General features: G+C 41.1%; 2 protein-coding genes across 5 annotated transcripts; both read left to right on the plus strand.

Annotated features, from left to right (window-relative positions):
• Positions 1–4271: 4271 nt before the first annotated feature.
• Positions 4272–76075, plus strand: ZFAND6 (zinc finger AN1-type containing 6). Of its 3 annotated transcripts, XM_004421889.3 has the most exons (7): positions 4300–4428; positions 39428–39588; positions 60604–60774; positions 62071–62179; positions 63065–63165; positions 72602–72715; positions 75147–76075. In XM_004421889.3, the coding sequence occupies exons 3-7, from the start codon at positions 60621–60623 to the stop codon at positions 75293–75295; spliced, it is 627 nt and encodes a 208-aa protein (XP_004421946.1). In that variant the 5' UTR covers positions 4300–4428; positions 39428–39588; positions 60604–60620; the 3' UTR covers positions 75296–76075. The 3 variants fall into 3 exon arrangements, with proteins under 3 accessions (XP_004421947.1, XP_004421946.1, XP_004421945.1); XM_004421890.3 differs by lacking the exon at positions 39428–39588 and having other exon boundaries at positions 4272–4428; XM_004421888.3 differs by lacking the exons at positions 4300–4428; positions 39428–39588 and adding an exon at positions 14880–14899.
• A 12062-nt stretch (positions 76076–88137) lies between these two features.
• FAH (fumarylacetoacetate hydrolase) lies at positions 88138–125800 on the plus strand. Of its 2 annotated transcripts, XM_087428787.1 has the most exons (15): positions 88142–88356; positions 91111–91170; positions 92825–92935; positions 94399–94520; positions 95029–95078; positions 99739–99829; positions 105740–105837; positions 105963–106015; positions 108480–108579; positions 109394–109524; positions 111391–111466; positions 113604–113650; positions 115463–115564; positions 116365–116482; positions 125604–125800. In XM_087428787.1, the coding sequence occupies exons 2-15, from the start codon at positions 91168–91170 to the stop codon at positions 125681–125683; spliced, it is 1182 nt and encodes a 393-aa protein (XP_087284913.1). In that variant the 5' UTR covers positions 88142–88356; positions 91111–91167; the 3' UTR covers positions 125684–125800. The 2 variants fall into 2 exon arrangements, with proteins under 2 accessions (XP_004421953.2, XP_087284913.1); XM_004421896.2 differs by lacking the exon at positions 91111–91170 and having other exon boundaries at positions 88138–88356.
• Positions 125801–144179: the final 18379 nt, after the last annotated feature.

A 144179-nucleotide genomic window follows, 5' to 3' on the forward strand; every position in this document is an offset into this window, starting at 1 on the left:
TAAATAAAATGTGGTACATCCATATAATGAAATATTATTCAGCAATAAAAGGGAATGCAGTGCTGATACAACATGGATGAACCTGGAAAACATTATGCTAAGTGAGAGCAGCCAGTCACAAAAGACCACATATTGTCTGATTCCATATTTATGAACTATCCAGAATAAGCAAATCTATAGGGACATAAAATAGATTAATGGTTGCCTAGGCTTGGGTAGGGGGTGGCTGGGGGAAAAGAGGAGTGACTACTAATAGGAATGGGGTTTCTTTAGGGGTGATAAAATGTTCTAACATTGATTGTGGTGATATTAGCACAACTCTGTGAATACACTAAAAACTATTGAATCATAGCCTTTAAATAGGTGACTTATATGGTATGTGTATTAAATCTCAATAAAACTCTTGAAAAAAATTTAATGTAGGGGCTAGCCTGGTGGCATAGCGGTTAAGTTCACGCCTTCTGCTTCTGTGGCCCAGGGTTCGCCAGTTCGGATGCTGGATGCAGACCTACCCACCGCTCATCAAGCCATGCTGAGGCAGCGTCCCATATAGAAGAGCTACAACTCTACAACTGTGAAACACAACTATGTACTGGGGCTTTGGGGAGATAAAAGAAAAAAGAAGAAGATTGGCAACAGATGTTAGCACAGGGCCAATCTTCTTCAAAAAATTTTCTTTTTAAAGAAAGAAAAAGATGAGGTTCTAGCTTTAATAACTGGAAATATGGTGTCCCCATTAGCCAAAACTGGGACTACAAGAGGCAAGAATGTGTTTGGGGGAAGAAAATGAGCCTTGGATATACTGAATGCCTCTAATGCACAGATACTGGATATCCTGGTGTCAAGCACAGAAAAGAGGAAGGGCTGGAGATAACAATGCTATTAAACTATCATTTATTGAGCACCTGTTATGTGCCTATGCTAGAAATGTATTGTTTATGTACACTGCCAATAAGAAGCGTTACGTACGCAAGTCGGTGAGAGGAGGACCCTTCTCTCTCTTACTCCCTGCTGTATCCCAGCACTTAACAACACAGTCTGGCAAAAAGTCAGCACGCAACATTCCCTGGATGAGCACAAATGTAGTATCTTTTAATCCTCATAACCCATTGAGGTAGGTTTTTGTTCCCATTTTACATGCTTTTCTTAAGACCACAAAGCTAATTAGTGCCAGTGGTATGCCTGAATTCCAAATCACTATGCAATGCTGTAATCTCTCAGCACAGACTTGGAATGAAGGGAAGCAGTAAAGGCCATGTTAATCCACCCACCAGCCTACCTTTTCAATACTGTCTCCAAGGGCCCCCTAACTTCTAACCTAAGGGAGGACTGGCCAGGGAGGGGTAGGGCCGGAACAGATTCTGAGGCTCTGCTTAGCGGGGGAGGAAGTATCCTTAGAAAAACTTCTCACAGACTTGTGTTAATTGTGCTTCTTCTACTGACTTTTCATGAGCATATAAACCAAAAGGTTCTCAACGTTTTTGATCACAGAACCCCCTTATAAATTATTGAGGATCCCAAAGAACTTTTGCTTATGTGGGTTATATCTATCAATGTTTACTGTATGGAAATTAAAAAGGAGACATTTAAAAATATTTATTAATTCATTTAAAAATAGCAATAAACCTATTACATGTTAACGTAAAGAATATTTTAAAAACAAAAAATAACTAAATTTTCCAGAATGTAAGTCAGTAAGAAGAGTGGCAATGTGTTTCATTTTTACACATCTCTTTTCTAATGTTTGGCTTCCCAGAAGACAGCTTGATTCTATTTGCTTCTGCATGTGTCTGTTACAATGTCACACATCATGCAGCTTATGGAAAATGCCACTATACACTCATGAGAAGATAGTGAAAAAGGCAAATAATGACTATTATAATGAAAATAGTTTTGACCTTGCAGACCCCCTCAGAGGGTTTCAGGGACCCCCCAGACGCCCATGGATCACACTTTAAGAACCACTGGTCTAAACCACATCATGTTGAGATAGTGTCTTAAAAATGTTGAAAGGGTGCTGCACTTGAAGAAGATACTCAGGCGAGCAGCTCTGTCAACTCATGGCCATGCTTCTGCCCATCTCCTAACATTCATTACACTCAGTCACCAGCTCTTTTCATGACCTCAGTCTTGTGCTTGTCCTCTCTGCTTATCCCTACCAAACTCCTATTCATCCTTAAAAACCCAGTATAACCGCCTACTCCTTGGTGAAGGCTTTCTTGACTCCTATAGGAGTAAGGATTCGAACCCTGGACAAAATCCTAAATTCTGTCCATATAGTTCTTCTATCCAATGACAAGAGGTGCGTGAACAGTTGAAAGTATCCCAGGCTGCAAAATTATTCCTAGTACCAGGAGAACCTACTAAATTGTTATAGTCCACTATCTCCTTTCTTTCTTATAGTTCTGTAATGGCTTCCCATTTCCCATTAAGTAGAGTCAACTACTCAACTTGGCTTTTAAAACCTGTAATAATTGACTCTAAAACTATCTCTAGTCTTCATTACAACCTGGTCTCCATGATCACAGATGATATCCTTGGGCAAAATCCTCTTTTGTTGGGTTAGCCCATTGTTTGTATGTCTGTTTTTAAAATTAAATTTGAATGTCTTTTAACAACACATTTTGAATACCTTTAGGCCCTGGGCAAGCACTCTCTAGTTTACCAGCTCCTCTCCTATTGCCTACACTGGACTCAACTTGACATATTACATTCCTTGCCACGTCCCTGAAGCATCTGTTTGTCACCTCACACTCTGTTCTTCAAACCCTGAATTGCATCTTCCAGCCTCTTTAGGAGAGCAGGAAAATGCTTCCTTCTGCTTCCAGCATGCTTATGCACTCTTCCGCACTCTTCAGTGTCCAAAACCAATGCCACCTCTTCCTTGAAGACTTCTTTCTGGCCTCTACTTCTCTGTAATTGACCACTTCTTGTCCCAAAGGCCTAGTGCACAATACCTAACGTTTACATTGTCAGTCACATCAAAATCTCCCTCCTCCAAGCGAGATCCGACAAGGGTGTGGATAGTGAAAAACCCACTTCAAGTGTGCAATTTAAAGGGGCGCCAAAAAGCTCAGTAATCAAGATAACATTTTAATACATTTTTTTTTTTAAAGATTTTATTTATTCAGTTTTTCCCCCCAAAGCCCCAGTAGATAGTTGTACGTCATAGGTTCACATCCTTCTAGTTGCTGTACGTGGGACTCGGCCTCGCGTTGGACGGAGAAGTGGTGCCTCGGGGCGCTCCCGGGATCCGAACCCGGGCCACCAGCATCAGAGCGCGCGCACTTAACCGCTAAGCCACAGGGCCGGCCCTTAATACATTTTTTAAAAATCAAAATTAATGCAAAAAATTCAGGATGAACAAAACATCAACTATTAAAATAAAGATAGGATTCGCAGGACTCAGTCCGCCTCCCACCTGTCGGCCCCATCCGAACCCCTCACTCATGGTAGGTCTGAGTGATGGCGAACTATGTATGATCTCCTACTTCTTGCTTGTGCTGCACGTGAACCCGAAGGCTGAGAAACTTCGGGGAAGCCGTTCTCCTCATCCCTTGCCCCAGGGCAGCGCAGGGCCTGCACCACTCAGCTGAGAATTGAACCCGCGCTTTGGGAAGGTTGTGAACCGGATGCTGGTGGGGACGTGTGTGCCCGTGCATGTGTGTGTGGCACATGTGTGCACGCGCGCTTCTAGTCTTGCTTCTTTCCAAGACCAGGCTCAGGACAGGGCAGAGTACTGCCTTCGAGCCAGTACCCACCCAGAGCTCGGACTTTGCGCTTGCAAAGATAGGGGTGGCACCGGGTTGCCTGTGGAGAGATCTCAGAATTCCTTCTTGCACAACTGGCAGGTGGAGCGCAACTCTTTCTGGCGCCTCGAGCCGGGACCGGAATACGGAACGCCCTGAGAAGTAGCAGAGGGAGCGGAACCTACATCCCACACCCTTTGAATCTCCGGGAGACCCCTCCAAACGCCCTCCCGCAACCTTGGGAGGGAAAGAGACCGCGGCAGAAAGGCCTCAGGGGCGGGCGAGGTAAGAGACAAGTGGAGGCAGAGAGGGCGGGGGAGCGTCTCCCTTCGCTCCGCCCCGCCCCTTCTCCGGGATCCGGCCAATCGCCGTGCGCCCCGAGCCTCAGCCCCGCCCCTCCTCGCCTCCTCGGGCCCGCAGCTCCGCCTGGGCCGGTAATAATTAGGCTGCGGGCGGGGGCTGCCGCGTCAGCGCCGGGCGCCGGCCAATCCCCGAGCTCTCCCCCGCGGTCGCGTCACAGGCCGAACAACCAAACAGAAAAGTTTAATAAACAGCGGACGGAGGGGCTGGCGGCGGCGGGGCTGGAGCAAGCAGGGTTTCGGCGGCCTCACCTGTCCCCAGTGACCGGCGGCGACCGGCGGCGGCGGGCAGCGCGTCAGGCGGAGAGGGCCGCCGCCAGGTGAGGAGCGCGGCCCGCGGGGCCCGGGCGGCGCGGCGCCGCCCCTCCCCCCTCCCATCCCCCACCCGGCTGAGGCGAGGCGAGGCGCGGCCCGCCCCCGGCCCCTCCCGGCGCCGCGAGCCGGAAGCGGAGGGCGGCCGGCCGGCGCAGCAGGTGGTGGGCCCGCTGCCGGCCGCTCGCTCGCCGGCCCGGGCCCGGCGTTTGCTGGGGGCCGAGGGGCGAAGGGGTGCCCGGTGCTGCCCTTCGTACGCCCGCCGGGCGCCCGCGGGTATGCCGCGCCGGGGTCGGGACCCTCCTCGCCGGGGGCGCGCGGCCGCCGCGCTGGCCGCGTTCTGAGCAGTTGGTGGATGGCGGTCGGAGGGCCGCGAGCCCCCTTGGGCGCGCCCCTGTCACCAGAGCCACCCCCCCAACCCGAGTCTCAGGTCCTTCTTGGACTGGTTTTCCACCTGCCGCGTTTTCAGAAACCGGGGAGGAGGGGAGGTGTCCCGTCAGACTGGACAGGGGGCGGGAGTCGTCTCTTCCCACTGCTCCTGTTGGGTGTCCTCGGGATTCTGAGTTTTCTCTCTCCTTTGAAATCTTATTTTCAAGTTTGCGTCTCCCTACGTCAACAAGGACAGAAGAATATTGTGTTTGAAATGATTTTCACTTTATTTTGAAATATTGTGCTAAGCCACACGGTTAAAACGCTATAATTTATCTTCACGACTAAAAAGTTGTTAACGTGAAGTTCAGCTTAAGTTCTCAGTGTTACGTACACAGCATTTTTATTTAAAGTTGTGGTAAAAACTGGGCACTTTTTAATGGTTTTGGTGCTCAGAGCAAGAGGATTAAATTCCTCTTTCACATCAAACTCGGAATTTGACTTTTTAATATAAAATAGTATAAACTTTTAAGGTTAGTTATGTAATAATTATGTTACCAATTTTGGGACACTGGCCGAATTACTTAGTCCAGAGCTTCAGAGGAAAGTGTTCTTTCTGCAAAATATGCGCATTTAAATTTCCCGAACAAGTTGTCTTACCTTTTTTTCTTTTACGTTTTAAAATACCTTTAAGGGAGGCAGGAATCACAAAGATACAGGAGGGAAATTTAGGGGTGGATGGATCATCATCCTGATTCTAGGGATAATTCGCTGTATGTGTGTCAAAACTGATCACACTTTACACTTTAAGTGTGTGCAGTTTGTTGTATGTTAGTTATACCTCAATAAAACCGTTTTTTAAGAAGCAAAAAAAGTATTCAAAAAATGTATTCAATACCACAAAAGGATACATAACACAGTACGGTATAAAGAGAGAAAACGTAGTAAAAATCCATGTCTCCTCCCCCTCACACAAGAACTGGAACATGACCAAAACCTGCATCTGCTTGTGAGTTTCTTATCCGTCCTGTACCCCGCCTCTCCTCACCGAGGGGATCGTCCAGTCCAGTGGATTTTGTGTTTAGCATTCCCTGGCCTTTTGAAATAGTTTCGTCACATATAATGGTATGTTCAAACAATGTGTTGTTTAGTTTGCTTTTCTTTGGCGCTTTATGAGAATAGTATGTGACCGTAGTTCATTCATTTCATTGCTGTATAATATTGTGTTAACCTTCTATAACCCGTGGGCATTTAGATGATGTTTTTTCTTTTGCTTTGCTATCAGCAGCTGTGCTCTATGAACACTTGTTTCCTGGTGCACCAATGCTAGAGTTTCTCTGCAGTAAACAACAACGTGGATTGCGTTAGAAAGTTTTAGGTAGTCAGGAGTAAAATAGATTGAAATACTAGCAACAAGATGAATGAAAAACTTTAGGATTCTCTTTGTGTCGTAATGGAAGATTCATAGCCGGAGTGATTGGTTCATAGTTTTTGAATATTTGTGTCAGAAACCAAGATTCCTGTTAATCTGTATATAGTGAATCTTTTCCTTTGAAATCACGTTGGAAGAAGTCTGACAGTATTTGCTATCTCCCCTTTTTCAATGCAAAAGTAAATATAGTAGAAAAAACACTTGATTGTATGTAAAATAAATCACTCTTTCTGTGTCCATCTCTCCCCCTTTTGTGTAATCTTTGGCAAGTTACTTAAAACTTCTCATGTGCCTTAACATAGTCATGTAAAAGAAACATGGCCTAAGTTTATCCTTCCAGTCTTGCAGACTGTGGTTAAGGGAAGCACCTATCAAATGGCAGACACTTGAAGGAAACGGATTAGGACCAAGGTGTTATTCCGTGGAATTAACATTGAGTGTGTCCTTTGGAACATTTCTGCAGAAGGATGTGTGGTGCTTATTTATCAGGATATGTTAACCACACATTTAAGTACTTTTTGCTTCCTTTGTCTCAGATTTGGGAATGCCCCAAGGTGTGCTTCTAGAGCTGTCTGTCTTATTTATCATGCTAACAGCAATGTAGTGACAAATTAGGGAGCAGTATTAATTTCCTGAAAATGGTGTGTGTGTGTGTGTAAGTAATATGAGTTTATGTATAGCTTTGAATAACCTGTTTTTATTTAAAGTCATGGGAATAGAGATGGTTTGATTTTTTTTTTTTTTTTTTTACGGTATTTGTAGCTTGCAGACAAATACCATGATGCTTTGTTTTGGTAGGGCTGTTTTATCTTGCTTAGAAAAACCTCATTTTTGTGTTTGATTATAAGGGCAATGTGTTTTGGGGTTTTTTCCCCAAACTTTCAAAAGAAATAGAAAGTTACAAAGAATAAATAACCATTGTTAACATTTTACCCCCAGTCTGTGTGTGTATTCTTCATATCCTAAACAATTAAAAGTTGAATTCTGAGCAATATTAGGCAGCCTCTCCCTTCAAAACTTATTCCAAATATGATCCATCTCAACACCTTTATTGTACATAAGATGGTAATAGTAGTCACCTAACTGGTATCCTTGCATCAGCTTTCCCTCCCTTATGTTCTACTCATTGCTCCTGTGGAGAACAATCATTTAAGTGTGTAAATTAGATTACCTCCTCCCAGGCTCAAAACCCTCTAATGACTTTTCAATACACAAAATAAAATTCAGTCCTTTTACTATGGTGCTTATACCCTAGACCAGCAATGTCCAATGGAAATATAATGGGACCCCATAAGTAATGTAAAATTTTTTGATAGCCACAGTTACAAAAAAAAAAAAAAAAAACAGGTGAAATATATTTTATTTAACCCAAAATATTATGATTTCAACAAGTAATCAGTGTAAGAAATTATTAGTGGGATATTTTACTTTGCTTTTTTCATGATCCGATGGGTATTTTCCACTTAAAATATATCGCAGACTAGCCTTGTTGCAAGTGCTCAGTAGCCACACGTGACTTGTGGCTACCAATTGGGTGGTACTGGTCTAGACTATCTGGCTCTGCCAGCTTCATAGATGAATCTCCTACCACTTTCTCCCTGACTCATGCACCTCCAGCTATACTGGCCTTTTTGGGGTTCTTGAGCTTGCCAAGCTTATTCTCTTAAAATTGTTGTTCCTTCTGCCTGGAACGCTCAATCATATTTCTGCTCAAATGTCGCTCCTTTAGAGATAGCTTTGCAGGCTACCTTCCCTGACTACCATGTTACCTTGCTTCATTTCTTTATAGAACCTATCATCTCATGACTAATTTGGTTATTTTCTCTATCCCATTCTTGAATGTAAACTACTTGAGGGCAGGGATTTCCTCATGTTTACCATTAGATCCCCGTATATTAAAAATGTGATTTTTAAAGGGCACATACCATTTCATCTTATGAAAGTACTGTAATTTAATCAGTCACCAATTGTGTGTAACTTGTATTGCTTTATTCTTTTTTCACTGTTAGAGTGTTCTGAAGATCATCTTAAGAGCTAAATCTTTCTAGGTATTTCTCATTTCTTTAGGATTCAATCTGTCTTACAACTGCTGAGTCAAAGCATATGAACATTTTTTTGTCTTTTTATAAATAATGCCAAATCTTGTCTTAAAAGTTTGACTAACATTATAGTATAAAGTTGACCAAACCAGTATAAAGTTTGACTAAAAATATGAGAGAATACACATTTCCTCCATATCTTTACCAACACTATTTTCTTTCCTGCCTTCCTTCCCTTTTCATAAGATTTATTATATATTTCTTAGATTAATTAATTATGATGATGAACAGAGATATGGGTATTGGATGTCATTTAGTTTGTCTGTTACTCATTTTGAGTGTGTTTTATATTTGTGATACCCTTTTTAGCCTTTTGTATATTTAGGATAGCAACCCTTTGCCACACACTGCAAGTATTTTCTCTTGCTCTCCATTTGCCTTTTATTTGCTTAACAGTATTTTTTTTTAAACAAGAAGGAGTTTTAACCTTTCAAGAAATTTAGGCTAATACTTTCTTTTTATGGCTTCTACTTTACTTTCATGTTGAGTGAATTTTCAGACCCAGAGAACTGTTTTCTTCTAGTTCTTTTATGGTTTCATTTTTCACGTCTGTCTCTTCCTGTTCATCTGAGGTTTATTTTGACAAATATGTGAAGTGGAATAACTTCCTTTATTTTTCCTTAATATTTAATCAGTTATTTCAGCCCTATTAAAAAAAAATTTTTTTGTTGCCTTGAAATAAAACTACCTTTATCATATGCTAAATGCATGAGTACTTGGTTCTTTTTAGCTTTTATTCAGTACCATTGATTTGATACCAGTGCACATTGTTTTAGTAACTGGGACTAATAATGTGTTTTCATTTTGTTATTGTAATTCTCCCTCTCCCTATTTTTCCTCCCAGTTTTTGGTTGTTGCTTTGTTACTCCTTGAGTTTTTTAATTGATTCCTTAGAGTCTTCAGGTTGTTTTTGGTTTTGAATTTTTAAATTAAAAAAGATTGTATTATTTCTACACTTAATATTTTGTGTATAATGAAAAAAATTTTAATGCTATTAAATTTTCCTTTGAGTACAGTTTTATCTGTGTTCTTTAAATTTTAACATGTAATATTTTTGTTATTTATGTGTATTTTAAAAATCCCTGCAGTTGCAGTTTTCGTTCTTTCCACCATTGCTCCATGCTAGCGGACAATAGTCCTAAATTGAGGATACAGTGATGAACAACGAAGGTGTTTGCCTTCATGGAGTTTACAGTCTGTTGGGAAAGCTAGGCTATTAACAAACCAATGAATAAAGAAGTTTCAGGGTTTTGACAAGTGCTAGGAAGGAAAGAAATATGATATGCTAATAGAGATTGGAAGCTAATTGGATGTTCTGAGGATGTGACATTTAAGCTTAGTGGTGGCACTGAGTTGTGTTTGGGGAGTTTCTTTAGCTTCTCCAATCTGTCAGAACATTTTAAAAAATAATGACACTGAATTTCTTTTGTAAAATTTTTTGTAAAAATTGTCTTGGAAAGAATTTCAAGCCCCTCCCCCGTCTTCCAAGCGGATTACTGCCCCAAAACTTGTCCTGTGTAGAAAATTGGAACCGTGATTCTGAGTTCTAAGATCAAGAAAGAGCTGGGGGAAGTTTCCCAATTGAAGGGAACTGCTAGCACAAAGGGGACGCAAAGTACTTGGCTTGATGTAGGGTTTGACAGGAGATTGGAATGACTGGAGTTTACTGAGTGAGGAGGGTGAGACGAGCTTTATTGCAAGACATATTTGGGAGATTTTTTATTATTTCCAAGTGGTGCAGCTGCTTCCACTTCTCTTCTGCCTTGCTATCCTGTTTAGATTCTGTGATCCAAATCAGTCTCCTACGAATAACTTAGATTATTTTGCTCCTTGGTACTTGACTTCATTATTTCTAGTGTGTTTTCAGTTTTTCCCACTCAAGAGCTTTGCGTATGCTGTCCCCTTTTGCTTAATTGTGATTTCCTTGAAGAATGCTTCCTTCATGCTGACAAAAGTTAAGTCCTGCTGTTGGCTATATTTACTCATTTCATATTTGTAAACGCATGTAACAACTGCAGTTCATTAAGTGTGATTTGTTTTAGTGTCTATTTCTTCCTCTAGAGCTGTGCTGCCCAACTTGGTAGGTACCAACCACTTGTGGCTATTTAAATTAATAAAAATTAAATAATATTAAAAATTCAGTTCCTCAGTCTTACTAGTCACATTTCAGGTGCTCAGTAGCCACATGTGGCTAGTGGCTATTGTATTGGGCAGCAGAGATATAGAGTCTTTTGCAATGGTAGAAATTTATCTTAATTTATAAATAATCATGTGGCTAATAGCTATGGTATTTTGTTTAAATTTAAGTAGCCACCTCTGACTGTTGAAATATGGCAAGTTTGAATTGAGATGTGCTATAAGTATGAAATGTGAACTTGATTTCTGGAACAAACAGATGAAAATAACCAATATTGGTTACATATTGAAGTAATGCTGCTTTACGTGTTTTGTGTTAAATATATTATTACAATAAATTTAACTGTTTATTTTAATGTGGCTACTAGAAAATTGAAAATTTTATGTGACTCCCATTATATTTCTTTCAGACAGCACTGATCTGACTCTAGACCATAATTTTCGACAGTGGTAGGGACAGTTCACCATGGCATCCACAGCAGCTAGCCTTGTTCATAAGGTTTGGTGAATGAATAAACTTTTCTGTTCACTTTGAAAGTTATTGTATAATCGTCACAAAATGTTACCTATTCAACTTTTGCTTTTCAAAATTGTTAGTTTTCTTCGTCACGATAATTTGTAAAAATTTTTTATGACTGTTGAGCAAAGAAGCTTTTCTTTTGATAACTATCTTATTAAATAATTAGCATGGATCATTCATGTTTTTATCTTTCTTTTATTTTTTTCTAGCTTAGTCTGCTAAGGAGAGAGGGAACTTAAAGTTTACCAGTCTGCTTTCTGTCATTTTTCTGTCTAGCAGTTTACTTAGATGATCTATGGTATGTTTTGGCACGTGAAAATTTATAACTATTAAATCTTAATAGTTGAGGATTATGAATGCTTTTTCCTTTACTTATACTTTGGTCTTGATATTGTGATCCCTGTTCCTTTTTAATTTACATTTATTAGACCTTGTATATCCCTTTAGACTTAAAACAAAGCAATTTACTGTCTTATAGAAAGGTATCTCTTCTATTGGCTTGGTTTATCCTTTCTTATCTGTTTGTTTCCTTAAATGTTTCCTTTGTGTTTAGTGTGTTCAGTATTTTGCGGAATGGGCCATTACTACTCTCCGCCCCCCCCACCTCGTGTTTTTTTCTCTTAATGATTTAGAAGATACACATTAGGAGTTGCAAACTTAAATACATAACTTACTTTTGTAGGCAATGTGAATTAGTCAGGGAAATATTTTTTTCCTCATCGGATGGTGGTTTTCCAACTTTATCCTTAGTGACCCGGGTCATGTTTTGCTAGTGTCAGGGTGATTCTTTCATCAGCTACTGCATAAACCAACTATAGTGCCCAGGGCTAATGCCAAGGATTAATTTCTGTTGTAGGAAGACTGGTTTGAGCTATTCTCAGTCCTTTAAAATTCTCAGGAAGTTTTCACCCTGGTCTGTCCGTACCAAAAGTTATTTCTAATAATCTAAGTATTGATTCTTTATATAAGTTCTTTTTTTTTTTTTTTTGTGAAGAAGATCAGCCCTGAGCTAACATCCATGCTAATCCTCCTCTTTTTTTGCTGAGGAAGACCGGCTCTGAGCTAACATCTATTGCCAATCCTCCTCCTTTTTTTTTTCCCCAAAGCCCCAGTAGATAGTTGTATGTCACAGTTGCACATCCTTCTAGTTGCTGTATGTGGGACGCGGCCTCAGCATGGCCAGAGAAGCGGTGCATCAGTGTGGGCCCGGGATCCGAACCTGGGCCGCCAGTAGCGGAGTGCGTGCACTTAACCACTAAGCCACGGGGCCGGCCCATATATAAGGTCTTTTTAATCAAAACTGGAGACCACGTTGTTCAGTGGTTTATTCTCTTCTAAATTGTTTTTAGTTTATAGGTTTGGGAAAACCTCTGAGCTCTCTCTCTGAGCTGTACAAGATATCCTTTGAATACTTGATGTTCAAAAAGTGGTATTGTCACATGCAATCAGGGAGCCTTGGAGCCTTTGCAGGCTTCTTGTTCCTGTGAAGCAATATTGTTTGCAGATAATCTTGGTTGTGGTATTGCTTTCCTTTTATTCATTTTTGTTTTCTTTTGCTACTGATTTAGAAGTGAAATAAAATACGCTTAATTTTAACCTGTGAGCCACCCAAAATGATATTTATAACCTTGAAGTTCTTTCAGGTAGGTTCTGGAGATCTTGGAACAATCTGGAATAGCCAAGTCCATGTCTCTGTTCTTTTAGTTATAGATTGAGAGTGGTGTTGGTGTTATATTAGTGTATGTAATATGTGTCTGTTTTATACAAATAATTAACTTTGAAGTGAAAAATTCATGTCAGAACAAAGGTTTATTTGGTTCCCACGACTACTAATTTTATGCTTGCCACATTGTAAGATTAAAATCTTTGGGGCCAGCCCAGTGGCCTAGTGGGTAAAAGTTCGTGCTCTCTGCTTCAGCAGCCTGGGGTTCGCCGGTTCAGATCCTGGGCGCGGACCTACACACAGCTCATCAGGCCATGCTGTGTTGGAGTCCCCCAAAATAGAGGAAGTCCACAAAATAGAGGAAGATTGGCACAGATGTTAGCTTAGGGACAAACCTTCCTCACCAAAAAAAAAAAAAGCTTAAAAATGTTTGCGATTTCTTTTTCCATAACCCTATAAAATTTTGGCCATCTAAAACCTGTTTTCTCAAGTTTTATGCTGTAACTCAAGTTATATATTCTTTCTCTTGTTTGCTCCTGTGCCTCTTTTGCTTCCAGTGTTCTTTTGTAAGAGTGTCTACATAGTGGGAGAAAACCTGAACTTGACTCATGAAGTACTGGGCATTCAAAGCAGTGAGTCCTTGCAAAGGATCTTGGGACTAGACCTCTGTGAATTGGCTCTTTCAGTTTGTCCACTTAAAAGGCATAATAGATTATGCAGCTGTTTGGGCTTCTGCAGGGTATTACTCCATATTCATGTCTAGTTGCAATTATGTGAATTTTCAGTTTCTTACAAAGACTTCTCTTTGTATCCAAAACAAGTTTTTGGCTTTGTGTTGTTCTAATACATGAATTTTCTTTGAGGAAAAATGCTTGCAAGATTTTGAACTTTGAAAACTGTAAATTTAAATTTAAAACTCTTTATATAAACTTATTGAAAATATATTGTGAGAAGAAGCCACTCTGATTTTCTTTAATTTTTAATTTATTTTTATGGATTAGTCAAAATTTTTGGTAGAGGTGAAAATTACTGAGTTAAATGCTATTCAGTCAGATGATTAATGTCAGAGTAATATTTGATGGGCCAAGCTACTAAAACATAAGCAGTTCTAATTAAACATATAGTAAAATATAGCAAACTTAGTAATGTATAAAATTGGTTTAAAAATATGAGTGCTTGTGTAGTATTTCTTTAGAATCTCTGTAGTAAAAGTAGCATTTAATGTAATTTAGTATTTTAAGAGGAGTATACCCTTCACCTGCATCTTAGGGTGCCCATGCCACCTTAAAGTAATACTGTGAAGTAGAGTGCAAAATAGTGTCTACTCTTCTTTTAAAAAACAACAGTCATTTGGGAAAAAAAAGAAACTTAATCCATCCTAAACTTTATACCTGAAAATGTCATTAGAACCAGTTGCCTTTTCCTATTATAGATAACCATTTGCAGTAGATAAGCATTAACCTTGTCAAAATACCACAATGTCAGACCTGTAAATGTGGTGGTATAGAAATAATATTTCTGCCTTGTTTTTTCTTCAGTTTTAAGTAGAAACATCAATCTCTGATGTCACTGAAAATTTTACTCTGTTCTTGTGATACTGAGAACAGGTTATCAGTGAATATTTGATAGCTTAGAAATGAATCTTCTGCATTCAGTATCTTAGTGCTATTTATTTTCTTAAGTCTTAAGACAAAATATTGCTTTGTTCCTCTTAGCAAAATTTTGCAGTGTATTTTCTGTTGCCGTTTTAAAATTTTCAGGCAAAATGTGAACTCTATTGAAAAAGGAGTCTGTCTTTATAAAGCATAACTTCACCTTCAGGGCTCTGTAAAAATAGCAAATGACTTAGGTTAAAGGCATTGTATTTTAAACAGTTGGTCACTGAACTGCAAATTAAAGCTTCTGTGAGATTTTCCTTGGTGTTACTTAGTTTATTTTTTACCTAGACAAAAGAGTAAGCAAATAGCCTATGATGGGAAAACTGACACATTACCTACTGTTTCTTTAAGAAACCAGCTTATCCAGGGGGTTTTAGTGTGTTTAACCTAACCTGCTAGCAAGGAAAAGTTCTTTAAAATAATGGATATTAGCTGTATCCAATCACAATTATCAGTGGCACTAACAGGGAGGAGATTTTACTCTTCAGCCACTAGAATTGGAGGAGGAGGAGCTTGGTATTCAGGTTTGGTTGCTTTGGAGTACAGCTTCAAGTGAAGTTAATCTGAGGTGAAGCAAACAGAAAATTGTGGAGGTTTTGTTGGTAGGATTTTTGTTCTAATCTTTTAATGATCCTTTATTTTACACTTTTGCTCCTTTGTGCTTCTGTGTGTGCTAGATTTTGTCATTGTTGCTGTTTTCTGATGCAAACTGAGCATTAAAATTAAGCAGGGAAGCAGAACAAAAGGGCTGTTTGGACAGGAAATAGGTGTTCAGAGAATCAAACTTGACTTTCTTTTATCATTATTTTTGGTTCAGAATTTGAGTGTCATTAAAACATGTTTGAATCAAAATCATCTCCAGTAACAGGCTTTTCTCTTGGGTTGGACATCTGAGCAGTCATTTGTCAGTTTTTGTAAATGACATCTTGAGAAGATCTATTTAATATGTCATTTTCCTTAAACTTAAGATGTTATTAAGTTGCTAAAAGACAGATAAATGTAGTGAGCTTAAATTTGTCCTTGTTAAAGACTCAAAATGCCAGCTGTTTAATTTTCTTTTTTACCCCCAGCATACCCCTCTTTTTCACTTCAGTATATTTTAAATTTAGCAATATGTTGGCATTTTTATTATGCTCATAATTTTAGCTTTGTTTTTTAAAACATCATTGATTCATTATATAGAGAACAAGGTAAAACTGCTTTCTTCTTCATTCAAACTTCTTTTCTTTCAAAGGTGGAGACAAGTAATTAACACTCTTTTGAAACAAGAAATGAATGGATTTATGTTTTTAAGAGCTATAAGTAGGTTACCGAAACTTTTAAAAAAAAAGTATCTATGAATCTATTGACATTTCTTACTTATGAAATAATTGTAGTATGTTTCAGTACCAGAAGTTTTCTTCAGAGGCTGTTCTCTTTATATTGTTGCTTTTCTATCTCATAGAAGTTAAGGTAAAAAAGTTCCTTTGAATAATCAACCCAAATGCCTGCTAAGCGTTTCAGCAAGTATACTTGTATTTGCTCTGCTACTTCTTCCACATCATGCAAAGGTTTTTAAATTAATGCTATTCTGCTCTATCTATTGCTTAAACAATGCTATAATAATAATAAGAGGAAAATCAAGAAAAGTCACCCATAATCCCACGAGAAATTCATTGTGTTGTGGTCTTATTTTTTTTCCTTTTCCTTTCTATACCTTATCATATTCTTGTATTTTTCCCATAATAGTAGATAAATGCAGTTTTATTTTTTCACTAAACTATTTCATCAGTTGTTAAAATTAATTTAATTTCAATTGCTATATAATTGTCTTAGGTTAGTGCGACTTTAATTTACCTAGTCTTTTGCCTGTTTTATATTTAAATTATTTCTAATTTTTCATCATTTTAAATGGTATTGCATTGAACAGACCTCTGTGTGTAAATTTTAAAATATTTTCCTCTTTTTTTTTTTTTAAAGATTTATTTCTTTTGGAAAAATCCCCTGGAGTGGGCTTACCTCAGTCAAAGGATATGAACACTTCAGTGGCCAAATTGCTTTTCAGAAAGGTTATACCAATTTATATTGCCACCAGCAGGATGTGCTTCAAAATTTCTCTAATGGGTAGCCCCTGAAATGTTCTATTAAAGTGTGCCTCTGAAGCTCTCTGACTTGTTGATTTACTTTTTGCCTAAACTAATAGCCTATTTTAAATTCCATTTTCCAAGATGTAGATGGATCTAAATCCATTTTCTGAACATTAAAAAAGGCTGAAGGAAATTGGGAAAATTTTTACCCACTTAAGTGAGCAATTATATCTTTGTTGTGTATTTTACTTATTATATGTATTGTTATCATTAAGTACAGGGCTTAATATTTTACACTGGCATTGTTGTTCAGGCCAGCTTTCCTCGGTACATGCTGCTTTTGGTAAGCACATGCCAGTAGAAATATTTTCTTTCAAGAAAATATATCAGAAACATTTTTAGAGGGCTGGAGTAGTGCCAGTTAACAGTATTTTACCTGTCTCTGAACCAGTATGAATAGCCTTTGTCACTATTTATGCATTTCTAATTTTTTTTTATACAATATAAAAACAAAATTAGTATATATAGATGTAGGTTTTAAAATGGTATATCAGCACCCTTGCAGTATTTCATATTTAATTAATTTCATCAATTAAAGGTCAGAAGATGACTGTACACACACGTAGTGGTTCTAGACCTATGTTGTTTCTGTTTGTCTCTAAGAGCATTCCCTGTTTGGCAATAACTGCTGATTCTGTATACTCTTAGCAGCTAGTCTGTTAAATGGAATAGGCTATAACTGTTCAGGTTATGAACTTGGTAACTAATGATCCAGAATAAACTTAAAAAGTTGTTTTAAAGCAAAATTCAAGACAATTAAAAATAGTAATTAAATTTAAATGGGAGACAATAAGTCATGGGTAAGCTGTAACGCATTGATGCAGTCGTTAGTTGAGCATGTATAATCTTGAATTAAATAGTCTAGTTCATTTTGCAATTTAAATAACTGAACTTATTTTCTGTAAATTTTTATTTAAATTTACTGATAACTTAGTATCTAACTTTCAGAGCTAATGTGGGTATGTTGATCATTGTGTTTGTTTCAGGGAAAAATTTTTTTGATGTCTGTTTATTTTGTTTGTCATAGCTAAAGAGTTTGATTTTTCCAGATACTTGGGTATTCTTAACATTTAGAATAGAAGAGAAAAACTTAGAACTCATCCCTTTTTTTTTTTTTTGGTGAGGAAGAGTGGCCATGAGCTAAAATCTGTGCCAGTCTTCCCCTATTTTTTTTTTTTTTTCTGTATATGTGACGCCACCAGTATGGCTTGATGAGCGGTGTTTTATGTCCGCACCCGGGATCTGAACCCACGAACCCTGGGCCGCTGAGGTGGAGCATGCAAACTTAACCACTACACCACCGGGTCGGCCACAGAACTCCTCATCACTTTTAATTAGTGAAATAATTCTTTAATAATAATTTTCCATTGCATTTAAATTTGCTAGATGTGTCAGAATTTATGCAGATAAATACTTTATTCATGAATAGAACAGTTGTTTTGAGTTTCACTTGATTATTTAAAATTTGTGTTGGTGTTTAAATATTTATATCATGAATATTTCCTTTGTTCTGAATTTGAGAAGACGTATTTAATTTTTTTCTTAACAGATTAATCTTATTGCTACCAGGTAGAGATGAAGATAATTTTAAATATAACAATTTTAGTGAAAATCATTGCAAGTTTGGCTGTAGACTACATTTTAATGGGTACCCAAGGTAAAGGTTTACGTACTCTTCTAGTACTCTGGGAACACTAGAACTTTGAGAAACAATAATCTTGAATCGTGTCACTACTTACCGGTCTCTGGTTGACAGAACTAGGGAGTATCCTTTTAGTACATTGGTTGCACTTGGAGGGTAGAAACCAGTTTTCTAGAGGGAGAAGAAAACTCTGTAAATGACCTAGTACTGTGACAAGATAAGAATAGTGATAGCTCTATTTTATTTTGGAAAAAAAAGTGGTCTAGAGGGGATATTAAATGCATTCAAAATCTCTACTGTTAGTATCCATTCAAAGGGAATGCAGTGATTTTTTTTTTGGTCCTACTAACATAAGGAAAAATTTTAATGGGCAGTAAGTTGGTAAAACTTGAAAGAACATAGAACCCCAGTGGCTTAGTGTTTAGAAGGTCTTTTTATTCTGTATAATAGAGGGACTTTACAGTTTTGCAGTGTTTTTCCTCTATGGCATTTTTATAAAAGGAGGTAAATGTTTTAGGAGGTAATTTTTTTCTTGATAACTTAGGAAGTGCTTATTTATTAACTGATGTGTCTATGAACCTGTTCGACTAAATCTGATTTTCTGCTTTTGGATGTCATTAGAAAAATGAACTTAACATTTTTGTGGTTAGTGATGTTTTGGTAGAAGGAAGCAGGTCCATCTCTCTCTCTTTGTATCTTTTTTTTTCTCCCCAATATGAGCACCCTGGGTACTTCCCCCGCCCCCTTCCTCCCCCTCATGGATTTCTGTGAGGACTTACTTGATTTCTCAGCAAAATTTAGCACTATTGAGTACTTTTTCCTTCTTGAAACTCTTCTCATGAGTTGAATGATCCTGCCTGGGCTTCTTCCTGTTTGTGATCTCTGTCCTTTGCATATGTTTTCTTTTTACAACCATTAAGTATTGGAGTTGCGTAGGATTCTGACCTTAACACTCTTCTCACTCTATACTTCTTGGGTAGTCTGCAATCCCATATCTTCAGTTAACATCGGATATATATTAGTGTTTCCAAGATCCGTATCTTAAATCCAGATCTTTTGTTTGCACTTGAGACCCATATTCATCCAACTCACAAATGTTTCTTCCATACCTCTGTTAAACTCAACAAAGCTAAACTTAACTGCTTATTTTATCCTCTCAACAGTATCCCTCAAATCCTTTTTTCCCTCCTGTCCCAGTAATGGCTGGTACTACAATCCTAGCCAGAGCCTGGGTGTCATTCTCATTCTTCCTTCTCCTTCACCCCCAGTTAGCCACAACTTCCTGTCAATTTTAAATCTCTAGTATCTCTAGAGTCCGTCCACTTTTTTTCCCTCACCATCTTAACACAGGCCACACCGTGGTTTCTCATTTAGATTACTAAAACAACCTCTCAACCATCTTCACTCCCAGTTTTGGCTTTCTGTGATACTTTCTTCACTGTGCAGTCAGGTCTGTCTTTCTCCACTTAAAATTCTTTAGTGATTCCTTGTTGCCCTTTGAACTGTCTTAACTACTTAGGGTGAATAATAATACCAGCTAATTCTGTGCTGTAACATTGTCTGAGGTAGACCCCAAACAACCTTAAGAAGTAAGTATTTTTAACCTTCATTTAACAACTGAGACAATTTAGAAAGGCTAACTAATTTGTCCAAGGTTGCCTTAGCTGGTAAGTGATTAGCAGGCTTTGAAGTTTGCCAGACCAAAGTCCTTTCTCTTAACTACTGACTATGTGCCTTCCTAAGCTGGCCCCTGCTTACTTAACTCCATCCTTTTTTTCCCATACTCCATTTCATCCTCTATTTACATTTCCTCTTTCCAAGACATACTCAAAACTTGTTGCCTAAGTCTAAAAGTGCTTTAAGGAAAACAGCATTTTCAAAAAAGCATTTCTGACAATTTTTTGAAACACTGCAAAATGATATAAGATGTTTAGCATCCCCAGAATCTAAGAAAATAAAAGAATGAGGCATAGGAAAAATACAAGTAGTTTTACGTATGTGGTTAGTTTTGAATTCAGAGCTGCTGAATTCCTCACATTTAATAACAGCTTGGACCAAGCTGTGTAAGAGGAAGATTAGGCAAAGTGTGAAAACACTTTATCTGAACTATTTGAAATGCTAATGACCTCCTTAAGTAGCTATTCACCTGGACCTTGTGTTCATTTTTGCCTCCAGGTATATAAAGCATCTGCCTGTGGACACAAGTCAAATAAGCTACTGAGTAACTTACAGGTAGAGAAATAGGCTACATATATTCTTGTGCATCAAATATTATATCATCAAAAAAGTTCAATACTACTGCAGCTAATCTCAGGTAGAAAGAAGATTGAGGGAAACTGAGAAACTGTTAATTTGGAATCATTTTCATTTCAAATGTTTCATTTCTTTTCTCTTTTATCCCTCTCCGCTATCCCTTTCCAACATATTTTAAGGCAAAAGGACCTCCATTGGACCAAAAAAAAAAAGGCTTTTCATCTATAGCTTTGAAAGCAACTTGGTGTTAAAAGAAAAAGATCAAATGGATAGAACTTTTGAAAATATAGGTAAATATTTGTTTCTTTGAAGGGATTGAGTTATTGACTACAGTTGAGGATTAATCTAATTATAAACTTTTAATAAAAATTCTTAGTTGCCCATTATAAAAGCAGAAGTTTTATTTTGTTTTACCATTAAAGTTTTTTAGAGGCAGTAAATGCCATACTAGTCTCAAAGGTTTTAATTTGGCATATTCTATCCAAAATAATCTTTTGCTATTTTTTTAAATAATAAAAGTGCAAAACAGTTCATTTAATAGATTCTAAATGTTATAATGTTTTTATTATAATAATGTAATATAATTTGAAAAGAATTTATTACTGAGCTTTGGTAAATAGAATTCACAATCACTTTGTTACCACACACAATTGGGGTTCTCTTGCCTGATGCGCATAAATAAAAAACCAGTTAATTACGGAATCAACTTTTGGGGGGAAAATCAGCTTTATTCTGCAAGATCGGTCTGCAGGGAGACAGGGGTATGTGCCCTCAGACCTGTCTCCCCGATTCAGGATTTGGGACAAAATTTAAGAGGTTAGGGAGAACAGGCTGGCACATGGAAACGCTGGCATGACAAGTTTTGATTGGTGGGCTTCAAGCATTTATGGTAAGGTTATAAACATTTATGACAGGGTTCTAAACATTTATGATGAGGTTCTAAACTTTTATGATGAGATTCTAAACTTTTTTTTTATGAGCAAGATCAGCCCTGAGCTAACATCCATGCCAGTCCTCTTTTTGCTGAGGAAGACTGGCCCTGGGCTAACATCCGTGCCCATCTTCCTCCACTTTATGTGGGACACCGCCACAGCATGGCCTGACAAGTGGTGCGTCGGTGTGCACCCGGGATCCAAACCCGGGCCACCAGCAGTGGAGCGCATGTACTTAACCACTATGCCATGAGGCCAGCCCCTCTAAACATTTTTGATGAGATGGTGAAGGAATTTTAACACTGGATCTTCCTGAATGAGGGACCCCTTGCTTCTGATCAAGTGTCCGACTTTCAAGTTCCGGTCATGTCCGGTTGTTGAGTTCTCTGGGATTTCTTCTTTTGCGCATGCCCTGGCTCCGTGACTTTGCAGTATTTCTGAAAGACAGTCCTTAATCACTTTGTTGATAAGACATGGGGTCTGTTCAGATTGGCTCTAAATGGGCCCGTGGTTACAACTCCTCTTAAATTTTTAGGTAATTGTTTTAAATATATATAGTGTATCTATTTCTCAATAAATACCAAATCTTAGTAGCTATAGAACTTTATAAAATACATTCACTTTTAGTAGGAAAAATTATTCTTGGCAGATTATTTAAAGTGAAAACCTACACTGAAAAGGTCTCATTAATTGCCTAAAATAATTGTTTCAATTAGTAAATTTCTTATCGTGCTGAGCATAGAGGCTAGTCAGGTAGTCAGACCTAGTCACCTAGTCAGGTGAGTTTGCTAAGTGCTGAAAGACTGGTCCTTTTCTGAAGAAAGTTCACTTACTGTTTGGCAAAATTAGGGGATATGAGTAATATCCTGTCCTGTAAGTCAGTATTGTATATTACCAAGTGCCAAACTGTGGTTTGTTAAGTGGTTGCTGTGGAAGCCCCGCAAGGAGAAAGATCACTGTAAACTAGGATAATCAGGAAATTAGAAAAAGTAAAATCTGAGACATCCCTTGAAGATTAGATATATTTGAGACTGCCCTGGTGACAGAGCCGTATATATGTATGTATGTATGTGTATGTGTGTCTGTGTATGTATGTATGGCAAAAGCTTTATTCTCTTCACCTGAAAAGGAGCAACCCTGAAATGGTAAAGTGGAAAGAGTAATAAAGAGAGGGACTCTAAATGCTCCCACCAAAGTTTTCCTCGTTCAGCAGATGCCATATAATTTTCCACTTGTCCGGTAAGCTCCAACTTCCTGGTATTCTTGAGGTGGTGAAGGATACTGTGGATGTGGGCATGGTGTAACTGTGAGCAGTGGTGAACTATTGAAGGCCTCTGTGCAGAGAAGTGGTGACAACAGTGTTTTTGGTTGTTAGTGCTGTCAATTCTGACTCCTAGTGACCCTATGTATAGCAGAGCTGAACCCTGCCCAGTCTTTTTTGTGCCATCCTCTCACCTTCTGGCACTATATCAGACAATGCTCCTCTACTTTCATAGGGTTTGTATGGCCAGTTTTTCCAGAAGTGAGTGGCCAGGTCCTTCTTCCTAGTCTGTCTTAGTCTGGGAGCTCTGCGGAAACCTGTCCACCACTGGCGACCTTGCTGGTATTTGAAATAGCTGTGGCATAGCTTTCAGCATCACAGCAACATGCAGCCACCACAGTATGACAATCGACAGACAGTGGTGTAGTTCCCTGACTGGAAAGGAACCCAGGCTGTGGTGGTGAGAGCACCGAATCTTAACTACTGGACGAGCAGTGCTGGCTGACAACAGTGTTAGGAGGATTAATTTAATAATTGCAACTCATGTATTGAACACTGTATCAGACACATTGACTGTTTTTTTTAAAGACAGTTTTTTAGAGCAGTTTTAGGTTCACAGCAAAATTAAGAGGAAGGTACAGAGATTGCCTATCACCCAAAGTCTGTAGTTTACATTAGGATTCACTCTTGATATTGTGCATTCTGTAAGTGTGGGCAAATGTATAATAAGATGTATCCATCCTTATAGTATCATACAGAGTATTTTCACTGTCCTAAAAATCCTCTATATCCCTTGTTCATCCCTACCCTCTCCTTAGCTGCTGACAACCACTGATCTTATTACTGTCTCCATAGTTTTACCTTTTTTATAGAATGTCATATAGTTAGAATCACACAATATGTAGCATTGTCAGATTGGCTTTTTTCACTTGGCAGTATACATTTATGGTTCCTCTATGTCTTTTCATGGCTTTCTTTTTTTTTGGGAGGGAAAGGGGAAGATTCACTCTGAGCTAACATCCATTACCAATCTTCCTCTTTTTTTTGCTTGAGGAAGATGAGCCCTGAGCTAACATCTGTACTAATGTTCCTCTGTTTTGTATGTGGGTCACCACCACAGCATGGCTTGATGAGTAGTGTAGGTCCGCGCCCAAGATCTGAACCCACAAACCTGGGCCGCCAAAGTGGAACATGCCAGACTTAACCACTATGCCACAGGGCTGGTCCTTCATGGCTTTCTTTTTAGTGCTCAATATTCCATTGTGTGGATGTAATACAGTTAATTGATCCATTCACCTACTGAAGGACATCTTAGTTGCTTCAGAGTTGTATCAGTTGGAATAAGGCTGCTATAAACATCCGTGTTCAAAGACCTTTGGGTAAATGCTAAGGACCATGATTGCTGGATCACAAAATAAGAGTAGGTTTAGTATTGTAAGAATCCACCAACTGTCCTCCAAAGTGGCTATATCATTTTGCATTCCCACCAGCAATGAATGAGTTTCCTGTTGTTCCACGTCCTTGCCAATATTTCATGTTGAAAGTATTCAGATTTTCAGCATTCTCATAGGTATGGAATGGTATCTCGTTTTAATTTGCATTTCCCTGATGACATATGATGTGGAACACCTTTTTAAATGTTTATCTGCCATCTATATGTCGTCTTTGGTGAGATGTTTAAGATCTTTAGCCCACTTTTTCATTGAATTGTGTTTTTTTGTTGAGTTTTAAGAGTTTTTTGTATATTTTGGATCTTTTATCAGATATATCTTTCATAAATATTTTCCTACAGTGTGTGGCTTGTCTTCTCATTCTCCTGACAGTGCCTTTCACAGAGCAGAAGTTTTTAATTTTAATTAAGTCCCACTTATCAGTTATTTCTTTCATGGATCAGCCTTTGGTGTTGTATCTAAAAAGTAATTGCCATACTGTAATCTAGGTTTTCCCCTTTGTTATCTTCTAGGAGTTTTATAAGTTTTGTGTTTTATAGTTAGGTCTATGATCCATTTTGTGTAAATTTTTGTGAAGTGTGTAAGGTCTGTGTCTAGATTCATTTTTGTGCATATGGATGTCTAGTTTTTCCAACATCACTTGTTGAAAAGACTGTCTTTGCTTCATTGTATTGCCTTTGCTGCTTTTTCAAAAATCAGTTGATTGTATTTATGTGGGTTTATTTCTGGATTTTCTGTTCTGTTTCATTAATCTATCTGTCTGTTCTTTTGCCGGTATGACACTGTCTAAATTACTGTACTGCATACTAAACCTTAAAGTTGGGTAGTGTCAGTCTTCCAGCTCTGTTCTTCTTCAATATTATGTTAGCTATTCTGAGCCTTTTGCCTTTCCATATAAACGTTAGAATCAGTTTGTTGATATCTGCTGGGATTTTGATTGGGATTGCATTGCATCTGTAGATCAATTTTGGAAGAACTGACATCTTGATAATATTGAGTCTTTCTATCCATGAACATGGCATCTCTCTCTATTTAGTTCTTTTTTATTTTGTTTAGCATAGTTTTGTAGTTTTCCTCATACAAGTTATATACATATTTTCTTAGATTTATACCTAAGTGCTTCATTTTTTTGGCTGCTAATATAAGTAGTATTATGTTTTGAATTTCAAATTCTACTTGTTCATTGCTGGAATATAGGAAAGCAATTGACTTTTGTGTATTAACCTTATATCCTGCAACTTTGCTATAATAACTTATTAGTTCTGTGAGTTTTTTTGTTGATTCTTTTGGATTTCCTGCATAGACAATCACGTTATCTGTGAACAAAGGCAGTTTTATTTCTTCCTTTGCAATCTGTATACCTTCTATTTTTGTTTCTTGTCTTATTGCATTAGCTAGTACTTTGGGAATGATGTTGAAAAGGAGTGGTGAGAGGGGACATCTTTGCCTTGTTCCTCCTCTTCGTGGGAAAGCGTCAAGTTTCTCACCATTAAGTATGATGTTAGCTGGAGCATTTTTGTAGATGTTCTTTATCAACTTGAGGAAGTTCCCCTTTATTCCCACATTAACTTTTAAAGTCCTCACAACAATATCGTGAGGTGGGTGTTATTATTGTCCCTGTTTCACACATGATGATACTGAGGCAGCCCACTTGGCAAAAGTCAAACAGCTGGTTATGTGGCAGAGCCTTTATTCAAATTGGGAAGTCTCACACCAGAGCATGATCTTGCCATTCAGATTTGCTTATTAGAGAAGGAAAGAAATTCCGGGCAGGGAGACTGCCAGGGTTGTTGTTGAAGCTCCATGGTAATGTAAGTAATTTTACTAATCTTCCTGAACCTTGGGTTTGTGATCCTAAGATCACTTTCAAATGACTTCCTGGGAAAGGGAAGAGAGATTGACAGAGGAATACAGAAAGGATTATTCATTGTTACTTCACTGAGTGTCAAATGATAGAAATTGATCGAGTTCTAGCTTTCTAGGGGTTTTGTGAGGATTGGACCATGCTTCCCCCACCCCACCCCACCCTGCTTCTGAGTTTGTCTTCTGCTTCAAGCACTTTTCTTTGCAGTATTCTTAGCTTCTAATCTTGGAACAGTTCTGCCATTTATATACTCTGCTTCTAAACCTGATCTGCTGAATGCTACCAGAGAAAATCACATAATTTTATGTTTTGATGCCTCTATGAATTTTTCTGTAACTTCTTATTTTGATTGAATTTCAAAACTTACATAGAAGTTGCTTGAATGGTACAAGGAGCTCTCGTTTCCTTTTCCTAGATTCTCAACTGTTATGCTCTGTCGCATTTGCTTTATCATAGTCTCTCTCTGTGTCTCTTTGTGTGTGTGTGCACGCGTGTATGTGTATGTGCAAATATATGCTTTTTTTTTTTTTTTTTTTCTGAATCATTTGAGAGTAAGCTGGAGACTTAGTCAGGTTATATAGCTATTAGGTGGTAAGGCAGGGATTTGAATCCAGATCATCTTTTTTTTTTTTGTATCACCAGTATCTGGCACATGCTTGGTGCTCAAGAAATGCCTCTTGAATTAACCAGTGACCACAGCTCACCTGTCAGAATCTACATCTCATCTCTTGTTGAGGTTTTAGCATGTATGGGTGCTTGGGCTTTGGACTCATACTCTGGGTTCAAATCCTTGCTTTACCACTTACTAGCTGTTTGACCTAAGTTCCATAATCTCACTAAGCCTCAGTTTCCTTGTCTCTAACATGGAGGTGATAATATTTCCTACCTATAAGGGATATTGTGAAGATTAGAAGAGACAGTGCTGGTAAAGCATTTATCATGAACCCTCTCAATTCTATTCTATTCTCGTTCTGCTACTCCAAGTTAGCTACTAGCTTCTCTTGGTTTGTCCTGCCCCACTGTCACTTCATAGTCTTTTTACTTGCAGAGTTGATGAGACATCTGAGTGAATTTCTAGTAGACAGTTAGCAAAAAGAACTCTGGAGAAAGGTCTGAGCTAGAGTTATATTTGGGAGACATTGCTTAGAGCTGTTAGTTAGAGCTTTGAAACCTGAACTTTGTACATAGAAAGACAAATAGAGCCAGCCCTGATGGCCTAGGTGTTAAAAGTTTATCCCTCTCACTGGTTCGGTGGCCCAGGTTCAGTTCCTGGTCATGGAACCACACCACTCGTCTGTCAGTAGCCATGTTGTGGTGGTGGCTCACATAGAAGAACTAGAAGGACTTAAAACTAGAATATACAACTATGTACTGGGGCTTTGGGGAGGAAAAAGGAAAAAAAAAAAAAAGAGGAAGATTGGCATCAGATGTTAGCTCAGGGCGAATCTTTCCCAGCAAAGAAAGAAAAAAAAAAAAAAAGACAAATAGCAGGTGATGGGATTTTGAGATACAGTGCCAGGAGCCTTACATCTTTGGGCATCCCAGTTTTCAAATATTTTTTATTGGCCTTCCAAACTTTTGGAATATTTCAGAAATAAACTTGGCATCCGTAAAATACAGGGTCACATACTTGGAAGCAGTACAAAAATTTGAGGGTAGTCTGATATATCTGCCTCTTTTCTGCACCCTCTCCAGAGGTACATGTTTTTCCGTTAAATATTCTATCTTGTTAGATCACACATCCTAGGTTTTGATTTAGAAGATTTGGTCACCATAGGTGTCACCCCATTTGGCAAGTAGGAGGAAGAGAAGTCCTCAAAGAAAATACTTGCAAAGTAAGATTTCATTAGTATTATTTTGTCTTTTTAGTCAGTAAGATGTGTATAGTAACCTATTAAGGTGATTTTTTTTATTAGAGAATGGGTCAAGGGGGATGCACATGAAACTAGAGAAGTGTAAATGACAAGGGAGGGAGTATCACAAGAATCTGATGAATCTAGATGTTTAATTGCTGGTTTGTATATGACTAAACTTCAAGCTATATTTTATTCTTCTAATAATTTTGATAGTTTTCTCGGAATAATTAAATATCCCTTTGAAGGAAATGGGTTACCAGGACCCCTTGTCCAATTGCTTTCACAAAATGAGCTGTCTTGCTTCCCATGAAAATCAATAGTGAAACATTTTAGAGAAAAATAGCACAGAGGACTGCTGATTTGTCATCAATATCCTTGGTTTGTTCTTCATTGTCTCTAATAAGAAACGGATCCCAATTTTAAATACATATATTTAATACTTCACTGTGACCATTGATGTTAACAGATGATAAAATTCTTGAATTTAAAATTTTACTCTTGATAATGCAGCAAACTTATTTCTCAAGTTCAGACCAAATTATTTGCAGTAATTTTTCAGTTGACAGGTTGGAATAGAAACTGTTTTATATTTTTAGTACCTTAACTCAAAATAAGAAAGCTACATAATTCAAGGTGTTTATTAGTAGGAAGAGAATGATATCTTGGCTTGGTGGTTGTGGTCATTTGATTTCAAGTTTATGGTACATCTTAAAACAAAACAAATAATATATATAAATAACTTTAGGAAGACAAACATATTTCATACTAGCCAGAAATCTTGCAAGTTAGATGAATCTAAGTGACTATCAGTTTTTTTAGCAGAGAGAAAGGAAACAGTGTTGATTGATAAGAAGAGGTAGAATTATTTAGTACTGTAGGTAAAATATTTTGTATATTGCCTGTCATTTGTTAGAGCTAGCTTCTTAAACAGTTAGAATAGAAGAGATGAAAAGGTATTAAGTAATGTTCAAAGTACGTAGAATGTAGGTAGCAAGATAATTGTACCCCAGTTTCTATAAGGTGTTAGCCACAGCTAAGCATTTTTAAATGATCATAATCCCATGAGGTCTAATTATTTCATAATTTACATTTGCCTAATCAGAATATGTATTCTGAAAGGGCATTCCATCTTTTTGATGGCAACTTTTATTGCGTAGTGGTTGGTTTTTTAGAAGTTTAGAAAAAGCAGGAAAAGAAACCTCATGGGGGGCTGGCCCCATGGCTTAGCGGTTAAGTGCACGTGGTCTGCTACTGGCGGCCCGGGTTCGGATCCCAGGCGCATACTGACGCACCGCTTGTCAGGCCATGCTGAGGCGGCGTCCCACATACAGCAACTAGAAGGATGTGCAACTATGACATACAACTATCTCCTGGGGCTTTGGGGGAAAAAAAAGGAGGAGGATTGGCAATAGATGTTAGCTCAGGGCCAGTCTTCCTCAGCAAAAAAAAAAGAGGAGGATTAGCATGGATGTTAGCTCAGGGCTGATCTTCCTCACAAAAAAAAAAAGAAAAGAAACCACGTTAACCTTAGAAGTTCACATTCTCTGCTAAATATGAACATCTTGGAATAATATAGGCATAGTAGATATATTGTAACTTTGTTGTATGAAGTCAAACATTTGTGTACATGTTGCATATGTTACCTATTTTATGAAAAAAAGAAGAAACCAGGGAAAGCTTATAAAATTTTCAGTTCTCTATGAGAAATAGTCCTCTGGGTGAAGAACGGCTTGCTTGGTCTCTTCTATTAGTATAGGAGGGTAGCACTGACAGTATTCTCATGTGGATTTGTCCTCACCCTCTGGAAATAATTGAGGCAGAGAGAGTGAAGTCAGGGATTTTTTCTCTCCAAAAGTTATTCTTTTTCTCTTTTTTTTTTCCCCCAGTTGCCACAGCTTTTCCACTTTATATCACAGATCTGCAAGAACCTTAGTTGTACAACTACATTTGGCCCTGTGTGACCACTTCATCTATAGCTGTGGTACCCAAAGTGGAGTGAGATCAGTGAGGACTGGCTTTGCCATTTAGATTATAAGGCAGACATTTTCCATAAATTGAATGAGCATTTAGATTATAAGGCAGACATTTTCCATAAATTGAATGAGCTAAATGTCTATCTCCAAGATTTTGAGAGGTGTTTATTGCATACATGCCTTAAATGTAATGTGCTAAAAATTATAACTCCTTAAACCTATGATAATTTTGAGAAGGTATATAAAGTTCCTAGTACAGTGCTTACTACAAGGAGGCTTTCAAGATATGGTGGTTCTGATCCTTCCATTTGCATGCACTATTTTGCCTGAGAAACTTCTTTTCTGTTTGCTGTTTGAACTCTTTCATTTGGGGTGGGGGCTTGGTGAGTAGAGGAGAGATCTAAATTCTCTTTATACAAATTTTCAGTTTCCTAACAACTTCCAGGTTTCCTTAGGACAAATGGCGCATGCTATATTGATCCCTTTCCCCTCAACTAGTTATTTAGATTTGGCTTTTCTTCCCTTTGCTAAGTCATTTGCCATCCCTTCAGTCACTCACCATGTCATAAATATGTTGCAGTTCAGGATTACAGTTGTCTCATGTTTCACTGAAGAAAGAGTTTGTATTCCTATTTCTTGTTCTCCTTGAGTTACTGCATGAGTTTTGAGCGAAACTTTTTACTCTAATCTTGAAATTGGAAATCTCTGCTCTTTTTCTGTTATATCACAATGTGTCTCCAGCAATTCAGAGCAAAGCATATAAAATGGACGATTATCACCCCAGGAGTAGAGTACTATATTAGTTCAAGACTTTTCGTCTTGATAAATTCCTCCTGCCTACTTTAACCTCCACCTCCCCCAAATTTTACTGATAAATTTTTTGCCCCAGTGTCTGAGTAGGAAATCTCTATATTAATACTACCCTTATTTTAGTTATTATGCTTACTAAATGGTGAAAACGTAAAACCACTTGTTCCCTACCAGCTACTATAGTTAGTACTGACCACGTTTTTTTTGTTTGTTTTCTTTTTCCTTTTTTTTTTTTTTTTTTTGGTGAGGAAGACCGGCCCTGAGCTAACATCCGATGCCAATCCTCCTCTTTTTTGCTGAGGAAGACTGGCCCTGGGCTAACATCTGTGCCCATCTTCCTCTACTTTATATGGGATGCCGCCACAGCATGGCTTAACAAGCGGTGCGTTGGTGCGCGCCCGGGATCCGAACCAGCAAATCCCGGGCCACCGCAGCGGAGCGCGTGCACTTAACTGCTTGCGCCACAGGGCCAGCCCCCTGACCACGTTTTTTATGCCTAGCCAACGAAAAGCATTTGCTAAAATTTTAAATAGTGGTTCTCCAAAGCTTATAGTGGGAAACTATTGTTTTTTAACAGATTCTTTTGAGATGCATCCTTTGACCTAATTTTAAGTGACCTAAATTATTCTACAATTATCACCTTTACAGTAATTTGAAACCATTTTCTTTTCAGCTGTAAATATGTACTTATTGTGTTCTATGCTAAAATAATATTTCCCAGTATGTATCTAAAGTAGTGGTTCTCAAACGTGAATCTAGGAATCCCTTGGGAGCTTGTTTAGAGCGTGCTAATCCTTGGGCTCAACCTCCAGAAATTAATTCATTAGGTATGGGGAAGGACCTAGGAGTTTGCAATTTTCTGATGCCGTTAATCCATGTATTTGAGAAACACTGCTGTAAAGGTTATATAGGGAAATGCCTGTTTAGTGGATTCAGGAAATCCAGGAAAACGCTTGACTTTTCAAACTTGCTTCTCTCTTGGTATTTTGAATCTTACTCTCCTTGGTCTTTGGTTCTGGCTGACTAAAGGCAGATCGTTGGGACTTGAACTTCCTAGCAATACATTGAGGCCAATGTTGGATCCAGTTGGACTTCATCCAGCAGATTTAAGACCAGTAAGTAAGGAGCTGTTACAGAGTCCATGGTTGATGAAGTGGAAATAATTTTCAGCTGAATGCTAAATGGCTTCAAAGAGTATGGTGCCTAGCAATTTATTTTGTGTTTTATAACTACACATAGAAACGGAAGAGAAAAGCCTGATCTTGGAATGAGGGATTTAGGCCTGCCAGACAAGTTATGTCAAGTATCACTAACATAGGAACCTAAATTATCAAAATGATCTCTATGTGGTGTTGAAACGAGGTCAGTGCAGATTCAGGGGTTGACTCCTAAGTAGTTTTAAAGCAAATATGCTTTATACTTTTTTTCCTAATTAAGGGAGACTTGAAAATTAGTCAAATTAGTGGTGCTTTTTTCAGCATTAGAAGTAGTGAAAATACACACTTAGAACGTTTTAATGATGTGAAAGAGAGACTACTTTGATTGTACTTGAATACAGTTTTTGTTATGTCTTTCTTAAATGACCTATGGGTGCTATTAAATTCTTGATATAGTACAAATTAGAAAGTCTTAAACATGGATTTGTCATCTGGCACGCTAGTTTTAGATTGTTCATAGATTAATCTGCTGACTGTTTAATGGCCTGAAAGGAGGGAAAGAGCGAATTTAAACCAGATTAGTATGTTCTGCACTGCTAAAGTATTCCCTGATTGATCCTAAAAATTAAAGATGGAAAAGACTCTGGTAATTTGATTTTTACATGGGTGATTGGATTTCTTATAGTTGATATATAGGGGTTTAGGATTTTTTTTTGTGATGTGGATAAATGCAAGTCAAGTGTTAATCAAATCAATTGTATAAACATTTGAGTGCCTGGAACACCTGTTCTGTGCAGGTGTGCCAGATACTAGAAATACAGTGGTGAGCAAGACAGATGGCTCCTAAAGTTGAGTGTTATCAAATGTAATGGGCTGACTTACATGGCCTAACTTTGACCAGGAAAGTAACTTGTGTATTAACATGTGCTTTGTTTCTAAATAGTAGTGGTTTTATATTTAGTTTTCTCCATTTATATTTATCCCACTTGCAACACATAGTATTTATATGCAAGATAACTGTTAACCAGCATAAATGCAAGAGGATTTACAGGGGAAAAAATGGTTTGATGGTTGTAGCAAAAAAAATTTTTTTAATCAACTGTGTATTCTCATTGAACAGAATATAATAAACTGAACATAGTATTTAGAACATATCAGTTATTCAATATTAATATTTTATTAGATGGGTAGTAACATTGTAATTTATTTAAACTTCCAAATAGTAAGAGTTATGGGAAAAGGACCCCACCTAACTCATTGAGGCTGAATTTGTGTCTTATATTTTTGTATCCCTCACAGCTCTGCATATATGTTGTCAGCAATGAGTGAATGGGTTCATTGAAGATGTTTACCTTGGAGTATTTTATCTTGGCAGCATTGATATAACTATTATACTAATAGAATTGAGAAAAATTGTTTAAATTGAAAGGCTACTCTTTTAAAAAAATAGCTACTAGTTTGAGCATTTTAACTTTGTGGTAAATGAGTAAAAATGTTTTAAATGAATTATGATTTTTCTTAAAAATACTTTTAAAGTCTTTTAAATTCTCTGAAGAAGTCTCTTGGCCTCAAATTACCCAATTTACTATAAGTTAATCTTTAGGTTTTATATTTAAATACTAGTTACTAATCTTTTCAAGAGAAGGACTTTTTTTTAAAAATGGAAGTTCTTAGAAATTGAAAATTCTGTGGGAACATGAGTTATTTTGTAACATAACTTGAGTGATTGAGCAAGGAAGTGTGGGGAAACTGCTTTCTTTGTGTTTTCCAAAGAATTAGGAAACATTCAGAAGTGATTCCTGATGAAAGGAATAAGCTACGCTGCCTTTATTTGGGAGGTGTCTTTTGTTGAAATGTAATAAATTAATGTCAGTTATACTTAAAAATCTAGGACTAGCAAATAATGTTTAGTAGAATGTGTCAGAATTATCAGCTTCCCCACACATACAACTTTAAAAATTGGTGATGAACATATTCAAGCTCCAATTCATGCTTTATGCTTATTGTTAAATAATAATGTTATTAAAATAAATCCAAGTTGATCTTGTTCAAGGTACCAAATCTTTTTCAAGATATTGAAATGATGTAAGAAGTGGATATAGAGAGAAGGTAAGAAAGGGAAAAGTTTGTTTCTCTGCTATAGCTAAACAAGGATAATTATTTAGAAAATTATTTCAAGATATAAAAAATAAAATAATTACTTAGTGGAAAACTGATACTTGCAGAAACTTGAACTCATCAGTTATGTGGCTCCTCTTGGTGTAACTCAAACTTGTAATACTTATCCTTTACCTAGCATAGATATAACTCTGAGTAATATTTTGAATCAAAATGGCTGTTTCTACTCTGTCCTATTTTATTTTAAAAAATCAGCTTTATTGAGGTAAATTTGCATACATAAAAATTACTAATTTTAAGTGTGTAGTTTTAGTTATGACAAATGAATATAGTTGTGTAACCACCACTGTAATCATGACATAGAAGATTTCCATCACCCCAGAAAGTTACCTTGTGTCCCTTTAATCTCACCTCCTACTCCTCGTCCCTGCATCTGCTTTCTGTCACAGCTGCTTTTTGCAGCATTTCATATAAATTGAATCATACATTATACAGTCTTTTGTATCTGTCTTCTTTCACTTAGCATAATAATTTGGAGATTCCATGTTGTTATATTCATCGGTAGTTCATTTCTTTTTATGCTGAATAGTATTCCATTTTGTGGATATATCACAATTTTGTCCATTCACTGTTTGATGGACATTTGGATTGTTTCCAGTTCTTGGCTGTTATAAATAAGGCCACTATGAACATTGGAGTACAAATCTTTTGAGGACATGTGTGTAAAATACCTAGGAGTGGGACCTTTGCTCTAGTTTAAATGCAAGGCTTTCTTTCTTAGTTTTGGTAGGGAAGATAGAAAAATCTATATTAAACCAAAAGAGTGAAATTTATTGCAGGGAAAGAGTTGAATTGCCAACTATAATTCTTTTCTTCTTTATACTTCTATTTTATTCTTGATCTTCCCCCGCCCCCGAAAAAAGCTACTGCCTTTTCCCTTAACTAAAACCTCTTCTAAAATAGTATTCCTTATTTAAAACTTGCATTTACAAGACATACTAAATTTTGAATGGACTAGTTGAACCATGACTATTTTGCAACACTTCCTGTCCCCTACCCCCTAGTATTTCTGTCTTATACTAAGTTTTATTGTTTGGAGCCTTTTTTCATTTCTTTCTATATCATCTCCTTTCTCCTCCAAGTTGGGACCTACGTGGTACAATTTGAGTTAAGGGAAATAGAGAAGAAGCTACAGATAAAGGTTTAAGATTTGTAATGGCATATATTAGGGGGTTGCTGGAAATTCAGCTGCAGACCATGTTGATCTGGCTTAATGATTTAATGAAGCCTGTGAAGTGAACTATATTTGCTGACTCATATGTTTATGTTATAATCTCCTTGGCAGTATAGGGTAGAGTTGATTTAGAAGCAAGAGATGCCTGATAACTCACTCCCTGCCCTCCCAAGTATATTATGTATGTATACATACAAATGTCCGTATACACATTTCTTAAATTAGGAATTTTAGGTTTAAAATTGGCTTAAATTTCAGATTTGAGTTGGTCAAGTTTCATTCTCACTGGGTTATTCTCATCCTTTTTTTACAATAGCATCTACCTGCAGCATTCAGAGAATTGGAGTTTGAGTTGAGATCGGAGGAAAAGTTTGGAGAGCTAGTAGGTAGATCTGTTGAAGTAGGTTTGACAACATGCTACCTGAGAAAATGGGAGAGAAGGCAGGGATTGGGATTGGGATACAATAACTGCTTGTTTTGCAGTTGGGCATTCTACAAATACTTGTTAAAATTGAAATGACTTCTTTAAACAAGGTAGTGTTTGGTGCTTTTGGGTTACAAAGACTAATCTGATATAGAGCCTTTCTGGAAGAAGGGGAGCTTAGTAACAGAGCTTCTGATCTGGCATTAACTAAAGTACCAGTAAATATTGTGCTATAGGTTGTGTATACCTGATAGAGAGTATATCCAGATTAGTATAGGAGACTAAACTGCATCTTTTCTTCCCCTGTCAACTTTGTCCAGCTCTGGCTTCAATTTTGCTGGCCATTTACCCCTCCAATTCCTTCCTCCTCCTCTGTTAGACTATGAGCTAGGTGATGTGTTCTATCATTTCAGTCCTTACCAAGGTGAATTGTTTGTGAAATTTTCCTAATAGAATACTGTTCTGGGCTGCTTGACCATAAAAAAAATGGAGTATGGGCATAAGATGCAAATAATTAGTGTACTTACAAAGACAGACTCTTACAGCAGGTGAGGTAGAAGACAATAAAAGATAAACAGAAGTTAAAATGTAGAAGAAAAAAATATAAACTGGAGAGGAAGGAGAACTTGAAATTAGAATGGTGATGTGTGACGATCAGGATTTTCTCCTTTCTTACATATTTTCTTTCATTCATATTCTCTCTGTTTTTTTTCTGTTCTTTCCTCTCCCTCTTTTCTTTCTTCCGTCGCTTTAATTTATTTTATGGTTTTATGCCACTGAAATATTTGTGTGTTATCCATTTGTGTGTTATAGCCTCTCAGTGATTAACATTGTTATCTTGTCTTTTCCAGGTGCTCTGTAGTAAATGAGTGCTTCATTGGCTTTTTATTGGCATTATAGAATTTTGCTTGGGGTGACTTTTTTTTAGTATTTTCCTTATATATTATTGATCACTCATTATCTCTTGCTTTGGTTCTGCTTTGCTACCTGGCATAACCAAAAATTGACTTAATTTGGAGTTGTTAGTAAGGAGACACACCTTTTGCATTCCCAGTTGAAGAAGAGCAGCGCTCTATTGGAGAAGTTTGTCTTTTTGACTGCAGTGTAGTTTGGGGAAGGTTACAATAGAATAACAAGATTGGGAGCAGGCAGACATTCACTGGACTCAGATCCACTGAGTCACACCTTGTCATCAGTGGAATAGCACGCGTCATTTAGCACTTGGATTTGATGTTTTAAACGAGAGCACTATTTCTTATAATTCATTGAATAGGTAATCACAAATCAGTTTAAATTGCTTTTGGATTGGAGTTTGAGTGTACGGAGATAAGATAGGAAATATGGCTCGCTTGTTGTTAGGTATCTGGAATCCTTAGAACATCAGGTTCAAATATTTATTTTTATCAGGTTTTATTTTGAAATAATTTCAAATTTATAGAAAGTTGCATTAATAATACAAATAATTCACAAATACCCCTTGGCAAGATTCACCCATTGTTGACATTTTGCCACATTTGCTCTGTAATTCTCTTATCATATTATTTTTTTCCGAACTGTTTGAGAATAAGTTGCATATATCATGTTCCTTTACCATATAATACTTATATGTATATTTTCCAAGAACAAGGGCATTCTCATCTTTTCAAGGACATTTCAGTTATCATATTAAGGAAATTTAACACTGATATAATACAGTTTTCTAATACGCAGTCCATGTTCAGATTTCTCTATTTTTCCCAATAATGTTCTTTAATAATTTTTCTTCCAGTCCAGGATCCAACCCAGAATCATTCATTGTGTTTAGTTGTCATGTCTCTTTATTCTCCTTTAATCAGGAACATTTCTTTAGCCTTTCTTTGTCTTTTGTGACTTGACATTTTTGAAGAGTGACAGACCATTTATTTATAGAATCTCCCTCAATTTGGATTTGTCTAATGTGTCCTTGTGATTAAATTTAGGAAATGTAGTTTTGACAGGAATGCTACATTAGTGGTGTGTGCTTCTCAGTGCATTGCATCAGAAGGCACATGTCCATTTGTCCCATTATCAGTAATACTAACTCTGATCTTCTGGTTAATGTGGTATCTGCCAGGTTCTTCCACTCAAAAGTTATTATTTTCCTTTCATAATAAGTAATTTGTGGGGAGATATTTTGAGACTCAGTATATACTATTCCTCATCAAACTTTGATCCACAAAGAATTTTAACATTCTTTGTTAATTTTACCTAAATTGATTATAACTATAGTGGTTGAGAGTTAAATATTTAATTACACAAACTCAGTAATATAGGAAGGAGTCTGTTCCAGCTGTTGGATTCCTTATCATTAGAAAATGTTTTGTGTTGAACTGGAATTTGTCTTCTGAGACTTGCACACATTGTTTCAAATTCTGTACTTTTGTGCCTCATGACATAAACCTGCTCTTTTTTCTCTTTAACAGCCCTTAAAAATGCATTCCTTTTTTATCTTTGAGGTTCCTTACTCCCCTTTCTAACAGTCGTTTGTTGTAAGAGATGGCTTTCCTGAATTTATAACTATCCTGTTGGCTTCCTGATAACACTCGTCTATCAATATCACACTTAACATAGGGTACCAAATCCAGATATCAGTTCTAGATATGATTTGATCAGTACGATAGATTGCTGTTGTCCATAATCTGGGTTGATGCTTAAGAGCACCAGGCTTTGGAGATAAATCGGATTCAAGTCCTATCTCTGCCACTTATTAGCTCTGTGATCTTAAACAAATTCCTAATATCTCCAAACTTCAGTTCGATAATCTGTAAAGAGTGGTCATAATTGCATCTACCTTTTAGGGTGGAATGCAGATTAAGTGTGCATGTAAAATTCTCGGGGTGCTGTCTATTACACCATAATCTCTCTTTAGCTAATTATTATTATTATTTTACAGAAAGCATGCATCTGTTTTACAGCCCAAGATTGGTACAATTTATTTTTTAGCTATTGTGTTGTATTTTAGGCTCATTTAAACCTGTGGTGAAAATCGGAAAGTTTCAGTAAGTTCTACTGAAGCACAGTTAGACTCTGGGACAAATATTTTAACTTGTGTGAAAGTTATTCTATCAAGTTACAACTTTTATGAGATTTTGAATTACTTCTTAAATCATTTACATGTAGACAATAAGTAGATTATAAAGAAACATTTGAATTATTTTGAGTGAAGCCTAAAACCTTTGGTCATCTTTTATAGCATAGCAAATGTGCAATAAATATTTCAACATTAAATAATACTTAAAAATTAATCAGTGAAATTTGAGTGGATGCTGTTTCTCGTGGTGTTTTTAAACCATATTGTTAATTTAAATAGTAAATTTACTCTGTTTGTGAAATCCTAAAGCTTTTCCTAAAATTTACTATAGAAATTGAGGGCAATATTGTACATGTAGTGAAAAGTAGTTATCTGGGTATATTCTAGGACATTTTGATGGAATGCAGCTTTCTTTTCCAAACAAGCCTTCTAACACTTGGTTAACCTGTAGCAATAATGGTACTGTAGAAAATTGAATAGGTGGGAAAATGTGCTATAAACCTTCATAGTAAATCTCAGAAATATGACTCCTCATCCTGTCACAACAGGACCAAGAATCTCATTCTCCCCAATCAAGAGGCTCCCAAGGGATATTCTTAGGACACTGAAGTCACGCCATTGACTGTCTGTTTGTAAAAGTTGTTCTTTAGTTGGTGGCTGTTTATGCTAGAAAAATTAGCTAAGCTTTAGGAAAATACCTAGTTTTGCTTACTTTGGTGGGTATAAATGATTACCTTGCTCACCTAGCCTGTGGCCAGGTGAAGAAAAATCTATATATTAAAGTTACATATTGATATATTATACATTGGTGTTAAATACCAAATGAAATGTTTTTATTTCTTAATTTTACCTCAGCAACCCTTTTTATGTAACTAGTAGCTATTATAATAGTGAAAGCACTCCTTAAAATTTTAGACATTTAAAATGTACATAGTTAATTTTAACTGTCTCAACTCTGTTTCATGTTAAATGTGTTACAGGAATGAATCTGAAGTCTGCTGCAGTAAAACACTGAAGGCTTTAAAATGTTTTCTTGCATAAAACTCAAACTTTAAGTAGCTGCTTATGAGGATAGGGAAGGCAGGAAGCTAATGTCTGTCTCAAGATACAGGACAGCTGTTTGCTCATCAACCTCAACTGTGTGAGTAGACTTTAGCCTGTAACCCTATGTAACTGGGCATAGTAACTTAAAATTTTTTAAATCTAAAGTGCTTGAAGATACACTTAATCATGATGAGGCATTTTTTAGGGTCTGTTTTTTTCTGGTGGGTAAGATACTGAGGGTGGACTAAGTGGTAGATTTTCATTTATAGTGTATTTTTGAGAATAACACTTAATAACTAAAATATCATTAGTGACCATGCATCTTTTCACAGTTACTCTAAGCATTGGAATCTGCATTACTCATGTTATTGTGAAGCAAAAGATTATAATTCCTTAGATTGCTGTTTATTTTGCAGTTCATTTCAGACTTTTTAAAGTAACATTTTGGCTCAACAACCATAAAAATGTATTTGGGGAATATGATTTTAGATATTAATATTGAAAATTGCTCTTGGAAATAGTTTAATAATTTAAATTATAATTAATAATGTTTAAGATAGCTCTATTTAATCAGAGAGAGTGTATACTTCAAAATAAAGGAACTCTTGATTCCTAAATGCAGTTGGAAGTCTTTCAAACTTGCCAACTTTGTTTTTAGAAGTGCTTTATAAATACCTATTGAAGAAAAAAACTTCTTTTTCTTTTACTAAAAGTTACCACCTGAAGAATCAGTTGCGGGGCGGGGGTGGTTGTTTTTTCCTACTCCTCCCTCCCTTGTTTTTTCTTCATGGATTTGGGAGTAAGACTCTTAATTGAATATTTTCCCCCCTTAGAGGAATGCATGGTTTGTATACATGAGATGATTGAAATGTAAGATGCTGCCTTGAGCAAAATGATGAGCATGTGGATAAAGATTCATAAAATCTTGTTAACTGTTTAGGGAGACATGGAGTAGCATGAATGTTATTTGCACTAAGATGAACTTACTTTCTCTTTCACATCACAAATATATTGGCTGAAGGAAAATCCAAATTGTCTTTAGAATCAGTGAGTGAGAAGATATTTAGAAAGTATATGAAGAATATACACTGAATATGAATATTCTTAGGAAAGTAGTCAAAGGGTACATGGCAGAAATGAAGGAGATATATGTAGTTGCATTCAAAAGTAGTGAAAAACTCAAGGTTTTAGTTTGCCCAATTTTTTTCCTTTCTGGATTGGTCAGAAGATAAACAGCACTATCTGAGTCTCCATGGGGTTATCTAGTTCCTAATCTTTCAATAGCTCTAAAGAAGAGTTATTATAATCTTCTTGTTTAATGATGACAAGTCTCACTTTAATGAAGGTTTAAGGTCTGGAATATGAGATTTAACTCTCCAGTTAGTCATTTGGCATTTCACTTGTAGAGCCGAGTTTAATTTGGTGCTGCTATTTTGTTTACAGTACTCCAATACTCTTCCTTCCTCTCTTTTTTAATTAGTGTCAAAAATAAAATTCAAGGGGAGTGAAGCCCTTAGAACATACTAATGAAACTTTGAGTTTTAAGATGAGATTAGGCAGAAAGGACACAATAGGAAAGAGAGAAGCTTTTAAAACCATAAAGGATTTGGGGGAGATTGCATGATGGTAAATTGGTCCCAATTTCCATTTCTCCTTTTTTCTCTCTGAGGTGATTCTTCGTGTGTTATGTTACTCTTCTACCAAGCAGGTAGAGAAGAGTGCTAAGGAGCTAATTGCCTTTACTGGGCTAGAAAGTACATGTAGGAGTATGTGAGCACCATACATAATACTCTGTCCCATCAGTCCTGCCCTACCCTTTACCTTACCACATAGGCTTCTCATTGATCTTGTACCCATTTCTGTGACAGAGTTTTGCCTAGATTATAAATGTGTTTTAGCTTCTTTTACTGTTGAATTTTGCAGTATGCTTTAACACAGAGTTCTGGGCTGTGTAAGGCTTTGTAATATGGTTAAATACACAGGCTGTAGAGTCAGGCTGCCTGGAATCAGATCCTAACTATCCCTTTAACAGCCGTGTGATATTGAGCAGATAATTTAAACCTTTATGTGCTTCAGTTTTCTAATCCATAAAATAGATATAGTAGTAATTTGCTACCTAATATGGGGTCTTGTGAGGTTAAGTGAGCTATCAGTACTTGAAAAATATTACTATTATTTTTAAAGTTTTGCTGCTTCTTTGAGAGGAGGAACATTAAGTGGCATATTCTAAATCCTCAAAGTAATAGATTTTCAGGCCTTAGGATTAAGAATTTGGAAATCACAAAGTAGGGTATTTTCAGTTAGTGTATTAGACAGGGCTGTTCTAGATGGTTGGATTTGAATCTAGGTAATGTATTTACATTAAACATGGCATTTCTTGATGACACACAGCTCTGTTTGTCTGGAACATGGAAGGTTGGCTCTTGCCTCAGATGTAACTCCACAGAGGAAGTGGAAAGGAAGCAAAAATATTTCTTGAAGAATTTTGGTGAAGGTTAGGTATATTTTCTCTGGATTTTAGGTAAAGTGATTTTTAGGCAGTTTACAAAAATCATTATAATGTGATTTTTAAATGAAGGCATGGATGGGTGAGTTAAGCAGTGTTGCAGGTATTGAGTTCTGTCAGTAGGGACTGCTTCTTGGCTTAAAGTGAGCCATATTTTACATTTAGATGCTGGTAGAGTGCTTTCTAATCTAGAAGCACTTTTGAAAGACTGGCAGTATTATAAGTGGTACATTAATCTAAAGTTTTTCAAGAAGGACTAGGTATCAGTGGTTTTATTGTAAGAGGATCTGTTTGGGATGATCCTACTAAAAACTAAAAGTAGTCTGGATTTCAGCACTGATCATCACTCTTACTGTGTGTTTAGAAATATTTGGTGTTAGAGGGTATACCAAGAAGTGGAAACCATGGTTTTATGTTCTGAAAGAACTCACTGTTCACTGGATTCTAATCAGGGACAGGAACACATTGGAACAGATATCCATTCTAACTAAAGGAAGAAACAAGGGGGATTATTAAAAAGATTTATGAAAAATCTTATGGAATTGCAAGAAGTTTACAGCCTTGCTCTCTTTTTATGAGTTTGATATTCTACCTCTTTCCCACCTGCACCCCTGATTTTAGATTGGTTCGTTGGGTCAGGTTTTCACCCAGGTCTAATTAGCTCATCTGGAGGTATTATCCCACAGTACTGACAGAGCAGCAAGAGCTAAGAGCTGTACACAGTACAGATTGTATTAAAAGGGAATGTTAACAAAGGAGCAATGATTGGCATGTCTGATTTCAGTTTCTTTAACTGATTAAAAAGCAAGGGGAGGGGTGATAATATTACCTTCCTCATACAGATACAGCCAGTCCTGGTGGTCTAGTAGTTAAGAATCGGCACGGTTAACCAGCATGGCCCAGGTTCATTTCCCAGTCAGGGAACCACACTACCTGTTGGTTGTCATACTGGGGTGGCCGCATGTTGCTGTGGTGATGAAAGCTGTGCCACCACTATTCCAAATAGCAGCAAGGTCACCCATGGTGGACAGGTTTCAGCGGAGCTTCTGGACTAGGAGGAAGGACCGGGCCGCCCACTTCCGAAAAAACTGGCCATGAAAACCCTGTGAATAGCAGCGGAGCGTTGTCTGATATAACACTGAAAGATGAGAGGATGGCACAAAAAGACAAGCAGGGTTCCGCTGTGCTGTACATGGGGTCGCTAGGAGTTGGAATTGACTTGACAGCACTAACAATAACATGTAGATAAGATGAGAACTAAATGAGATAATTCATATGAAGTGCCTAGCACAGGGCCTAGTACACAATAATAAGAGCTAATAACATTTTCGATGAGTGCTTACTAATACGTATCTAAGTATGTAGTTTTCTGATCTGATTTTTTAGTTTAGGGAAAAGGTTTGGAGAACTGAAGTTGAAATGGTGTCCTGTGGATACCTGGTCAGAGCATCTTAATTTAGAGGTGGAGTGGCTGCCTAACTGGTGGCCTAGTTATGCTCTCAAGTATTCGTGATAGTCTGTCAGTCATACCGCAGATTGGCTTCCTGTTGAGCATTGTGAGTATGCTCTTAATCTGGAATTTAGAATGGATTTTCAGTATTTGTTTTAGCCATTTGAATCCCTTTGTTCAAGTGAAATCTTTTACAGAAACCTGATATGTAAAAATACTAAAGAGGAACTGTTCTGCTTAAAGAAGAGGTGTTTGACCCAATCTACCATCTCAGTTTTCTCCCCACTCCTGCCCTCTGCCTCAGCAATCATTGATAGAACACACAATTATGAGAAATAAGCATGGTTATGAGCACTAAACTTACTGAAGGATTGCCTGAATGATAGGCATGCCTGATAAGTCCATGCATACCCTTAGATGCTTTAAGATTTTATTTTTGACTCTGGCTCCTTGTAGATTGCCTATTAACTGAAGTTGGCTATGAAACTATTGGTTTATATTGAAAGATGGTACCAATAAACAACCTCAGAAACTTATATTTTACCTTATAGATATTGTTGACCATATCACATTGTGTTCTGCTTATAAACTATAGATAAAATGCTCTTATGTTATCTGAGTCAAGATTAATTGTACTTCTCCTGAGTAATTGATTTTGTTTTTGTTTTGAATATTATACCTCTTAACTATTCATATCCTTTGCATTGGCTGCTAGGAAGAATAGGATCAAATGAATGGCTTCTAATTAGCAAATATACCTTTTTAGGTATGCATTTTATTTATTGACGATATACCTGACTTCTCCTTATTTTTCCTTGGATTGGCTATTTTTGCTTACTTCTAATGTCATACAGCATTTTTTTAAAGTCACCTTACATCCTTTTCAGAATGACCTGAGGTATATAAAAAATGGTAGTGAAGTGTTTAGTTAAACCCTCCTTTCCCATTCTAGAGTGATAGGATTCCCCATTGCCTACAGGTTTAAATTTAGATTCCTTAGCCTGAATACAAAGACTTCATGATGTGGCCTTACTCTCTTTCTAGGATCAGTTCCCACCATCCTATATTCCAGGCACATAGGATTCTTTCCCCCGATGAGACCACATACTTGCTTTTATGCTTCCCTGACAATTATAAATACTAATAATAAGCACTTAGTAAATTTTTTTGGCAGTTCTCCAGAATAATGGATGCATCCTTTTATAAACTTTTGAGAGAGGGATGTTAGAAACCATTCCCTCACACTTTTGATCAAGAAAGTTGTGTCATATCAATAGGAAGTGAGATGTATTCTGAGATCTCCTAACAGATGATCACTGTCTATGTGGCAGGGAAGCCTTTTATGTACCTGCCCTTTGCGAGCTGTGAGTAAATAAGGAGTTTTGGCCTTACGACTGCAGCTACTATTAAATACCTGATACTTGGCAGCTCTCCCTGTCATGATGAACTTCAGATGTTTGACTTTAAAAAGCCATCTAATTCTGAGCTTTATATTGCTGTTTATGGGTTATAAAGTGTTTTCACAATCACTGTTTCATTTTATCCACCCAAATCCTATAAATTAGAAAAGAACTTATCTTAATATGAGGAGCCTGAGGCTGACCATTTATCTAAGAAGTGGCAGAATCAGAACCAACTTTAAGATTTTCAGTTCTTTGTTCTTTTCACCAGCCATACTATACATCAAGTTGTCCCTGTGTATATAATAGTTTTTTTGCAGTGATTTATAGTCATGCCTCTTTCCACAATGTATTTGTTATTCCTCTTCCCAAGGTATGATGTTTCAACTAAAAAGAAATCAGCTTCTGAAAATCTTGCGATCATTTTGGGCATCCATTTTTTTTTTATGTCTCTATGAGGGTAGAGTTAGTTTAAAACTATTTTTGTTGCTTCTTAGTATTTTGTGTTTTTGTGGCTGATAGGGATTATTGTAATTTTGGAGTTAGATGTGATGTCTGTGCAGACATAAGAAAGTCACACATTAATATTCTGTCCTTATACTTATATTGAGCCTTGAGAACAGAACCACATATCATAAACTTCTGTCTTTAATAGCACCTAGTAGAGCAACAGGGACCAAATAAGTATATGAAACAAGGTACCCTTGAATGAAGAGCTATGACAAAAGAAAGTAAAACTGACTGACAGTGATAAAATTTTGCTCTCTTTCCTGATAATATTCTAACTAAAATAGTTTTGAAATCATTCCTTTATTCATCCAACATATATTTGAGTACCTCAAATGTGCCTGGCACTGATCTAGAACAGGGATTGGCAAACTGTGGCCCACTGGCCAAATTCTTTTGGCCACCTCTTTTTGTAAATAAGAGTTTTATTGGAACACAGCTATGCCCACTCATTTACATAATAGTCTGTGGCTTCCTTTTCACTACCAAAGTGGAGTTGAGTAGTTGCAGCAGACTGTACGGTGCATAAAGCCTAAATTATTTTCTATCCGACCTTTTAGAGAAAAAGTGTACTGACCTATAATCTACAGTGCTGAGGATACAACCCTGAAAAAACTAAATAATTCTTTTGTGTATTTAATTTGGTTTTTCTCTTTTATATTACTCTCAGGCCTTACCATATCATTCGTTCATTGTTTATATTTCAATTCATGTTGAAGAATGATGTTGATTACAATAAGTAGCTATCAGTTCTTTTCCTCTGAATTTGTGTAGGTATATTTCCTTAGTCGGCCTTTCCCTGAAATGAGAAACTGATTGGGAGCATGGTGCCCAATTCTGTCCTAGTGTAGACTTCGATTTGGGGTGTATGGACAGGAAACTTGAATGGGTGCCAGTATCCCAGAATTAGGTCAGAGAGGAAGAATGCAATGAAGTGTAATCAGTATCGAGATTTAGTAAGATTAATAATTTTATTGTTTCATCAAGAATATCCATAAGCGAAAGTGGCTTGTTTTATTCTGAGAGTGTGGTGATGAAGAATACAGTGACTGCTTGCACAGTTTGGTCCTACTGCCTTGATTCATGCCAAGGCTCCACCTGTTTTACTCTCCATTGCTTTTATACTGCTAGTCAACACAGTGAAAAAGGCAAATAACAAGCTCTTGTTTTTATGAAAATAGTTTTGATTTGACCTCCTGGACCTCTAAAAGGATCTCAAGGATCCCCAGGGGCCCACAGATAAGCTTTGAAAACTACTGATGTAGAGCATGGAATCCAGCCAGACTGCCTAGGTTGACTCTCACTTGCATCACTTAATAGCTGTGTGACCTTGAGCAATTCACTTAAGCTTCCTATGCCTCAGTTTCCTCATCTGTGAAATGAGGATGTTGCTAATACCTATTTCATAGGATTGTTATGAGGATTAAAGGAGTAGATATTTATAAAGTGCTTACAACAGTGCTTGGCACATAAAGCAATATATAAATATTGTTAAATAAAGTTAATAATAAAGCCAGTTATTTGTATAAAAAGTGTTGTACAAAGTTTGAAGGGAACAGAAGAAATTTAGAGAATGACCATATTAAATGGAAGAAATCAGGGAGAGACATTCATTTACAAATTGGAGACTAAATTAGAGATTTGCCTTAGAAGAGATTCCTTAAAGGGGTTTAGGCAGGGAGGTGAAGTCTGCATGGTTGAATTATAAGCTTTAAGGTCAAAGAGGAGGGAGTAAAAAGAAGGATTATGCGTATGGATCTTGCATATACAGATCTTATTTTATGTTAGTCTTTTTGAGAAGAAAAGTGAATGAAAGCCCATGAGTGTGGAAACCAATGAGAAAATTTGAGTGGGTCCCCCCTTTTGCAACAAAGGATATTAGGTTGCCTTATGCAGATGATAACTATGTCTAATTCTTTAAGGTATGTGATATGGGACCTAGGTCAGTTTGAGAAAATAAAATTGACTACAATTGAAGTTTAATTATAAAATTACTATGTTTGGTATGCTAAACTAGGCAAATTGCTAAATGAACCCCTTTCCGAGTGGAGTGAATTGGGAAAGATACCTAAAAGCTTGGGGCCTGAGGTCAAGCATCTTTGTTCAGTGCACAAACTGCACAACCACATCTAGCAGTCCCTGCTGGCCGGCCTAGATCTCTTCTCAAACAGCAAATTCAGTTTCTTTCAAAAGAGCCTATTGCAGTTTCTTGCCTTGGGGGTAAATACTTGGCTACAGGTTGTGTGCTGGCAAGGTGGCAGGGCAGTTTCATGCATGCATTCAACAACTATTGAATGCCTACCAAGTGCCAAGCATTATTTTAAGCATTGGTAAACACAATAGACAAAATCCCTGCCATTACGGAGGTAACATTTTAGTAGAGGGACGACAAACAGAATAAGTGTAATTTAATAGTAAATTAAGGTTGAGATAAGAGTATTGAAGAAAAAACTGGAAAGGGTAATAAAGAATGCTGGGGGCAGTTTTAAATAGGGTGGTAAGGGAAGTCCTCCCTGAAAAGGTGACATGAACACAGACCTGAAGGAGGGGAGGGAGCCTAGCCATAAGGATTTCTGGAGGGTAGAAGTTACAGCAAGTATAAAGGCCTTGAGACAGGAACATACCTGGCAGTGTATATGATCAGGGAGGAGTAGGAGTAGGAGAGGAGGTCGAGTAGTGGGGGACCAGATTATGAAGAGCCTTCAAGTCTTGGTAAGGAATTTGGCTTTTACTCTTGGTGAACTGGGGAGCCACTGGAGGATTTTGAGTAATCAAGCAGTGTAATTTACTTTAAATTTTAACATGGTCACTGGCTGCTGTGTTGAAAATAGACCATAGGAGGACAAAAAGAGAAGCAAAGATACATATATACCAGTAACTATATTAGTTATTAATTGCTACATAACAAATTACCCCAAAACTTAGTGGCTTAAGACAACAAACAGGGGCCGGCCCGGTGGCATAGTGGTTAAGTTCACGTGCTCCACCTTGGTGGCCCCGCGTTTGCAGCTTTGGATCCCAGGCACGGCCCTACGCACCCACTCCTCAAGGCATGCTGTGGCGGCATCCCATATACAAAATAGAGGAAGATGGGCACAAATGTTAGCTCAGGGCTGATCTTCCTCACCAAAAAAAAAAAAAAAAAGACAACAAACAATTATTATCTCACGCATTTTTTTTTAATAATTTTATTTATTTATTTATTTTTTCCCCCAAAGCCCCAGTAGATAGTTGTATGTCATAGTTGCACATCCTTCTAGTTGCTGTATGTGGGACGTGGCCTCAGCATGGCCGGAGAAGCGGTGTGTCGGTGCGTGCCCGGGATCCGAACCTGGGCCGCCAGCAGCCTAGCGCACGCACTTAACCGCTAAGCCACTGGGCCGGCCCCTCACGCAGTTTTTATTAGGAATATAGAAGTGGCTTAGGGCCGGCCCCGTGGCTCAGCGGTTAAGTGCACGTGCTCCGCTGCTGGCGGCCCGAGTTCGGATCCGGGGCGCGCACCGACGCACCGCTTCTCCGGCCGTGCTGAGGCCGCATCACACATACAGCAACTAGAAGGATGTGCAGCTATGACATACAACAATCTGCTGGGGCTTTGGGGGAGGAAATAAATAAATAAATAAAATCTTTAAAAAAAAAAAAAAGTGGCTTAGCTGTATGGTTTTGACTTAGGGTCTCTCATGAGTTTGCAATCCAGATGTCACCCCAGGCTGCAGTCCTCCAAAGACTTGACCAGGGCTGAAGGATTTGCTTCCAAGTTCACTCATACAGCTGTTGGCCAGAGGTCTCAGTTACTCAACTTGTGGACCTCTCCTTACGAAATGGTAGCCGGCTTCCCCAGAGTGAGTGATCCAAGAGAAGAGAGCAAGGCAGTAGCCATAGTGTCTTGTATAACTAGACTCAGAAGTGACACACCATCACTTCCGCAGTATTCTGTTGATCATCCAGACCAACACTGATAAAATGTGGGAGGGGACTGAAGACCAGGAGGCATGGGATCATTGGGGGCCACCTTAGAGGCTGGCAACAAAGAAATAGAAAATGAGATTTTTAAAAGATACCACATACAGTCAATTTTAACAAATCAAATACCTGGGGATATCCACGAGAGACATGCAAGACCTCTTCATGAACACTATAAAACATTATTGGGAATTTAAAGAAGACCTAAATAAATTGAGGAATATTTTACTGTGTTTGTACATCTGTAGATTCAACACTGTGTTTGTACAGCTGTAGATTCAACACAATCCCATCAGATCTTTTTTTTTTCTAATAGAAATTGACAAACTGAATCTAAAATTTGTATGGAAATGCAAAGAGCCAAGAATAAGCAATGCAATCTTGAGGAAGAATAAAACTGATACCAGGTATCCAAACCTAAGTTAATACCAGCTATCCAAAATCTATAATAATTTAAAACAGACAGACCAGTGGAATAGAATTAAGAGTCTAGGAAAAGACCCATATGTGTATGGTCCCTGATGTATGGACAAAGGTGAGACTGCAGTGCAGTGGGGAAAGAATGGTCTTTTCAATAAATGGTTTTGGGTTAATTAGGTAACCATATTGGGAAAAACATGAATCGTAACTCCTACCTCACTTTATATTAAAAAAATTAGATGGATTGCAGATCTGTATGTGAAAGGTAAAATAATAAAATTTAGAAAAAAAATAGAGAACATCTTCATGACCTTGAAGTAGGCAAAGATTTATTAAATAACTATAAAGGAAAATTGTTATCAAAATTTAGATTAAGGTGAATTTTTTGTTTCAAGACACCATTAAAAATGGAAAGACAAGCCAGAGTGGAAGATATAATAAGCAAAAGGCAATCCAACAGAAAAAATGCACAAAAAAGTTAAATAGGCAGTTAACAAAAGAGGACACCCAAATGGCCAATAAGCATATGCAAATATGCTCAGCTGCCTTACTGTTAATGGCAATGGAAATTATAAGACTGCAATGAGATATCACTACACACTTATAAGAATATTTAAAATAGAAAGGCAAATGTATTGATTTCTTAGGGCTGCAGTAACAAATTAGTACAACTGGGAGGCTTAAAACAAAGAAATTTATTCTCACTGTTCTGGAGGTCAAAAGTCTGAAATCAAGGTATTAGCAGTGCCATGCTCCCTGTAGAGGTCTAGGAGAGAATGCATTCTTTGCTTCCAGATTCTGGTAGCTGCATACATTCTTTGGCTTATGGCCATGTCACTCCAGTCTCTGCCTCTGTCTTCTTCACATCACCTTCTCTTCTGTGTGTCTATCTCAAAACTCTCCCTGCCTCTATCTCCTAGGGATACGTGTGTTTGCATCTTAGGCCCACCTGGATAATCCAGGATATGCTCCTACTCCTAAGATCCTTAACTTAATCACATCTTTTGCCATATAAGGTAGTATTCACGGGTTCCAGGGATTAGGATGTAGACACATCTTTGGGTCCACCATTCAGTCCAATAAAGCAGACAATACAAGTATTGGTGAGATATTGAGTAACTGGAATGCTCATACATTGCCAGAGTCTCTGAAGTTGCCAGGAGAGTGTAAATTTGTATAACCACTTTGGGAAACTGTTCGTAGTATCTGCTAAGGGTGAACATACATATTTCCTATGACCCAGCATTTCTGCTCCTAGTATATACTAAGCAGAAATGTCTGTATGTTAGTCAAAAGACACATACAATAATGTTTATAACAGCAGTATTTGTCATGGTCATAAACTGGAAAGTTCCCAAATCCTATCAACACTGGAATGGATAGTGGTTTATTCATACAGTGGACTATATGCTAGATAGCAGTGAGAATGAATGGACTACAGACAGACAAATTAGCATGGTTGACTCTCAGAAACAATTGGAGACAAGCCAGCCACAATTGTATACACTGTATAATTCCATTTATAAAAGTTCAAGAACAGGAAAAGCTAATCTAGGGTGTTAGAAGTCAACATAGTGGTTATCCTTGGGGGAAAGGGTAATAACTTGAAAAGGGTGTGAGGAAGCGTTTTGGGGGTACTGATGATGATATTCTGTGTCTTGATTGAGATGCTAGTTACACAGTTGTGTTCAATTTGTGAAAATTTGAACTTTATACTTGTGACTTGTATACTTTTATATGTTAAAAGAAAAATAAAGAATGGGAGTTGTTGGTTTCTTTACTTTTGTAGGTTTCTTTACTATAGGAATCTCAATTGAACTAATGGAGTATCTTTCATTTTGATATGCATTGATTATTCTCTGAGGTTGGAGAGTTTTAGTAGAGCAACATTTAGTATTTGATTCTAATATTCCTAAGGACTTTGAGTTGCAAGTGACAGAAACTCAAACCAAACTAAAGCAAAACCAGAATTTGTCTCACATAAGCATAACTGCGAAGTCTAAGGGGTGGAGCTGTCTGTCCTCAGCAAGGTGTATGCAGGAGTTCAACTCATCTTTGTCTTGGCACTCTCCTCCCTACCCATTTTGGCCTTGCTTATCTTATTTTAATTGTCACGTGGACTCTTTCTCCATTCTGGCAAAGATGGCCACCAGCAGCACCAGGTTTACATTGTATTGTCTTCACAACTGGTAATTCCAGAACAATGTCTGCCTCTTTCCCAGTAGTACCAGTAAAATCCAGGGAGGACTGAATGGCCCAGCTTGAGTCACAGGCCGAGGCTTGGATCATGTGCCCACCCCTGAGACAGGTCTGGCCCTGGGAAGGAGGAGTTAGGCCTACCCAAAACAAATGAAATGGTCTTCCCACAAGAAAGAAAGATTCTGTTACCTGAAAGAGTAAGGAAGGAAAACATACTAGTCAGACAAAAACTATCAGTTTCAGGAATATAGATATCTTCCAGGTTCAGTTACTGAATGATTTTATAATTGTTAAGACACCATGGGTTTATTTAGCCTTGGTGAGTAGAAAACAACGTGCTAAATAGAGGTGGGTTTGTACCCAGAGCATTACTGTCGTTTTTTACGTCTTAGCTATAACTCCGTATAAACCAGACCTGGGGATACAGATTTGGATAAGATATTGCCTTTTTTAGTCCTTTCGCCTTATAGGGTGATGAACACATACTTAGATGAGGCTTAGCAAGAGCAAATGATACTTAACATTTACCTTGGCTTTGGATGAGAGAATCCCACAGTTAATAGTACCTATGCTTGAGTCCCATGTCTCCATAGCCTCCCTGCATCATCTGTAGTGATGATTACACTCAAGTCATTTGCTTATTTAATCCAAAGGTTGGCAGACTTTTGGCTTGTAATCTGTTTTTGTTCAACCCATGAGCTTAAGAATGTTTTTTGCATTTTTAAGTGGTTAGGGATAAAAATCAAAAGAGTAACACTTTGTGATGTGGAAATTCTATGAAATTCAAATTTTAGTGGCCATAAGTATAGTTTTATTGGAACACAGCCATCCTCATTTGTTTACATTTTGTCTGTGGCTGCTTTTGCACAACAGCAAAGTCAAGAGGTTGTAACAGAGACTGTATGACCTGTGAAGCCTAAAATATTTCCTATCTGGTCATTTACAGAAAAGTTGTTGCCAACCCCTGATTTAAACATTTTTGGGCAGAATATAACAAATGAGAGCCATCTAAAATGGGAATGCCAATCAGTTTTTTTAAAACCTGTCTTCTTGAGCTGCAGACAATACAGTGGCCTCTTCTTGTGAGATTTATTATACCAGTCAACGAAAACTTTCCTTATACCGATAACTGGGAAAGTGAGGTTTGTATTTACTAGAATTAACTTTGGGGTCTTTTATATAACCTAGTATGTTGGAAATGATGAATTAATTATTTTCTGGGAAAGAATATGTAGTATCCCCAAAGATGTTATCCTCATGTTAGCCGGACTCGTGCCTTTTTGTGAGTCCCTTTTTGTCTTGTAGCCCAAGCAACAGCAGAAAAGACAACCTGACATAGGGAACTGGGGACTGCTATACAGAGAGAGAACTACAAAGCATCCTCAGTACAGTAGGAACCCTAATCCAAAGTCCCTATACTTTATCAGAGTGAGTAGCATTCATCCCAAGTGTTTTATAGTGAGTCATACTTTCTGATCTATTTGCTTTATGAACTTTCCTGGATTTTTTTTGTCATCTCTGCAAAGGTTCTTGACCCCTAGAACATATGTCTATTGCCCATATGATAGCTGGTAGATCCAAATGCTCAGAATTCTATGGGAAATTACTCTATGCTACCAGGAAATACTAATCTCAAGCGTCTATGCCAGGATGAGTATTCCTTTTTTGATCAATTATTATTAAAAAAAAATTATAGTAGTATATACCATAAATTCTACCTTGCTCTTTTCGGGGAATCTCCATTTGATACAATTGCAAAGATTAGCCAATTCTGAGTGGTTTTCCAGTGATTTAAAAAGGCAGGCGTTATCACTTTGTGCCTGCAGTACTACTTCAAAATTTAATGTGCACTCTTATTTAACTCAACATGTGTATTTTTTTCTTTTCCTGAAATTAATAGTAAAGATCCCCAATTGAAAAGGTCATAAGTGTTAACCTTGGAATTAAAAACTCTGATGCTTATAAAATTAGGTAACTGAAAGTGAAGGTGGCCTTGAGTTGGAGGTACAGGCTCTGTCTAGGAGGGGTCCTAGTTGATGGCTTTTAATTTTGGGAATGGGAGTCTGCTGTTGTCAGGTCTTGCTATTTTTCAAGAGAAGCTAGAAATCTGGAATTTTTATGTGACATTCCCCAATTTTTGAATGCTAACAACTAATTTTAAAAAATGAATATTTGCTAGCTTAACCAAACATGGCTGTGGGTCAGACTTAACTTGTTTGCCAGTTTGCAACTTCAGTAGACTAACTGAATTACAACTTCAGTAGACTAACATAATTACAAATTATGTTTCCTCCCTATTTCTTTCAGGAGGAGGGAGAAAAACAATGAAATGAAAAAAATATATGCATTTATAACTTGCTTGGGCTATTGGTCATTCTTGCTGAATGTTCATTATATAAATTATGAGAACTGAGATGTGAAGCATTTTTCATCAATCTGTTTTCTCCCCTTTTCAATGGAAAATAACCGTTTTTTGCCTGACATGAATACTTCAAACAATAATAAAATGTGTGTATTCAACAAAATATTTTGTGCAATTCATATTAGGCATAAAGGGGATTTGAAGAAGAAACCTACAGTGTAGCTGGGAAATGACTTGTATTACCTATAAAGCACTCAAGTAATGATAAACTTAGGTGCCCCAAAAAGGTGGTACATACAGATTGTTTAGAAATACAGAGCAGCGGAGGATCAAGGTGGGCCGAAATGGACCCAGATGAAGTAGAATTTAAGCTGATTCCTGAAGTAGATAGAATTGTTATAGACAGAGTGCAGAATTGGGAAGCATTTACCAAGGAGGGAGCAGTACGAACTACAAGCTTGGTTCCAGCAATGAGCATGATGTGTTTCAAACAGATGGGAGCAAAGGACTCTTGCTTTTAGGAAGAGCAGTTACTGAGTTTCTGCTAATGTGCCAGGCACTATATAGATGCTTTCTATTTGCATTCTTATTTAATCTGGTTAGATAGATGATATAAGCACCCTCTTAGGAAGTTGAGACTTAGAGAAGTTTGGTAACATGTCCGAGTGCTTAGAGGTAATAAAAACGGCAAAGCTGGGGTGCTGCTCTGACCCCAAGCCCATTTTCTTTTCACACAGCATACTTTGTAGGGAAATTGGGTTGGTGGGGTTAATTATGTAGAGCATGAATGCTAGGTCTAGTGCTCCTTTCTGGGACAATAACTAAAACAGAAGTAATAGGATGAGAAGCGGGTGTTTTAGGAGAATTTAAATAAATGGATTGGGAGGAGGGGCAGTAAAACAGAAAGAAAAAAACTCTTAAAATAACCCAGGTGTGAAGTGATGAAAATCAGAATTGGAATGGAAAAGAAAAAAGCATGAGACATTTCAAAATGAAAATTATTGGAACTCGACTTAACCTCGAGGGAATGAAGCAGAGGGAAATAGGTTTAATTGACATGTATTTGCAGTTATAATTGAGTCTATGTTGTGTTCATTCCTTCCTGTTCTTTTGTCAAGATTTTAATAATTGGTAATGAATTTTCTTTGTAGTCTTACAATATTTGATCTTGAATTTTTTATGCTAGTGAGAATTTCTTAGGTAGAAACACTTAAAGGAAAAACAAATTCTCTGAAGAGTTTGGTTAAGCTAATTAAAGCTGCATAATATCTTAAGGTTGAATAAATGAATGAAATTTTAAATTATCTTTAAATGAAAAACGTAAGAATTTAGGAATGCTCACAGAATCACAGATTTGCTAGGGACAGGATGGACTTTGAATGTCTGTTCGTTTTTTAGATAAAGAAAAAGACACTGATGTAACTGGGTTACTAGATATGTGACCTTGAGCAAATTATTAAGTCTCTTCGACTATCCGTTTCCTCATTTTATTAATGAGGATGTCAACAGCACCAACATCATAGGGTTCTGGAGAGAATTAAATGAGATAATATAAATAAAACAATAAAAACAGTTCTTGGCCCGTGGTAAATTCTGAATAACTGTTACGTACTATCCGAGTGGGTAGAGAGGGTAATTGGTTGTAGTTTTGATTATGAATGTTATTGAATCAGAAATCACATTTTCTGACTTCTCTGCAATTCATAAGATTTTTTTTTATTATGCCATGCTAATTTGTTTTTCTGTTTATGTCTGGTAATCTCATTCTTTACCTCCTTTGATTTGAAGCTTTATAATCCCACAATGTAGCAATTAAGGAATTGTTCTGCCTTCTTGTTCTCTTCCCTTCCCTCTTTTCCTTCCTGAATGCCAGACTGATGGGCCCTGCAAATTGTTTACCTACCAAAAAGGTACAGTAGCAAGGGGAGGCAAGAATTCCAGTTTCTCCATAGCTACCCTATCTTTGCCACTAAGATGTACTAAGATACCCTGTTATGGTTTTGATCTTCTTCTGAATCTTCATGGAAAGGTATATTTAGTGACCTAAAGGTGAATAAATAAGGTTGATTCTTTTTTTTCTTTAAGTAACGTGTGAAATCCTTTGTGCTTTTTATCTGCCAGTATAATAGTTTTTTATAAGAAAGCTCTTCTGAAAATCCTTGTTAATTTGCTGCTGTGCAGGGCAGTTTGGCTTGGGGACATTGCTAGTGTTACATATTTTTGAGTTTTAATCTTATTGTTCAAAAGCAGGTACTGTGCTTTAAAAGCTTGGTGGTCATATTGTACTTTTCACAAATTTGTGAAAAATCAGTGGGAGTTCCTTTAATTTTCTTATCTTATAACATATCATTTTAATGTCATTAATAGGCAGCATAGAGTGGTTGGTGGTTTAGAACAACGTTGCTCAATCTTTTTTTCTTTATTTCCCCCATTAAAGAGTATTTTTAAACAGTTTTTTTCCTAATTGGCCTCCCACCTTCATAAAATTTTAATTCCACATGTATACTGTGTATCTGTTTATGTATTATAGGTATACCTGTGTTTTATATATAAAGAGTAAGGTTTTTTTTCATGCTCGTTTCCCTTAAAGGATCAGTGTTTGCCCCCTTGAGGTGATACTGCCTGCATTGATTCTCATAGTTTACAGCAGTGGATTCGCAAAATTTTGGACTTGAGGACCTTTATATTCTCTAAAATTATTGAGTACCCTGAAGAGCTTTTGTTTGTGTTATATCTAGTGATATTTATCATATTTCAAATTAAAGCTGAGAAAAATTACAAAGTATTTGATAATTTCTTTAAGAATATTTTATGGAAAATTACCATCCCTGTCCATGATTTAGTGAGAAAAGTGGCATTGTTACACATTTTTGCAAATCTCTTTAAGGTCTGGCTTAATAACAAACAGCAAGATTCTCATAGTTGCCTCTGCATTCAATCTGTTACAGTGTTTTTTTTTTTTTTAAAGATTTTATTTATTTATTTTTCCCCCAAAGTCCCAGTAGATAGTTGTCTATCATAGCTGCACATCCTTCTAGTTGCTGTATGTGGGACGCGTTGTCTATCATAGCTGCACATCCTTCTAGTTGCTGTATGTGGGACGCGGCCTCAGCATGGCCGGAGGAGCTGTGCGTCGGTGCGCACCTGGGATCCGAACCCGGGCCGCTGGCAGCGGAGTGCGAACACTCAACCGCTAAGCCACGGGGCCAGCCCTCTGTTACAGTGTTATAAAGAAAAACCAGTGTCGGGCCGGCCCCGTGGCTTAGCGGTTAAGTGCGCGCGCTCCGCTGCTGGCAGCCCAGGTTCGGATCCCGGGTGGGCACCCGACGCACTGCTTCTCTGGCCATGCTGAGGCCGCGTCCCACATACAGCAACTAGAAGGATGTGCAGCTATGACAGACAACTATCTACTGGGACTTTGGGGGAAAAATAAATAAATACAATCTTTAAAAAAAAAAAAAAGAAAAACCAGTGTCATACAGATACGTAGGTGGAAAAGGAAGGAGTATTTTAATAACGTTTTCAGATAATAGAGGTTGCTCTTTGATATTACACCAAAACTTGACAATTTGTAGTTTCTTAAATGGTTAGTTGCAGTGTAGAATCTCAAACTACGTAGAAACTTTTTGTCCTGTTACTTTAAAATTCATTGATCTATCCTCCACTTTGAATGGATCTTTTGTTCACGAGTAATTTTGTTCTGTCATACTTGGGTCACTTGGAAAATATTGGTTCACTGGCTTAGGCATATCTTCCAAATGTTCATATGTAGTACCAGCTACTAACATGTCATTAATATCACCACTGATCTTATCAGAAACTCTAAAAATTGGAGATACTTGTCATGCTTTTTTCACTTGAATATTGTCCTTGCCAATAAATACTTTTAGCTGTTTTTCTTGAAGTGACAGGCTCACTTCATTCATTTTTGTGAAAATGTCTGCCATATACTCGTCTGAATAACCATAGTTTGTCAGCCGTTCTTTGAAATAAAAAACATGTTCCATGAAAAAGGTGACTTGGTCAGTTCGCAATTCGAACAGTTGCATAAGTGCTTTTTCTTCCAACAGTCATCATACTTCTTTATGCAACAGGAATGCTTTGTGTGTATTTCTCAGTTTGCCTCAAAACATTAACAAGACGTGTGTGTTCAGGGTCAAGATTTAATAAAATTAATAATTTTACTGTGTGAGTGTGGCGATGAAGAATATGGCTGGTAGTATACATCGGTGCCACTGTCTTAATTTGGCTCCTTGTTAGGGCTCCAGGTGTTTTACTCACCATTGCTTTTGCACCACGAGTGCACATGTCAACACGGTGAAAAAGGCAGATAACTAGTTAGCGTTAGTGTGAAAACAGTTTTGACCCCCCCAGGGGTCCTTGGAGCACACTTGGAGAACCACTGATTTAGAGAGTGGACTTTGGAGCCAGACTACCTCTACTGAATCGCAGCTCCATCACTTATTAGCTACATACGTGACCTTCAGCAATTACCCTGATTCCAAAACCAAACAAACAGTTCCTCTCTCTCAGGAACGTAGGCCAAAAAAAAAAAATCAACAAAGTGTTTCACATTAGCTTTTCTATCCCATCATTGTTATTTTTTTATTTGATATGTATATTTAGAGAACTGAAGGAGAGGGAGGCACCTAAAGCAGCATATATGTAAAGCAGAGCAGCAAAGATTGGATTCTGAAATGATTTGCCATTGTGGAGTAAGAGAAACGTTTGTTAAACTTCCAAATTGTATTCCTAGGCTAAAGGGCTAAATAGTCTCAACAGTTTTATGACATTTCTTTTTAAAGGCAAATGCTAAACCTGCTGCTTTGTTTTATAATCCAGTCAAATGTTTTATTGCTCTTGCTTCTGAAATTTACATTAAATCCCCCCAACCCGCAAGTCTTTTCAAATAATTTAGGTGAAGAAAATATCTGTTAATGGTAAACAGTGAATGCTTTCCTTCCTTGCTTATTAATTCAAGGAAACTTCAGTGACAAAACAGTGTCCTCCTTTGGTAGTCTTATCTTTCATAATCTTTTAACATAGACTCATCTGTAAATATATGCACACTCATTTTGGAGTAACCTTCATTTCATTCGAGAAGGTTTTTTTTTTTTTTTTTTTTTAGTAAGAAAGAGCCTGTTACTACCTTCTGTCATGTTATTCATGCCAAAGCACCACTTGCTTTATGGGAAGAATGGCCCATGGGGTTCTTCCATCTGCTGTAATTGATTATTTCCTTCATGTGGTCCCCAAACAGTTCCTCTGTCCTGTTAGTTTTTTAAATTTTAAATACTTTAAAAAAATAGTTTGTTCCCAGTTAGGCAAGTAGTATTTTCTTTTAAGAGAACCTTAAATGTACCAAAAAGATACAAATCAGAAAAAAAATCACCATTAGCTTTGCCATCCTTGGATGTATTCTTTCCTGTCCTTTTTAATGATTAATAGATGCTCTTTTTGTCCTAACTGGCAACATATTGTATATACATTTCATATTGTGTCTTTTCATTCATTATATCAGCATTTTCCTCCTTCAAAAAGTATTCCTAAAATATTTTTAATAACTTTTGAAAAAATCCATTCTTCTAAGGTTGGACATTTATTTTACATTTGTCGACATTATAAGTGTGCTGTGAAGCACATCTCTTGTGTATTCTTCTGTGTCCTCTTTTCTGATTATATCTAGTTATTCTATTGAAGACCCCTGTAGGAGAATGATTGGTTCAGAGGGCAATCTTTTACAAGGCTCTTAAGGTGAATTGCTAAGTTGCTTTCCAAAAAGATTGAACCAGTTTTTCATTTCACCAGCATTCTGCCCATTTCTCCATATCTTCACCAGCATTGGTATTATGTTACATGCTTTTTAAACAGAATAAATTATACAAGTTAACATATGAACTTTGAGCAAAAATTTAAATGCTTAGAACTTAATAGCATAACATGGCAAAACTTACAATATGTATTTCTTGTTACTAGGAGTCCGAATTGAACTAGACTTAAAGGGTTTTCCTTAACATTCTGATGGTGTGGAGTCTTCAGAACAGATACCTGTCTCTAGGAGTTAATACTTTCTGAGCCAGTACAGACCTGCTTGTGTAGAGTGGGTTGGAGATAAAAGTTCAGTTTGTATCCTTTTGGTCTTGATTTTTTCTCTCTCTACCTTAGCCCTAGGTCTTGAGATAGCTGCATAGAGTGGTTTAAGGGGGGAGTATATGTGTGTTTTCCTTTATTATATAAAGCAAATTTAGATAATGTATGATTGCAGTGTGTGTCTGATTTCTTGGCTAATTCTATGTAAATTTCAGGTGTGCAACAGAGGAACATGGCTCAAGAAACTAATCACAGCCAAGTGCCTATGCTTTGTTCTACTGGCTGCGGATTTTATGGAAACCCCCGTACAAATGGCATGTGTTCAGTATGCTATAAAGAACATCTTCAAAGACAGAATAGTAGTAATGGTAGAATAAGCCCACCTGGTAAGTAATTCTGTTAAAACATAGCAGTATTCATAATTGAGATATACTTGGATAGCGCAATGTACCCAATATACTTTTTTCTGCTCTCACATTGTACTTATATTACTATATTCATATCAGGAAAATTTCTCATTACATATTGTGATTATCAGTGGTAGGGAAACAGAAATAAGAGTATCCTTACCCATTGAAAATAACTACTATAAATCCATTCCATAGACTTACTTGCTGTGCTACGGAACTTGATTATCTTATTAAAATAGAGGCATACTTCAATATATAGTATAGTTATCTTGGAAAGGTGTAAGGGAGTGAGGACTATAAGAAGACCTTGGTTCTTTTATCTGGGATGACTTTTGAAGCCAAAATAGTTGTAGAAGGACAGAGTGGGTTGTAGATAGCCACAGCTGATTTTAGCCAAAGCCTCGCTCCATTAGGAAGGAGAGGTGTGGCAATTTGACTCAGAGTAAGGGATGTTCAACCCTAGTTCACTTGAGTTCTTTATGCCTTTTGTGTCAAGGATTCTCCTGGAATTGAGGTGGGCTTTTGTTTCAGTAGTTGTGTAAGAATGATCATGAGGATTCTGAGTATAAACTTTACAAAAGTAAAGTGTTAATAGTATTCATCTAGGATACTTTTGTGTAAGTTAATGCCTAAATGTATAGATTTCTGTGGTTAATGAAAGTGCAGGCTGTTACTTAGTTCATTTAAAATTTTGTGTGGAGTCTTTCTTGTCACTGCTTTCATGTTCAAGGCAAAAGCTAGAACCATTTAATCAAAACTTCTCCAAATTTTCTTAAGGCTGAGATCAAATGAATTTAAATTGTTATTTTTTTGTTTTTTGGGTTTTTTAATTAAATCATCATCTACCTTTCTGCCTTATGAAGAACAGGGAAAATAATCGAACCTAATGTGCTGAGCACACAGTTTAATTCTCAACCTATGATTGCCTTACTGCTAAATTATCTTTTATTTTAAATATCTCATTTGTGCGCTAGTACTTGGAAGATGTTTGTGAATTAAAGAGTTTGGGTGATATTCAGTCCTGAGAAATAGGAATTTAATGTATTAATATATACAATTTGTATATGGTTTCCTTCTTGGTTAAAATTAACATTTTTTTCATTGGAAAACTATTGAAAAAATTTTAACTAAAAGTAATGAATCAGCATGTTCTATAGTAAAACAAAATCCGTAATACTATATTTTGTGGAAAATTGAGCTTGATTGATTTAGATAAGGTGTTGGACTGCCCAGAGTACAGAATCACTAATATGAAATGTGGTACTGTTACAGCAACTTCTGTCAGTAGTCTGTCTGAATCTTTACCAGTTCAGTGCACAGATGGCAGTGTCCCAGAAGCTCAGTCAACATTAGACTCTACATCTTCATCTATGCAGCCAAGGTAAAATGTAGTTTCTGAATTGGATTGGAAAGCTAATGAAAACTAAAGAATATATTCCATATTTGATCAATTCTATTAAGGAAAACTATGTAAAGTCACTTTAGGATTAACTGGCCTAAAATTGTATCTGTCTCACTATTATTACTGACTAGTTAAAAAGGGTTTTTTATTGTTTTACACTGGGGTGGGGGCGGAAGGTTGTCTTTTAAGTCTTCAGATTTCCTTTTCAGACAGCTTTTCCTTTATTCTTCCTCATAATGCATCCTGACCCATCCCTGAAGTCCTTTTGAAGCGTGTGAAGTTCTTCTAATTTTAGTCTTATTTTGCAAATATTAGCACTTTGTATTAAGAAATACAGTCTTGTCACAGGTTCTCTTTATTTAATATCATGATGTGGTACTCATATTTATTTGTATTGTAGTGTGTTTTTTCTTTTTAACTTTGAAGTCACATCATTTAGAAGCCTGCAGGTACAGAAATATTTGTTTCATTTTTTGTTCAATTGTTAGGAAACAAATATTAAGTTTCTACTCTGTACTTTCTTTTTCCAGTTCATGATAAGATATGTTCAGTTCTGCTGTACCAGTATATCATTTACAAGTTTGTATTAGGGTTCCTTAAGCATATCTTTAGCATGCTAGTTTTCATTTAGTGAATTCATACACAAAGGACACACACTATTCCTTTATTTCAAAAGCAGTAAACTTCTGGTCCAAATTGGTCTCTTGTTTCAAAGCTCTATGGTTAAGTTATAAAAAAGTATCTCTTTGTTAATTTTTGTCTTACTGATCTACTTAGATATGTTGAAATCTTATTGTGTCATTTTAGTTACTATTCATGCTAGAGATCATCTTTTAAAATCTATAAATGTATTTGCTTTTCTAGCCCTGTATCAAATCAGTCACTTTTATCAGAATCTGTAGCATCTTCCCAAGTGGACAGTACATCCGTGGACAAAGCAATACCTGAAACAGAAGACCTGCAAGGTTTGCATATGAACTAGCATATATTTTGTCATTTATTTAACATTTGAGTATTACAGGTCAGGCACTGTCCTAGGTGCATATATTTTTAAAATCACCTGCCTAAAATACATAATTTTATATTTATTTTCTTTAGGAGCAGAATATTTTATATTCTCAAGTATTTAATTGACTGAAATGTTGGGAGTCATTTCCCACTTATATATAATTATGTCATTGGCATAAACATAGAAAATTCAGAATTTGTTTACTTTGAGAAATATAAATAAATGAATGAGTGGTAGTATTATACTATTCTCTTTTACTATTTTGGCCAGTTTAATCTAAATACTGTTTCTTCTCCAAGCAAAGTGGGGCTGCTGGCTTGAGGGAAATCTCTTGTTTTTTGACTCAGATTGTGTAAGAGACTATTTAACCTGACTAGCAGTCACCCCTCTTTCCCTATCTGGGACTTAACAGCACAACAGTCACATTCAATTACTTATATTTACAGCATGGTGCCCCTCGTTCTTGCCCGTGCTCTTTATATCTCCATTATGTGGATCACAGTGATCTAGGAAGACTTGAAAATGTATATGAAGGCTTTCTTAGTGGGCAGAGATAGTAGAGGAAGCATTTAGGAGCCTGTTAAATAATCTATACTTAATTAGTTATATTCTGCCAATGTGTAGAAACAATGTGTTAATTGAAGAAGGAAGGACACTCTGGTAAGACAAGCCCAAGGATGAGCATTTTGTCATTTTGCCTACGGCATGATTTAAAGAGAGAAAATGCCCTAACCAGTGAAACTTTCCATTGTACATGGTGTTCACAGGGTGGCAACAGATATATCAGGCAGTGTTAAGGTTGCGCAAGTTTAAATTTAGTTAAGCTAGGTAATTCCCCTTGCTCTGATATCATGCCCAACAAATGATTGGCACAATTTGCCTATGTGTAGATTTTGCTATAGCAAGAAAATAACACTATCTAGTCGTAAATATTCCAGTCCACTCAGCATGTTATTATAAATTCATAAATATTATAAGTGAATAATTTTTTTTTAGTTAAAAAGAAAAATTTAAGGAAGAGCAAGGATGAGGGTTATTTTAAAAGTAGAAACAGAAAAATTCCCAAGATTTAGTTATCCATTGGACATGAGAAATAAGACAAGGATGGTGTTAAAGCTTTCAGTTTTGTGACAGTGGCAATGATGTGGTTGCTTTAGACAGGGAGGCTGGAAGAAGTAATATGGTTAGATGAGATTTTAGATATAGTACGTTGGAAGTGATCAAATTTCAAAATTAAAAGAGCTCAATGGAAGTTGTAGGTAGATAATAGGTATTTAAATGTGTGATCAGTATTATGTCTAAGATTTGGAAGTCCTTGGCACAGGTTGAAAAACAAGAGGTTGAAATCAAGAGGAGCAAGTAAGATAATGAGTCAGCAAAGGGGAAAGGAAGAAGTCATCTAGATCCTGGTTAGTTTTAGGCTACAGATGCCAAGGGAGAATTTCAAGAAGCAAGGGTTGCTTAGCAGGTTTGAGAGAGAGCTAAGTAAGGAAGAATGGAAACAGGCTGCTAATCATGAAGATGTTAATGTTTGTCTTATGATAGAACAAATTTTAGAATGTTGGTAATGAAAAAATGTATGCTGCTCAAGGATGCAACACCGGTTGTACCAGTGTGACAAAGAATGAAGATTATAAGTTGGTGAACTATCATAATAGGAAATGCTTTTATACCATTCATGGTGCATAAAGAACGATATAGTTTTCCGCACCTAGCCCTGAGTACCTTAATGCAAAAGGTGGTCTTGATGCCATATTAGGAGAAATTGTAGGGGGCTTCAAAAATTTATAGACTCCTTTTTTCATGTGTGATTTCAATGACTTGTAGGTTAAAGCAGTATTAACTTTTAAGTATCTTTAAAAAACAGCATTCATAATTTCAGCATAGCAGAATCTTTGAAAACTCAGGTATAAGTTTCATCTGAATTTGAGAGGATTAGTTTTTGATGTGTAAAATCTCTTAACAGCCTAGTTTTAAAAAATATCTTCCTTATATTGTTGAATTAAGAATGTCTTTTATTATAAACATGCACACAAATATGTGTGCGTCTATATATATATACACATACACTCATAACACATAAATGTACTTGTGATTTTCCTGTTTATTAGGAACAAATGCAGAGAATTTTTTTCCATCTATTTGATAGATGGACGAAAAGAGACGGAGAGACAAAGTCTTTGACTCAAGTCCTATGGTCATTTGAGCTGGAACTGGAACCCAGGCACCTGACTCTAGGCCAGTATTCTTTCCCTAGACAATTGTGTTTCCTGGACTGGAGTGTGGATATATGTGTTCCTGTTGCCACATCCAGCTCCTCTCCATTCCCAGGGTAGGATCAACTGGTTTAATGACCTACCCAGGTATATGTTTTCTTACTTTTACTCTGTTTGCATCCCTCAAGGAAAATTTATTTAGATTGGAAGACCATCCCAGATGGAAGAGAATACATGAGTAGCAGCTGTGTGCCTAAGCCAGAATTTCCTAGCATTTTTTATTGGAGTTTTCAGAATAGTGTCCTTGAAATAGCTTTTTTCTTTGTAGATATTCTGCTTATAACTAGGATATATTGCCATCAGGTCTGTGGTATTGCTTTCATTTTGTCCTCATGGCTCTGAAGAATTTTTCTCATGTTTAACTGGGAATTTAGCATATTATAGCATGTTTCTCATTTAATTATACTTTTTAATTTAACAAATAGCAGTACCTCACTTACACAGTGTCACTTAGGAATGTCAGATTTCCAGTTCACAAAAGCTAGCTTTTAAAAAAAAAAAAAAAAGCAAAACTTTTAAGTGTTTTAATCCACTCTGAACTATCATACTTGATTGCCTTATTGAACAAAATGCTTAACTTTGGTTAACCTCTCAGTCCCTCAGAGATTGGATCATGGTAAAAAGAATATGGAATTTGGATTCATAGGTTCTGTTCTCATATCTTGACACTCCCCCTGCCACTAGTTTAAGCCTTGCTTTCATCATTTTTAAAGGAGAATAATAACCATGTCCACATTATAGGGTATTAAAAGTCAGTGAAATAATGGAGGCAAAATGAGCTTTGTAAACTACAAAAGATATTCTTATTCTCTATAATGCCACAGTGATTTGGGAGTTACAGGAGACTTAGGATAAGAGAATCTTGAAGCTTTCCAACAGTAGAATGAAATCACCTACTAAGGTGGTAAGCTCTCCATCACTGAAGCATTCTGGGAAAGCTGAGTTATTGTCAGGAACAATGTAGAGGGGATTGCTGCACTGAGTGGTTCCTGACTCCATACAAAGTTGAATTGTCAAGTCAGTGGTTCAGAGCAATCAGAGAGGGACAGTCCCTTTGGACTAATTTAGGAAAGGTGTCTGGATTAAAAATTATAGATTTCTTCTGATTTTAAAGAGTGGATGAGAGTAGCCAAAACTATCTTGAAAAGGTAGAACAAAGTTGGAGGAGGACTAACACTTCCTAACTTCAGAATTTAACACAAGCTACAATAATCAAGACTACGTGGTACTGGCATGAAGATAGTCATATAGATCATGGAATAGAATTGAAAGTCCAGAAGTACAGTCCTACATTTGTGGGTAATTGATTTTCAACAAGGGTGCCAAGATCATTCAATAGGGAAAGGATAGTCTGTTCAACAAATGATGCTGGAACATTTAAAAGAATGAAGTTGGACCCCTACCTCATACCATATACAAAAATTTGCCCAAAATACATCAAACACCTAAATCTGAGAGCTAAAACTATAAAACTTTTAAATGATAACAGGTGTAAATCTTCATGACCTTGGATTAGGCAATTGTTTCTTAGATATGACACCTAAAAGCACAAGCAACCAAAGAAAAAATAGATAAATTGAACTACATTAAAATTAAAAACTTTCTTTTGCTTTCATACTATTAAGAGAGTGAAAAGACAACCCATAGAATGGGAAAAAATATTTACACATCATATATCTGATAAGAATATATAAAGAAAATTACAATTCAACGATAAAAAGACAACCCAGTTTTAAAAAGGGCAAAGGATTTGAATAGACATTTCTCCAAAGAAGATATACAAATGGCCAAGTGTTGTTAAGGATGTGGAGAAATTGGAACACTTAGACATTGTTGTAGGGAATGTAAAGTGGTGCAGCGACTTTGGGAAACAGTTTGGCAGTTAAAAAGTTAACGCAGAGGGGCCGGCCCCATGGCTTAGCGGTTAAGTGCGCGTGCTCCTCCGCTGCTGGCAGCCCAGGTTCGGATCCCGGGCGCGCACTGAGGCACCACTTGTCCAGCCATGCTGAGGCGGTGTCCCACATACAGCAACTAGAAGGATGTGCAACTATAACATACAACTATCTACTGGGGCTTTGGGGGAAAAAAGGAGGAGGAATGGCAATAGATAGTAGCTCACAGCCGGTCTTCCTCAGCAAAAAGAGGATTGGCATGGATGTTAGCTCAGGATGTTAGCTGATCTTCCTCACGGAAAAAAAAGTTAATGCAGAAAGTTAAACAGCGTTAGCTATATGACCCAGAAATTCCATTCCTAATTCCCAAGAGATTGAAAATATGTGTCCACACAAAAACTTGTATAAGAATGTTCACAGCAGCATTATTCATAATTACCAAAATGTGGAAACAACCCAAATGGCCAGCATCAGATGATTAGATAAACAAAATGTGGTATATCCACACAGAGGAATATTATTCAGCCATAAAAAGGAATGAAGTTCTGATACATACTACAACATGGATGGACTTTGAAAACATGCTAAATGAAAGAAGCCAGGTAAAAAAGGCCATGTACTATATGATTCCATTCATATGAAAGATAGGCACAGTGAAAAGGGCTTTTTTTGCTGGAGAAGAAATTGTGAGAGCAAAAGCGTACAGGTAGGAAAAGATGGAATTTGGGCAATAGTGAGAGCAACAGCTGCTGGGGTGGCTGGTTCAGACAAGTATATGTTGGAACTAAAGCTGGAAAGGTTGTTTCAAACCAGATCATGGAAAAATCCCTAAGATATTTGTTTCTATCAATGGTCAGGGAAGAGAGCCATTTTGAAGGTTGGTTGCTTTTTGTTTGTTTTTTAAGACAACACAAAGTTGTATTTTAAGAAGATTAATGTAACAGTTTTTTGCCCCCAGATAGCTGCTAATAGAAACTGATCTCACTACAGAGCTACTCTGTCCGGGATGGTGGTCACTAGCCCTGTGTAGCTACTGAGCACTTGAAATGTGGCTAGTCCAAAATTAGATATTTGGTACATATTTATTTGCTAGTTACACTGTAAGTGTAACATATACACTGGGCTTTGAAGACTTAGTACCAAAAAAAAGTGAAATATTTAATTAATACTTTTCATATTGATTACATTTTTAAATGATAATATATTTTTATCTGTTTTTACTTTTTAACATGGCTGTTAAAAAATGTAAAATATACGACTCATTGTATTTCTTTTGGACCCTGACTATACAGGCTTATTTTTCTCTTGAATATTTAGATTTTTCGCATTTTGTAAAGAATTTTTGAACTAGGAATAATTTAAAGATCAGTTGGTCCAACTCCTCATTTTGCATATAAGAAAATGAGGTCCAGAGAAGGGAAATGAATTTTATCCCAGTGGGTCATTGTAAAAGTGTACGCTCATTCAATAAGTATCTTTTGAGCAGCTGCTCTGTGTCAGCACTGGGTGTACAGTGGTGAGCAGAAATAGTCCCCTCAAAATGCTTAGTCTAATCCTTGAATGAGGAGACTTGTCATGACTTTTTGAGGAAGGCATATATGTTATATTACATAGATTCTGTATCTACTGTAAGGTAGTGTTTGGGGGTTACCTATTAATGTCATCTTATGTTCAGTTTTATTTTTTACCATGTGCATGAATATGCCCCCAAACCGAGATAGTGCTAAATAGTTTTACGTACTCATTGTTATATTTGTGTACTTTTTTCTTTCTTTTTTTTTTTTTTTTTTTTTTTTACAGGACCCAGAGCAGAGGGCCTTGTTCCTCTTGAATGTGATCCTCCATGTGGGTAGTTAAACTAATTTTACCTGCCTGGTGCTTTTTGAAGTATCTTAAAATTAAAAGTAGTGGCCAGTAGACTTTGTCTAGTTGGGATTCCCATTAAAAATTAAGTTGGCAGGGCCGGCCCCGTGGCTTAGTGGTTAAGTGCACGTGCTCTGCTGCTGGTGGCCTGGGTTCGGATCCCGGGCGCGCACCGACATACAGCTTCTCCGGCCGTGCTGAGGCCGCGTCCCACATACAGCAACTAGAAGGATGTGCAACTATGACATAGAACTATCTACTGGGGCTTTGGGGGGGGGAATCATAAAAAAAAAAAAATTAAGTTGGCAAGTGCTGTACAGTTTATTTCACAGCTTTTGTGTCATTGTGTAGGCGTTCCAAATAGACCTTTAAGATCAGTGGATGCAACATAGGCCGCCGCCGGTTCTTAATCATTAACAAGCAGGTGATCTCTGTTTCCAATTCTCGTTTCAGATTATTAAAAACTGCCTAGTTCTGAGGAAACTGTCCTTATTTTGGCTTCAGGTTCAATAAGATTATGATATTTTGGCCTTTAGTCCACTGTATGGCCCTTTTAAAAGATAGAATTGTTTCCTTTTACATAACTTACAGTTTGATAAGGCTTGCTTTGGTCTTAAATCTCATATATAAACTGAGGAAACCAGGGTAATTTCTGGGAATCATAGACTTTTACAGAGTACTATATCATCTTGCCCATGAATTCATTTGGTGAATGTTTAAATTCAGACTACCAGCGACTAGTTTCAGGTAAGCTGAGGTTACCTTAGTCTCACGGGGATATAGTAGACGTTGATCAGCCTCAAATTTGAGCCCTAGCTTATAAGCTTTTAGATAGCCAGTGTTTAACTGATCCTTAACTTTAAAGGTTGTGCGTTTGTCTCAGTTAAAAAAAAAATCGTTTGCTGTAGACAGATCTTTAGGGTTAATACTGTGAAATTCCTTTGTTTGAGGTATGTAATAGCATTTGTCTGCATAACAGATAAATGTATTTTCATTCTTCATTTCCAGATACCAAAGTTTGTGTTTCAGTGGTTAAACTAGTTTTGTTAAAATACATAATCTTGTGGTAGTGTTGTTAGTGCCATTAAAGCATTATTTATATTAGTTTATTTGAATATCAGACTCTCTTGGAAGAACAGGTTAGATATTGTGGTGTATAGATTTCAAAGACAATAAATATAGTAGATTTTTTTCCTGATTGCAAGTTAAACTATTTTTGAGCTCTTTACACACAGCCAAACCTTATCTGACAGCTGTTCTAGGGGCTGGGGATAGAAAACAGTGAACAAGACATTCAGCCCTTGCCTCATGGAGCTTACATTCTAGGGATATTTATTTATTAAAAATAAAAGGTTTTATGTGTCCATATTCTGTTTCAAAAGTAAAATGTTTATATTAGTAGAACTGTCTCCCATCTAGCTTCAGAACGGCTAGATGGAGTAGTCATGTTATAGGGTTCTTCATTCATGTGTATTTACTCATTAGTTTGTGGTGTTTTGCCTTTTGTCGTATTTTGTTAAAATATGAGATAATGTGTTAACATAAGCAGATTAGAATCCATAACACCAAATGTTTGAGCATCTACTACGTGTAGTTCACTGTGATAGGTGCTGGAGATTCAAACAGGGAATAAGATACCATCCCTCTCCTCAGCGGGCTTACAGTGTAGTTGGGGAAACAGGGCACATAAATACATAAGGTAAGTAATTCAGTAATTCAATTCAACAGATCGTGGTTGAGTGCCTGCTGTGTGGTAAGGAGGCACTGGGATAGGCATTGGTAACAGGGATGGAAAGGACAGGTTCCTGTCCTGAAGGAGTTTACTTAAAGCCAAGTTAAGTCAAGTAGGCAATTATAGTAGTGTGGAAAGTGCAATTGGGGCACATAGAAGGGTTTTCTATTTTGAGTTGTGGGGAAGGGAATGGAGTAAGGGTTGATGTTATACGCGTAAACAAGAAAGACAAATTGGAGTTAGCCAGGTAAAGAGAGGGACAAGAGGGCATGGAAAAAGTATTAAGTCTTCCACATAGAAAGGACAACTTTTCAAAAGCCCAGAGGGAAGAGAGAATTTGGTATGTTCAGAGATACTACAAATACTTCAGCCTGACTGAAACATGGAGTATCATTGAGGAATGGTGAGAGACGAGGCTAGAGAAAGGAGGATGAGAAAAATCATGAAGGACCTCTGGACTTTATCCTGGGGGTTAGTGGGAAGTTGTGAAAGAATTTTAAACATTGGAGGGCACATCATTAGATTTTCGCTTATGGCAGATGATTAGATGCAATGCGTGAAGCATGGATTGAAATCGGGGCTCATGTGAAGTGACCAGTATTTGGTAGAGACTTTTAAGGGAGTTAAGGGTAATCAGAGTGAAAAGCTGCAGACAACTAAGACAGGAGTTTCCTGGAGAAAGGGGTCCTTGAGCTTAACCTTAGAAAGAAGAGGACCTAGATGAAATGAAGGAGAGAAAGGAAGCCCTTTTGAATTGGTTGTAAACAGCCTGAGCAGAGATGCCTAGCATAGTCCCATAGCAGTAGATTGAGCAGTAGATTCCTGAAGGACTAGTTGGTGATAAAATATCAACTTGATCCGTGGCAAGTCACTGACCGTTTTAGAGCAACATGTCATGTCTGCTAAGTCTTGTGTATGGACTGTAACTCTGGTGATAGCATTCAGGATGGCCAGAGTAGTTAGTGACAGGAGGGAGGGGGGTCATATTAGTTAGGATTTAGGGGCAGTAATTTGACTTGTCTTGGTGCAACTGGCCTTGGTTTCACTACCTAAATGCATCAATTTATTATCTTAATTATAACATTTTAATCAATTTATCTTATTCCTAGCATTTTAAAGGTTTTATTTGAAACATTCGGAGAATTTGAAACATACGTAGTATTCCACTAAATCTTGGTTTCAGCCTTTTTTTCCTTGTTCTCTGAGAAATCTACATAGTTCTCACCCCAACAATATTTAGAAGTTTGCACATGGCCATTTTCTTACATGCACATTCTGTTAGAATATCCAAGTTGTGTGTGTGTGTATGCCTTTTATTGGTCAAATACATAATTATTAGAAAAATTAGAAAATACAGCACTTTCTAGAGCTACTGTTAACATAATGTATTTTTCTAGGTCTTCTGCATGTGTGTATATATACATACATATATACGTACGTACATTTAACTAAAAGGGGGTCATATTATGTAAACTACTTTGTAACTTAATGTGAGGATCTTTCCATGCTAATAGATAAAGTCCTCAGTTATACTCTGAATAACAAATCACTGGGGGTGGGGGACAACCACCACCAAATATCAAAATCTTACTGAATAATTAAATTTTACCTCCTTCCTATTTTTGTCAGCTTCAGTATCAGATACGGCACAGCAGCCATCTGAAGAGCAAAGCAAGTCTCTTGAAAAACCAAAACAGAAAAAGAATCGCTGTTTCATGTGCAGGAAGAAAGTGGGACTTACTGGTAAGGGCTAAATCAAATGGTTTAAAATTAAGATTGTGTTTTAAAATAACTCATGGCTTACTATTACTGGCTTCTATTAAGATTGTTTCTGTTCCCGTGAGAGTTAATATTGGATATGCATCAGCTTCTTAATTTTCCTAAAGAAATAAGAGTAGCTTTAATTATATACCTAAAAGTGAAATGAGTAGCTTTTCTTTTAAAAGTTCATTTCAGCTGAGTTTGAGAATATTAGACAAGTAAGGTCAGTGTGCCAGGTGCTGTGAAAGGGCCAAGATGTGGCTCTGGCCTTCAAAGAGCCAGAAATGGCACCTGAGAGAATGCTTAAGTACTTGGTGAGCTGTGAAGTACTTTGCCTGTATAAAATGGCTAATCATAGGTTGTTGTGAGGGTTCAGTGAGTTAATACTTGTAAGGCGATTAGCCTCATGCTGCCACATGATAAGTAATCAATACACGTTGACTGCGGTAACAGAACTGTTAGATGGTATTGTTATTAAGAGAGGGAGAAAAAAATGTTCAAAATACTATTTGGATATTTAATAAAGAAAGTACACTGAGTCCAGTCAAATAGATTGCTTTGGGAATTTAGGGACGGGAGAATTGATTTATATAAAAGAAGCATGGAGTAGAAGTCTTTTAAGGAAAGCATCAGAATGGGTCTTCAGCTAGGTTTTGAAAGACGAGTAGGACTTATAACTGATGGAAGTAGGGGCATTTCAGGTAGAAAGAATAGCTTGAACAAAAGCCCAGAGAAAGGAAAGAATAGGGCATATTCAGAGAGCGTAAATGGGCGATGTAGCTGTAGCATAGAATGTGTGAAGAAGGGTGTTTGATACTGCAGTCAGAAATAGAGACAAGGCTAATAATGTCTGCTGTGGTTAATTGGTGGGGAGCAGTTGCAGCTATAAATAGTTACCATTTATTGTTTACTATGTGCCAGACATTGTGCTGAATACTCTGCGTAAAAATTTGGCTTATGAGCTGAGACGAGTAGTTAAGATTTTGAGCAAAATTATGTTTTAGGAAGTCTTCTCTGGCCATAAGGAATAGGTTGGAGATAAAGAGGAAAGGAGATCACAGTCTGATATCAAAGCTATTTAAAGCTGACCTATACCTTAGCAAATGTGTTTGTTTAAAGAATACAAACATGAACAAGTAAGACATTTTAAAATATACATATTTAGTATCAAATATAGTCTTAAGATTTTATTTATTTTTTAATTTTTTCCCCCCAAAGCCCCAGTAGATAGTTGTATGTCATAGCTGCACATCCTTCTAGTTGCTGTATGTGGGACTCGGCCTCAGGATGGACGGAGAAGTGGTGCCTCGATGTGCACCCGGGATCCGAACCCAGGCCACCAGCATTGCAGCGCGCGCACTTAACCACCAAGCCACAGGGCCGGCCCTCAAATATAGTCTTTATAAATCTCAGAACCTCTCAGACTTCATGATTGAAAGGCTGAAACTTAGTAATTTTCATCTTGTCCAATCTGTCAGTCTAGTGTTACTGTTGGCTTCATTTTTCATTCATTATTATGATGTTACAGAATATGGTTTTGAAGTAAAAAAAAAAAAAAATGTGGTAAAGGAAGTTTACATCAGATGTCAATGTTTAAAATATTGATCCTGTGCTCCATTTCCAACAATTCCAGCATACCATAAAATCCTAATTTTGGAGAGCAGGACCAGTTTTATATAAAGACTATCCACACTCCTTATATCTCTCTTTTGGCTTCAACTTTTTGGGCATTTCCCTAAAATAAGTAGCCTTTATTGCATGTTTACTATATGTTAAGCACTTAATTCATTCCTCATTTAATCCTTACAGTAACTTATTATTCCAGAATTACAGATGCAGAAATTGAGATTCAGAGAGGCTAAGTAATTTGCCTATGTTAGTAAGGAGATTCAGGCTTAGGCAACCTAACTTTAGATCCCGTGCACTTACTCTACAGTTAGCATCTCCATTGGAAATTACCTCAGGAAAGCTAATATGGTTAATGTGTTCTTTGTTAACAGTTCTGTCAGAAGTTTCATCTTTCTTAATTAAATTTTAAGATTGCATTCTGAGAGTATGCTCATTTTCACATTGTAGTATTTGTATTTGAGAAATGTTCTCACATTTTTAATTTAGCAATCCTGTTTTTGATAAGTAGTAATTATGGCCATGTCACAGGTGGAAAAACTTGAGCTCAGAGAAGTGGTTATAACTTGCTGTGGTACAGACCTATATTTGTATATAAGAACAAGAAATGGAGCTATCAGCTAGTGAATTTTAAGAAAGTTACTACGTCATGAAACTGCTCGTTTAGAATGATTCTTAGTTTAGATTGCTGCCCTAAATACATGATCTTTTTCATATTAGTTATGCTAAGGAACTTAATATTTAGACCTTCCATCCAATTCACATGTGTGTATTAATCCATTTTCAGGGTTTGAATGCCGGTGTGGAAATGTTTACTGTGGTGTACACCGTTACTCAGATGTACACAATTGCTCTTACAATTACAAAGCTGATGCTGCTGAGAAAATCAGAAAAGAAAATCCGGTAGTTGTTGGTGAAAAGATCCAGAAGATTTGAACTCCTGCTGGAATACAAAATCCTTTGACCATCTGCAAACTAAAAATTGACTTGAGGTTTTTTTTCCTAGTCATTGGGAATGTAGAGCAATGTATCTTGCATAGACCTTTTAATCATGCATGTCATCAGAAGAATAGATTTTTGTTTTTGTTTTGAAAATGACTCTGAACATTTATTTCCATTGCAGTTTCTGTGGCTGAAAAGACTTAAGTAAACTTTACAAGTATTATCCTTTTAAGATCATTTTAATTTTAGTTGAGTGCAGAGGGCTTTTATAACAAACGTGGAGAAATTTTGGAGGGCTGTGATTTTTCCAGTATTAAACATGCATGCATTAATCTTGCAGTTTATTTTCTCATTGTGTATGTATATATAGCTTTTCTCTGCAGCACGATTTCTCTTTTGATGATGCCCTTTAGGGCACAACTAGTTACCAGTAACTGAATGTATCTTAATCATTATGGCTGCTTCTGTTTTTTCATTAACAAAGGTTATACATGTGTTAGCATATAGTTTCTTTGCACCCACTATTTATGTCTGAATCATTTGTCACAAGGGAGTGTGTGCTGATGAGATTCTAAGTTTGTGTGTTTTTAAATTTTTTTGAGCGAGGGAAGGAAAAGCTGTATGCATTTCGTTGCTAACTGCAGGTTTCTTTCAGATTACGTTCATTGGTCTGTGTGTATACAATATGAAGAATGATCTGAAATAATTGTGCTGTATTTATGTTTATCCACCAGTCTTTGATTAAATAAAAAGGAAAACCATAATGTTCCCTTACGTTACTTTTTCTCCATATTCTTTCTGGTAGTTCATTTTGACTTTTAGTCCTTTCATTTTCTACTTTATTAATTTTGTAAGAGTACTACTATCATTCATCTCGCATCTGTTTATGACTAATCTTTTGATGATAAATTGTGTTCTTACATTCTTGTGAGTTGAAGATATCAGCGTTTCTTTAAAGCCAAGAACTTCTTTCTGTCCCTTAGATGTCATATTTTCTAGCTCTTGTCTGATTGTCTGTTCTGTACTCTGTCACACTGAATTAGCATCTAGTAGAAGCTTCATTTTCTGGTAAGATTAGAGAAACTGAAAGAGCATAATTCAGACATGGCAATTGGAGAATTGTGGAGTGGAAAGACCCTCAAGATAATATGTCCTGTGGTTTTCAAACTTATCTGACAGCAACCTTTTTTTTAAACATGAAATATGTAAAATAGATGAAAGCAGTATTTTACAGTACAAATTTCTGGGTTTAAATTTGTTTACTTGTGTGTTCTACGTATGTAATGATGGTTTAGGATTAAAATCTGTAAATGTAATTTATGGCATTAACAGATTAAAATAAGAGAAAACTTTATAACTATCTCAGTAGATTCAGTTAAAGTATTTAGTAGAATTTAACACCCATTTATGATAAAAACTCTTGATAAATTAGGACTAGAAAAGAGTTTCCTTAAGCTGATACTTTCTATGTAAAACCAACCAACAAATAAACAAAAAAGCAAGCACCTTCCAAAAAGAAAAAAACTCATTCCCTTTTCAAGTCAGAAACAAAGAGCTACCCAGTATCACTGCTTATATTCAAAATTGTGTTGGAGATCCTAGACAACAGAGTAAGTCAAAACAAAGTCATAAGAAGTAGAAAAGAGGAAACATTATTTGTACATTACTTTTTTTTTTTTTTTTTTTTTTTTTTTCGGAAAACCCAAATCCAGAAAGTACTAGAAATACAGGGTTTAGTTAGGTAGCTAGATATAACATTGATTTTCTGAAGCTAGTTGCATTTCTTTACAGCAGTAGTAACTAGAAAACCAGAAAACACCTTTTACAATAGTATTAATACCAGCTACCTAGGAAATTAACAATATATGTCAAAGACCTCTTTAAGAAAAAATTCTAAAGCATTAGTAAGAGATAATAACTAAGACCTCATTATAAATAGACATGTTCATGGCTAGGAAGACAATATTATAAAGATGTCATTTGTCTCTAAATAGACCTATAGATTCAAAGCTGGTCCGATCAAAATCCCACCAAGTTTTCTCATGAAACTTGTTAAGGTGATTCTGCATTAAAAGGTAAAAGAAAGCAAAGGGCTAGGACATTTCAGAAAATTAAGAGCAGGGATGTGGGCACTTGTCCTGCCAGATGTTAGGACTCACTATGAAGCCATGTTAATTAAAATAGCATGGTATTAGCTAAGGATGTACAGATTTCCCAATGGAATAGACTAGATTGCCCAGAAAAAGCCATGCATGGACTGAACTCTGATATAAGAGAGAGACAGCACACCACAGTGGGGAAAGGAGTCTGATAATTAGAGCTAGAACAGTTGGTTATCTGTATGGAAAAAGGTGAAAATTAATCCCTATCTCATGCCATACATAGGAAAAGAAATTAATGTCTTAAATGTAAAAGACAAAAATTTACAACTCAGGAAAAAAAAGTAAAGACTACTTCTTAGACCTTGGGATAGAGAAGGACTACTTAAGACACAAAGCCTTAACCGAAAGCGTTACTCATGAATTTGTCTATTAAAATGAGGTAGTCTATTCACCAACAGATGCCATAAGGTATGTTTCTTCAAAGAAAGTGAAAAGACGAGTTACAAACTGGGAGAAGTTACAATGCAAATCAAGACCACAATGAGATACCATTTTATACTCATTCAATTGGCAACAATTTTAAAGTCTGGTAATATCTAGTGTTGGAGGAATTCCACATAATCTCTTATAGGTTGCTGGTGTTAGCCAAAAGTGGTTCAATCCGAGGCCAGCCTGGTGGCATAGTGGTTAGGTTCGCGTGTTCCACTTCGGCGGCCCGGGGTTTGCAGGTTCAGATCCTAGGCGTGGACCTACACACCACTCATCAAGCCATGCTGTGGAGGCGTCCCACATACAAAATAGAGGAGGATTGGCACGGATGTTAGCTCAGGGACAGTCTTCCTCAAGCAAAAAAAGAGGAAGATTGGCAACAGATGTAAGCTTGGGGCGATCTTCCTCTCACACACACACATACGCACACACACGCACAAGTGGTTCAATCGTTTGGAATATTTGGCATTTTTAAAGTTGGACTTTCACACATCCTATAATCCAGAAATTTCACTCCTAAGTGTATACCTAAGAAAAACTTGCACATAGGTAACAGGGGACTTGTACAAGAATTTTCATAGCACTATTTACAAAAAGCAAAAACCCAGAAACAACCTAAGTCCCCACTGAAGAAGAATGGATGAATAAAATGTGGTGTATTCTTACTGTGGACTATTATACAGTAATCAAAACTAATGATGCCTAGTGACACAACAAAATAGAAATATAGTAAGCCTTAGAAGTATAGTAAGCAAAAAACATCTCAAAATATACGACATGCTCACCTATAAAAAGTAATAAAATACACTCTTTTATGCAAGTCATACAGATGTAATTTATATGAAGAGGAAGCAGGGTAGTATGAAGAGAAAATTCAGGATGATACCCTTAGATGAGTAGAGGCAAGGGATGTGGTACCATATGGTCAAGACCCCAACATTTTTGAGAGTAAGTAGGTTCTGATTGTAGGTTCGGAATGCTTATTACATTAGACATAACTAAAATCAGGCCGTGTGTGAACCAATGTCGAGGGTGTCATGAACCAAGGATTATGATTAATCAAATTTTCTGTACCTGAGGTCCAAAGTATTGAAAAAGTTAATTATAAAGCAGTTTTGATGACCACATTTTGAAATTGGAGGTTATGCATGAAATGGCTGTGGAATCAGCCTCAGCATTTAATTTGTAAATTACTTTTAAAAATTGTCACAAAAATCCATTAACACAAAGTATTTCAGCTTCACTACACACCTAAATACTAAAACAATAAGTCACAAATTATCTTGTACTGTGGTCTTCATACACTAATTTGTCTGGGGTTTCTATGTTCAAGTCTAGCAAAGTGTCCTTTCCCTAATTTTCCTGGAATGCTAACTTTTGTATTGAGCAGTACAGTCTTGAAATTATTCCTTTACTCTAAGCAGAGTACTTCTTACTCAGAAGACGTTTTTCCCAATGTGAAAGACAATTTATACTAAACTGATAATGGCTAGACTTCCTCTTTTCTCGTAGAGTTTCTAGAACATCTAAATAGTCATTTTGGGGAGTTAAGGAAAGAACCTGTGTAGTTTGTTGTGGTATTTTTTCAAAGACTGGCTTCCTGCCCTTCTGTTTTTCCTTTTTTATTAACACAGCATCAAGAGTAATTCAGAGAGCCAGTAGAATGGAAAGTCAGAAATGTAGAGATAAGAGATGGACAGACTCGAACCAACAAAAGACCTTAGCAACATCTGGAAACCTTTTTAGAGGATAGCCTGTTGGAGTCCCAAAAGGCCACTGACCTATTTGTAATATTAAAAAGTTGCTCTATGAGAAAGGAAAGGGGGCCATTACTGCTGATCCCATAGGCATTAAAAGAGGAAAGGAATCTTCTGAACAACTCTGTGCCTACAAATCTGATAACTAAGATGAAATGGACCAATTTTTTGAAAGGTAAAATCTATCAAAACTCAAGGAGAAACAGATAATCTAATAGGTGTGTATCTGTTAAAGAAATTTAATCAATAATTGATTGCTTTACAAAAAAGAAAGCACCAGGCCCAGATGGTTTCAATGTGAATTCTACCAAACATTTAAGGAATAAATTATACCAATTCTCTACAATCTCTTCCGGAAAATAGGAACAGAGGAAATATTTCCTGATTCATTCTATGAGGCCAGTATTACCCTAATACCAAAACCAGACAAAGACATTACAAGAAAACTACTAACATCTCTTATGAACATAGTTGTAAAAATCCTCAACAAAATAGCAAATTGAATCCAATAATGTATTAATTATACACCACAAACAAGTGGGATTTATTCCAAGTAAACAAGGCTGGTTCAACATTTGAAAATCAACTAATGTAATCACATCGATAGGCTAAAGAAGAAAAATATATTGATAGATGCAGAAAAAACATTGGACAAAATTCAACACCTTTATGATGAAAACTCTAAAAACTAAGACAACAGAGAAGCTTAACTAGATAAAAAAAATCTACAAAAAACCTAGTTAACATCATATTTAATGGTGAGAAACTAAATATTTTCCCCCTAAGACTGAGAACAAGACAAGGATGTCCTTTCTCACCACCACTCCTATTCCACATTGTACTGAAATTCCTAGCTAATGCAGTAAGACAAGAAAAGGTATACAGATTGGGAAGAAAAAAAAACTGGTCACAGGTGACGTGATTGTCCAGGTAGAAAATCCCAAAGAATCAACATAAAAGACCCTGGAACAAATAAGTGATTGTAGCAAGATTGCAGGATGCAAGGTTAATATACAAAAGTCAATTGATTTTGTAAATACCAGCAATGAAAAATTTAAATTTGAAATTACACCATTTACATTGGTACCAACAAAAATATGAAATAAGTATAAATCTAACAAAATATGTACAAGACCTATGTGAGGAAGACTACAAAACTAATGAAAGAAATCAAAGAACATCTAAATAAATGGAGAGCTATTCCATGTTCGTTGATAGGAAGACTCAATATTATCAGTTCTTCCCAACTTGATCTATAAATTCAACACAATTCCAATCAAAATCTCAGCAAGTTATCTTGTGGGTATTGACAAAAGTGATTCAAAAGTTCACATGGAAAGGTAGAAGGTCCAGAATAGCCAACACAATATTGAAGAAGAACAAAGTCATAGGGCTGACACTACCTGACTTCAAGACTTACTGTAAAGCTACAGTAATCAAGACTGTGGCATTCGTGGAAGAATAGACAGATGAATGGAATGGGACAGAGAGCCCAGAAACAGACCCACAGGTATACAGTCAACTGATCTTTGACAAAGGAGCAAATACCATTCACGGAGAAAAGATAGTCTTTTCAACCAATGGTGCTAGACCAACTGGATGTTCACATGCAAAAAAAATGAATCTAGACACAGACCTTGAACCTTTCACAAAAATAACCTCAAAATGGATCAAAGACCTAAATATAAATCACAAAACTATAAAACTTACAGAAAATAAGAGAAAATCTAAGTGACTTTATGTTTGGCTATAACTTTTTAGATAAAAAACACCAAAAGCACAATTTATGAAAGAAAAAATTGTAAGTTGGACTTCATCAATGTTAAAAATTGCTCTGCAAAAAACACTTCAGAGAATGAAAAGACAAGCCAAAGACGGGGAGAAAATATTAGCAAAGCATATCTGATAAAAAACTTTTATCAAAATACACAAATAATTCTTAAAAGTTAACCATAAGAAAACAACCCAATTTAAAAATGAGCAAAAGACCTGAACAGACACCTCATCAAAGAAGATATACAAAGGGCAAATAAGCAAATGAAAAGATGCTCAACATCATAGGTCATTGGGGAATTGCAAATTAAAACAACAATGAGATACTACTACATACCTAGTAGAATAACTTAAATCCAAAATACAACACCAAATGCTGTTGAGGATGTGGAGCAACAAGAATTCTCATTCATTGGTGGTGGCAATGCAACATGGTACAGCCACTTTGGAAGACACTTTTAGCAGTTTCTTAAAAGCTAAACATAGTCTTACCCTACGACCCAGCAATTGCATCCTAGGTATTTGTCCAAATGAGTTAAAAACTATGTCCACACAAAAACCTGTACACAAATGTTTTTAGCAGCTTTATTCATAATTGCCAAAAATTATGAAGCAACCAAGATGTCCTTCAGTATGTGAATGGGTAAATGAGCTATGGTACATCTATATAATGGAAGAGTATTCAGTGATAAAAAGAAATGAGCTATCAAGGCACAAAAATACATGGAGGAAACTTAAATGTATATTGCTAACTGAAAGAAGCCAGCCTCAAAAGGCTAGCAACTATTATGATATTCTGGAAAAGGCAAAACTATAGAGACAGTAAAAGAGTGGTGGCTATGGGTTCACGTGGCAGAAGGAATGAATAGGTGAAGCACGGGGGATTTTTAGGGCAGTGAAACTAAGTCTGTATGATACTGTAATAGTGGATACATGACTATGCATTTGTCAAAACTCATAGAACTGTACAACACAAAGAGAGGAACCCTAATGTAAACCATGGACTTTACTTAATAATAATGTATCAATACTGGTTCATCAGTTGTAACAAATGTGCCATACAAATTCAAGATGTTAATAATAGAAGAAACTGTGTTGGGGTAGGGGGTATATGGGAACTCTCCATATTTTCTGCTTAATTTTTCTTTAAACCTAAAACTACTCTAAAAAATAAAGTGTATTAATTAAAAACACAAAGTGGCTCTCCTCTGATGGTAGGTTCAGATAACTCTGTAGAGACCCCTGAAGAAGATAGGTATGTTTGGGCTGGTTCTTCTGGCTCTCTGGTTTGGTCTACGTTTAGGTAGCATAGCGAATCTTGCACTCCTTTAAAAAAAAGTCATGTTCAATTTCAGGGCCATGGGACACCACTACAGACAGCAGCAGAGTATATACGTGTGCTGTCTAGTGTAGTAGCCACCAGCCGTATGTGGCTTTTTAAATTTAAATTTAAAGCAGTTTAAATAAAATGAAGACTTTGATTCTTCATTCACTAGTAACATTTCAAATGCTCTAGTGGCTCTGGATTGGATACCACAGATATAGAACATCTTCATCATTGCAGAACATTCTATTAGACAGCGATGGTCTAGCCCAGTGTATTATGTCCAGGTAGCTATGCTGATTTCCCTCAATGTACAAGCAGGAGCCCCATGAACTGATGGCAGAAAGAACAGATTTGGGTCACTCCCCTCAAAAGGGAGCACAGGCATGGTAAACACTGAAGCTTTAGCTTCCCCTGGTCTGTCCAGCACAGAGGGATGGCATAGAGGGATTTCCAGTAATAAGCCGGGAAGGCAGATGGCAGACTAGGAGTAGAGCTTTTGGTCCGGAAGCCTTAGGTGAGAGATAAGCAGGTGTAAACTCGGTGCTATATTCCTGGGTTATCTTAGGCAGGAGGGAGCAGAGACGTTTATGAGAGACGTATTTTAGTGGGCAGTTAGTGTTGACAGAGGAAAGCGATGTTTGGGGAGACAGGCACTGAGAATTATCTATTTACCTAAGCCAAACAGGTTGAATACAGAGTACATGTTAAGTATCAAAATTTCTCTGTATTTCTGGGTGCAGGGTTGGACCCACAGCTCTAGCTCAGAAAAGCCCTGAAAATTCAGATGGGAAAAGGAAAAATTTGTATGGGAAAACTCTTCAATATGTATTCATGCAAGAAAGTAAAACAAAGTTATAAGTAGCTTGTTGAAATTACAGAGAAGAATAATCTGAAAAGTTGCCTGTGCTTTGATAACAGTAAGTGAAAACTCATTGTATGATAACATTACTATCTAGTCAATTGTCAATGATACTCTATTTAACATGCTGCCCATTGTTTGCGGGTCATTCAGATCCAGCTTAAATCCAAAATGGCTTTGAGGCAGTATTCTATCAAAATATGGATACAATAGGACCCGAAACAGTTAAAGCAGACTAAAGACAGAATGAAAGAGGGCAGGAAGAAAATTTATATTGCAGAAACCCCAGGCCTGGTTGAGCTGGTTCCTCTGGCTCTGCTTCAAAGTCAAGAAAAAGAGGGAACTGTGACAGAGACCAAGCATTTAGCGAGGTCAATGTCTTCTCTTCTTAAGGCTTGTGCTCAGAAATGTCTATTGTACACGGCTTATAGTGGACACTGTGTGTTTGGCATGTATATCACACATTTTAGCATCAGAGGAATAGATGTCGTGTGCAAACACGAGTGACATTCTGTTCTCTCAAGGGAGCTCAACATTTAGAGGACCCTGGAACTGCACTCAAGTAATTCAAGTGCAAGTAGAGTGGGGAGAAGGGGAACAGATGGACTTCTGAGTATTACACAAAAAAAGACCACCCCACTCGGCTCCCAGTGCAGGCAGTGTCCATGTCCTGCTTATCTGAATGGCAACCGTCAGCTTCTTGGAGCCCTTGCAAGATATCCGTGCCCTGGATTCAGAAAGCCCTTTCCCAGTTCTCCTGTGAAGGAGTACAGGGCATGCTGTGTGAATGAGGCCTGCAGTGTAACCGCTGAAGCCTCTAGTGTTAGCATCGATGCTGCGTTCTAGCATCCACGGAGGCACCACGTTTGGTGCTGCAGAGGCTCAAACCAGCCCTGAGTGATGGAGGTGCTAAAACTCAATTCCCGTCCTGAAGGCGTCCACACCCTTTGACAACAGGCATTTACCCTCGGACAACAGTGTAGGAAAAGGAAAACATTCTGTGCGTGCAGATCTTCACCACTCCCTTATTCTTACAATCCAAAACACCGCAACTTCTTCAGCCAGTGAAAATGATAATAATGAAGTCTATCTGGCCACAAGGAAGAATGTTCAGGAGAAAAATGTAGGCAGACTGAAAAATTGCCTCTAAGTAAAGTTGACAAAAATCATGTGCACACAAACGGAACCTGTAGGATGGTGGGATTATGGGCATTTTTTCCTTAAAATTCTTTCTTAGAATTGTTGTAATGTACAGGCTCAACACACCCCCTCCCAAAAAAGGAGAAAGAAAAGAAAATATAGTGTGTTTGCAAGTTACTTCAAATGTTTTTTTTCCAAATAGAGAATAGCTTTGGTGTTTTCAGACATTATATATAATTAGTGGGTTGGCAAGTCTATTTTAAAACTATGAAATCTTACTCCCCCTTCAACTATCTTATGCCCACACCCCTTCCCACACACACATCTGCCCCGCCCCCTTCACCCAAAAAGGTTTTTGGTTTTCTCTTTGCAGGCTTTTATCATCTAGGCTTTCATTAGCTTGCGTGTATTCAGTGGAAGCTCCTGGCCCATCACCGCTCACATGGCACACGCTCAGTAAAAGAGGAACTGAAGCTGCTGTGGTGCTGCTATATCTTCCGCATCAGGGGGGCAACTCTCCTCTTTTCCCCTTTATGGAACCTACCAGAACAAGTCAGACCACCTACCACTGCCAGACACTTCCCTTCATCCCTCCCCAAGGCAGACTTAACCAAAACTGAGCTCTGCCCTTGGCAAAGCCACTCAGGGCGGGAGATGAGAGCCAAGAGGCTGGGCAGCACTGAGCCCCTTACAGGGTGATCACAGCAGCTTCGGTTATCTCAGGGCCTAGGAAGAGGGGCTCAGTCGCCTGCCCTACTTGTAATATCCCACATCTCAGGCCTTCTGGTTTCAGGCCCTTTCATCTCACATTATCCTACCAGCTTCCAGCCTCCAAGCCAAACTGCAGGGCAGCCTCCCTAACCCTGCATTCACTGTGCCTTTCCTCAAGGACCTTCAGGGAACCCTTGCCCCACTGCTGGCTACTATTTTTTTTTTTTTTTTTTGCTGAGGAAGACCTGCTCTGAGCTAACATCCATTGCCAATCCTCCTCCTTTTTTTGTTTCCCCCAAAGCCCCAGTAGAGAGTTGTATGTCATAGTTGCACATCCTTCTAGTTGCTGTATGTGGGATGCGGCCTCAGCATGGCCAGAGAAGTGGTGCGTCGGTGCGCACCCAGGATCCGAACCCCGGCCACCAGTAGCGGAGCGCACGCACTTAACCGCTAAGCCATGGGGCTGGCCCTGCTGGCTACTTTTCTAACTCTGCTAGGATCCCACCTCATCCTGGCTGGTTAAATGTGTGCCTGAAGCCCTCACACAGACCACTCTCATGTGTGTTCCCAGCGTCCTGGCTGTAACGTTGGCTCAAAAAATTCCAGCTGACTACACATGACTGATTACAGACAACAACTTGAATCTGCCCTAACATTCTTTCTTTTCCTTCCTTCTTTTTTCCCTCTCTCCTTCCTTTCTTCCATTTTTCCTTCCTTCCTTCCTTCCTTCCCTACTCTCTCTCTCTCCCTTTCTCCTTCCCCCTCACTCTTTTTCTTTCTTTCTCTTCCTCTTCCCTTCCTTCTCCTCCTTCCTCACCTCCTCCTCCTCTTCCTTCTTTACATTAGTCACTCACAATTTTAATACTTTATTCTAATTACAAGTTATTTGGTACACACTTTACTGCTGATCTTGTTGAAAAGGCAGAGATGTTTAGACAGCGGAAGATAGGGAGGAACTGCTTGGAGACTTGGGACTGGCTGTTGACACATGTGTGCTTTGAAGAATAAGATGATTTAAACCAATTTAGGGAGGAGGACAGTGGATGAGAGGTGAAATGGGGCAAGACATTGCAGTGAAGGGGTTGCAACTTCTTATTTACTTTTATTTATTTATTTGTCTGTTTAGCATTATTATTCATAAAAAATGTTTTTGAAGAGAAAGGGTCATTTTTACAAACCTTGGGATGGTTCTGCAACCTTTAAAATATTCTTTAAAAATAATTTCTAGGATATTGGCTTAAATTTGTTTTCAAATTTATTTTTAGTCAGCTCTGCTTGTGTATCCATTAATTCATTAACTTTTGACTCTACTGTCGTAAGAATTCCAAAGCAAGTTAGTCAAAAATCAGTGTTTCAAATACTGGTTTGTGTATTGATAAGTATTGTGCAGCCTATACTCTTATAATTTTACAAGAATAATTTTTAGATTTTTAAGAAATCTGCGTTTATATTATAAACTTATTTCCAATCAGTGACGATCACTTTACCTTTACAGTGCCATCCTCTCCTTTTTTGATTGTCTTCATAAAGCAAAGCAAAGCACAGAAACAAAGGAATGGCTGGCTTTCTAGTTGGATGTCCCTGTGGGAAAAAATAGTTAATTGATCACTAATTCCGTGCCAGGCATTATTTGACCATCACAGAAATCCCCGAGTAGGTATTATTATTACTACCTCTCTTTTACAGGTGAGAAAACTGATAATTGGAGAACTTGCCCAAGGCTAAGACTTAGTTACTGCCAGAGGTGGATCTCAACTCGTCGCCCATTTAGCTATGACCACCTGCTTTGGAAAGAGGATTAAGATGTAAATTTGTTCTCTCTCTCTCTTTTCCTTCCTTTTTTTCTCGCTCCCTCTCTCTCTTTTCTCCCTCCCTCTCTCTCTTTCTCTTTACACACAAACATATATAGTCTCCATATGCTAGGCACAAGCGCTCCACAATTAATTCAATTCTTGTATCAACTCGGTGAAGCAGGAACTGTTGTCACCAATATTATACAGAGAAGAAAGCTTAGGCTGAAAGAGGTTAAGTAACTTGTCGAAGGTCCAAAAGCTTGTCAACGTCATTTTAACACTGGAATGTGAAATAAACAGGTGGGTTATACTTAGAAGATTAATTCTCATTAATTGAGCCTTCCAAACAGGCACGATTGTTCTTTTCATCGATAAAGTGGAAGTGTCATGGCTGACAGATTAGCATGGTTTATGAAGGCAGAATGGACGCGCCTGGAAGTATCCTTCGAGCCCAGGAGGCAGCGCCTGGGGTGAGTGTCTGCTGTGTCAGGGAAACCGACAAGAATTCTGTTGAGCTGAAAAGCAGGGCACGCAGCCGGGACAAAACGAGGCTGCATCCACCCAGGGCAGAGCCTTAAATGCCAAGCTGGGTATTGCTCTCGGTAAGACCGAGGGCCCTGCACCGGGAGCTGGACAGTCTCCCGGGAGGTGGACGCGGGGAGGAGGACGCTCAAAGAGGGACGGGTCTTGTGGAGGGGCGGTGCCCACGGGGGCGGGGCCAACGGAGAGGCGGGGCCTACGGGGGCGGGGCTCGCTGGGGCGGGCCCCGGGGCGGGGCCAACGAAGAGGCGGGGCCCACGGGGGCGGGGCTCACTGGGGGCGGGCCCGCGGGGGCGGGGCTCGCGGAGGGGCGGGTTTCGCAGAGGAGGCGGTCCGCGTCCGTGCTGTGTCACCCGGACAGCTCTAGGGGGGCGGGCCTGAGGGGTCAGAGTCCGCAGGGGTCGTGATCCGGCCGGACCACCTCGGCAGAGTCCAGTCCAGCTCGCAGCCCGCCGCCCGCCGCCCTGCTCCGTGCCTGCCAGCATGTCGTTCGTCCCGGTGGCCGCGGATTCTGACTTCCCCATCCACAACCTGCCCTACGGCGTCTTCTCCACCAAAAGCAACGTGAGCTGCTGCACTCGGCCTCGGGCGCGGGGAGGGAGGGCGTCCCCTCCCCCGGGCCCCCACTCCGCCTTCCCCCTCCTCGGGCCTTCGCCCACCCCTCCACCTCCCGCCAGCACCCGACCGAACAGGACGTCAGGCCTGTCGTTTCCCTGCTAGACGCCTCTTGCGAAGACCCCCGGTGTCATTCGGGGCCTGAGGAGCCTCGCCTCGCATTTCCGTCCTGAGGAGTGCGATGGGGGCGGTGCGGAGGCAGGGGCCATTTTTCTCTTGAGCCGGTCGTGGAGAGGGCATGTGGGTTCGAATCCCGCCCGGTACCTTCCTAGATGTGCAAGATATTGAACCTCTCAGCCTTAGTTTCTGCAGGTTTGTATGAGAAGGAAGTGCAAAATGAAATGGAATATATAAATCTCTCTCCCAGGCAGGCAGAGCAAATTCGATTATTGTTACCGACGAGTTTCTGAAGTGCACAATCATTCTGCCTACTCCAAAGTGATTGGGGTGTGTTTCCTTCCCCCAAGACACCACATTGTGGCCGGTTGTTCATCTCTCAGGTTAGCTCCCAACCCTAGAACCCGGGATGTATTAATTGACCCCAGTATTTTTAGTAGCTTAGAGGGATGAGCGTATTTGCTGGCAGTAGAGCTGTGGGGTCTAAGATGTCAAGTTTCTTTGCCTGCAGCTGAAATTCTTTCAGCTCCTGTTTTGGGCTCCCTGACATCCCCTTGCTGATCAGAAGAAGCCCTTTTGGGCAGAGAAATGAACTTGCACTTAGTACTTTCACTTAGTAGTCAGATTGGTAGAAAGAAATTTTTGAAAACTGGGGGTTTATCAACAAATGTATGAGAAGGTCCCTGGGTGGGGAAAGCAGATTCCCATGGATTTGTTCATGGTATTTTTTTGGCTTAGATTTCTGCTCCCAGCTTTAAAGGTGCATTCCTGATTCAGCTCTGTAAACCATAGAACCCCGGAATCTGCTTGCACCCAACAGTGTTCAGGAACTGTTTGCTAAATGGAGCTCCTGGCAATCCGCCCCTTCCTGGAAGGGGCTTCCCTTCCCCCGGTGGCCCATCGTTGGCCCCAACTGGTTGACCTTTTGTGGGCCTGCCTGCAGAAAATGCCTTGTTCTAGGAGAGTCATTGTGTGGTTTCACAACTGCCAGGCCTGACCAGATGTTGCAAGGATGCAAAAAATTAACACTCAGTCCCCTAGAGGGACACAGATGCAAATAGGAGGCAAGTTAAACCTTAACCTGTGTTAGCTAACCACTCCGCTGGCAGCCCTCCCTCTGCGCTCCTCTAACATTCTGCGCTCAGCACTGGGGTCCTCACCTCTCCTGAGAGTACAAACCAATTAGACAAAAACATTTGCGAGGGCCTGATGGGGTTCTCTGACTTGCTTTTCCAGAGGAATCTGGAATTAATGTCCCTTAAAGTGTGGCTAGTGGCCTTCATACATGGTGCCCCTGCTGTTTTCATATCAGAATGTGATTCGAATGTGTCATATTAGAATTAGGGACAGCCACAAGGGAGGTCTGGGAGAGAGAGCCCCTTCCTACTGCCATCTGAAGGGAGATCTGGACTGGGGAGTTGGCATTCCAGAAGGCTCGGGGCCTTCAAGTGGAACAGGCCTCGTCTGAATCTATCATTGCAGGCGTTGCACATTCTAAGGCTGGTGGCTGCCTCTCCAGGCTGGTCTAGTTGCCAAGGCAAAGCCTCCCCTTCTCCCCTGCTGGCAGCCAGCCCTTTATAATTTGGGTAGAACAATAGTGAACTAATCCAGCAATCACTTCATTCATTTTTTTATTCAGCGAATGCTTATGAACCCCAACTCTGGGTCAGACCCTGGGCTGGGAGTTGGGGATCAAAGACACAAGAGACACCCTCCCTCCATCTTGGGTTGCTCATGGACTGGTAGAGAGTATAATGGCTCTATCTGAAGACTCAATCTCAATTCTGAGATACAGGAATTGTGGTAGTCTGGAGCTGACTGCCAAGTTATTAAGTTCCTGTGGTCCGGCCCTGCCTCTGCCTCCTGGCTCTCTGTCCTCTCTGGCCAAATTGGCTGCCTTTCATTTTCTAGAATATTCTAAGAGCAGTTTCCTGCCTCAGGACCTTAGCACGTGTTGTTCCTTCTGTCTAGAATACTCTTTCTTCTACTCTATACATGCCTGATTCCTTCTCACTCTTCAGGACTCAGCTTAAATGTCACCTCCTCAGAGACGTCCCCTAAGCATGCTCACTGAATGAGCCCCCCCACTGCACCCCAGCCATGGCTTTTATCTGTCACCACACCCTGGGTTTCCTTTTGCTTCTAGAGGGCGGGAACCAAGTTGCTCCCCTTTCCCCAGTGCGTTAGCAGCCTTAGTGTGTTACTGGTTAGGAGTAGGTGCTCCATAAATGGTTTTGTCTCAATGAATGTCTACCCTCGTATTGAGAGATTAATTAACTGAATTCTCACAACAAAGCTGCCATTGTGTTACTGTCCCCATTTTACAGATGAGGAAACTGAGGCTCAGAGGGGCCAAGGATCCTGCTCCAGGTCTCACAGCCAGTAAGGCAGATTTGGGTTGGAGTCCACATTTGTCACCGTCCAAACCTGATGCTTTTCCCTCTTTGTCCGGCTGGGAGTTGGGTAAAGCTTTCCTTTGGACAGCTCTCTATCAGATGTGACCAAATGTTACAGAACAGAGGCAGTGCACATTTATTCTCTTAAAGTTAGACAAGTGGGATATCTCTCCTAGTTTGTCTCCTTCAGGTTATTCATGGGAACCTGAGGCCCTGAGAGGACCAGCGACTTGTCCAAAGTGACAGGATGGTAAGTGACAGAGCAGGCAGAACTCAGGGATCCTGGGCCCCAGCCGGGAGCCCCTTCCAGTCCAGCGCTGAAGAAAATAACTCTCAACATTTAAAGTAGAGGGACTCTGTCTCTCAGGCTATTTTTCCGGGTCCTCAGGTCACAGTTTGGAGCACAAAGGCATCTTCTTGGCTTTGTTTCCCGTCTCTGCTTTGCAGCTGAGGAAGCAGGCAGCCACGCTTGTGACCAGGTCTTGGAGGTTGCTCAAGGGTGGTGGCTCCTTCCTGCCTTCAGCTGGGTGTGGGGGCCATGGTCAGAAAAATGGCCCAAGGTTCTGCCCTGCATATCCCCTGAGTGGGCGGCACTGGGCTCCAGGTGGCCCAGCTCCTTGTCTATCACAGCAATTGCCATTTTCCAGAGGGGGAGACTGAGGCCCTAAGCAGTGGAGCTGAGAGTGACTAGCCAGGCTCTCCAGGCAGGCTTCCCCGGGGCAGGGTCTGCCTGGGGCCTCAGGGCCAGGTGAGGGTGTGGCTCTGTCTACCCCTGGTCACAGGGGCTGATGTGCACGGAGAGATGGCCATCTTCTCTCAGCCCATGGAGATAAGCAGCCTGTGGAGATGAGGCCAGCCAGTAATCCCACCTCAAAGCTCCCTGAAATTGAAATGGCAAAGCTGGTCATTCAGGAGAGCTGGAAGCCAGGCTCAGGACAGAGCCCCTGGACGTCAAGTCTGCAGACGTGCTCTCGGGTTCCTTGTTGACGGGCAAAGCTCAGGGTCATGGGGGCAAAGGCTAGACTTTGCCAAATATTTGAGACATCTGCATAGTCAGAGCTGAAGCTGGGATTTGATGGTGTGGAAAGGAACTTTCCCTGCACGTTCTGAGAAGTCTGGCTTGTGCTCCCTCATGACCTGAGCTCTGCTCTGTTTGAGCCACAGCAGAGCTCATTAATCCAAGCCCCTGGCCCTCAGCACTGTGCATGGGGCCCTCTCTGCTCTGCTGTGCAAAGGAATTGCCCTGAGTGAAGGCCTAGGTTAAAGATTTATTTTATTTTATTTTATTTTTTCCCCCCAAAGCCCCAGTAGATAGTTGTATGTCATAGCTGCACATCCTTCTAGTTGCTGTATGTGGGACTCGGCCTCAGGATGGACGGAGAAGTGGTGCCTCGATGCGCACCCGGGATCCGAACCCGGGCCGCCAGCATTGCAGTGCGCGCACTTAACCACCAAGCCACAGGGCCGGCCCAAGGCCTAGGTTAAGTCTGAGAAATAATCCAGCTGTGGTGAGGTGGTGAGCTCCTCATCACCAGAGGCATTTAAGCAACACCTGAGGAACTTTGCTGGGGACTTTGCCTGAATAAGGGGCTTGGACTAGGCCATCTACACCTTCCCCACTCCAAAGGGTGTATGATTTATTTCCAATTCAGTGAACAGACATTCTTTTCCCTTCTCATCCTAGAGGCAGAGACGACACTAGGTTCTGCCTGGGCAGAGATCACAGGGGCATTTTCAGCCCATTGGGAGGCAAAGGGAGCTAGGCTATGGTGCTAAGGATCCAGTTCCTCAGTCCCTCTCCATAGAGGGGACCCATGGGCTCTTAAATAGACAGACTTTCTGTGTAAATGAGCCACTGCTGGTCCAAGGCTTTCCCCAGTGCTGACCACACCGTCTTCCTCCAGCCAAGACCGAGGATTGGCGTGGCCATTGGCGACCAGATCCTGGACCTTAGTGTCATTAAGCACCTCTTCACCGGGCCTGTCCTCTCCAAACACCAGGATGTCTTCGAGCAGGTAGGACATTGTGACATGGCTTGCCCCCTATCTCAGCCGCGTTTATTGCAAATGCCACCAAAAAAAAAGCTCTTTGCCTTCCATTTCTTTTTTTTTTTGTGTGTGTGTGAGGAAGATCAGCCCTGAGCTAACATCCATGCTAATCTTCCTCTTTTTGCTGAGGAAGACCGGCTCTGAGCTAACATCTATTGCCAATCCTCCTCGTTTTTTTGTTTCCCCCAAAGCCCCAATAGATAGTTGTATGCCGTAGCTGCACATCCTTCCAGTTGCTGTACATGGGACGCGGCCTCAGCATGGCCGGAGAAGTGGCGCGTTGGTGCGCACCCGGGATCCGAACCCGGGCCGCCAGCAGCGGAGTGTGTGCGCTTAACCGCTAAGCCATGGGGCCAGCCCTCCCTTCCATTTCTGATAGAGGTAGTGCCTTCAGAGGTCTGGAGAGATTTTACTTGGATAAGGCTGGGGTTGTTCTGAGATAGACGAGCTGTCTATCAGGACAGGAAGTGGCCTTGGGACACCTCGGAGGTGTCAGTCTCTCTGCAGTCCTGGGCCTTTCCCAGCCTCTCTGAGATGAGGCTCTCCAGAAACTGGTTAATTTCCTCATTAAACCCTGAGCCTCTGACTGTGCGAGGTGGCTGCTGGGCTCTCTGAGGGAAGGAGCATGGGCCCTGCCCTCCAGGTCCGCAGATACGGCCCGGGAGGAATGGACAGCTGGTGCCAAGTGTCGTCTGTGTTGCCACCATTTAGGAGGCAGCCTGAAGTACATGTCCATGTGGGATGGATGTGAATTGACTTCCCTGTAAATGGTCAGATGCTTTGATGTGCATCTTCCCATTCCTGGGTCAGGAGGGAGAGTGATATTTATTGAGCACCTTCTGTGTGCCAGGAACTTTACACACATCCTCTCCTTCAGTCCCCACAATGACCCTCTGGCATAGGAATTGGAATCCTCATTAGATGGATGAGGACCTGAGCAGTGAAATGAGATGCGATTCTTCAAGGTCACATGGCTAGAAGGATTGGAGCTGGGGCTGGAACTCTGGCCCTCAGAATCCACTGGAGATTGTCTGCCCAAGAAACCTCTTCTTAACTTACATGAAGGGGATTGGTTTAGGCTGCGATAGCCCTGCAGACTGGAGTGTGCCTCCACTGGAGGAACGCAGCCCCCTTCAACTGCAGGCCAGGCCAAGCTTAACTGGGCTGCTGTCCCAGATAGCAGCTCCTGGGTTTTGCGTTGTCTGCAAGTCCATGAGAGGATGAAGCCCCACCAGGAGAGGTGATGCCTTTCCCCAGTTTGATGAACAGATGACAGAACTAAGGAACAAAGGTCTGTGAGTTTGAGTGAGCTGGAGATGAGTGACAGGGGCCCTGGCTGGCTGGCTGGCCAGCCTCTCTCCCATTGACAGGAGGGATCCTGCCCAGGGCTTTCCCATGCATGGTCTTCTTTCTCCCTGTTTTGGTTCTAGCCAACTCTCAACAGCTTCATGGGCCTGGGTCAGGCTGCCTGGAAGGAGGCAAGAGGATTCTTGCAGAACTTGCTGTCTGCCAGCCAAGCCAGGCTCAGAGACGACACGGAGCTTCGGAAGCAGTGAGGAGCGCGTGGACATTGGTGGGCGGGGAGAAGAGGACAGTGTGGTAGTCAGGGCCATTCTGAGTCACCACTTGGCTGCCTTGGCCTCATCCAGTCCCACCCCGGGCTGCATGTTGGTGGGAGGGCTCTGGGCTGACTGGGATTACCTCTGTCCCTGGACAGGAGTGGCCAGGTGAGGCCCCCTGGCCCAGTCCCTTGCTCACTCAGCCGTTCCTCATCAGCATCGTCTGTGTCCTTGTCTGGTTTCCAGTAGGAGTAATGTAGCCTGTTTCCTAGAGTGGAACATAGAGGCAGAGAAGAGGCATCCCGGCTTTTGTGGGTGGACGCGCTCCCTAGTGTGGCCCATGTCGGCCCAGCCCTGGCCCCAGGCCAGCCAGGAGGTTTCACTGGAGATTGTGAGCAGGATTCTGGGGATGGTGTGGGCTGAGCCTGCGGGTGGGTGACCAGAGCGGGGACCCCGCTTCGCCGCTTGCTCGACCTTGAAGTCCCTGGTTCTGTGTTTCAGCGCGTTCACCTCCCAGGCTTCTGCCACGATGCATCTTCCCGCCGCCATAGGTGAGTCGTCTCTTTCCTAGACGTGCCTGGAGCAGCTTAGTGGGCCAGGATGGCTGGCCAGGTCCCTTGGTCCCTGCTTCCTGGTGGGGCAGGTAATGGAGGAGGAGTTCTGGAGCTGTTACCCCCTCCCCGTCGCTGACCCAGGCATTGACTCAGGCTGTGTCTAAAGGCCAGAGCTCTCACCGAGGGTAGTTACTGGCTGCTCAAGTTTGCAGTTGGCTGCAAGGCTCCCTGCACAGCAGATCGCTCTCTTTTCCCCAAAGGCTGTGGGGGAAGTGCCCTCAGCTCAGTCCATGAGTCAGCAGTTTTGAAGAAGGAGGCCAGAGGTCCTGAAGGGCCTCAGTTTGAGCCCTTGGCAGGGTGTCTGTTTGGAGTTTCAATCAGGAAATTGGAGTTGTCCAAATTCTCTTACCCTGAAGCAGAGAGAGGCAGGATCAGCCTGAGGCAGAAGGCTCCTCCCTGCTTGTCCACCAGCCCCCGCGGTGCTTGCCTGCTTGGTTTCCTGGGCACCTGTGTGCTGAGAGGCTGGCTGGTCTGGCCAGCTCCTTCAGGAAGACGGGGCTGCGGCCAGGGCCCTGGTAGGCCTTCCTGCTGTCTCTGCCCTGGTTTCTGTGGCCCTTGTCCTAGAACAGCCCCCAGAAGCCTTCCTTGTGGCTGATCTATGTACAAAAGACAGGCGCACCCAGTTTCAGTATTTGCTTACCCTCATCTAAGAGTTTGAGGATTAAAAGCAGTTGAAATGCTGTGCTCAGAAGCTCATAGCTCAAGTCAAAACCCAAGTGTGATAAGAATCGTCTGCTTTCTACTCAGCATCCACTGGCTCCCTGACGAAGGACTTCACTCCCCTTTCTCCCTCTCCTTTCATCTCCTTTCTCTGGGTTCTATCTTTTCTCGACTTCTTTCTAAACCCTCTCCCCAACCCGCCTTTGTTTTTTTTTTTTTTTATGAGCAAGATCAGCCCTGAGCTAACATCTGTTGCCAATCCTCCTCTTTTTGCTGAGGAAGATTGGCCCTGGGCTAACATCCGTGCCCGTCTGCCTCTACTTTACATGGGACGCCGCCACAGCATGGCTTGACAAGCAGTGAGTCGGTCCGCGCCCAGGATCCAAACCTTTGAACCCTGGGCCACTGAAGTGGAGTGCGCAAACTTAACCACTGTGCCACTGGGCTGGCCCCTAAACCCTCTCTGCTTTTAAACAGCTTCACTGAGGTATAATTTCCATATCCCACAATGCCGCATTGTAAGTATATGGTTTAATGAGCTTTAGTCAATACATACATTGTGCAGCCATCCGCACAATCCCATTTTAAAACACTCATCACCCTAAAAAGTGCCCTTGTGCCTGTTTGCAGTCCTGCTCCCACCCCTAGGTAACCACTGTCTGCCACTATAGGTTTACCTCTGCTAGAAATTTCATATAAATAGAATCATGCCATATGTAAGTCTCTTGTGTCTATCTCAACTGGTATTTTCCCTCAGTATTACATTCTTTCCCTTATTTATTTTTTCATAACACTTTTTTTTTTTTTTGGTGAGGAAGATTGGCCCTGAGCTAACATCTGTTGACAGTCTTCCTCTTTTTGCTTGAGGAAGATTGTCCCTGAGCTAACATCTGTGCCAACCTTCCTCTACTTTGTATATGGGATGCCACCACAGCATGGCTTGATGAGCGGTGTGTAGGTCCACGCCCAGGATCTGAACCCACGAACCCCAGGCCGCGGAAGCGGAGTGTGCGAACTTAAACCACTATGCCACTGGGCTGGCCCCAACATGTATTTTTTTATTAAATAAAAAAAATAAGCTTTATTGTTAAGGAGGTTTTTAAAAAAATTTTTTTAAATTGTGATAAAATATAACGTAAAATGTACCATCTTAATGTTTTTAAGTGCACAGTTTGGTGGTCTCAAGTACACGACATTGTCCCCCACATCGTTGTCAGCCTTTTAGAACAGCATGCCCTCCCCGCTGAACTAGTCTGCAGGCACCTCCAGGGTGGGGGCTGGCCTTCCTCTTGCTCTACCCAACAACCTGGCCCAGATGTCACCGTCTCCAACCGCCTTTAAGTGATCCTGATATAGACTTGTACATATATACAGAAAACAAACGAACAAGAGGCAGAAACTGTTAATTTTTTTTTTAGTTTGGTGGGAATGCTCTGAAAGGCTGTGCTGGCTCTGCCCTGGGTTCCTGCCAGGGCAGGTGGGTCTTATTACAAAATGCACTACTGTGTTGTTCTAAAGTAAATGATGGAGGGATAGACACTTATACTGCACTTCGTAGTTTATGAGACACATTCTTGTAATTTTTTAAAAGATTGTTATTTGAAAAAGATTCGATCTTTGAGTCTGTTTTGATCCTCTCTAATGAGAAATTGAGTTGAAATAGCTGGGGCGGGGCAGCAGCGACTCCCAGTGGGGGCAAGGGAAGGAAATTTATTTTGGGCTTACTATGTGCCAGGCACTAGGATAAGTACTTTAGACATCTTATTTCCTTTACTATAATGATATGCCTGTGATTGGCATTATTATTGCCATTGGAAAAACTGAGGTCTAGAGCAGCAAATGAACTTTCCCAAGGCCACACACAGCCAGGAAACAGCAGAGTCAGAATTCAAATGTGAGTTTGGGCAAGTTGTTTAATGTCTGTGGGCCTCACTTCATCTATGAAATGAGACTAATATGAATTATCTACCTGAAGCTATAGTTTTAAGCCAGGCCCCTTCTGGCCCTCAGATCCATGATTTTATGAAGTAAGACCTACTCATTTCTATGTTTCTGCTTTTAAGCGAAGAGCTAGAAGACAGGATCTTTTTTCATTTTCTCTAGGTGTCTATAAATGATTTTCTGTGTCTTACGAGCTTTCCATCCTACAAGAGGGCTGAGGGGACCATATGTCCAGCATCAAATGTCAGGGACTGAGGCAGGCTGACCCAGATGGGGAGGAGGGCAGACAGGAGCCCAGGACCACCCTCCCTGAGTCTGAGATGGGCACAGTCTAGTCACTTTCCATTTTTTGTTTTCAAGATCTGAGGTGATGTTTTCACAAATGACCTCTTCTTGATTTATGGATGCAACATCCTTTTTTATTAAATATATTAAAGTGTGCTTCATTTTAGCTCCTTCTGGTGTCTCCATTAATTCTGTTTCCTTTCTTTTATTTCTGGCACAAGCTGAATTGGCATCTCTGTCATGGTGAGGATTCTCCTGGTGATTCTGGGTTTCGTGCTCATCTTTATTTGTCTACAAAACTCCTCCGTTATATGTCTGTGGATGCAGCTTTGCCTGTAGCCAGCCCCCAGGAAAGGGGCAGGACTTGCTTCTGGTGGCGAGCTCTGGTATTTGTTTCCTGGCTATGAGGCTGCTCTTTCTCCTGAGGGCCGGCCACCTCCAGGGGCATTGTGTCTGCTCTCTGGACTAGCTCTTCAGCCTGGGTGAAGTCTTCTGCTGCTGGCTGCTTGGGAAAAGCTGGGTGAAGGGAGGGGTTGGGGGCAGGGGCTGAATCACTTGTACTCTCCGAGCCACTCTCTCTTCCTTCTCTAGCAATCAAGAGGCTGTGCTATTTTTTTTTTTTTTGCCAAGCCAGTTGTCTTTCAGGGATTCCTTATAATTTTTGGTTGGCTGATGGCACCCTTTCTTGTTTTCTTGTTATAGATTTATTCTTCTAAAAAATATCTCAGCTGTTATCTCTGTCCTTTGGGGCTGAAAATGGGAAGCGGCGACAAAGGCTGAGTGTGCTCCCTGCTCCATTCGGCCCCATAATTTTCTTTCTCTCCTCGTCCTTCACCACTTCCATTTCTAGTCTAGAGTGTTGGTGTGGCCTACCCTGTGTGTTTTTTTTGGAAGAGAGATTTATGCGGGTAAATAGGCAAACTGTCCCAACTTGTTTTTCCTGCGTATTTTAGCAGTTCTCTCCCTTATATGAGATGGTGCCTACAGCATGCAAACCTCCCAGTTCGTTCTTCATAATCAAGACAGTGATTGAGACCTTGTTCTTGGCACTGAGAGTGAGTCAAACAAAATGAGGCCTGGGCTGGGGCTGCTCTGAAGTGGCTACAATTTAGCAAAGGAGTTGAGATATACACACGTAAGCGGAACACCAGTGGGACGTGCAGCCTGCCCCAAGAAGGGATCAGATGAGGGGATTTGGAGAAGAGATCCTGCTAGAGAGAGTGGGCATATGGCTTCATGGAGGAGGGGCCTCAAAGAGTTGCCAGGATTTGGACACACAGATGCCAGGGAGAAGCCAGTCCAGGTGGCAGGCACAGCTTAAGCAAAGGCATGGCGAGTGGAGCCCATGGGTTGAATGAGGTGAGTGGGAAGCCCAGGAAGGGAAGAGGTGTCAGCCATTTCATATTCAAATTCCACTGTCTGTTTCAGAAAGTCTTGGTTCCTTATTTCTTACATGTTTCTCAGATGGGAGTTCTCATATCGAATCTTTAGTGAGGCTCATTTGTGTTGCATTTGGTGCCAGGCTTTGGGACAGTGCAAATGTTGGCTGTGCACTCATGGCCCCTGCCTGCCAAAACCCCAGAAGAGGGATGCAGGAGAAGCTTGCACTTGTGCTTCCTCCTCCTTGTTTCTCTCACCCTAATCCTTGGAACCATCCCTTCTTCCTGAGGTACCTGGGTCACTGGTGGGATCTCATGTTTTTCCTCTGCAGGCGACTACACGGACTTCTATTCCTCTCGGCATCATGCTACGAACGTCGGAATCATGTTCAGGAGCAAGGAAAATGCGTTGATGCCAAATTGGTATGTCCTGGACCACAGTGTGGATAAGTTCAAAGTCTGTCTTTCCATTTCTAGCAGCACGTTGTCCTAGGAACTGCCAAGTCCCTCTTAGGTTAAAGTAAACTGGGGAGAAAAAACAGTAATGACCATGATGTCACAACTTCTGAAGGCAGGGCTATCTCAGCTTCTGGTCGTCTTCTCAGAAGATGTGCTGGACCTGCTGTGGGCTCATGGGACAAGTCCATTAAACGCCTTCATCTGGAGAACAGAGGTTAGAATTAGATCCCCTGAGTCACTAAGATCCTTTCAGATTCTTTCATTTGTAAGCCATATATTATTTTTCTAGCCTCAAGTCTTAAATCCTAGCGTTCTTCATACTTAGCATTTTCCGATGAATGAGAATCCTCAAGTGTGCCCAGTGCTATGTATTTCTCAAAATGTGGTCAGCTCAAAATGTGAGATACGTTTATTTATTTGATCTTCATAGTAGTTCTGTGAGGTCACCAAGGCCATGACTGCTAGCCCCATTTCACAGGAGGGAAAACAGACTCAGAGAGGAAGGTTGAGGTCAAGGCCGTTGCCTGAGCTGAGAACGCAGAGCTGAGATCCTTGCCCCTTTGTTCTGTGCTGTCCTCTGAATGTGACAGTTACTTAGAACACAGTGGCAGGTGCACACCCCAGGCTAGGTGCTGTCAGCCACACTCTGTAGCTGGGGTGGCGGACACGCTTTTCCCTCTTTCAGTGAGTGTTTCAGATAGGCTGTGCCAGGAGGGGAAATGCATATTAGAACCAAGAGGAAGAAGAAGAGGAGAGAGAGCAGGTTACAACCCAGAGAAGTTAAGCAACAAGGCCAAGGTTGCAGAACAAGTCTGGGCTGAATCGGGGACCGGAGATGGGCAGATATTCAAGACTCTGGCCTTGTGCAGTCTCCAGGCCACATGAGGGAGTCGCAGCCCATTTCCTTCTGCAGGATAAGAGCAAACAGTCCTTCTCTCGTGACGTGTGATGCAAAGTGGCCTCGGCTGTGCCTTTTTTACTCATGTGTATGTCTTTTATTAGAAAGGTAATGTATGCTTATTGTGATTAACCCAAACAGAAAATACAGGAAGTAAAACACTGAAAATTTAAAATGTGCATACCCTTTGGCCCACAATCTTACTTTCGTGCATCTGTCCTATAGAAATAATGTTTGTATTCAAGAGCAAAAATGTTGACTAGCAGTATTTCTAACGACCCTAAGCTGGAAGCAATCTGAATGCTTATTGGTGGAGGAATATTGAAAAATTGTGATCTAGTCACAATATGAAATGTTTTGTAGTTATTGAAGAAAGGTTTAGGATCAAAAGGGGTGTGCAGGATATCTTAAGTGAAGGTATTATGTAAAGTGAGTTCTCATTTTTATAAAAAGACAGAAAAAATATATATGCACGTACGTACTGTTTTAGTTTCCTATTGTGGCTGTAACAAATTACCACAAAATTGGTGGCTTAAAACAGCACAAATATATTCTCTTACAGTCTGGAGGCCAGAAGTCCAAAATCAGTCTCACTGGGCTAACGTCAGTTGGCAGGGCTGGTTCCTTCTGGAGGCTCCAGGGGACAATCCATTTTCTTGGTGTTTTTGGCTTCTAGAGGCTACCTATGTTTCTTGGCTTGTGACCCCTTTCTCAAATCACTGCAACCTCTTGCTTCAGTCATCACATCTACTTCATCCTTTGACCTTCTTACGTCCCTCTTATAGAGACCCTTTGGTTACGTTTAGGGCCCACCTGGATAATCCAGGCTACTCTCCCCATCTCGGGATCATTAACTTAACCGCATCTGCAAAGTCCCTTTTGCCATAGAAGGTAACATCCACAGGTGCCAGGGATTAGGACCTGGATATCTTTTGGGGGGCTGTTATTCAGCCTAACACACACACACATGCATGCACACACACATACACACTCACGTACATATACACACGTACACACCTACATACATGCTTACATACACATAGACGCACACACACTTATATTTGCATAGGCTGGCATGAACGCAGAGAATAATAGACTCTAGACCCACTTTGCTTCCCTGGGGGGAGTGTGCATGGGGAGAGCTGACTAACTTCTGTGTTGTTTGAATAATTACGTGTAATGTAGTTGTCTACAGTTGTATTTTGTAACATAACCCCGTAAAGGGAAGGAAAGGGGGAGGAAGGGGAAACGTTTCCCTACCTCACTCACCAGAGGCAATTACTCTGAACAGTCGTTGGCCGTGTTGCCTCTGCGTCTCTGCAGGTTACATGCACACACACACGACCACGCTGGCATTTGCTTTTTTCACTTTAGTTTATCATTGACATCACTCTATGTAACTAAGCTTAAATCTACCTCAGTCTTTTATTTTTTTTATAATTTTATTTATTTATTTATTTTTCCACCAAAGCCCCAGTAGATAGTTGTATGTCATAGCTGCACATCCTTCTAGTTGCTGTATGTGGGACGCGGCCTCAGCATGGCTGGACAAGCAGTGCATCGGTGCATGCCCGGTATCCGAACCCGGGCCGCCAGCAGTAGAGCGCACGCACTTAACTGCTAAGCCATGGGGCCGGCCCCACCTCAGTCTTTTAGAAAATAAATTTTTTTGAATAGGTAGTATAAGGCAAATGCATAGTAAATTGCCATTTATCTAAAAAGATGCAAAAAATACTACACAGTAGTAAAAGTGTATAGAAATATAGAAGAATGAGGGGCACCAAATTCCAGATGGTGGCTCCTTTTGGGGTAGGGAGCAGGAAGGGAGGGAAGGAGCAGGAAGGGCTATGAAGGGGGCAATTCGTTGGATTAGCAAAGACATTTCTTTAGCTTGTTGGTGCTGTGGTTATTTGTGTTATTATATCTTTTTTTATTGATGTTTTAATAGTTTATAACATTGTGAAATTTTGGGTTGTACATTTTTGTTTGTCCATCACCATACATGTCTCCCTTCACCCCTTGTGCCCACCCCCATTGCCCCTGGTAACCACATACAAGTTTTCTCTTTCCATGTGTTGGTTTATATTCCACGTATGAGTGAGATCATACGGTGTTTGTCTTTCTCTTTCTGGCTTATTGCACTTAACATAATACCCTCCAGGTCCATCCATGTTGTTGCAAATGGGACGATTTTGTCTTTTTTATGGCTGAGTAGTATTCCATTGTGTATATATACCACATCTTCTTTATCTAGTCATCAGTCAAGGGACACTTGGGTTGCTTCCACTTCTTGGCTATAGTGAATAATGCTGCAATGAACATAGGGGTGCATAAGCCTCTTTGGATTGTTGAGTTCAGGTTCGTTGGATAAATTCCCAGTAGTGGGATAGCTGGATCATAGGGTATTTCTATTTTTAATTTTTTGAGGACTCTCCATACCCTTTTGCATGGAGGCTGCACCAGTTTGCATTCCCACCAGCTGTGTATGAGGGTTCCTGTTTCTCCATATCCTCTCCAACATTTGTTGTTTTTTGTCTTGGTGATTATAGCCATTCTAACGGGCGTGAGGTGATAGCTTAGTGTTGTTTTGATTTGCATTCCCCTAATGATTAGTGATGTTGAGCATCTTTTCATATTCCTATTGGCCATCTGTATATCTTCTTTGGAGAAGTGTCTGTTCATTTCTTCTGCCCATTTTTTGACCGGGTTGTTTGTTTTTTTGTTGTTCAATTGTGTGAGTTCTTTATATATTATGGAGATTATGTGTTATTATATCTTTTTGTATATCATAAATGTTGCAAAATAAATTTGCAAACATTTTAAAAAACTAAAAGCAACAAGAAAGTATCAGTGCACTTACATGGTCTGGAATTCAAAAGGGATTTACCGGTAAACAGTGGGAACAAAGCAAGACCCTCCCACCCTGTTCCCCCATCTGATTCCCTTCTCCAGAGGCAAAACTGTTACCGGGTTTTAGATGTTCTTTCGCAGATTTTCTTGCCTGCTGCCTGCCAGGTTTCTAGACAGTCACTTCTCTCTTAGTAATTGAAAGAGTGTTTTGTATGTAATAGAAATTAACCCTTTGTTGTAATGCATTGCAAATATTTTCTCCCAGTGTGTCATCTTTTTGCTTTGCTGTTTTTCTTAATACGGAAGTTTTAAATTTTTATAAAGTCAAACACGTCAGTCATTTTTTTTATGGCATTTACTTTTATGTCTTGCTTAGGCTTTCTCCAGCCGAAGTATTTTTTTTGTATTTTTTTCCCTAGTACTTGTTATAGCCTTACTTTTTACAAATTTAGATCTGTAATCCATCTGAAGTTTCCTTTTATGTGTGATGTGAGGTGTGGGTCTGTATTGCTTTCCTGGGCTTCTATAACGAATTACTGTGAGCTGGGTGGCTTACAGCAGAAGTGTATTCTCTCACAATTCTAGAGGCCAGAAGTCTGGAATCAAGGTTTTCGCAGGGCCTCACTGCCTCCGAGGCCCCTAGGGGACAGTCTGTTTCCTGGTTCTTCCGTCTCCTGGTGGCTGCGTGCCGCGTCACTCCAGTCTCCGCCGCGGTTCTCAAACGGCCTTCTCCTCTTCTGCCTCTTATAAGGACACTTGTCATTGGATCTTGGGCCCACCTGGATAATCCAGGATGACCTCCTCTCAAGATCCTTAACCCCTTTCCAAATAAGGTCATATTCACGTTTTCTGGGGTTGGGATGTGGACACGTCTTCTGGGGAACCACCATTCAATCCACTACAGGGTCTAACATAACTTATCTTCTTGTGCAAAAACGTTTATCAATTTTTATTTGTCATGTACTATGTTTTCATCTACACGCGGGTCTCGGTTTGTTCAGTTGATCCATTCCTAGCAGTACCATACTATTTTAAATCGCTTTATAATGTGTTTTGATATTTGGGGGTGCTTTCCTCTTTCATTTCCTTTCCCATATTTCTGTCTTATAAGCAGAGCTCTTGACAGTGTTCCTGTTGCCCTGGCTGGCTCTTCTGCTCTAAGCTTTATGGTCTAGTCCCAGGGTCCCATTGTAGTAGGGAGGGAGGGGGCTACAGTGGAAGCAGCAGGACTTTGTGGTTGGAGGGACCTGGGTTTGAATCCCAGCGTCCGTGCTTCACGCTGGATGACCTCAGCCAAGGCATGGATGCTCTCCGAGCCCGAGTTTGCTCAGTGCTGGCTGATAACACCTGCTGAGCAGGGCTTTTGTGAAGAGTACATTAAAAGGGAAACAATAGGAAAAGCACCCCGTGTGGTGCCGGCATGTTCAAAGTGCTGTGTACCCGCGCGGTATCTGTTACTCTTATTCAGCAAGTGTTTGCCTCAGCACCAAATTGGTGCTGGAGACAAGGATGGGAGAAAGTCTTGCTTTTTCCCACTGTTTAAGTACCTTTTGATTTTTTAAAATTGTGGCAAAATACACATAACATGAAATTTACCATCTTAACCATTTTTAAGTGTACAATCCAGTGGCATTAAGTACATCCACGTTGTTGTGCAGCCATCACCACCATCCATCTCCAGAACCTTTTCATCTTCCCAAACTGAAACTCTGTACGCATTAAATAATGACCCTATTTCCCCCTCTCCCCAGCCCCTGGAAACCACCACTCTACTTCCTGTCTCTATGAACTTGACTATTCTAAGTACCTCATATAAGTGGAATCATACAGTATTTGTCTTTTAAAATATGACTGACTTATTTCACTCAGCATAATGTCCTCAGAGTTCATCCATGTTGTAGCATGTGTCAGAATTTCCTTCCTTTTTAATGCTGAGCAATATTCCATTGTATGTATACACCACATCTTGCTTATCCATTTATCTGTTGATACTTGAGAGTACCTTTTGGTTTGTGAACCATGTATATATATTGACTCCTTTTTGTTTTTAATTAAAAAATTTTTTGAAATTTATTTTGCAATGTATAACAGCGTTGATGCCTCATTCTCTTGCCTTCTTCTATCAGGCTGCACTTACCGGTGGGCTACCATGGCCGTGCTTCTTCCGTCGTGGTGTCTGGTACTCCAATCCGAAGGCCCATGGGACAGATGAGACCTGATGACTGTAAGTGCCCCATTGTCCAGGCCCTGCCGGTGCTCAGCTCTGTGTCCCCCCCATGCAGTGAGTTCCATGGCCCAATACTCACAACAGGACACTCACAACAGCCTCCTTTTCTGGTGTTATTCCAGCTAAGCCTCCTGTATATGGTGCCTGCAAACTCTTGGACATGGAGTTGGAAATGGTAAGCTGTACCTCGGTGTTTTATTGGCATGGGATCTACATAAACATTACAGCAGGAGAGCTCTCTGGGATGGTTGCCCTGCACAGTGGACCCTTCCCCTATCTCAGCCACGTTAATGGCAGCTCGGTGTCCCCATGTGGCCCTTGGAAGTGCAGTTGATCCTTATTTTTCACGGACTCTGTGTTTGTGAATTTACCTACTTAATAAAGTCAATTTGCAACCTCTGAATCAATACTCGCAGAGCTTTCGGGGGGTCATTCACAGACACGTACGTGCAGAGTGGCACAAAATTTGTCGCTCTATGTGCGTGTTCCCAGCTGAGGTGGAACAAGGCCATCCTCTGCCTTCTTGTTTCAGCTCTGATACTGTTAATAAGTGTCCTTTTCACTGTCTGTTTAGTGCCATGTTATTTTGCATTTTTGTTCTTTTTGTTGGTGATTTTGCTCTTTAAAATGCCTGCCAACTGTAGTGCTTAAGTACTGTCTAGTGTTCCTAAGCACAAGAAGGCTGCAGCATGCCCTTTTGGAGAAAATATGTGTGTTAGATAAGCTTCCTTCAGGCATGAGTTACAGTTCTGGTGGCTGTGAGTTCATGTTAATGAATCCACAATGTATACTAAACAAGATGTCCTTAAACAGAAACACACATAAAACAAGGTTATAGATTGATCACTTGCTGTAAATATGTGACCAGAGGCTCCCAGGAGCCTAACCCTGTATTTCCCCTAGGAGCAATGGGTCTGTATTTGCTAATTCAGTGTTTGTGGTGACTTTATGGAATATAACTACTACGAATAACAAGAATCAACTATATCAGCCCCATTGCACTTGTGACTGTGCCCACACAGCCTCAGAACTCTGGTTATTTCAGGGCTGCACACTTTTTTAAATTAAACTTTTTTTTGAGATAATTGTAGACTCACATGCAGTTGTAAGAAATAATACAGAGAGCTCGCAAACACTCTTCACACAGTCTCCCCCAGTGGTGTCGTCCTGCGTAGCTCTAGTGCGGCATCACAACCAGGGTGTTGACCCTGATCCAGTCATTTCCATCACCTCAAGGATCCCTCACGCTGCATTTTAAGAGGGACACTGAACTCTGGGAAGCCCCAAGGTGAGGGGACCAGGAAAGTGCTAGGAAGGAGGAGCTGAACTGGAGGGGAGGACTCTGCGATCAGGAGCAGTGTTTCAGTCTCTGCTGGATGGTCAGATGCCGGATAGTGGAGCCGGGTCCAGTGGGGAAAGTGCCGGCAGGCAGATGGAGGGGGCTTCCCACAGTCAGCACCCGTGCTTTTAGATGACGCCTCGGGAAGCCCTGAGTGTCTCCTCATGGCAGCTGGAGGAGAAGGGGCTGTGTGCCACCCGGTAGGGCTGTGGCCGTGGGAATCCAGATTGGTTGGAGGCAGGCAGGAGCTTCCTGTCTCTCCAGTCCTGCCCTGTGATTTCTTTGGATTCGGTCCAGAAGAGGGAAATGGGTGGGCACTGCGAATAGTCCCCCGGTAGCAGGGCATTCCCAGCCAGCCCTCTGCCTCCTGCTGCCTTAGTGTGGGCACCACGTGCACCCTGAGAGGAGGTCACCCAGCCCAGATCCACCAGAGCGGGGCACTGAGCCCTGGTTTGGGGCAGGGCCTTCTCTCTGGGAGAACTTAGGACTCTGCAGGCAGGTACTTCACCGGTGTTGATCCCTGTTGGCGGGTGGAGGGGGCAGGTGAAGAAAAGGCAGAAAAGTCACAGTGTGGAGAAACGGTGCAGGTGGAGAGCACAGATAATCTGGTGCCCTTTGGGGATTTTGTTTTTGTCTTGATGAAAAATTTGCAATGTTTAAACCCTGTCACAGAACAAATAAAACTGTGACTCAGGTTTTGCAAATGTCGTAGCTGATTCTGCATGCTGTTTACAGTTATCTTCCCAATTTTTTCCCCCAGTGATGTCTAGATATTCTGTTGGTTCCTGGACATTGTGTTGATGATGTTTTTCTGCGGAGGCGGTGGGGCAAGGGATTGGAGTAGGGGGTATCCCCATCAGGCTCTCTTTGGTGCATTACGGAGACAGCCTTTTGATTTTTATGTCGTGAATACAAACCCTGATATTTTCGTTTTTCACAAGCCTCAGGTAGCTGTCAAATCGTAAAACGCAGAGCGTGTATCGGGTGAGGCGGAAAGAGCGGAGTGACGTGGGGCACGCTGCAGGAGGGAGAGGCGGCTGCTGTGGTGTTCAGGGGCACATGAGGAGGGCCTTGGGCGTGCAGTGGCATGCCGCTTCTCACCACTTTCCAGAGTTGGCCGTCTGTCCACTCAGGGGCAGTTCATGACTTAGAAATGCCGTGGATTTGTAGCCTTGCCAGGCCCCCTGTGGCAGTCCTGGTCCCTGGCCCTGGTTTGGAAATGCCTGACCTTTGTCCTCCAAGCAAGTGACCTGGGGCAGCAGGTCAGCCCCCGATTCTAATCAACTTTTCCGCACATCAGGCTTTCTTTGTAGGCCCTGGTAACAAATTGGGAGAGCCGATCCCCATTTCCAAGGCCCATGAGCACATTTTTGGAATGGTCCTTATGAACGACTGGAGTGGTAATTATGGGATGTTGGGTGTCCTGAGGCTGAGTTGACTGTGAACACTCTGCTCTGGGTGAAGACTGGGTATTTGGGACACTTGCACAGAAGCCATGGATGGTTTCCTGGGTCTGGGTCTGGGTCTGGTCAAAGGCAGCCGGGTGGTACAGTGGCTGAGAGCATGGGCGTGGGTATCAAACGACTTCTCAGCTCTGAGCTCTTGGGCCAGTCACTTCCCCTCTCTGAGCTCTGATTTTCTTGAAGTTGAATAGGGACAAGGCTGACGTCATAGTTAATATTTATGATCACTTATGTATTGGGCCCTGTGCTGAACACCTCACATGTACTCTCCTGCTGAATCTCTAGAAGGTAATATTATTATTACCTTTTTAAATAATATTATATGTCCATTTTTCAGGTGAGGAACTGAGGCATAGAGAGATTTCAGTTAGTCACTGAGCTAAGATTTCAAACTAAGCAGCCCATTTTCTGAGCCTGCGTCAACCCCTTGCCATATGTAGGAGGGAGGTGGTGCCATAAGTCCCAGGAAGTGTCTGCCTCCCAGTTTGAGGATGAGCTTCCAGCGCCTTCATGGGGAAATATCCTGCCTGCCCTTTCGTCATCCTTCTCTTTGCTATAACCTGGCACAGTGACCTCAAAGGACCTCTGCCCTTGGCATTGAATGCTGTGGCCACTTGGTCCTGGGGCAGCCTGGTTGGGGCCCGTGCACCGTGGGGGAGGGCTGTGCTGGGTGTCTGGTCAAGGGGAGGAGGGACCCTTAGGGCGAGGCCCCGTAGGCCTTTGTAAGCCCTGCTCTGCCCTTCTCCTGCAGCTCGAGACATTCAGAAGTGGGAGTACGTCCCTCTTGGGCCGTTCCTCGGGAAGAGTTTTGGAACCACCATCTCTCCGTGGGTGGTGCCCATGGATGCCCTCATGCCCTTTGCCGTGCCCAACCCAGAGCAGGTAAGCACACCCTCTGTAGGAAGCTTCAGACCCAGGCCCCTCCGCCTCCAAGGCTGCTTGCCCACCAAGCATTTTGCCCCCAGCATGCGCATGTGGCCGGGGTCTTGGTTGCAGTGACCTTCAGGCAGGCCTGGAGGTCAGTCATTCTGCCTTGTGCTTTCCCTGCCCCCTGCACAGTTCCTGGGGAAAACACAGAATTTTGTAACCTTCAGAGTCCTCTGAGGCCACGGGCACTGGCCAGTTGGCAGAAGGAGGGGTCTCTGCCGGTACCACCACATTGCACAGCTTCCCCGGTCGCTATCGAGTTGTGTTCTGTGTGAATGGCACCCCCTGGAGCCCAACTTAGAGAATGCGGTGTGGGGCCGGGCAGCAAGGGGGTCCTGCTTCTTGCTCCTGCTGTTGCCTGCACCACTTGCCACGCTGCTCTCTACCCGTCACCCCTCAGCCAGGCGCAGTCTGGCCACTGCCCCCGCCCCATCACTGCCAGTGAGCCGTGATCCTCAAAGTGCCCTGCGAGCTTGGCCAGTGCTGTGGCCCGTGTCGTCTTCATCTTGGACCCCCTGGCAGCCCCTACTCTTCCTCGGTACTCTCTCCCCCTGGCCCTGGCACCCGACCTGTCCCGGTTCTCGTACGTCTCCCCGAGCCCAGCGATATTCTAGTCCGACTCTGTCCTCCACGTGGGGCAGCCCCGCTGAGCTCTCAGCCATTTGCCCCCCTCCCTCCACACTGTCCCTGAGCTTCTCCCCTCGCTGGTGGCCTCCGCCCCCACCTCACGCGTGGCTCCTGCATCCAGACCCACCGCGCTCCTCGGCCCTCTGAGCCCTGCTGTCATCTCACGTTGCTCTGCTAGAAACTTAGAATCTTCCCCGCAAACCGGCTCCTCCTGGAGCTCCTGTGGGGTTCCCACGCTCCTGCCACAGCACACCCCCCATCGTTTTCAGTCACCAAGACTTGTCTCTTCCCCCTCGGGGTGAGTCCGTGCCTGTCGCTTCTGCATCCCACCCTCCCAGCCTCGTCTGGCCCATGGACCGCTTGGGTTGCTGCTGCCCCCGAGGCTCGTCCCCTCCAGGCTCCATCCTTCATCCAGACCTCTCTCTGTCCACAGGGCACTGCTTTACCCTTGCTGCAGATCTCTGGCTCCCTCTCCCTTTATGCCAGCCCTTCCCACATTCCATTGATGTGCAGCCTTCTCGACTCTTGCCAATCTGAACTATTATTTAATGCTTTTCTTTAAAGTGGCTCCCATTTTAAACTCAAAAATGCGCTTAGAAAAGGAACTTTATATCCCTACTGGTGTCGGTAGCCACCAAGTTAATCATAAAAAGAAACACATAACTATTAAAATAAAGTCACCAGAATTATCTCATGTACCACTGGTGATTCACGTATTGCACTTTGGGAAAACACTGCTTTGGCCTCAGTGCAGACTTTCTGGCCTGGCCATCAAAGCTGCCTCCACAGCTGGGCCCAGCACCAGGCAGGGTTGTGGCCTCTGGGGGCCACCTTCCCTTTCTGCTGCCCCAGAGGCCTCTCCCCACAGGCCTTGCTTTGTTCTCCATCTCTGGCCCTCCTGCTGCCCACCTTCCCCAGTGTCCTTCCACCCCCAGCTCTTTGGGACATCTCTCATTTGGCCCCTGCACCTTTGACCCGCTGATGCCCCTCCCTCGGTTTCTTTTCCTGGAGCCTGGCACATAAGACCACCCTCGCCCTGCACCGTCAGGGACACGGTGCTAGGTCCCTGGAGAGGGAACACTTATTCTACCTTGGGTCCTCTGTGCCTGGGCCTGGCTGGTCTGCTGTGGGCGCAGTCTGGGCCAGCTCAGCCTGCCTGCCAGCGCCCCTCTGTGCTGTGCTCTGCCCTTGCAGGACCCAAGACCCCTGCCGTATCTCTGCCATGACCAGCCCTACACGTTCGACATCAACCTCTCTGTCGCCCTGAAAGGTACTGTCATGGAGTTGGAGGGTGTGTCCAGGGGCTTGGTGCCTGGATGGCTCCTGAGCTCCCCGGGGGGTGACGGGTGTCGCCTACTGCAGCTTGGAGACATGTGGCGCTCTTGTAAAGGAAAGAGGAAGGAAGGGACACCCTTGTGTTCAAAGGGCACCACACTGGGCCCACATGGTGTTAACCCCGTATCGCTGAGCTCTCAACTGTTAGGGCCAGAAAGCGTGGAGTCGGGACCTCCATCCTCTACTTGAATCCCCTCTCCAACTCCCCCACCCAGGGTCTGCCCGGCCTCTGCTCACACACCACTGCTGACCCCTCACCCGGGTGGCACATTTCATCCAGTGCTTGTTGGAAAGTGTGTCCTCATGGGCCTGCCCACAGGAGGCCTGGTGCTGCCCTCTGGGGCCACACAGAGCTCGCACACCCAGACCCCACGCCCTACCCTGGGTCAGCTCTGAGAGCCTCGCAGACAAGGCCCATGTCCCCCTAAGGCTGCTTAGCTGGTCAATTAATAGACCAGCGGAGCGTCGGTGATAAAGAGCCTGGCCCTGCAGGCTATGTGGGGTTCGAGTCTTGGCTCTGCCCCTGCCCAGCTATGGGACTTGGGGCAAGTTACTGAACCTGTTTGTGCCCCAGTTTGTCGTCTGTAAAATGGAATAATGATGGCATTCACATCATGGCACAGTTGTGAGGGTTAAGGAGGTCGACCCGTGTCAAGGTCTAGAACAGTGCCTGTATCTAGGAAGAATCGGGTGTCACTTTCCATTCCTGATGGGGACCCTCGGGGCTGGGGGGCGGTTTGCCTGGGGGCCACACAGATCCCCTGGGCCACACTCTGGCTAAGTCTCTTTTCTTCCTAGATTTCTCTCCTCCTTTTGTCCTGTCTTATATACCAGGCTCTGCTGTGGCTTTCCCACTGCCAGCTCCAGGGTCTTGGCCCTTCATGGAGGTCATTACTGGCAGCAGACTCAGTGTCCTCCGGAAGGAGGAAGGAGCTGTCTCCCACGGGAGCAGGATGCTTCATAGAGGAAAGGGCTGTGAGAAAGAGCCTCATAGCTGCCATCGTGCCCTCTGGAAAACCATGCCGGCCCCACTCTTTCATGTTACAGATTGGGAAACTGAGGCACAGAGAGGAAAAGGGCTTCATCCTGCATCGCTTAGCTGGCTAATGGCAAGGCTGAGACTACAACCCAGTGTCCTAAGCTCTAGGCTTGTGTCCTCAGACCCACACGTGCCTCTGTGGAGCCCATTTCTGTCTTGTTTTCCTCCTGCCTGGAAACCTGGAAACATCCAGGGTTGTGCACTGTTGGGAAAGGGACAAGATTATAAGAAGGCGCAGAGTCTAGAGATGTGGAAAGACCTAGGAGAGGGAGGACTGAGTGCAGGGATGTTTCCATGACCCCCTCTCCACTCCAGTCCTGAGTGTGCACTTCTGATGTTCCGAGTGGGGATCTGCGTGAAAGGATATGGGCAGGAGCAGGCTTGGGGGACCCTGACCTTACATGGGGAGCACACCTGTTCTGTGCAGCCTCAGAGGGGAAGCCAGGGCCAAGCGGGGGAGGCCGATTCTGGGGGAGAAGAGCTTTCTAATTATTAGCACTGTTCAGAAATGGTACAGCAATGGCCTGGTGCCTTGCAAGTAGTGGGTGTTTAATAAATATTGTGGAAGTACGTTGTGAAGGAGCACACTGCCCATCATTGAAGGCGTTTGGCAGGGGACAGATGGCCTCAGCTGTCCAAAGGGCTCCTCGGGGTATGGCAAATAGGTTTCAACTTGTATACCATCTCCAGTTAATTATTGGCTGCCAGGAGCATTCTGTTAAGAAGGATTGTGGGGCTACATTTGAATTCGAAGGAGACAAGTGCCGTGATCAATTCATGCTGGCTGCCATGGGTGTGGGAGGAGAAAGTCGTGGCTTGTGTGCATCTGTTTGCCATCCCTGGACTAGATCCTCTCTTTGGAAGTCTCCCAGTTCTGATATCCTGTGAGCTTATGTCTCATGGACTCTTTGAGTGAAATCACATTGGAAGCTTAGGCCACAAAACAATTCACCTTACAAAGTGGGTTTTTTTCCCTCCTTGATTATGGAATTAAGTCTCTTTGTCAATGTGACTTGTCTTGTCTTTCCAATAGGAGAAGGAATGAGCCAGGCAGCTACCATATGCAAGTCCAATTTTAAGGTAAGCTTTGAAGCTAGGCATATTGCTTCTTGGAAGTGAGGGAACGAGGGAGATCTTTCTTCCTGGCAGGAACGGGGGAATAGCATCCACTGTGGGATATGCTGGTGGGTCAGCATGAGGGCCTGGAACTTCCATGCCCTGTTCCTTTCCAAAGAGACCGTGAGGTCAGAGACCCCTCCAGATGGAGGCTGCATAGACGTGGCCAGTGATTTTCTTGGGGAACAATAGATGTTCCTATAAGGGTCTAGTCTCTGGCTTCTCCTGTCCTGCCAGGGGCTGGATTGATCAGAGTGACTTATATTTTTTAAGTGAATTTTTAATTGAAGCATAACACGTATAGATGAAAATGCACAATTATAAGTGTATAGCTTGGTGCACAAAGTCAACATCCTGGTGCAACCAGCACCCAGATCCAGAAAAAATTTCCAGGACCTCAGCCGCCTCCTGGTACCCCCTTCCAGTCACTTCATCACTCTCTCCAAGTGTAACCTCTCTCCTGACTTCTACTACCATACATTAATTTTGTCTGTTTTTCAGTTTTATAGAAATGAGATCATACAGTACATATTCTTTTCTGTCTGGCTTCTTTTGTTTTAACATTCTGTTTGTGAGATTCAACCATGTTGCTGTTTGTAGTGGTAGTTCATTATACACTGCTGTATCATGTTCCACTGTGTAAATATTCCACAACTGATTTATCCATTCTACTCTTGATGGACATTTGGGTTGTTTCCCTTTTTTGTCTATTACAGTTACTATGAACATTCTAGTCCATGTTTCTTGGTGCACATACATACACGTGGCTGTTGGGTGGATGTCCAGGAATAGAATTGCTGGGTCACAGAGTATATATATGTATCTACTCAGCCCAGGGGTACTTCCAAAGGCGTTGCAACAATTTATACTCCCACTAGCAGTGTATAAGTGTTTCAGCTGCTTGGCTGCTCCACATTCTGTTCCACACATAGTGGTGTTTGCCTTTTAGTTTTAGCCATTCTGGGGGATTGTGATTTCCCTAATGACTAATGCAAGTGGGCACGTTTTCATATGTTTATTGACCATTCAAACATCCTCTGAATCAATGTGTTCCTATTTCCTCTAGTTTCCCTCTAATTAACATTGTTCTGGGCTCCTTAGGCTAGTAAGAAGATATAAGGCAAGAATCTATTTCTAAGGTTTCCTTTGCCTGGGTGTGTAGCTCCAGGAGTGGCCAATCTAGGAAGCTGTGGACTTGGAGAGGCACAGGCGTGTGTTGCGTCTGAGCCTCTCGGTTGGCACGTGGTCCTTGGACCCCTTTCCCCATAGTCTGACCTCCTTCAGCGCTCCTTTGTTCCTCAGCCTGCTCTGACGTCCTGTGTGAATCATTCAGCTCCATTGCCCAGTGTTTGTTCCAAGGCCCAGGGTGGGAGAATGCAAGTGAGGTCTTTGCTCTTGAGAAGCCTGTGCTGTGATGATGCCTGGAACTATGTCAACTTAGGACTCAAGGGTATCCACAGGGCAGAGTATAATTAGGGACAGATGAGCATGCTGCAGATTGAGGGTCTGAGCAGTGAGGTCGGCTTCTTGGAGCAGGTGGGGTAGGGGAGGTCTGGAAGGAGCAGAGGAGCTGGGAGAGAGGTGGGAGAAGGTCCCTGGGTAACTCTGCAGGAGGACAGCTTGTTGCTCTAAAGGACCTGGGAGTGCCAGTTGGGGGAGCCAGGGAGAAAGCCCAGGGAAGGCTGTTGTGAGCGGGGCGGGCTGTGTGAGCTGCCTCAGGGAGGCTGGGACAAACCCACCCCTGCTCGTCCCCACCTCTGTGTCCCTTGCCCTCAGTACATGTACTGGACGATGCTGCAGCAGCTCACTCACCACTCTGTCAATGGTTGCAACCTGCGGCCGGGGGACCTCTTGGCTTCTGGAACCATCAGCGGGCCGGTGAGTATCCGATTATCTTGGGAGCTGCCCATGTAGAGCCCCCCCACTCCCCACCCAGACCAGAGGGCCCTCAGCTCTCCCTCGAGAAGGGAATCCAGCTTGAGGTGGGCATATCTTACAACTCTGTCCTACTCATAGCTTCATCCATCTCTGGGTGCAGAAGGGGCTTCTTTTCCAAATTCAGACCTAAAGAGACTGGTGTAAGAATGGGAGGCTATGTCTGTCTACATAGAAGAGGTTCAGAATGACGTGTGGGGGAGAGTCAGGAAATGGCCATCATATATGGTGGTCACCGTCACATACTGCACCCTCGCGGGATGAAGTGGTCCTGCTGCTGAGGCCCTTCCTCCCCCGCCCCGCACCCTGTGCCACTGAAAGCCCATGGTAGAGTCTTGGAGCCTTAAGAGATGATGACTTTGGGGTGGCACATGTGTCAGTCACTTCCTGCAGGGTCCTGACTGCAGCCTCTTGTTGGATGGGAAATGTCTTCCCAGTGGGAGGGTGTCAGGCCCAACAGTATCTGGGTAAGCTGCAGCCTCCAGAGTGGCAGAGGCCTGGCAGAGGGGCCTGGGGACGCTGGTCTGGCATTCCCCAAGTCCTGACCAAGGTGAACAGGGGCAGGGGACCGAGCCTCGAGGGCATTTCCACAGTGTGCCCCAAGACAGGGTCTCTGAGGGGCGTGAAGCCCCCTGCCCCCGTCTGGGGCTCCCAGGCCTTGCTAAGCACTGTCCACACCAGAGCAGATGTGCTCACCAACACATAAATACATATGATCCTTCCTTCCCTTTCCTGTTATGAAGGAGCCGGAAAGTTTTGGCTGCATGTTGGAGCTGTCATGGAGGGGAACAAAAGCCATAGAGCTGGGGAATGGACAGACCAGGACGTTTCTGCTGGATGGGGATGAAGTCATCATAACAGGTGAGGACGGCCAAGCCCGGCGGGCGTCATCTTCTCCTTGCCTGCTGTGCACTGTTCCAACCATGTGGCTTCCATCTGGCCATGAAGCCATCTGTCCTAACTCGGCCCCACTCTGGCATTCCCGGGTCTGTGTCTGCTTGTTATGTCCTTCGCCACAGCCTTGGCCACCAGGGACTTTAAATCTGAGTCTTCCTGGACCTAAAAGATCACAGAAGTCCTGCTTTGTCTCCCGTCTCCCTGAGCGAAATTATGAAATAGTGGCAGGTTCCCTTTGTTCTGGACTTTGCAGTGCAGAGACCCTGCGTCCTATGACCAGGCTTTGTTAGTGACTGAGGTTTCCCAGCAGCCCATTCCGAGGAGGCTAGGGCACCCCTTACGTCTTTGGGGGCCCACTCTGCCTACCACATATTATTGCTAGAGAGGAAGGCACCTTAATGGTCCGCAGCCCTCTCTTGAGTCAGACAGACTCAAGTGGGACTCCCAGATCCCCCAGCGGCTGTGTGACCTTTATCAAATTATTTAATCTTTCTGAGACTCAGATTCCTCATCTTTAAAATGGAGTTAATGGTACAATACTTAACCTCACAGTGTAGTTGTAAGCGTAAGATGAGCCAGTTGGTTCCTTCAGTAGACGTTTCTCAAGTACCTCCTATGCGTCTCGTACAGGGGTTCCAGTGGTGAACAAGACAAATGCTGTCTCTGCACTTGTGGAATTATATTCCAGTTGTCACTACTGCACCATTTTACAGATGAGAAAACAAAGGCCAAGTGGTGTTAAACAGCTTGCCCAGGATCTTGCAGCCAGTAAATAATGAAATCAAGTTTCCCATCCAGGCAGCGTATCTTCAGAACCCCGATTCTTAACCCCTTTGATAGTGTCTAAAGTGCTAATAGAGTGTATGTTACCTTGTGAACACCTAAAATTGGTGATAATTTTCATCGTTTTCTTTTCTTTTTTTATTTTTATTTATTTTATTTCTTTTCTGCTGAAGAAGATTCACCCTGAGCTAATGTCTCTTGCCAATCTTCCTCTTTTTTTGCTTGAGGAAGATTAGCCCTGAGCTAACATCTGTGCCAATCTTCCTCCATTTTTTGTATGTGGGACACCGCCACAGCATGGCCAATGAGTGGTGTATGTCTGCGCCCAGGATCTGAACCCGCGAACCTGGGCCGCCAAAGCAGAGTGCGCTGAACCCAACCACTACGCCGCGGGGCCAGGCCATTGTTTTCTTTATTGTCATTGCTGTTTTTAGAATCCACTTTTTAGAAGGCCCAGCATCTTGAGCCCTTCTTAATGGGGGTCCTTACGTGAACTGTGTGAATCAGTGGTGCCTGTCTGCCCTCCAAGCAGGGTGAGGGAGCCTCTGTCCTCTGCATTCACACTCCACGTCCTGCTCTCTCCCTGCTGACCACACATTTCCCCTGGTATGTCTTATTGTCACCCCGCCTCCTTGACCCTGTCTTGGTACCACTGACTGTCTGCTCTGTGGGGTGGAACCATGGACCCATTTCATCTGCACGGCCTGCTGAGCATCCTTTTAAAGCATCCTGCCATCTCTGTGCAGCTGGCCTGCTCCAGACCACCATCCTACCATGCCTGGATTGCTAGAACAGCTTTTGCCCCAGCCCCCTGCAATCATCCTGCTCACGGTACCTGGAAAATCATCCTTCAGGTGTGCTTTCCCCCTGTTCCATTTCTGCTCAACATCTTCTCATGGCTCCCTTTTGCCTCACACCCTTGCTTCATTTGATTCTGCCCTCCCACTAAACCTCATTCTAATACGTAACCCTGCTTTCCCCACTGCCTGCATACCTGTGGACTTAACTCTGGTTCAGCCCCAATAGTGCCTTCTCTGGTTGCTCAGGTAGAATCAATTTGTCTGTGCTCTCCACTAGCAACTCACTTAGAACACCGAATCCTGGTTAATTGTATGGTTGTCTGTTCCCGTGCTTGACTAAGGGCTCTTATTGCTTTCCTGTGATGGCAGTAACAAAAAACCACATGCTTGCTGGCTTAAAACAACAGAAATTCTCTCACAGTTCTAGAGGGCAGAAGTCTGAACTCCAGGTGTGGGAAGGCCCACACTCCTTCCGGAGGCTCTAGGGGAGGATCCATTCCTTGCCTCTTCCACCTTCTAGTGGCTGCTTGCATTCCTTGGCTTGTGGCCACATCACGGCCATCTTCACATTGCTTCCTCCACTTCTGTCTGTCTGATCCCCCTCTGCCTCTCTCTCATGACACACTTGTGATGGCGTTTATGGTCCACCCAGATCGTCTCCTCGTCTGAAGATCCCTAACTTGATCACATCTGCAAAAACCTTACCATATAAGGTCACACTAACAGGTTCAGGGGTTAGGACCTGATGTCTTTGGGGGCCATCATTCAGCCTATCACAAAGCTCTTAGAGGGCAGGGTTCAGTCTTTACATCTCTCTGCAGTCTGACTGTGTGCCAGTCACATAGTGGGTGCTCAGTGTGATTGTTAGTTGGTTGATTAAACGAAGTGGATTTGGTAGAGGAGATGCGGGCAGAGCTCAAGACAGAAGCAAATGATACCCAGAATTAATCAGTAAGTACCCATTTTGCCCCTCCCAGTTCTACAGCCTTACCATACCCTTTCTAGTCCCAATTTGACTAATATTTACTGAGTATCTGCTAGGGGCCAACCATGTTGTAGGCATGTCCACTTCCATTATTTCATTTTATACTCGAAAGAGCCCCTGGGTAAGGTATCATTGCCCTGATTTTACAGAGTAAAAAACTTAGGCTGCCAGAAGGTAGGTTGCTTGCTGAAGGTCACACACTGATGAGCCGGGATGCTGCAGCTCAGGCCTTCTGATTCTCTTGCCGGTTTTGCTCCCAGTGTTTCTGCAGTGCTTACCAGACCTACTGCAGGCCTTTGGTCATGGTTCTGTGGATTGAGTGAAAGCACTTTCTGAAGTTTCGGTTTGAGGACAGGAAGGAAGGAGAGGGGATGGGAGAGGAGAAAACTGTGGCTTGAACTCTCTGTCATCACTGTAATATAGGCCCCAACCAAGCCATTCTAGACCTGGCAGCTATGCAGGGCCTGGAAGAAAGGAGACTGATAACTTGGGCAGGTGGGATTCACATGTGTTCTTGGTGTTTGAGCCAGAGAAGGTAGGAGAAAGGAGCCAAGATGCTGTGAGGGTCACTTGTTTGTTTGTTTGTTTATATAATGCCTCGCTCCAGAAGGATTTATGGAGGCCAGGCAGAGACATTCAGGGAAAGGCAATTCCTTGGATCTGAAGAAGCACATGTTGGCAAGAGAAGAGGGAAATGGGAATAGATTGGTGGAATTCCCTGGAACAAGAATGAAGAATTATAAATTGGCAATAGAAGAGGCATAAATTATATATTAATAAAAAAGATTTCATACTGAAGGGGACGACTGAAAACCTTAAGGAGTGGACAGGGCTGAGATCTGAGCTCTGCTCCCCTGTGGGAAGGAGAGGGTGAGCGGGGAAACAGACAGGTGGAGTCGGTGTGTCAGCTGTGTCACCTTTGGTGAGGTAACCAGAGCTGGCGGAGTGCTGTGCCCTCACCTTCCACAACCTGTCTGGGCACATGGCCCTGCCGAGCCACCCTCCTGCTGAAAGCCACGCTTGTTTCTGCAGCCCTTTCCTGGCTCTCTCCTGCTTCTCTGACTGTACCTGCTCAGATGCCACCATGTCATCTCCCTGCTCTCTCATCATGGGTGACTGTCCAGATCAATTTCTGACCATTGGAAACAGGATAGAACTTTCAGAGGTCCTGACATCAGCCAACAAAGGCAGCACTTTCTGTTCTGAGACACTGTTCCAAGTGCTTCACATGTAATACCTTTTATAGTCCTTACAAGGAAGGTGCTCTATTAGCCCCATTTTTCAGATATGGAGACTGAGGCCCAGAAAGATTCGTATTTACCCAGTATCACACAGATGGAAAAGGGTGGAAACCAGAATTTGAACCCAGGTGGTTGGTTTCCAGGGTCCGTGCTCTTAAAACATCATGTCATCTTGTCTCTCTGTGGTGCAATGTGAATCTCGTTTCTGAGAGTCCAAAACCCACAAAATGTTCAGTAAGAGAAGGTGACATAAACAAACAAACAACATCCACAGAAATCTCTGAGCACTCTGATGGAACTCATCCATCCCCAGTTCCGCTCTCTCTCCCCATCTGGTGTTCAGCTTGGGCCCTGCAAGAGCATGTTTGTTGTCACAGATATGTGACTGCCGTGTACTGCTCCATACGTGCATCTCTCCCTCTCCTTCCGACAGTTGATGTATTGGTAGTTGTAGGTAGTTGTGGCTTCTTTCTTGGTATCTGAAATTATTTGGAAACAATATCCAAACGAAAATCTCCCCTTTTTTCCTCTGCAGTCTCTCAGTGGTAGCATCTTCCATCAGGTCTGCCTCTGTGTCTCTCTGTCTCCTCCTTTTTTTCTCCCCACCATCACTGCTTCCCTTGCCTGATTCAGAATTCTTGGGCAAGGCTGGCTAGGAGTCCCAGGACATAGAAGCAGTGACCCTTCTCATCCAGGACCATGGACAGTGGCCCATGTGCCTGTGGGAGGGGTCTTGGCTTGATTAATTCAGCCACACTACCCCCTTGGGGCCCCAAAGGCTCAGGCTGTGGCTCTGTTTTCTCTCGACTCCTGCCCACCCTCCCTGCTCTCTAGCCTAACCAATGGTATCTATTCTTGTGCTCCAACCTTGGCCAACCTTTTGGGCAGGGAGGCCTCCTCCATCTACAGAACAGAGCTCACTGCCAATTCCAGGTGTTTGTACATGCTGTTCTTACTGCCGGGATGCCCTCCAGCCCCTCCCACTGCTCTTCATCCTCTGTGATGCCCTTCAGCCCCTCCCACTGCTCTTCATCCTCCGTGAGCCCTCCAGCCCCTCCCACTGCTCTTCATCCTCCATGGTGCCCTCCAGCCCCCTCCCACTGCTCTTCATCCTCCCTGATGCCCTCCAGCCCCTCCCACTGCTCTTCATCCTCCCTGATGCCCTCCAGCCCCCTCCCACTGCTCTTCATCCTCCCTGATGCCCTCCAGCCCCTCCCCCTCCTCTCCATCCTCCGTGCGCCCTCCAGCCCCTCCCACTGCTCTTCATCCTCCATGGTGCCCTCCAGCCCCCTCCCACTGCTCTTCATCCTCCCTGATGCCCTCCAGCCCCTCCCACTGCTCTTCATCCTCCATGATGCCCTCCAGCCCCTCCCACTGCTCTTCATCCTCCGTGATGCCCTCCAGCCCCTCCCACTGCTCTTCATCCTCCATGATGCCCTCCAACCCCTCCCACTGCTCTTCATCCTCCATGATGCCCTCCAACCCCTCCCACTGCTCTTCATCCTCCGTGATGCCCTCCAGCCCCTCCCACTGCTCTTCATCCTCCATGTCTTCTAACACCCTGTACCAGTTCCATCTTTTTTAGGATCTCCTTTCTTGTATCTAGTGTTGTTACAGACTTTTTCTTTCTATTTATATTTCTTTGACTATTTCCATAGGAATATAAGAGAAGGAAAGAGTTAATGTATGGAATCAGATCCCCATCTTGAACCAGAAGTCTAAACCTAAACCTACTGACCAGTAGTTTTTAACTAAAACACACACAAAAAAACCACAATGAAGACAACAGTAACACAACAATAGCAATTTATTATGCACTTACTGTGTGCTATGTGCTATGCACATCACCTTACATGCATTATCACATTTAATTCCCACGGTACTATTATTCTGATTTACAAATGAGCCATTGGAGGTCCAGAGAGGTTAAGTAGCTGGACCAGAATCACACAGCTAGTGGATGGCATCCTTGGAATGCAACCAACTCCGTTGGGATGCAAAGCCCACCACCTTCACCTTACCAAATGATCCCAAATCATTTCCTTTAGTTTTGTTGAGTCACGTAGTACAGTTGGGACTCCCCTGAAGCTCTGGGGAGCTGAGGGAAAACCCTGATTTCAGGCTGGCTCTGCCACTGACGCACCTGGGGCTGGCCCCATGTCTCTGGCCTTGGAGTCTCATCCCCCTGTGAGGTGAGGGTGTGCACCCCGATGTGTTTGCAGGTGTGGCCCCCTGGGAAGCTGGAAAATTGGGCTGTAGCTATGGGTTTTCATTCCCACTGGGGGGATGGAGTGGGGAGTAGGCTGAAGGTCAGTTTCCAGGAAAGGGCCAGCGAGATCAGGACGGCGGGGCTAATATTCCAGAGAAGGTGGGCACGCTTTTATTTCCCATCTCCGTAGTTGATAGAGCCCAACCCGAGAGGCGGGGAGCCGGCTCTCCCCTCTCTCCAGCGCTTAGTGACACGCTCTGACTTGGGTGCAGACTCTCCTCGTGCTCTGAGCTCTTGGCGCTCTCTGTCCTGCGTGAATGCACCTGTCCCCTAGCGTCTCCGCCCCAGACTGGAGAGCAGAGTCTGGGGCTTTGGAAGACTCAGGCCCCTCCTCAGTGGGGTGCAGAGGGACAGCTCCCTTCATCCTCTAGGCCAGGGGTCTCAAACAGAGCGGGTTTCCCCCTCGGGGGACACTGGGCCATATCTAGAGACAATTTTGATTATCCCTGAGTGGCGGCCAGGGATACTGCTAAAATCCTACAGTGCACAGGACAGCCCGTCATGAGATAGAATCGTCTGGCCCAAGATGTCACTAGTGCTGAGGTTGAGAGACCCCGTCCAGGCCATGTGCCGTGGCGGCTGTAAATGGGGAGCAGTCGCCAGGTTTGCCGGCCAGGATGGCTGGTTGGGAAGTGAGATGGTGTAATCGTGCGTCTGTATTCAGGAAGCAAGCACGTGCTGTTTAGGGCAGTGGTGGCGCCGTTGTCACTCCAGGGCAGGAGGGAGCAGTGGTAAGTGACAGAGCACCCAGCATTGGGGAGGAGGGAGGAGGAGGACACCCCATCAGTGTTTGCAGCGTGCCAGGAAGAAGGCTCTTTAAAAATGCTGCAGCCCTGAGTTAGTCGCGTTGATAGATGATTAATGAATTTCTGCCAGGTTTTGCTTTAATAGGTTTTTTTCCTTCAGGGTTATGGATATTTCTGAGCGTTGGGATTCAAAAGTGACTGACAGAAAAATAAAGAAACTGAGCAACAAATAGGCAAGGATGTTGCTCTGGACCCAGGGTGACCCTGAGTGTTAAGGGTTGGCACCCTGGGCACAGAGGTGCGCCTTGGCGATGCCAGGGAGGGTGAGGGGCGGGTTTGGGGATGTTGCTCTGGCCTCCCAGTTGCTACCTTCCCAGAGAAGGCCAGCGCTCAGAGCAGGTGACTGAGCAGGTGGGGGGAGCAGGGAGGAGACGGGTGGAGTAAGCCGCTGCTGAGCTGGGGGCTGCCGTGAGGACCCTCTAAGAGAGCCTGTCCCCGTGGAGACGTCACCGACCCCATCTCACAAATCTGCCCTCGGTCTCAGTGTTCAGATGGCTGCGCGTCCTCTCAGCAGTGAGCTTTGATTTTTTTGGTTGGTGGGGCCTTGCAGCTCGTCGTTTTCTCCTCTTCACACTGGGTGGCAGAAGGCATCGCTACAGATTTAGGGCTTGTCTCCTAAATCAGCAGGTGAGGGGGGCTGGGGGTTTTTTCTTTTTTGCTGAGGAAGATTCACCCTGAGCTAACATCTGTTACCAATCTTCCTCTTTTTATATGTGAGCTGCCACCACAGCATGGCCACTGACAGGCGAGTGGTGTAGGTCTGCACCTGGGAACTGAACCTGGGCCGCTGAAGTGGAGCGCGCCAAACTTTAACCACTAGGCCACCAGGGCTGGCCCTCTGGTGGCATTTTTATATAACTCAAGGTCACGGACATCCCCTGCAGTGTCCCTCATGTCCATCGTAGGCCTGGTCACCATTGCCTCAGCACCGCCCGGGCCAACACCTTAACCAGCTTCCACGTGGCCTGGGGCCCTTGAGAAACATCCAACACTGATAAGTCTACGTGTTTCCATCCGTCTTCTCACTGGGGCCACCAGAGAGGGCTCTCATTAAAGTATAGCTGTAAAACATAGCTTTCTCTCTCTTGCTGAAAACTCTGTGTCACCTCAGTGTCCTCAGGATAAGGTTCGAAGTCCTTAACATGGCTTCTCAGAGCCCTCTGTAAACTGGCTTCTCAGGGTGCCCTGCACGACAGCGTCACTGAACAAATGCAGTAAGTGCATCTCTCGCCTGCGTCTCCGTGCCTTTGCACACGCTGTTCCCTCTGTCTGGAAGGCCCTTTTCATTGTGTCCCCTCGGGTGAACTCCCACCCGCCATCAAGTTCCGGCTCAGATGTCCCTTCTTTCTACTCCTGTCTCCTCCATGCTGTGCTCTCCTCTAACTCTTGTCTAGACCAGCTGCTGCCGCTGAGTGGACCCTCCTTTAGGACAGGGACAAGCTCTCCTCTTCTCTGCCTTTCCGTCACTTTTGTTGAGATGGGATTGAATGAATGAACTAACAATTGTTGAACATCTAGTCTGTGAGAGATGTCGTGCTGGGGGCTTCACCTGCATATTTCATCTAATCCTCGCAGCCCTGGGAGAGAAGGATTGTTATTCCCATTGCAGACGATGGGGCTGAGCTCAGAGGTTAAACAAGTTGCCCCCGTCCCCCGGCTTATAATTGTCATGATATCCAACACTCATTGAGCAGTTACTATGGGCCAGGTGCTGTTCTCGGCGTTCTCTGTGTATTTACTCATATCATCGTTGCACGGGCCTATGCAGGGAATACTATCATTAGATCCATTTCACAGATGGGGAAACTGAGTTCTCGGGGGAAGGTCATGCAGCCAGTAAGAGGTGGAGCCAGGCTTTGAACTCAGGTAGTCTGGCTTCAGGCTAATGAGCAGACCTAGGATTTGAACAAACCCACGTGGGGAGAGTTGACCACGTGTCAGGAAAGCCATCAAGCCATCCTTGCAGTGCTTCTGAGGGTCCCCAACTGTGGGGTAGGCCCAGAGTTCCATCTCAAGTGCCCTGGGGCTCTGCCCACCTTCTGGGGAGGGTTATTCTTCTGTTTGAAATGCGTGGTTGTCATTCTGATGGCGCCTTCCCACCTTGGGCCCAGCTGTGTGCTGTCTGGCACCGCGGCTGCCTGGGCGTTGGTTCCAGTGAGCTTGGCAGCTTCATGGCTGACCCCTGTCCTCCTCTGTTCCAGGGCACTGCCAGGGGGACGGTTACCGCATCGGCTTTGGCCAGTGTGCTGGGAAAGTGCTGCCTGCTGTTTTGCCAGTGTGAGATCTCCCTGCTGTCCTGGAATAAGGGCTCAGCTCCCCTGGGGGACCAGGGGCCCCCTCTGTCTGTAGGCCTGGTTCTTCATTCAATAATAAATAAAGCCATTGTCTTCCATCTCCATGCTCTGAGCCCTGTGCTTTCATAGTATGCAACGTCCACGCATGTTCTTGATTTGATCCAGTGGGTCCAGGTGTGTATTGCTTCCTTGGGAGACATTCATTAATTGTTTACTCATTTTTATTAGTGAGGCTGAGGGTCTGTGTGGGGCTTTCTCATCAGATATCTGAGGCCTCCCAGTATTCCTGGAATACGGAAGAAGAATGGCATCTGTATTAGGATTAGGGTCCTCAGAGAAACAGGATCAATAGGATGTGTGTATATATATATATAGAGAGAGATTTATTTTAAGGAATTGGCTCTTGTGATTGGGGAGGCTGGCAAGTCTAAAATTTGCAGGGTGGGCCAGCAGGCTTGAGATCTAGGGAAGAATTGCAGTTTGAATCCAAAAGCAGCCTGCTGAAGAATTCCCTCTTCCTCTGGGGACATTAGTCTTTTTCCTTTTAAGGCCTTCAACTGATTAGATAAGGCCCACCCACATTATGGAGGATAATCTGCTTTACTCAGTGTCCACCAATTAAAATGTTAATCTCATCTGAAAAATACCTTTACAGCAACATCTACAATAATGTTTGACCAAATATCCAGGCACCATGGCCCAGCCAAGTTCACACATAAAATCACCCATCCCAGCACCCCACACATCAAGTATTTCTTGGGGCTGACTGATGGGCGTACATGGGGTACAGACTTGGTTCAAGGGCCCTGTAGCTGTGTTAGCATGTTATAAATCCTGGGCAGACCCCCCGCGTCGGGTGCACACACCTGAACTGGGAGAGGGCAGAAAAGGGGCCAGGGGCTAGCTTTTCTCCCCTCACAAGCCTGCCAGAGTCAGGACACTGAGCCCTGCCCCGTCTCCTCGGCCCCACCCACTGCAGACAGGTAGCCCCAATCCCAGCCTCATTCCTGGTGACCACAGAGGGGGAGGCTGCCCAGTGACCCTTCCTGGATCTGATGGACCCCACGCCAGGGCCTGGGAGGACGATTGAGCACACGGAGCCTGTCCATCAGATTGCACCATTCATTTGTTCAACAAACCTCTATCGAGCACCTTCTCTGTCAGTCACTGTTCTAGACACAGAACGTGCAGCAATGCACAGAATAGCCCAAACCCCTGCCCTGTGACGCTTCTGTTCTAGTGGAGGGAGATAGACAATAAGAAATGGACGAGGAAAAGATACATAGTATCACAGATGGGGATAGGTCCTCTGGACCATTGGGGACATGGACGTTATTATATGCAGGGTGGTCAGAGAACAACTTAGAGCTTTAGGTTCTTAGTACTTTTCTGCCAGAGAGTTGAAGTTGGTGAGGGAGCAAACCAGACTGATATCTGGGGAGAGAGTGCCCCAGGCAGAGGTACCCGCCAGTGCCAACCCCTGATGATGGAACATGCTTCTCATTTCCTGGAACATCAAGGAGGTTGGTATTTCTTACATAAAAGCTTCCTGGGGCCAGGAAGTCTGGAGTTTGTATGGCAACTCCACAGTGTCATTAAAGACCCAGGCTCCTCATCCTCAGCACATGATTTTCGTTCTCAAAGTCACCTCATGGTACAAAGGGCTGCTGGAGCTCCAGCCAATACACCCAACTTCCAGGCCTGCAGAAAGAAAAAATAAAGAGCTGGAGGTTGGAGGGATGGAAGGGCAGAAGGGTCAGCTGAGTTAGGTTCCTTAAGCAGCCTTCCTGGGCGTCCCGTACCACACTCTTCTTGCATTTCATTGGCGAGAACTTAGTCATATGACCACACCTCATTGCAAGAAAGACTGGGAATATATATATATAAATATTTTTTTTTCTAGTTTTACAATTTTTATTTTTATCTTTATTTTTTTATTTTATTGAGGTCGTAATAGTTTATAACATTGTGAAATTTCAGTGGTACGTTCTTATTTGTCAGTCACCATACATACGTGCCCGTTTACCCCTTATGCCCACCTCCTAACCCCCTTCCCCTCTGGTAACCACTGATCTGTTCTCTTTGTCCATGTATTTGTTTATCTTCCACAGGAGGACTGGGAATATATTTTTTTTAGCTGAACACATCGCTTCCCCAGTTAAAATCTGAGTGTGGTTGCTAAAAAAGGGGACAGTGTGTACTGGGAGCAGCTAGTAGTCCCTGCCACCCACAGGCTGGGGAGCATCGTGCTCTGAGCTGAACTGCTCTTGCACAGCTGACTTTATTTCGTGGAGCTGCGCCCTGGGCTGTATTCTCCAATGCTGTGCTGATTTCAGTGGAAATCCTGTATAATGCAGACATCACCAGGGTCTCCCAGACTCCTACTGTCTGGATGAGATTGATCAAGGCACTTCTTCTCTGAATTTGGAAGGCTAAAGCCTTCCCTGGAGTTTTTCTGAATTCCTGGGGGCTTCTGTTCCCAGGGCACCTCCGCTCCTGTTGACTCCCCTGAAATCCCTCTTCTCCACCCTGCATTCTGAGACTGTTCCCCTAGATCTGTCTCCTGACATCAGTCTGTGCAAGACACCCATCTCCTTTTCCTTGAAAGCCCTCACCTAAATATGGCTAAAAGGCTGCTGCACACAGCAGAGCTTTACTGGAGGTCCCCGGGTCATGGGCAAAGGTCAGTTAGTCATTATTAATCCACTTGGCCCCACTGGCACCAGAAAATGCTGATGTCAGCTATTGAGGTCACACACTTGGCCCGTCATGTTGCATTTAGTGCGCTCAAGGGGGCTGGCGATGCTGGGAAAACCCACTGGATCGGGCCCTGGAGTCTGAGGCACGCACAGGACAGGTAGAGACCAAAGTAATAGATGTTAATATGGGTCCGGCCCAGGCTTTCTCCAACAGTGACTCCCTGAACTTCACGACCGTGAGCCTCTTTGTTTCCAGTCTCCATCTCCAAAAGGGCCATTGCCGGCCGCAGATGACAAGTGAATTTAATGGTCTTTAGTTTGGGGACTGAGCTTATTGCAACCTATCTGTGTGTAATGATATGAAAGAGACAAAAAAAGACTTTTATGGCCTAATTTTCTCTTTTTAACCCTGGTATGTTAAGAACTAGAGGCATTGTGGCCGGATGGATGGAACTGACAGATCTGGTGATGAGCATTCCCAGACACGTTGGCCATAATTATCGTTATATCTTCCCTATTAATTCATGTTTCATTTATGCTTCCTGTCGTTAACCAGCAGCCATGGTGAGTACAAACGGATGAATATGCAGTCGAGAATAGCATCCATTTTAAACTTTACCTGCCCAGGAGGAGCAAGCCCAGAGGTGTTTCTGGCAGGATAGGGCCTGCTGGAGGTTATATTGGAGGGTGTTGGGGGAGCCGATTGGACACACGGGCACTCCACTGCCCTGGGCCGGGCAGGCACCGTGTACCAGGGGCCGGAAGCCGCTGTCTGTGCTGTGCGAGGAGCGAGGAGAGAGGAGCCCTATTGCTTCCACCATGGGACTTCCCTGCCCTGCACCCTCTCACCCGTGTTGGTTTGCCTTTGAAGTGCCTGTTGCATGTTTACAGCTCTTCTGAGGGTGAGGCCAGACTGGGGTCAAGACGTTTTTGAGGACAAGGGAACTTTAGGATTTTAAGTGTCATAATTAATATTATCTCAAAGATTCCTGACCCCAAAATGGACCTCAAAAGTGGTTATATTTTTAACTTTTTTTCTTTCTTTAGTTTGGAAGCATATTCCTTTTAAGAACTCCAGAAAAATTAATGTGGCAGGGTTGTATTCCACAGTATGAAGTTGTTTCCTGAGTATCCCTCTCTCTCTCTGTCCTCTCCCTCCCACTGCAGAGAGGTGGGAAGTGACTCAAAGAACCACAGCCTATGGGAGATGGACGACAAGTGGATGCTTGCTTTAAGAGTCTGTATTTTGTATTTTTCTGCTGTTAGAGAGAGCAGAAAATCAGACTAGGGCCAGTCTCCTTTTGAGACTGTCTGTCAATAGCATCATCCCAAAGCTGGACCACTAAGTCCTTTCTTGAAACAGGATCTGGATGGCATATCTCTGTGTCTACTGAGGACTTGATCCCAGAGATAAATAGACCATTGTTGTCTGTGATGATCTGAGCAATGTCTGCCTTCGCTGGGTTTTAAGCTCCTGAGGGCAGAGTCAGCTGTTGCTCATGGAAAGTTCTTCAGTACCTAGGACAGCGCCTACCTAGTACATAGTAGGTACTCAATGTGTACATGTTAAATAAATGAATGACTATCTGGGACATCACTGGGGTCAGGGATTATGTCGTATTCATAGGTCCGCCCCTAATATGTGTGGGCTTAAGTCAAGAGTACACATGGGGGCCCACTTATGTTTCAGTATTTAAAAGATATAAGTCAAGCTGTGAACTGTTAAATAAAATACATTCTATTCTCCTACTTTGACATATGTTTTCATAATTACAAAACAAAAATATTTGCACAGCTATGGTTTTTATATGATTGAAAATTGGCAAAATATCAGATATAACTTAATTTAACTATCTTGCCACTTGAAGAGTGTTGGGATGACTTACAAATTCATGAATTGTTTTATATTTTTTTAAATAAAATTTTATTTATTTTTATTTTTTATTTTTTCCAGTAATTTTATTGAGTTCATAATGGTTTACAACATTGTAAACCATTTTTGGGTGTACGTTATTGTTTATCAGTTTCTAGATAGACTTCATTGTGCTCATTTCCAGTAGTCTAATTATTGTCCGTCACCAAACATATGTGTCCCTCTACCCCTTTCACTTCTCCCCCCAAACCCCTTTCCCTCTGGTAACCACTAATCTGTTCTCTTTATCCATGTATTCATTATTTGCCACATATGAGTGAAATCATGCAGTATTTGTCTTCCTCTGTCTGGCTTATTTCGCTTAACATCATACCCTCAAGGTCCATCCATGTTGTTGCAAATGGGATGATTTTGTCCTTTTTTAGGGCCTAGTAGTATTCCATTGTATGTATATACCACATCTTCTTTATCCATTCATCTTTAGAAGGGCACTTAGATTTTTTCCACGTTTTGGCTATTGTGAATAATGCTGCAATGAACTTAGGGGTGCATAAATCGCTTTGGATCATTGATTTCAAGTTCTTTAGATAAATACCCAGTAGTGAGATAGCTGGATTGTATGGTATTTCTATTTTTAATTTTTTGAGAAATCTCCATACTGTTTCCCGTAGTGGCTGCACCAGTTTGCATTCCCACCAGCAGTGTATGAGGGTTCCCTTTTCTGTACATCCTCTCCAACATTTGTTATTTTTTTGTCTTGTTAATTATAGCCATTCTGACAAGTGTGAGGTGATATCTCATTGTAATTTTGATTTGCATTTCCCTAATAATGAATGATGTTGAACATCTTTTCATGTGCCTGTTGGCCATCTGTATATCTTCTTTGGAAAAATGTCTGTTCATATCCTCTGCCCATTTTTTGATCAGGTTGTTTGTTTTGTTGTTGTTGAGTTGTGTGAGATCTTTATATATTTTGGAAATTAATCCCTTGTCAGATATATGATTTGCAAATATTTTCTCCCAATTGGTGGGTTGTCTTTTTGTTTTGTTCATGGTTTCCTTTGCCTTACAGAAGCTTTTTAGTCTGATGTAGTCCCATTTGTTTATTCTTTCTTTTATTTCCCTTCTGTGAGTAGACATGGTATTTGAAAAGATGCTGCTAAGACTGATGTCAAAAAGGGTACGGCCTATATTTTCTTCTAAGAGCTTTACGGTTTCAGGTCTTATATTCAAGTCTTTAATTCATTTTGAGATGATTTTTGTGTATGGTATAAGATAATGGTCTACTTTCATTCTTTTGCACGTGGCTGTCCAGTTTTCCCAACACCATGTTTTGAAGAGACTTTCCTTTCTCCATTGTGTGTTCTTGGCTCCTTTGTCAAAGATTAGCTGTCCATAGATGTGTGGGTTTACTTCTGGGCTCTCAGTTCTGTTGCGTTGATCTGTGTGTCTGTTTTTGTGCCAGAACCATGCTGTTTTGATTACTATAGCTTTGTAGTATATTTTGAAGTCAGAGATTGTGATACCTCCAGCTTTGTTCTTTTTCCTCAGGACTGCTTTATAAATTTTAAGATTTAAAATTCGAGGTCTTCTGTTGTTCTTTATAAATTTTAAGATTCTTTGTTCTATTTCTGTGAAGAATGCCATTGGGATTCTGATTAGGATTGCATTAAATCTGTAGATTGCTTTAGGTAATATGGACATTTTAACTATGTTTATTCTTCCAATTCATGAACATGGAATATCTTTCCATTTCTTTATGTCTTCTTCAATTTCTTTCAATAATATCTTACAGTTTTCACTGTATAGGTCTTTCACCTCCATGGTTAAATTTATTCCTAGATGTTTATCCCCTTTGTTGTGATTGTAGATGGGATTGTATTCTTGAGTTCTCTTTCTGCTAGTTTGTTACTAGTGTATAGATGCAACTGATTTTTGTAAGTTGGTTTTGTACCCTGCAACTTTGCTTTGGTTGTTAATTATTTCTAATAGTTTTTTGGTGGATTCTTTAGGGTTTTCTACAGACAGGATCATGCCATCTTCAAACAGGGAGAGTTTCACTTCTTCCTTTCCAATTTGGATCCCTTTTATTTCTTTTTCTTACCTAATTGCTCTAGCTAAAACTTCCAGTACTAGGTTGAATTGGAGTGGTGAGAGTGGGCACCCTTGTCTTGTTCCTATTCTCAGAGGGATGGCTTTCAGTTTTTCACTGTTAACTATGATGCTGGCTGTGGGTTTGTCATATATGGCCTTTATTCTGTTGAGGTACTTTCCTTCTATACCAATTTTATTGAGCATTTTTATCATAAATGGATGTTGGATCTTGTCAAAAGCTTTCTCAGCATCTATTGAGATGATCATGTGATTTTTATTCCTCATTTTGTTAATGTGGTGTATCACATTGATTGATTGGCGGATGTTGAACCATCCCTGCATTACTGGAATAAATCCCACTTGATCATGGTGTACGATCCTTTTAATGTATTGCTGTATTCGGTTTGCCAATATTTTGTTGAGGATTTTTACATCTATGTTCATCAGTGATATTGGCCTGTAATTTTCCTTCTTTGTGTTGTCCTTGTCTGGTTCTGGTATCAGGGTGATGTTGGCCTCCTAGAATGAGTTAGGAAGTGTTCTGTCTTCTTTAATTTTTTGGAATAGTTTGAGAAGGATAGGTATTAAATCTTCTTTGAATGTTTGGTAGAATTCTCCAGAGAAGCCATCTGGTCCTGGACTTTTCTTTTTGGGAGGTTTTTGATTACTGTTTCAATCTCTTTACTTGTGATTGTCTATTCAGATTCTCTATTTCTTCTTGATTCAGTTTTGGGAGGTTTTATGAGTCTAAGGATTTATCCATTTTTCTAGGTTATCCAGTTTGTTGGCATATAGTTTTTCATAGTATTCTCTTATAATCCTTTGTGTTTCTGTGGTAACTATTGTAATTTCTCCTCTTTCATTTCTAATTTTATTTATTTGAACCTTCTCTCTTTTTTTCTTAGTGAGTCTGGCTAAAGATTTTTCAATTTTGTTTATCTTCTCAAAGAACCACCTCTTAATTTCATTGATCCTTTCTACTCTTTTTTTTTGGTCTCTACTTCTTTTATTTCTGCTCTTTTTTATTATTTCCCTCCTTCTGCTGGCTCTGGGTTTGTTTGTTCCTCTTTTTCTAGTTTCATTGGGTGTAATTTGAGATTACTTATTTCAGATTTTTCTTGTTTGTTGAGGTGGGCCTGTATGGCAATGAATTTCCCTCTTGGAACCACTTTTCCTGCATCCCATAACAGTTGGTGTGCTGTAATTTCATTTGTCTCCAGGTATTTTTTGATTTCTTTGTTGATCCAATAGTTGTTTAGTAGCATGTTGTTTAGTCTCTGCATATTTGTGACTTTTCCAGCTTTTTTCATGTAGTTGATTTCCAGTTTCATACCATTGTCGTCAGAAAATATGCTTGATATGATTTCAATCTTCTTAAATTTATTGAGGCTTGCCTTGTTTCCCAACATATGGTCTATCTTTGAGAATGTTCCATGTGCACTTCAGAAGAATGGTTATTCTGCTGTTTTTGGATAGAATGTTCTATATATATCTATTAAGTCTGTCTGGTCTAGTTTTTCATTTAGGTCCACTATTTCCTTGTTGACTTTCTGTCTGGATTATCTATCCATTGATGTAAGTGGGATGTTTAGGTCCCCTAATATTATTGTGTTGCTGTTAATTTCTCCCTTTAGGTCTGTTAATAGTTGCTTTATATACTTTGGTGCTCTTGTCTTAGGTGCATATATATTCATAAGTGTTATGTCCTCTTAGTGGAATGTCCCTTTTATCTTTATATACTGCCTCTCTTTGTCTCTCCTTGCATTTTTTATCTTGAAGTCTGCTTTGTCTGATATAAGTATGGCAACACCTGCTTTCTTTTGCTTGCTATTTGCTTGGAGTATTGTCTTCCATCCCTTTACTCTAAGCCTGTGTTTGTCTTTAGAGCTGAGGTGTGTTTCCTGGAGGCAGCATATTGTTGGGTCTTATTTTTTAATCCATCTAGCCACGCTGTGTCTTTTGATTGGAGAATTCAATCCATTTACATTTAGAGTGATTATTGATATACGAGGGCTTAATACTGCCAATTTATCTCTTGTTTTCTGGTTGTTCCGTATTTCCGTTGTTTCTCTTACTTTGTATTTCTGACTGCCATTTCAGTTTGGTGATTTTCTGTGATGATTTTCTCAGTTTTCTCTTTATTTATGATTTGTGTCTCTGCTCTGATTTTTTTGTTTAATGGTTACCATGAAGTTTGTATAAAAGATCTCGTACATGAAAGAGTACATTTTCTGATAGCCTCTTATCTCCTTTAGCCTAAGCAGGTTCCATCCCTTTCCTCTTCCTCTCCTAAGTTGTTAGGTTGTTACAAATTATTCTGTTTTGTGTTGTGAGTCTGTGACTTAATTGAAGTAGTTATAGTTATTTTTGATGCTTTCCTTCTCTTTATCTTTTATGTTATAATGAAGTGTTTGCTAACCTGCTCTGATAGAGAGCTGCAATTTTCTGATTTTGTCCATCTGTTTATCTCCTTGCTCAAGGCTGTCTAAACCTTTGCCTTTTTGTTTCAGGTATGAGGGTATCCTTGATCATTCTTGTAAGGGAGGTCTAGTGGCGATGCACTCCCTCAGCTTTTGCTTATCTGAGAAAGCTTTTATTTCTCCATCATATCTGAAGAGTAGTTTTGCTGGATAGAGTATTCTTGGTTGAAAGTTTTTGTCTTTCAGTATTTTGAATATATCATTCCAACCTCTCCTTGCCTGTAAGGTTTCTGCTGAGAAATCTGCTGAAAGCCTGGTAGGGATTCCTTTGTAGAGTATTCTCTTCTGCCTTGCTGCCCTTAATATTTTTTCTTTGTCATTGACTTTTGCCAGTTTTGCTATTATATGCCATGGAGAAGGTCTTTTTGCATTGACGTCATTAGGAGTTCTATTCGCTTCATGTACTTGTAAGCCCAGTTCCTTCCCCAGGTTTGGGAAGTTCTCAGCTATTATTTCTTTGAACAAGCTCTCTGCTCCTTTCTCCCTCACTTCTCCCTCTGGAATACTATATTCCTTATGTTGCATTTCCTAATTGAGTCAGATATTTCTTGAAGACTTTCTTCATTTTTTAAGACTTAGTTATCTCTCTCCCTCCACCTGAAGCATGTCTATATTTCTACTCTCTAAATCACTAATTCTGTCCTCCATAACATCATCTCTGTTTTTTAAGGTTTCTAGATTGTTTTTATATGTCATTCATTGTGTTCTTCATCTCCAGAATTTCTGTTTGTTTTTTTTTTTAATAATTTCAATCTCTTTGGTGAAATATTCCTTCTGCTCATTAATTTTACTCCTGAGTTCATTGAACTGTCTTTCTGAGTTTTCTTGTAACTCGTTGAGTTTCTTTGTGACAAGTGTTTTGAATTCTCTGTCATTTAGATTTTAAATTTCTGTAACTTCAGCATTGGTTTCTGGAGACTTGTCATTTTCCTTCTGCTCTGAAGAGTTACTGTAGTTTTTCATGGTGTTTTATGAACTAATCCTTTGCCAAGGCATTTGTAGTGGTATCAGGTCGCAGATTCCACTTGCCACCTCTGGGCAGCAGCGGGGAGCACGAGCTGTGTTTTCTGAACCCCCCTTGGCTGCTGGAAGTTGTGCCAATAGGGCTCATCTGTGTTTGCCTGCTGGTCGCAGCCACTTGGCAGGTCACACATGCACACGCAGGTGCTCTGGTGTGGAACTGCTGCCTTGGCTAGGGACTGGCCGAGCTGGTGTGCTAGGTGGGAGGGGAGGGGCACTTTCTTTTGTGCACATGAGCCTGCTCTGAGCTCACGTGCAGTTCACCTGGGCTGCTGCGCTTGGTGGGGTCACCTCTGCAGTGGCTGACCTGTGCCAAAAGTGAAAACATTTGTGCACAGGCCTGCCTGCCCCCCACCTTACTGTTGCATGCTGGCTGCTGTGTGAGGACCCATAACCTAGATCACTGCTGCTGGGGAGGGTGAGGGCATCCACTCACCTCCTTCCACTGCTTCCTGGGGATCCAGTACCCCCACTTCAGATGTATGGCTGCATGGATCTCTCAGACATCCTATTGTGCTTTGTAGGAAATCCTCTGTTGGTTAGTGAATGTTCGTTTGGTTGTAACTTAGCGGGAGAGACTAAGGGAACAACTCACTCCACCGTGATGCTGACCTTGCTCTCAATATTGCTTCTTTACCGCCATCTCTGGACCCCACACTGTTTTTGATATTTTTTGTGTAAATGAAGAGACTTTTTCATTTCACACTGCTAGTGAATGGCAGAGCTGAGACTGGATTCTAGAATTTTGAACCTCTAGGAAAACACTTTTCTCAGGCTGGCAAATTGTGATACAGTGGTTGGAACTTTGATTTTGACCCATGGAATTGAGCTTCTCAAGGGCAGGGCTGTGCCTTACTCATCTTTGTGTCCAAAGCCCCTGTTACAAGCAGCTGCTCATAAATGTGTGTGGCATTTTTCTCACAAGGTTCCCTGTTTCATAGCTATGAGCTCAACACCAAGCTCTTCTTTCAAATGATATTAGAGCTGTATTTGGTAATCCAAGAGAAGGAAAAAACCCACATGCATAAGGATGTTCACTTCAGCACTGTTTATGTAGCCCAAGGTTCAGCTTCCTGGGGTCATCCAGTCCTTTAGGGTCACTATTCCCTTAATATATGTTAGTAGGAGGCCCAAGCCCCCATTCTACCTATAGGATGAAGCCTAACATCTCCCCAGTTAATGGACTGACTGGTGTGAAATGGGAGTGGCTTATAATATAGAGTGTAATTACTGGGGAAGGGGTATATTGACCAGCTGCTTCTCTGTGTAGTCAGGCTGAAGGAGTCTCAGTTCTGTGGTCCCTCTTAATTATGTGTATTAGGCAAGAAGACACTCTTTTTCTTGGAGGAGGGAATGCGGTAGGACTTAGCAAGGTTGCCCCTGTCCTTGGTGCAGAAGAGTGTAGAGACAGTGGACCAAACTGCGTAAGAAGCCCAAGGGACATCAGGGACAGATACTCCAATCCCCTTTCCCAAATATTCAAAGTTAGAAAACTGGTTTTGGTGCACTAGTTGGGCCATGCCTAAGATCTGAGGGCAGGGAAGAACACCAAGGGCCTAATGCGAGTTATTCTCCTTCTGTCCCTCCAGATCTACTTTCCATCTTTCCCTGTGCTGCTGTGTCCTGGGAGGATGACCTCTTTGAATGACATCACCCAGGCTAATGCTTCTGGTTGAGATTGGGCAATGGAGGCACAGGCAGAGAGTGGAATGCAGAAGGGGAAAGAAGCTGGCAGTGTTTATTCTCCTGACTCGTTTCCTGCTGCGCTATGGTTTTAGGGTGGCTGTGACCCAGTGTGTTCCTCTACCTATGGCCCAACAGTGCTTGCTGGATTCTGTATCACTGTTCCCTCCCCAAGCAAGGGGTGGTAATGGCTTCTCATTGTCATCAATCCTATATTTTTCACCATTCCTTGCTGGTTCTCTTATCTCTGCCTACACTTCTTTTTAAAAAAAATTATTTTATTGAGGTCATATTGGCTTACAGCACTGTATAAATTTCAGGCGTACATTATTATATTTCAGTTTCTGTGTAGACTGCATCGTGTTTACCACCAGTAGTCTAGTTTTTATCCATCACCATACATATGTGCCCCTTTAACCCTTTTGCCCTCCCCCTATCTTCTTCCTCTTTGGTAACCACTGATCTGTTCTTCTTATCTATATGTTTGTTTGTTTATCTTCCACATATGAGTGAAATCATATGGTATTTGTCTTTCTCTGTTTGACTTATTTTGCTTAGCATAATACCCTCAAGGTCCATCCACATTGTTGCAAATGGGATGATTTTGTCTTTTTTTTTACGGCTGAGTAGTATTCCATTGTATATATATACCACATCTTTATCCATTCATCCATTGATGGACACTTGGGTTGCTCCCACATCTTGGCTATTGTGAATAATGCTGCAATGAACATAGGGGTACATAAATCTTTTTGAATTATTGACTTAGTGTTTTTTGGATAAATACTCAGTAGTGGAATAGCAGAATCATGGTATTTCTATTTTTAATTTTTTGAGAAATCTCCATGTTTTCCATAGTGGCTGCACCAGTTTGCATTCCCACCAACAGTGTATGAGAGTTCCCTTTTCTCCACATCCTCTTCAACACAACAAAGTTATTTCTTGTTTTGTTACTTATAGCCATTCTGAAGGGTGTGAGATGATATCTTATTGTAGTTTCGATTTGCAATTCATGAATAATTAGTGATGTTGAACCTCTTTTCATGTGCCTGTTGGCCATCTGTATGTCTTCTTTGGAAAAATGTCTGTTCATATCCTCTGCCCATTTTTTGATTGGGTTATTTATTTTTTGTTGTTGAGTTGTATGAGTTCTTTATATATTTTGGAAATTAACCCCTTGTCAGATATATGATTTGCAAATATTTTCTCCCATTTGGGGGATTATCTTTTCATCTTTTTTTTTATTGATGTTTTAATGGTTTCTAACATTGTGAAATTTTGGGTTGTACATTTTTGTTTGTCCATCACCACATATATGACTCCCTTCACCCCTTGTGCCAACCCCCCACCCCCACTGCCCTAGTAACCACAGTCCAGTTTTCTCTGTCCATGTGTTGGTTTATATTCCACATATGAGTGAGATCATACAGTGTTTGTCTTTCTCTTTCTGGCTTATTTCACTTAACATAATACGCTCCAGGCCCATCCATGTTGTTGCAAATGGGACGATTTTGTCTTTTTTTATGGCTGAGTAGTATTCCATTGTATATATATACCACATTTTCTTAATCCAATTGTCAGTCGAGGGACACTTAGGTTGCTTCCACTTCTTGGCTATGGTGAATAATGCTGCAATGAACATAGGGGTGCATAAGCCTCTTTGGATTGTTGATTTCAGGTGCGTTGGATAGATTCCCAGTAGTGGGATGGCTGGATCATAGGGCATCTCTATTTTTAATTCTTTGAGGAATCTCCATACCGTTTTCCATAGAGGCTGCACCAATTTGCATTCCCACCAGCTGTGTATGAGGGTTCCTGTCTCTCCACATCCTCTCCAACATTTGTTGTTTTTTGTCTTGGTGATTATAGCCATTCTAACAGGCGTGAGGTGGTATCTTAGTGTTGTTTTGATTTGCATTTCCCTGATGATTAGTGATGTTGAGCATCTTTTCATGTGCCTATTGGCCATCTGTATATCTTCCTTGGAGAAGTGTCTGTTCATTTCCTCTGCCCATTTTTTGATCGGGTTGTTTGTTTTTTTGTTGTTCAATTGTGTGAGTTCTTTATATATTATGGAGATCAACCCCTTGTCAGATGTATGTTTTGCAAATATTCTCTCCCAGCTGGTTGGTTGTTTGTTCATCTTGATTCTGGTTTCATTTGTCTTGTAAAAGCTCTTTAATCTGATAAAATCCCACTTGTTTATTTTTTCTTTAGTTTCCCTAGTCTGGGTAGGCATGTCATCCGAAAAGATTCCTTTAAAACCAATGTCAAATAGTGTGTTGCCTATATTTTCTTCTATGAGTTTTATAGTTTCAGGTCTCACCTTCAGGTCTTTGATCCATTTTGAGTTAATTTTTGTGAATGGCGATAGCGCATGGTCCACTTTCATTCTTTTGCATGTGGCTGTCCAGTTTTCCCAACACCATTTATTGAAGAGACTTTCCTTTCTCCATTGCATGTTCTTAGCACCTTTGTCGAAAATTAGCTGTCTGTATATGTGTGGTTTTATTTCTGGGCTTTCAATTCTGTTCCATTGATCTGTGTGTCTGTTTTTGTACCAGTACCATGCTGTTTTGATTACTATTGCTTTGTAGTATGTTTTGAAGTCAGGAATTGTGATGCCTCCTGCTTTGTTCTTTTTCTTTAGGCTTTCTTTAGCTATTCGGGGTCTTTTGTTGCCCCATATAAATTTTAGTATTCTTTTTTCTATTTCTGTGAAGAATGTCATTGGGATTCTGATTGGGATTGCATTGAATCTGTAGATTGCTTTAGGTAATATAGACATTTTAACTATGTTTATTCTTCCAATCCACGTGCATGGGATATCTTTCCATTTCTTTATGTCATCATGGATTTCCCTCAATAATGTCTTGTAGTTCTCCTTGTATAGGTCCTTCACCTCCTTGGTAAGATTTATTCCTAGGTATTTTATTCTTTTTGATACAATTGTAAATGGTATTATCTTTTTGAGCTCTCTTTCTGTTAGTTCATTATTAGCATATAGAAATGCAACTGATTTTTGTAGATTGATTTTGTACCCTGCAACTTTGCTGTAGTTGTTGATTGTTTCTAATAGTTTTCCAACAGATTCTTTAGGGTTTTCTATATATACAATCATGTCATCTGCAAATAGTGAGAGTTTCACTTCTTTGTTACCTATTTGGATTCCTTTTATTCCTTTTTCTTGCCTAATTGCTCTGGCCAAAACCTCCAGTACTATGTTGAACAGGAGTGGTGAGAGTGGGCAGCCCTGCCTCGTTCCTGTTCTCAGAGGAATGGCTTTCAGTCTTTCCCCGTTGAGTATGATGTTAGCTGTGGGTTTGTCATATATGGCCTTTATTATGTTGAGGTACTTTCCTTCTATTCCCATTTTATTGAGAGTTTTTATCATAAATGGATGTTGTATCTTGTCAAATGCCTTCTCTGCGTCTATTGAGATGATCATGTGGTTTTTATTCTTTGTTTTGTTGATGTGATGTATCACGTTGATTGATTTGCGGATGTTGAACCATCCCTGCATCTCTGGTATAAATCCCACTTGATCATGGTGTATGATCTTTTAATGTATTGTTGTATTCGGTTTGCCAATATTTTGTTGAGGATTTTTGCATCAATGTTCATCAGCGATATTGGCCTGTAATTTTCTTTCTTTGTATTGTCTTTGTCTGGTTTTGGTATCAGGGTGATGTTGGCCTCATAGAATGATTTAGGAAGTGTTCCATCTTCCTCTATTTTTGGAATAGTTTGAGGAGGATGGGTATTAAATCTTCTTTGAATGTTTGGTAAAATTCACTGGAGAAGCCATCTGGTCCTGGACTTTTATTTTTTGGGAGGTTTTTGATTACTATTTCAATCTCTTTACTTGTTATTGGTCTATTCAGATTCTCCATTTCTTCTTGGTTCAATTTTGGGAGGTTGTATAAGTCTAAGAATTTATCCATTTCTTCTAGATTGTCCAATTTGTTGGCATATAATTTCTCATAGTATTCTCTTATAATCCTTTGTATTTCCATGGTATCCATTGTAATTTCTCCTCTTTCATTTCTAATTTTATTTACTTGAGCCTTTTCTCTTTTTTTCTTAGTAAGCCTGGCTAAGGGTTTGTCTATTTTGTTTATCTCGAAGAACCAGCTCTTTGTTTCATTAATCCTTTCTACTGTTTTTTTGGTCTCAATATCTGCTCTGATTTTTATTATTTCTCTCCTTCTGCTGGCTTTGGGCTTTGTTTGTTCTTCTTTTTCTAGTTCTGTTAGGTGTAATTTAAGGTTGCCTATTAGGGCTTTTTCTTGTTTGTTAAGGTGGGCTTGTATCGCTATGAGTTTCCCTCTCAGGACCGCTTTTGCTGCATCCCATATGGTTTGATATGGCATGTTATCATTTTCGTTTGTTTCCAGATAGTTTTTGATTTCTCCTTTAATTTCATCAATGATCCATTGGTTGTTCAGTAGCATGTTGTTTAATCTCCACATTTTTGTCCCTTTCCCAGTTTTTTTCATGGTTCATTTCCAGTTTCATAGCCTTATGGTCTGAAAAAGATGCTTGTTATGATTTCAATCTTCTTAAATTTATTGAGGCTTGCTTTGTTTCCCAACATATGGTCTATCCTAGAGAATGTTCCATGCGCGCTTGAGAAGAATGTGTAGTCAGCTGTTTTTGGATGGAGTGCTCTGTATATGTCTACTAGGTCCATCTCGTCCAGTTTTTCATTTAAGTCTACTATTTCTTTATTAACTTTTTGTCTGGATGATCTATCCATTGCTGTAAGTGGGGTGTTAAGATCCCCTACTATTATTGTGTTGTTGTTGATTTCTCCTTTTAGGTTTGTTAATAGTTGCTTTATGTACATTGGTGCTCCTATGTTGGGTGCATATATATATTTATAAGTGATATGTCTTCTTGATGTAGTGTCCCTTTTATCATTATATATTTCCCTTCTTTGTCTTTCTTAACCTGTTTTATCTTGAAGTCTACTTTGTCTGATATGAGTATGGCAACACCTGCTTTCTTTTGTTTGCCATTAGCTTGGAGTATTGTCTTCCATCCTTTCACTCTGAGCCTGTGCTTGTCTTTAGTGCTAAGATGTGTTTCCTGAAGGCAGCATATTGTTGGGTCTTGCTTTTTAATCCATCCTGCCACTCTGTATCTTTTGATTGGAGAGTTCAATCCATTTACATTTAGGGTAATTATTGATATATGAGGGCTTAATGTTGCTGTTTTGTCACTTATTTTCTGGTTCTTCTGCATTTCCTTTGTTTCTTGTCCCATTTGTTTTGGACTGCCAATTCCGTTTGGTTGTTCTGTCTTATGATTCTTCTAGTTTTCTCTTTGTTTATCATATGTGGTTTTGCTTTGATTATTTGTTTAGTGGTTACCTTGAGGTTTGGGCAAAAAATCTTGTGTATGAGATAGTCCATTATCTGATAGCCTCCTATTTCCTTATACTAAGTCAATTCAGTCACTTTCCTCTTCCCCTTCTAAGTTGCTCTTGTTATACCTTATTCTATCTTGTGTTGTGGCTGTGTGTTTACAGTGATGAGGTTAAATTTATTTTTGTTGAGTTTCTTCCTTTGATCTTTGAGTTTAGTATTTAAGTGGTTGCTAACCTATTCCGGTAACGAACTACTATTTCTCTGATTTTGTCTACCTACTTTTCTCCTTCCTCCAAGCTTTGTGTTCCCTTTCTCTTCTTTTTTTTTCAGGCCTGAGGGCCTTCTTGAGTATTTCTTGTAGTGGGGGTCTCGTGGCCATGAACTCCCTTAGCTTTTGTTTATCTGGGAGAGTTACTATTTCTCCATCATATTTGAAGGATATTTTTGCTGGATAGAGTATTCTTGGCTGAAAGTTTTTGTCTTTCAGTATTTTGAATATATCATTCCAGTCTCTTCTAGCCTGAAAAGTTTCTGTTGAGAAATCCGCTGAGAGCCTGATAGGAGTTCCTTTGTACGTTATTTTTTGTTTTTGTCTAGCTGCCCTTAATATTGTTTCTTTGTCGTTGACCCTGGCTAGCCTTACCACTAGGTGTCGTGGTGAAGGCCTTTGTCTGTTAATATATATAGGTGTCCTGTTGGCTTCACTTACTGGTATTTCCTGCTCCTTCCCCAGATTTGGGAAATTTTCAGCTATTATTTCCTTGAATAGGCTCTCTGTTCCTCTTTCCCTCTCCTCTCCCTCAGGAATACCTATAATTCTTATGTTACGTTTTCTAATAGAGTCAGATATTTCTCGGAGTCTTTCTTCATTTCTTTTTAGTCTTAGTTCTCTCTCTTCTTCCATCTGGAGTATATCTGTATTCCTATCCTCTAAAGTACTAATTCTTTCCTCCATATTGTCAGCTCTGTTCTTTAAAGATTCCAGATTCTCCTTTATCTCCTCCATTGTGTTCTTCATGTCCATCAGCACTGATTGGTTTTTCTTTATGATTTCAATCTCTTTTGTGAAGAAACTCCTAATCTCATTGAATTGTTTGTCTGTGTTGTCTCGTATTTCGTTGAGTGTTTTTATGATAGCTATTTTGAAATCTCTGTCATTTAGTTTATGGATTTCTGTGTCTTCGGGGTTGATTTCTGGGTGCTTGTCATTTTGTTTCTGGTCTGGTGATTTCATATATTTTTGCATTGTGGTTCCTGTGTTG

Source organism: Ceratotherium simum, chromosome 3, assembly GCF_057802395.1.
Source record: "Ceratotherium simum simum isolate JZ-2026a chromosome 3, ASM5780239v1, whole genome shotgun sequence".
Lineage (NCBI taxonomy): Eukaryota > Metazoa > Chordata > Mammalia > Perissodactyla > Rhinocerotidae > Ceratotherium > Ceratotherium simum.

Bases quoted from the DNA above. Each gene is read 5' to 3' on its own strand.
- FAH (XM_004421896.2), top strand. From the start codon at position 88,276: ATGTCGTTCGTCCCGGTGGCCGCGGATTCTGACTTCCCCATCCACAAC. The intron at 95,079-99,738 runs GTGAGTCGTCTC...TTTCCTCTGCAG, and splicing joins GCATCTTCCCGCCGCCATAG to GCGACTACACGGACTTCTAT. The intron at 111,467-113,603 runs GTACTGTCATGG...TCTTTCCAATAG, and splicing joins CCTCTCTGTCGCCCTGAAAG to GAGAAGGAATGAGCCAGGCA.
- ZFAND6 (XM_004421890.3), top strand. From the start codon at position 60,621: ATGGCTCAAGAAACTAATCACAGCCAAGTGCCTATGCTTTGTTCTACT. The intron at 60,775-62,070 runs GTAAGTAATTCT...GTACTGTTACAG, and splicing joins TGGTAGAATAAGCCCACCTG to CAACTTCTGTCAGTAGTCTG. The intron at 72,716-75,146 runs GTAAGGGCTAAA...ATCCATTTTCAG, and splicing joins GAAGAAAGTGGGACTTACTG to GGTTTGAATGCCGGTGTGGA.